This window comes from Stigmatopora argus, chromosome 8, assembly GCF_051989625.1.
Source record: "Stigmatopora argus isolate UIUO_Sarg chromosome 8, RoL_Sarg_1.0, whole genome shotgun sequence".
Lineage (NCBI taxonomy): Eukaryota > Metazoa > Chordata > Actinopteri > Syngnathiformes > Syngnathidae > Stigmatopora > Stigmatopora argus.
The window spans coordinates 6,801,387-6,926,669 of NC_135394.1; the positions used below are offsets into that span (position 1 = coordinate 6,801,387).

A 125,283-nucleotide genomic window follows, 5' to 3' on the forward strand; every position below is an offset into this window, starting at 1 on the left:
TGGGCCATAGCCCCCTCTTATGTCTTACTCCTGAGCCACGCTTGTCCTCCTCAGTGCAGTAGAAAGAGTACCAGCAGCCAGCTATACTGTTCAGCTCCTGTCACAGCTGGGTGGTTGCAGCTAATACAATCTTTAACAATCCAGACCTGTTTCATCAGACTCTGTGGTTTCAAGACAGCGCATCTGGATGACGTGGATATATGGTAGAGTTGTTCTTCTACCCAGAGGATGTGGGTTTGATTCCCTGCCCTGCTGACCATGCATCTATGAGCAAGACACTTAACCCCATGTTGCTCTCTATGCTGTGTCATCAGTAATTAAATAAGATTACAATGGCAAAGCTTTAAGTGCCTTGAAGGTAGAAAAGTGCCAGTAAAATGTATGTCCATTTACCATCATCTGGCTGTTACTAGATTCCTTTGCTGTAGCTCATGGATGAGCAAAACAGTTCTCATAGGCCGCTTTGGTTGCAGGTTTTTGTTCCAACTGATCCAGTGGAGACAGTTTAACCAATGAGGTTTCTGTGAAAACAAGAAGCACCTGACTAAAATCCACTGATTGTACTAGTACGAGATGAGATTGATGAAAAGTCCTCTTGATAGGTTGGACCAAAAACCCACACTCACTGCGGCCCTTTCTGAAATAGTTTGCCCACTCCCAACTCCGCCTGACCAACCCGATCAAGCTGTGAAATGCATGCTTATCTGAACCTTACTAGATCACTGAAATCCATCTTGTTCCCTGCATCTAAGTTGCCTTTTTGACAGATCCTATTAAGTGTTTACATGACATGCTGGTGGGCCCAAGAACAACCTGTTTCAAACCCAGCTGTCTCTAGTGTTCTCCTGAGCAATCCTTTTATATTAATATCACCACTGTGGCTCATCAATTCTGATCGTGACTGCATTTCATTTTCCTCCTTAATCTGTTTTCCTTTGTTTTTCCAGTTTTCTGCTTTTCACAGCCTTATAATGTTATAGTGTTTTGTGCATTTGGTTTCGTTAAGATCCAAACTCCATCATGAATGGTTGCCTGTCACTCTACATCCATATTGACTGGCAACCAGTCCAAGGTTGGTTACTCCAAACAGGACATGCATTGCTGCTCACCAACTTGGCACCAAGTTGGCTGCTGCCATCTATGAGTGTGAGGTCTGAAGCACAGTTTCAAAATTTTTGCTAAAAGTCGAAACATACAAGCACAACGATGCTCCAGCACACTACAGGCTGATGGCTGTGCATGTTAGCCCTCTACTGGTTAACTCTTAAATGGCATGCAACACACGTACCAATAAATCTACAATTAATTAATGACCCCTGATACAAGTAAATAAAATATCGGGCTCCGAGGATCAATATGTACTGGCCCATGTCACCCATGTACCAAGTTTCAAGACAATCTGTTCAAGAATGATGGAGAACTTAGATTCCAAAAAAAGAACAAGAAAAAGAACAACTGCTACTACATTTGAACCTTGACAGATCGTCACTCTTTAAAAATCCTCCAGCTGGCTGCGTGGGTAAAAACTGAAGTAAATTAGTCAGGATTCTTATATCTCAGGGTACGTATTCCAGGTATGTATGCCCATTGGTTCCCAGATCTGCGGCTTGAGTGGTTAGCACGTCGGCCTCACAGCTTTGGGGTCCTGGGTTCCAATCCAGGGCGGTCAAGCTGTGTGGAGTTTTCATGTTCTCCCCGGGCCTGTGTGGGTTTCCTCCAGGTGCTCCGATTTCCTCCCACATTCCAAAATCATGCATGGTAGGCTGAATTGACACTCTGAGTTGCCCCTAGGTATGGGTGTGAGTGTGAATGGTTGTCCGTCTGTTTGTCGCCTGCGATCGACTGGCCACCGATATAGGGTGTCCCCCGCCTCTGGCCCGAAGTCAGCTGGGATAGGATCCAGCACCTCTCGCGACCCTAGTGAGGATAAAGCGGTTCAGAAAATGAATATATACATATATTAGAGCAATGTGGTTATTAACTGAAAATCTTTTGAGTCTATAGCTAAATAATACCATTACACAGCATTTCTTGCCAACTTTAAGTCTTTACCTCTAGTGTCCGTAACAGAGACCTCCATTTACTTTGCTATCAAGCATGCCTTCTCTGTATCTTGACTATACCATTGTATACAATTACAATGTATTTAAATAGGGTACATATTTGAATAAATACTATATAATAGTGTCAACACCACTATCTAGTGTGCCTTGAAAAATGGATCATTCAGTATGTCTGTATGTGTGCTACGTGAAACTTTGATTCAATTCTGATAAACAGTTTCATGTCTTTCTTTTACAGGAACCCTTTTGCACTCTGGACTATATAGTTATGTTTGTGACGCAATGTTTCGTAAGAGGATGAAGCAGTGATCAGTAAATGTATTATTTGTGCAACACACTGACTGATTCATTCTAACATAGTAGGGTTTTCCCAGTTCATGAAACATTTAGGGTCAGTTGTTATAGTGTCTGGTTCCTATCTCCCGCTGTTAAGTCAACTCAACTACTCTGACATTTGTTTCTGGGAATAGTAGGATGGATAAAAGTCTTTGGTAGTATGCGAATGCCACCGAAATACTGCAATTGCTCTGCAGGAGCTGGAAAGGTCCCCACTGCTCCAATTTCTACCTCATGTCCAGGCTTACTGGTTAGAAGCAGACATCATAGTTTGTATTAATATAGTACATGGACATGAGTGTGTATAAGTTTATATATTTACAAGAAGTTTCTAAGTCAAATTCAGGGTCAAATCACCTGCACGTGTACTTGCTACGCATTTTCATCTTATCTTATGCTCGTATTAATCGTTTTCACTTTGGATGTTATTGAACCATTAAATCTGAACTATGTGTGCAATTGCCTTTTGGCACAGCGAACACTGCCACTGTGTGTCTCAGTACAGACAGTGCTGACTGAGGATGTACCTTTCAGACTCAAAAGTGTTGCCAGTGGCCATACTGATGATGTTACCATTTACGATACCATATGCACATATGTCATCTGCTTAATTTTACATGTCATGCTTGCATACCTTTGCAACTCTTTTTTCATATTTCATTAAGGCATATGTAATTAAGGCAGCCCGGTGGACCGAGTGGTTAGCGCGTTGACCCCACTGTTCTGAGATCGAGGGTTCGATCCCAGGTTCGGACGTTCCTGTGCCGAGTTTGGATGTTCTCCCAAGCCTCCGTGGGTTTTCTCTGGGTGCTCTGGTTTCCTCCCACTTCCCAGAAAACATGCATAGCAGACTGGTTGAACACTCTAAATTCCCTCTAGGTATGAGTGTAAGTGTGAATGGTTGTCTTTCTCTTTGTGCCCTGCGATTGCCTCACCACCAATTCAAGGTGTCCCCTGCCTGGGGCCCGCAGTTAGCTGGGATAGGCTCCAGCACCCCCCGCGACCCCTGTGAGGATAAAAGGTACAGAAACTGAATGAAGGATACTAATTAAACAAAGCCATTATTTTATCGATTAATTTAATATTATCAGGTAAAACTTCGAATCAGGTTTGATCACATTTACCTACGTAATTTATAGCGTTTTGCACATCAAGCTCACATATATAGTGCTGTTATAAAGCAAGTTTTTTTTAATAATACGGTCCAACCAAAGTGAATGCTTGAACAAATAAATTCAAAGACACCCCACAGTGCACCTGCATAATTAGGACATATTGATCACTAAAATCTGTCACATAAGTTTCCCAAATGATATTGCATTATTTTGCTCAAGCAATCTTAGTCATAGGTCAAATGTAGGGCAACAAAAAGGTTACATTTGTGAGAAGAAATATGTATACTGGTGTTTATGACTCAATTTTCATGTGTTAACTGCACTAAAATCTCTTCTTCAATTCATAGCCTTTGAAACCACCTTCAGTTTCAAACGCTGCATCCCAGCCAAAGTTTTAAAGTGGGGTTAAAAGAAAACTGTATGCATATTGATAGATCAAAGTCCATCATCCCATTTCCTCCGAAACCCCGATGACCGGAGCTTGTATCATTCAATTAATCCTTGGCATGACGTACTCAGGGGCAGGTAGAGAAAACAGGCTGTTGGCGAGGAAGAACAGCTATTACGCAGTTGTCATGACATCACCGTGGGCTGGCTATAAAAGTGCTCTCGGGATTCATACATTCAACCAGAGGAGCACTTGAGGAGCCTTGGAGGAGTAGAGGGCGAATCCAAAGCTTTTATTGGCTTCTGTGCTGCGTACGCCCATCTACTTGCTGCGCTCTGACCAGAGGAATCCCCCTCAGAGTAGAATTTTGAAGATGAACTTGTCGTATTTGGTAGCTTGTGGACTTATGGTCACGCTGCTTTCGGGGAGGATGCGCGCAAAACCTATATCTGAGGCGCAACAGAAGGTAAGCATATTAAAGCGTGCCATTGACGCGCAGTGGAATCCATACGTAAGCTGTTCTTTTCCATTAGTTTAGTCGTGTTAAGCAGTTTTACCCAAGTTCTAAAAAAAATCCCTACACTCGAGATGTATAGTTCTATTGCCGATGCGTTATATGCAACATACGACTTATTCTTTGTTATTTGTTCATAAATTTTCCATTATACACCAACCCAAATCACCATAGTTAACAAAAACATCGAATTCAATCTATTTTTTTATTTATAACGTAATATTAGTCTATCCAACATGCAAGCACCTGCTTTGCGAATTTAACCAGCCAAAACTGAGTTTCTTGTTTTCTCCTTTTTTTGCCATTGGGTCATGTGCATCATCTAAAGACTGTCATTTTATTCATTTGTTCGTATTAAATCTCATCTAAAGACATTCCAAAAAATATATTTCAAAACCAACCCTTTTCTGTGACGTCACTCATATTCTATTCATCTTCCTTGTGTTTTAGTCCCTGAGAAGTTTGCTAGGGGACGAGTTAACAGAGCTTCTGGAGTCAGAGGAGAGGGAAAAGCGAATAGATGCTGTGCGCGCCCGGATGCGCTTACTGCGAGATTTACGCATGGATACCCGAAGAGGGATGTGGGCTCGGCTGCTCAACGACCAGCCCGCCCCGAGGAGGCACAAATCTGGAAGCAAAAAAGGGGGCTCCACAGCAAGGAGTGGCTGTTTCGGACACAAGATGGACAGGATAGGGACCATCAGTGGCATGGGCTGCTAGTATTGGATCCCACCTTTTTGACGGTGAGTGTCATCCATGCATATTTTCCTTGTAGAAGTACAAAAGTGGTATAGTCTCGCAAATGGAGGCAATCCAAACAATAGACCCTGAAAAAAAGGGTTCAAAGAAAGAAATTGGGACATCACATTACTATGAGGCAACATCTTTTCAGTCAGTGAAGGTTGTTTACCCTTAAATGGTTTTGTACGCTTGACACTGAACCACTTAGTTTTTAAGCTCCTTCACTAGTTTTGGAAAAGTTACCGTAGGCCCCAATGTACTCCTATTTTTGTTTGTTTTGTCTAGCTTACGTTCTATCCTCCAATCCAAATTCTGTGTATGGTTCCCATGATGTTAAAAATAAATAAATAAACATCATCGCGGTCTAATTTCCGATTTATCCAAGATTTGAGGTTCATTGAAACAGTAGTTCAAGCTTGCTAGGCAGATGATATGTGTACTACTATTCTAACCGTGAAAGGGAAAGCCAGGAATTCCTTTTGAAGTGATGAAAAACAGACCACGGGGTTTCCTGACAAGAAGTAGCCCTCTTACAAATGTCTGTCACCATTGATGAAGATGTATTAGAAAGAGAAATGGTGGGTGCAGCAGTGCAGATGGCATTTCATTCTGGGAAATTTAAAGTTCTAGTACCCTTTAAAAAACATATACATATAACAATATACAATTCATTCATGCAGAAATTTGTTTCTCAATATGTACAATAGATCACAACTAAGTCATTATTTCTGATTCGCTGGAAGCATGAACCATCCTTCTATTTACTGCAAATGCCTCATATTTGTCAGCCTCTGTGTTTTCCTCTGAGGCAGAAAGGGAAAATGAAAAGGTATAGGTAGTATTCAGTCAGTATTAAATAACAGATAGGTGAATAATACTAGGTAACACAACTAATATTTTTTTCACCTGTGCTCTCTTTTCCACAGAATCTGAAGGATGGGCTTGGAAACTATGATTTTGTTCCCACCTGAAGAGAAAACAAAACTATCATATTTTCGGTACAAAAGTCACCATGGCTAGCATTGAGAGACTGAGATGACAATGCAAAAAAAAAACCTTCTATAATTATGTACAATAAATATGCAGGTATATATAAAATATATACCATACAAAATGTCAGACAATGGTGTAAGAGAACTACAAACTGCTATTCTGTGTATATATTGCTGCAGTACATTAAAGTACTTCATCTCCCCCCTGCAAAAATGTATTTATGTTAAGAACTATTTATATGTTTATAAAAATATATTTATAAATGAGTTTTATTTATGTAACATTTTGAAAGAGGATGCAAACTGCAGGTCAATTCTGTTTGTAACTTTTTCTTTTGTCTCAAATGTACATGTTTTCAAAAATGATTAAAAAACAAGAATATTCAATGCACTTATATTTTATGTTTTTATTATTACTTATATTTTCCCAACTTGTTATGTTTGTGTGGCTCAACTATAAGGTCCACAATTGAGATATCAACTGGTTTCTATGTATAGAAAATGTGTACTTTGTAGTAACTGGAGTTTATTCAATGTACACAGTGAAATTATTGATCCCTTCCCTCCCTAAAAACAAACAAACAAACAAACAAACAAAAACATTTTCAAATTCTTTGGTAATGTGTGCTCAACCCATATTTAAGATAATGCCACCATGACACACTTGTATAAACTGAGATATAATCAGGGATGAAGTGGAAAATGATCCAACTTCACTTATCTTATCAAATTATTTTAAACATGTATTTGTTAAAGCTATCTACGTCAGCAACATATAATAACAGGTTACTTTTTTATGTAAAATGGATGCTTTCACTTAATAAAGCTTGGAAATCGTTGCACCACTGTTTCCACAGCTCTAAAGACCACGGTTCTGATAAAACACATATTTTCACTGTTTTCCTCAGTGCAATGTTCCAAAAGGCAAACAGGAAAACTTAAAAGGTAAGACTACAACATTTAAACAAGCAACTCAAAATGGAAACATATGAAAGGAAAGTCCATAAAATTTGTTTATGATGGAAAACATAAGAACAAATGAAGTAGCTTTTATTTATTTATTTCTTAACATGTTGTTCCACTGCCTTAGACTATATAAGACAAGAAGGAAAAACCCTGGAAGCATGCATGTATATTTTTTCCTTTGGCGTCAGGACACTAGGTTGAGCTTTGTAATATAATTTGGCATGCTTTTTTTGATTAATTGAATTCACTTAAAATAACCTCTCCCAAAATTGACTTATTTTCTGATTGTTCTAACAATAGAGGGGTTCTGAATTAATTGTTCACATTGAATAAAATCCTGTGTTGTAAAATACAGTCTCCGTACACTAGGGAGCAGAATGAGTAAAACTCATTCACCTCAATTAGACCTTAACTGACTGAATTTGTTGCCCAAGTATTCATCTATTTAAGTAACAATTTAAATTTTTACCATCTTCAGGAAAAAAAGAGTAGACATTGCAGGTTATTTTTAACACCCTCAATTATATGAATTACTTTGGCGTTAGGTACCTCTTTATTTTTTAATTGAGCAATTCCCCCAAAAATGTTTGTACATATGCCTTATGTCTATAAGGACCAGCGAAGTCATTAGTGCGTCCTCTAGTGGACATGTATTCCACGATAATAATAAAAAATACTGAAAATCCCAGCAATTTCCTATCGGCAAGCCCGCAGACCAAATTTGACTGGTTTTGTCCCATAGGCTGTACATTTGAGACTGCTAAATTACATTACTGCAGTTTATCACACATTAAATGATACAGATTATTTTCAGTCAAATGGTGTGCCATAAGTATAACACTTTGACAAATGCTATTTGACCTTTCCTTTGGAAATGATCCATCTGTTGTCATGGTCCATTTAGTCTTTTTTAACCCAACATGCATATTTTGGGAATATAGGGCAAGGTGACCATAGCCAAATAAAACCCACAGAAGCACAGCAAGGGCATGCACAAAAGACTGGAACCAATATTTGAACCCTGATTTGCAGAACTGTGAGCCTAACTTCCAAACCATGAACTCACTGTACTGCTCATCCTTGGCCTAGTGCAGGGCTGTCCAAACTATTCCGCAAGAGCCGCAGTGGGTGCAGGTTTTTGTTCCAACTGATCCTCCACAGACAGTTTAACCAATGAGGTTTCTTCTCAAACAAGCAGCACTTGACTGCAATCAATGGATTACAGCAGTGTTTCTCATTCATTTTCTCTTGCACCCTCCCAACTCTCTGCCGCCACTGTAAAGAGTATAATTTGTATTTAAAATTCCAAGTACTACACTTCTGCATAAGATTGTATCCTTGTCAAAATGAACAACACTGACAGTGAAGCCGCCACTGCCATTCATTGAGTGAATGTGCAAAAAAAGTATGTTTTCTAAGTCAAATGCTCTCAGGCATTGCATCGTTTTAGTGGTTGTTTGTATATGTGTATGTATGTATATATATATATATATATATATATATATATATATATATATATATATATATATATATATATATATATATATATATATATACAGTGGCAGGCCGTCAGGGCCTTCAAGGCCTTCTCTGCTGGCCTAAGAAATATCTGAATCATATATTATATTTTGTCCATCAATACTTATTAAATAATTCCAAATTGTCTGTTAGCTTCCTCTCATTGCTTTTCCCCCTGGTTGCACTGCTTCCAGAAGTGTGTTTTCATATTGAAGCATTTAACCAATCACATTTCAGCCATTATTTGTTGCCAGGGTCAGAAATCTCCCTCAAAGCCTTCATAATCAGTTCTGCGGGCTCTGCTGCATTAAACAAGCGTCGATAAGACTGTTGCTTTAACCAATCAGATTTCGAGTTGGCAACACCACAATTCCTTCTCGCAGGCGTAGGGATACGTCATTGCCTTGTCATAGGCGTAGGGATACGTCATCGCTTTCACCAACTATGATTAGCTACCAAACTGTATCTGGAGCTAGCTGCATAAGCAAATATATTGTTGTGTTGATTTAAAGCCATTTTCAAGACGGACTATGCCAGAAATACGACAGGACAGGCTCGACTTTCAGCATTAGCTTCGATGGCGATAGAAAAGAAGGAAGAAAGAAAGGAGGATGGATATTGTGTACAGTTAAAAAGGACTTTTGGTGAGTAAAATATGGCTATATTCCTAAATAATATTTCAATTGTGGGCCCGGTTCTGATATCTGAAAAGTTCCAGTGTTTGTATTTAATCACTAAATGCTGGTAGGAAGTGGATTTTACCGCCATTTTAGTGCATTTTTTGCCGTTTCGCCATTGACAGCCATCGCTGTCTTTTCCCGGGTAAATCACCTCCCTGGCCCGGTTGTAATGTCTGAAAAGTTCCAGTATTTGTATTTAATCAATAAATGCTGCTAGGAAGTGGATTTTACCCCATTTTAGTGCATTTTTGCCGTTTCGCGTATGGACGTGTATGGACGTAACGACCTTCATCGCTGTTGTTTTCCCAGGGAAATGATACTACGGGCCTGGTTCTGATGTCTAAAAAGCTCCAGTATTTGTATTTAATCAATAAATGCTGTTTTGGGCTGGATTTCACCCCATTTCCGGGCAATGTTTGCCGGTACGCCATTGACGTCCATCGCTGTCTTTTCCCGGGGAAATCACCCCCCTGGCCCGGTTGTAATGTCTGAAAAGCTCCAGTATTTGTATTTAATCATTAAATGCTGCTAGGAAGTGGATTTTACCCCATTTTGTGCATTGCTGTATTGATTATTTTTTATGTGTCGCAGCTGTAGCTGCTGCAGTCAAGGTTTTATAGCCATAAAATAGTTTTTGAGGGTTGGATTGATTCATTGAAGGCGCTACGAGAAAATGCATATACATATATCCTCACAACGCTTGCAGGGGGTGCTGAAGCCTATCCCAGCTAACTATAGGCATTAGGAGTGGGGCACTCTGAATCAGTGTCCAGCAAATTCCAGGCCACCATGAGACAAACAACCATTCACCCTAACACTCTTACAGGGGTGAACATGCAACATGCAAAGTCAATGAGGACCCACACTGGTTCTGATGTCTAAAAAGCTCCAGTATTTGTATTTAATCAATAAATGCTGTTTTGGGCTGGATTTCCACACCTACCCGGCCGGGATCGAACTCTCAACCCCACGACTGTGAGACCAATGCGCTAACTACTTGCGGTAACTCTAGGTCTCAGGGTAGACAAAAAAAAATCATAGTTAATCTGTACTCACAGATTACTAAACAGTCTAGTAATCTGTAACTACAGAATACAAAACTGTACCCACAGTTTAGTCATGTGTAACCATTGTGGGTACAGAGTTTTGGGTACAGCTTGCTGAACTGTGGGTACAGATTAGTAAATTGTGGGTTCTATAAAAGATTCCTGATATTCTGGCTCCATAAAATGAAATTTTCCAGACATGTTTTGTGAACAAATAAAGAAAGATTTTGTTGTATCTGAATTCAGATTCGTTCCACTTTCTGATCAGACATAGGTTTCTTGGTTTTCCTTCTTCTAAGAAAATCGTCATTTGCTTATTTTGATTCTTTGTGCAACCATCTTTCACGTAAAGGTCTTTTACACGAAAATATATTTATTGCTTTAAGGTCGGACAAAGACAAAATTGTTTTCTGTATCTCGGCGAGGCGCGGTCACGACCAACACAAACTCCTGTTTGATTGGACGATACGATCCCGTGGGCGGAGCTCTCGTGGACGCGCTTACCAAGAGTGTGAGGAGCACATCCTTGTCCCTGCCTTTCCTGTTCAGTACCTCTAAGAGAAGGCAGGACCACGTGCATGCTGTAGCTATTTGCACTCTTCTTTTCAACGCCCGACCGATTCAAACACACAGTCGCACGATGGTGAAGTTAGCGAAGGTGAGACCATTTTAACTTTGTTTTGTGCTCAAAATGACGCCTTTGCGTTTCTTTATAATAAGATCGGTCCGACGCACGAACACGAGGCCTTCACGTTGTAGTTGTTCGCTGCGTCTTTTAATAAATCAACTTACTCATTCAAACACACAGTAACACGATGGTGTATTAGCGAATGTAAGGCAATTTTAACTCCCGTTTTGTGCCCATAATGATGGTTTTGTGATTTCACTTCATAGTAACCTGCTCGGGTGTACGCACGAGGCCTGCACGTTGTAGTTTGCTGCGTGTTTTAAGAAATGAACATAGTCAATATGATAAAGCACTTCTCTATCCCGCTAATAGCTGTGTTTGATCGTTAAACTGTTAAACACCGTACGTTTACGGGGAAGCGTGGTGTAATTGTGATAAAATAGGCACATCATGGATTTACGGCGGCCATGTTGCCTCGCTTGCTACCTAGCTGGGCCTACTAGCAGCCATTCAAAATGGCATTCATGCGCGCTGTCGTCCTGATCCACAATTTCGCCGGGGAGATGATCTACATAGACGCCGCCATTTACATCGCTAGAATCACAACTTAAACTATTGATTGAGTGGAAAATTGCTGCAATCGGTGATGACACGTGGTTTGGTCGTCTAAAGGCACAATGTTGCTTTAACTCTGATGTTACGCGTTGGGATGGCGGCTGATAGTTTTTTTTTGAGCGCCATTTTGCGATGTTTTTTTTTTTTTACAGTTAGGAGTTTTCCTCGGAACATTTGCCTTTATGTCGTTAACGTTAGCTAAAATGCTAACACGCGGATCAGCAGTGTTCCACGTGGGTTTTGCACCTCCCCCCATCTACCGCGACACGATTGGAACACGTTGCCCACGCGGAGACCCCAACTTCTGTGTCCGTACTGTCTTTGTATATTAAGGCTAATCTATAATTCAACATTCTACCATTTTAGTGTTTATATTTAATAAGAAAACTCAATATCATCGGTCTTGTAGTGAGGGATTGGGTTGTGCAATCGATCTTACTTTAGGTTGAAGGAAAATATTTGATTTATTTTATCAATCCAATTTCAGACTCCAAATAAACAAGGAAGCCAGAAGAAAAAAGCCCCACCTCCCCCCAAAGAAATGGACGAACAATCAAGTGAAGAGGAGGAGGTATGGTATCCTTTGCCATGCCGTATTCTATGATTTGTCATTCAATTTATTATTCATTTGCATGATTGTGATGTTTTGCAGATTCTTACACAAAAAGTGGTAAAGAAAGCCACACCAGCCAGGGGAGCCAAGGTTAATGCTAAAAATGGCAAAGCTGCCAAGAAAGCAGAAAGTGAAGATGAAGGCGATGATTACGGTACACTTTGATATTTGACATCTCTAATAGTTTCCAGGTATTTGGGTCTAAATATAAAAATTCAAAATAATGCTTAGGCGGTACAGCAACTAAAATTTGATCGGTTTTACGCGCTAAATTTAAGCCCGACCTTTTCTAAAGAGGCCAGTAGGAAAATGCAGTTGATTTGGACAGCAATGTGACTAAATTGTTTAAGAAATCATTAATCGATAGTTTTTCCACCCGTCCAGAATCTGAAGAGGAGGCCCCAGCTCCCAAGAAAACCCCCACCAGAGCAGCTGCAAAAGCTGCACCCGCTACTACCGAAGAATCCGATGAGGATGATGATGATGACGACGATGATGATGATGGTATGTTCTGTATGGTTGTCTGATATTCGTCCCACCCCCTCCTTTCTTGGCACACTTGTAGTTATCAGTACCCATGTGTGTAATGTACGGAGGAAGAGCAATGAACGGCGCTATGTCTTCGGTGCTGGTGTGTTTTACCGTCCACCAGTTCTATCCTCAATCGCCGTGACAACCATGTGTTAGAGGGTTCATATTATTTTGCATGGTGTTTGGGCAACGTTCTGATTTCCCCCCTATTTTCTCCAGATGAGGAGTCTGAGGAGGAAGCCCCACCACCCAAGAAAGGTGCCAAGGCGGCTGCCAAGAAATTGAAAACCAAACCTGCGAAGGAACCCTCAGATGATGATGATGAGGAATCTGAAGAAGCACCCACCCCCCAAAAAGGTGCAAAGCAAGCTGCCAAGGGAAAGCCAGCTAAACAACAGGAGGAAGATGAGGACGATGAGGATGATGAGGAGGAAGATGGTAAGCCTGCCTATACATGTATTATTTTGTATGCACTTTTTTTAAATGATGATCAAGGGACTTAATACTGAGATTGTGTGATGTCACCTAACTATGTATCTGATTTATTCCTATTGTTTAGTTATCACTGTTAAATAAGTCAGACTTTCTTAAAAAGTTGTTTTTTATGTTTTCTAGAGTCTGAAGAGGAAATGGACACAACACCCGCAAAGGTGAAGAAAGCAGGCATGGTCAAGGCCAAGGAAGAGTCTGAAGATGATGATGATGATGAGGAGGAGGAAGATGATGAGGAAGATGACGAGGAGGAAGATGAAGGTGATTTGTGGGATCAATATTAGTACACTTTTTTAAAACGTGCTCAAATGTGGTTGCAGATTGGTTTAATGGTACTGGGAAAGTCGTTTCTTAACAATTACCTGATTTTTTTTTTAACAAACCCTAAATATTGACAGAAGCCCCGGTGGGTGCTGCTAAGAGGAAGGCTGAGACAAAGGGGACACCACCTGCCAAAAGGGCTAAATCAGATGGTGATGGTAAGGATTTTTTGCCAGCATGTTAAGTGTCTTTTTGGGTAAAGACGAACATTTAATGATGCAAGTGTATCTACTTGGGTGTATCGCTTTTGTTTGTTAGGTTTCTGTCTGTTTGCTGGTAACCTGAACTTCACCAAAGACTACGATGAAATCAAAAGTTCAGTGAAAAGTTTTTTCACCAAGAATGAAATTGCTGTTGTTGAGGTCCGGTTAGGTGCTTCCAAGTAAGATATTTTATTCCTCAATTGATTGTGGGGTCGACATTTCTAAATTGCTAATCTTATAACCTAGGCAGATGAACAAATTTAAAGTGCTAGTCTAATACTTTACTTTTCATTAGTATGTAGTGTCTAAACGGGTGTAAAAACTTAAACGATGTTAAAATTCACCATATTTTCTACATTGAGGTGGTGGGTGTCATGTCCTGTTCAGTTTTTTATGTCAATGTGTCTGACATTGCATTCATGTGCAATGTAAGTGTTTTCTTCTAAGGTCACCTATTTAATTACTTGCTTGCCTACCCCCCCCAGGAAATTTGGCTATGTTGAATTTGAGTCTGAGGAGGATATGTTAAAAGGACTGGAACTTCAAGGCAAAAAGGTTATGGGCTTTGAAATCAAACTGGACAAGGCCAGAAGCAAGGAGTTTTCCCAAGATGACAAGAAAGGTAACTGGGATTCGGTAATACAAGAAACTCATGGCATGGCAATGTTAACACCGTTGACTCTTTGCATCCACAGAGAGGGATGCACGGACACTTTTTGTGAAAAATATTCCCTTTTCTATGACGGCTGATGAGCTGAAGGAGTATTTTGAAGATGCGGTTGATGCTAGGGTGCCACTTGGCCCGAATGGGAGCGGTAGAGGGTAAGAGAGAAAGCTACTGCCAAATAATTGCTCAAAAGGGAAATAATTGAACATTGCTTTACATTTCTGTTGTCTTAACCAGAATTGGCTACCTCGAATTTAAAAGTGAGGCGGAAGCAGAGAAAATTCTGGAAGCGTCACAGGGCTTAGACATTCAAGGGAGAAGTATCCTCCTGGATTTTGTAGGAGAAAAAAGCCACAAAGGGCCAATAAAGACGTCAGGTAAATACACTCTACAAATTGTTTTCTTGTGCAAACCGCATAAATAAGACCACCTGACTAATTTGTGCTCTTTTGTGGCTTTCATCAGCAGATGGCAAGGTCTTGCTGGTGAATAACCTCTCCTTCAATGCCACAGAAGAGTCCCTGCAAGCCGCATTTGAGAAGGCACTTTCCATTAGAATGCCTCAGAGAGAAGGCAGGCCCAAAGGGTGGGTTAAAAAATTGATAACATTTTCACTGACAGTCAGGATTTTTGTACCTTCTCATGAGCTCCTCATAATCTTACCATGATTGTGCATGGATTCGTATGAGAAGCAGAGATGCTGCACAGTTAAAACAGGCACACTCAGTCACGTGAGGATAGCTGCCCATATCTGCTGTGCCACAAATATTTTTACCACACTGTGAAAAAAGATGCTTTGAAACTTGTGGTCACCGCCCCTGTCTTCCACAGGTTTGCCTTTGTGACGTTTGAGACCACAGAAGATGCTAAGGAAGCTTTGGAAACATTAAACAACACAGAGCTTGAAGGTCGCACCATTCGAATTGAGTACAGCCAGAGCAGCAGGCAGGATGGTAAGTACCCGAACTACTGGTCACTGAGTTGCAGCGATCAAACGTGATGGAAACTCGGTCGATGAGAAAGACAGTCAAGTCCTGATGTGCTTAACTGATGTATTGTCCTAATTCCACTGACAGCACTTCTACCCCCACCAGGTCCAACAAAGACTCTGTTTGTCAAGGGTCTAACAGAGGATACAACAGATCAAACCCTCAGAGATGCGTTTGAAGGTGCTGTGGGTTCCAGAGTTGTCACAGACAGAGAAACCGGGTCATCTAAAGGGTAAGTGCGGTTATAAGTTCTTGTCACGGCCACGTCTGAGTCTACCTGGTTTCCAGCCAAGTGAACAAGAGTTCTCCCCCCCCAAAGGTTTGGCTTTGTAGACTTCGACAATGAGGATGACTGCAAGGCAGCCAAAGAGGCCATGGAGGACGGTGAAATCGACGGTAGCAAGGTGACCCTGGAATATGCCAAGCCCAAGAGTGAAGGCGGTTTCCGTGGAGGCCGTGGTGGCGGCGGCTATGGCGGCGGCTATGGCGGTGGCTTCGGCGGCCGTGGCGGCGGAGGGTTTGGTGGCCGTGGCGGCGGAAGAGGAGGTCGTGGTGGTTTTGGCCGCGGCGGCGGCGGCTTCGGGGGCAGAGGTCGAGGCGGACCCCGCGGTGGACGAGGTGGACCCCGTGGTGGATTTGGAGGTAGATAGAGTTGAGTTGCTTGTAATTTACCTGTTTCCTCCTTTCTCTATACTGTAAAAAATGGGCTTGCACTGACTAACCTTGTCTTGTCTTTAGGTGGACGGGGCGGATTTGGAGGAAAGCCCCAAGGAAAGCGGATTAAGTTTGATGACTAAATTCAGTCTGTTTTACTTTTTCAATGGACTCTGGTTTCTTCAGTTTTCAAAGCTTTTGGACATTCCAGAAAGCATCATTGATAAATATTTAACTGTTAATGGGCATTTTAGCCCTTGCATTTGGGATTCTTCTGCTCTTCCCACCCTCCTGTTGTACCACAATGGCATCCTAGATTACTTCAACTCGTACGTGTACTGAGTGTCCTAAGTGGAAAAAAAAACCCTCCACCTCTTTAGTTTGTATTTCTAAAGAAGTATAACAATGCGTCTGGCAAAACCAGTTTGCTGTGAAAACTGAGCTAGTTCCTTTTTTTTTTCCTCATTTCCTTCCGATACACACACGTGTAAAATAAACTGTTTGTATGATTTCAATTTTATCATTTTGTAAAAAAAAAAAACCTGTATCCTTATTCTGTTCATTTAGTTTGCTTTAGTCTTAGTGATGTGTAAAGCATATTTTGATAGCATTCGAGTCCACATTTTGGTTTTGGAAAGATGTCCTGTTTGTCAGATGTTCTCTGGTTGAGTTGGAGAATGACTGCACCTCTGAACCCTGTAACATATTTGTAGTGTTGACTGTTTTCCCATTTGAGAATTAATTGTCGCATTGAATAAACCTTGCGGGTGATTTTTAAACCGTCCCTTACTTGGTGTTATTTGGTGCTTGTTGAAAGTATTGGGGAAGTACTCATTTTGCATAGTTGCATTCACGTCACTTATGGGATAGTCTTATACTATAGTTGTCTTTGACATTTCACACGTACATAACATTCCATAAATGACAGGCACATAAATTTGTTTTGTGAGATGAAGTACGAATGTTGTCCACTGGAGGGGGTTGTACAGTAATTTGGACTGTGCTGTAGTAGTGCATAAATTTGCAGAAGTTGGTTTTGCTTTCAGTTAGTAGTATAACACTTGTCAGATATGAAATAGTACCCAAACGGCACTATTGGTGTTGACTTTTTTTTTTTTTTTTAAACGGTTATCTTTGCCGAATTATGTTTCCTTTCCGTAGGAGACATGTTGCATCACAAATTACTGGTCTGCCAATGATGGACATTGTCTTGATTAAACACCAGAAATAATAATACACTTGATTCTTGTTGTGTTAAATAATATATTCTTTGTTTTTGCAATCAAGCTGCACTGGCCAAAAATACACAATGAAGGGGGAATATGTCATATGGTGGAATTTGCATTTTTGGTGGGCAACTTCAGAGAACAAGAACAAATGTTAATGTAAGGTAAAATATGCATCTGTAAATGCTGATATTTTATGTCCCAAATAACAAGCTGTTATGGTGGGGCAGTGTCTCTTCTGCCTGGCTTTGGTGCGGGTAGTCTGGGTTCGATTCCCACTCTGTGGCAGTGTGACTGGTTATCCATCTGTGTGCCCTACGACTGACTGGCGACCAGTCTAGGGTGTAGACTGCCTTTTGCCTAAAGACCGTTGGGTTAGGCTCCAGTAACCCCCGCAACCCTTTTGAGGATGGGTGGTATGGCAGGTGAATGAATGAATGAATGGATAAAACAAGCTGTTGGCAGCCAGAGTAAAAGAAAATATAAGATAAGATACTTGAGTATAAGTCACAAGCCCAGCCAAACTATTAAGAGTATTGAATTATGGTCTGGAAAATATCTATACATAAATATGCATGCTTTTTGTGAGTGCAGTGCTTATTTTCTGGTCTTGCAAGCTGACATGTTCTGTTTGTTTCCGTTTTAAAAGTGGTGTACTGTATTGTTGGATGGCCGGTTGTAGATTTTCCTCAAAGATAATGGTTGTGAATGAGGCTAAAGACAAAACCTCTTAATGTAGAACAGATTTACAAAGAAAAAAATGGGAACAAAGCAGGATGTTTATTTTACATCAAATATTGCATAATTAACATCCATACAGTGATCATGGAACATTTTTATTAAATAACCCCACAGTTGACACTTATTGGTCAGGGACATGACTCTTAAATTAAGATTTTATGTACTCGTACCAGTGTTTTCTTTGATACAGTGTATTTAATGTAAACCTATGAGTGTCATGTCAAGTATAGTTATCAGCATAATTATATGGGCAGGCCACCCTTGTTTTACATTTTAAGCACTATACATTAAATTTGCAGATAACCAAATTATATTCACATTTGTGTCAAGTGCAATGACTGCTACAACATAAAAACGGTTTCAAAATCTTATGCATTTCAGACAAGTTGTGCAGAAGTGGTATAAGCTTCTGCCTTTACAATTTACATGAACAAAATTGTTTTGATTAGTGCCTGGATAAAGAAATGATGGGTTACATCAGGAAGGCATCTGGTGTTTTGAAGAAAGGAAAAAAAAATCTCACTGTGGGAACCCCTGATGGGACAAGCTGAACATTGCAACAACATGCACACCCAGACAAATATTTACCTCAGACACTCCAAATTGGAGATTGGGTAGTTTGGATCACTGATGTAGTGTTACTCTTACTCAGTTAAAATACTTTGGCACACATACACTAGCCTGAGGCAAAGTATTGGTGAGTATCTTGTGTATACTAAAAGGCACTGCAACTGTGCAGTGATGGCTTACTGGCCTCAAGAAGGGCTATGAATTGGCAAGTCATTTTCAACCTAGATGTCACACAAAAAGGATTCAATTCTTTGGACAGAAACTTTCATAATTGTGATTTCCAACATACTGGATTCACATTTATGGGTTTATTACCTGCTGAAGAGATGAATGAAAAGAAATAGGCTTCGCTGGATTACGACTAGCATCATTTTTTTGTGTTACTGTCCTTATGGTGTTAGGTCTTTGAAAATTCTTATAAATACCTCTTTCAAACTATAATTTAAGTGATGTTTGTAAAACCTCCTTACAGAACACACGGCACCAGCAAAATGTCCCAGTCTCCACAGAAAGGAGAGTATACACTGCTTGCCTATGACAATTTGGTCAATCATCAATATTATCTCGGCAACGTCCAGACTTCTTTGTCGCCGAGCTATAGGATCTCGACTTTTTGTGAGCAGATCAGGTCACTGTTGACTAGATTCCACATGCGTCTGAGTTCAGTTGGGAGCAGTTTGTGCACCACAATCATACTCTGAAAGAAACATGGCTCTCTGTTCAACTTACTGCTTTTGTTTTTCACAAGGCCAAACGTCTTAAAGGCATTATGTTTTATAGGAGTGACCTGAAGGACCTCGAGACACATACCCAAGAAGACATCATCGATGGGATACAACTCCAGGGTGTCTGCGACATAGTGAAGCCTCCTTGCTACAGTTCTGTCCATTAGAAACCCCCCTCCACCAGCATACGGAGGGTAATGGGACTTGTTATAGAGAGCTTGTGGGATGTAGTACTTACTTTCCTTTTTACGGATTGGCCTCGCCTTGAAAATCACATCCCCTACAAAGAGATTCCTTGCATGGCTTGTGCTCTCTAGGAATTCCAAAATGTTCTCCACATTCACGAAGACGTCGTCATCTCCCTTGAAGATATAGCGAACATTTGGGCAGTAGGTGTGGAACCATTTGAGAAAATGGGTCTCTTTCAGTGTAAGATTGAAGAAACTATCCAAGAAGCCCCACTGGAGGATATCACCGTAAATGCGATTTTCATACTCTACAAGCTTCTCATGGTTTGCCCTTTCAGCGTGATTGGATGGCCTACCAAGAAGAAATAGCAACTTTATTGTCTTTCCATTCAGCACTCTCTCCTTCCCCCAGGTGTTTCGAATAACTTCTCTACGGTCGTGCTGGGTGGCAACCGACTTGATCACCATGAGTAAGTATACATCTCCTGAGCACTTCTCAGGGTGGTTGTGAAGCATTGGGAAGTAACGACAGTGTCGATAGAGAAGGAACTGTTTGAAAGTTTCCTCCAGTCCACGAAACCAATCCTGGTCTGAAAGATTGAGGTTGGCGCTACAGTTAGAGCTGGTTACATCCCAGGTTGTTGCACTTTTGCTTTCGGTAACCACTGGTTCTTGAGTGGTAGAGAGACTGGGCCGGGGAGGCTTTTGTTTGCTCGCTTTCCAAAAACTTTTTATTCTCTCGGAGGAGAGGAGCACTCCAGACTCTGCTCCCTCCGAAGAATCCATACGAGCCTGTCTCTCAAGTTGGAATGGAGCCCCCATATTGACGCTTCCTCTCTGGACAACGGTCAGCGCCACCACAGCCAGGCAGAACATGACAGCGACCCTCTTGTACACCTTCCAGCGGTCTCTGTTGTTCATCCTAGTCGAAAAGAAGGAGACAAACAATATAGTTCAATTCAGTATGTTACATTTTTATCTCTTAGTGCTTCTCAATTATTTTCTGGCATCGCTCCGCAGTCCCCTAGGGGGCCCCACCCCACTATTTGAGAAGCACTGGCGTAGATCAGAAGACTGACATTTAAAAAAATAATAATAAACACCTTTTTCACAGGCATACCTAAAGAATTGTGGTCACTTAGTGAATTTTTTGATCATATTTTATATCAAAAGTTAAGTTCACAGAAGATTAGGTGAATTAAGACAATTTAAATGGTTGCACTTCCGGACAACATCTGTAGTAAAACATGGGTGCTTTAAAATGATTGTTTTCTGCGAGCAGATTGCCGTTATCCAAAAGAGCAAAAATTCATTTATCGTATAGATATTATTTTAATTTCAAAAGTTTATTTTTCCAACTGCCCTTTCTCTCTCCCTTCTCTGTCAATGGTCCACTGAAAAACTAAATGAATTAAATGCAAAGGTTTGGGCGGCAGTGTGATTGTGAGTGCAAATGGTTGCCTATCTCACTGTGTGCCCTTTGCGACCAGTCTAGGGTGTAGTCCGCCTTTCTCCCAAAGTCAGCTGAGATAGGTTCCAGCACCCTGCCAGCCTGACAAGGATAAGCAGTGTTCAAAATGAAAACATATGCCACCATGTTCAAGCTATAGTATTGTGCCAAACTCCTCATGTTGGTCATTTTCAATGTATTGTTTGCATTTCCCCCTTTTTTAACAATACCCCATATTTAAAGCACAAATTATTTAATTGAACGAATGAGTCCAGCTGTCATGACAATGAACTAAAGAGAATTTAGCACCAGCATAATTTATCGTCAGATAAAGTTATGAGGCGTGATTTCATTCAGCATTAGAGGGGACATTTTTCTTTTATTGTCACTCATACACAGGGCAATTCAGTGTTTGGTGTTCTTCCCTGTGTGATTGGCTTGCACTAAACAAAATAAGTGATCAAAGAGTAATGAGTCTGAGTGTAGTTGGCCCCTAAATGCAGAGGAAGAAAGAGCCAGGTGATGTTGATGCAAAATTTAAAAGTATTCATTAAACCACAACTTCTGATAGCAAAATTGCAATTAAAAAAATGTAGATACATCTAAATATTTTATCATAATAGGAAACAGGACTTACTCAAACAGGGGAACACAAGGAAGGAGGCAAGAACAGGGGCTATGGAACAAGGATGATGACCTGAGATGGACTGAGTTCAAGTGAAACGGAGATTTTAAATACACGTACAGGGAAATTGGGACAATGAGAAACAGATGGGTGATAGAGGCAGAAGGAAAGCTGATTGGTCAGATGAAAAAGGATATGTCAGGCAACCACTACATGTGTATTTTCCCCAACTATTACAGGTGATATGAATCAGATAATCACAGACAAGAAACATTGGAAACCGTTCACACAGGAACAAATGAAAATCATAATAAACCATACCAGTGGAAGAATGAATTGTTTTTGAGTTGGCCCAAAAGTGATCTAATCTCCTAAAGGACTGGTGAGTACTGATGAAAACTCTACAAGTTTGATTTTGTGGTTGTTGATGTTAACACATTATTTTAAAGTTCTTTGAACTTTTATACGTACAGATATTAGTCTATAGCAGGGGTAGGGAACCTATGGCTCGGGAGCCACATGTGGCTCTTTCGATGGGTGCATCTGGTTCTCCGCTAACCTGTGAGCTAAAATATGGAACCCGCTGGTGACAGAACTGAGATACTACGTCCAGTGCTGCTTTAGTCTTCCTTTTTTTGCATTAGACTCTGCTAGAATGCATACTCTCATTGATTAAAAACTGCATAAGAATGTTGTCAAAAGTATTCTTTTTTCCACTTTAAAAGTGGTGAAATTACTCAAATAGAAGACACCCATTTACATGTATTTTGACTTTTAAATTCGGAGTATGGCTCTCAAGGAATAACATTAGAAAATATGAATTGTTTATGGCTCTCTTCGTCAAAAAGGTTCCCGACCCCTGGTCTATAGTGATACCTAAGAAAGATGCTTTGGTGCCTTAAATGATCCCTGCATTTTCTGTGATCTATATTCAGTATGATTTTCTTTGTTCAGCTGACAAAATAATTAACTTTTCCGCAAATATTTCATTTTTCTTCCCGTGTATATTGTTGGTGTAACATTTGTTATAAAATACTGACATTTGATTATTTCTGTTCTCACCTTTTTGGGTGTGTTCGTAATTATTACTATTGCGGTGACATTAGGTGGAATCGAATGGTATTTGTTTATTAGATGCCATCACTTAAATAATATAAGGAATCCTGTGTAACAACAAATTGTCACAATTCCATCAGTTCATGCCAGGACTCGTTACTCTCCAAAGATACTCCCACGTAAAACCTCAGCCCTTTTTTGTTTTAAGGTATTCATTTAGGGGGGCCCTAATCCTGATTTAAACACCGCTCTCGAAAACATCCCAATGCTGTCAACCCAATGGAACTTTAATTTTAGAGTTTGTTAAACTCAGTTGTTCTAAAGACAGTTTACAAATTGTGGGAAGCTTTTCAAATGACCTTTGTCTTTACAAAGTAGAAAGCATTTTGAGAAATTCCAAATATTTAATCATAATTAAAAAAACAAATACAAATTAGAATGTTAACTTACATTGTGCTCAGGTCTGCGGACGTTGATGTGAGGAAACGAACAAATTAGCTTTAGAGGCGAGAAGGTCAACTTATTCTTTACAATGAAAAGTCAACCCACTTGCGAACACTAACCATCCCACTCAAAGAAGAAAGAAAGCTGCAGACTCTGCAAAGTCTCCCTGGTCTCGCGCTTTTCAACATGCACCCACCTCGCGCACTGCGTCCACAAAGACGGACGTCACGGCACATATACCCACCCAACCAATGCACACACACGCACACACAAGTCAACAACCCGCCCTCATCTATTACTTTTTGATGTGAAAGCTAAAGAACAAAAATTGTGACTTCTTTTTTTGTTCTTTTATGTGAACTTTTTTTGCATTTATAGGCTACAGCCATCATTTTAACACTAAACCCAACAAAAATACATATTATATTAAAATACAATACACTTTTTTTCTTTTCAACGCTACAATATCTGTATTTTCTGACTTATGCTGTTTTACAGAAATATTTGAAAAATATAACAGAAGAATAATGTCATTGGAGTTAGTATTTATACAATTAAAATTGGCTTAACTTCTTTTATTTTACAATATGAAATGGACAAAGTGCTATGACGTCAGCAATTGGTCCTATTGTTAATGAGCGGTGACTGTACAAACTGCCAAAGTTTTTTTTTTTTGCTTATATTTTTTTTAAATCAAACTACAGGCAGTTTAATCACTGTTTTACTAAGGCTTATTCCATGCACTATAGGTCCACACTCAATGTTCTGTTGGTGTGTAACTAACAGACATGAAGGAAAATGATACACTGATTAAACAAAGCAGCACACCTTTACTCAACCTGTGGCACACATTACACAGACGGCATTTAAGCACACACTTCCTGCTCATTATACGGGATGTCTACAACTATTTGACTCCAAGCATATATCGATATCCTAAAGAACACATCACACAACAAGTTGCCGAAGTGAACAATGACTTTCTGGTTATTGTATGGTCGGCATGAGCCAAAATGGATCACTAGGCAGACTAGGTTTAGACTTTTAGTCTGTTAAATTCACCCTAATGTTATAGAGTATCTACACTGTAGTGCTATAACTTTCAAATTACCAGTTAATTATTTTTGGTGCAGCAACACATTTAGACAAACAACAGAACTCACAGGAAAATATTGTTTATCTTCTGTAAAAGGTAACTAATAATAGTGCTTTTGTGCAAGGAATTGAGATATCGTAAGGAAAGCTATACCAGTCAACTGTTTTAATTGTTATGTCAATACCAAATTTAGTGCTATTTTTCCTCTTATCAGATTACACATTAAAGTAAATTTTGGTAATATTTCAATAAAGTAAAGTCCCATCTCAAGGTAGCGCTGTCATATTCACAATCCAAACTCCTAATATATGTGCACAGGGACCCTAACCCTCATTTACCAGAACATCAACAACATGAATATTTGTGTTCATCCATTCTATAACACAGGGACTGCTGCCTATTTTCCATTTTTTGCATACCGCATGTCACTTTACATAAAAATACAAAGGAACAACAATGACGCACATTACGGTGAGCGACTGTGCTCTTCCACTGTATTTTCAACTTGGGAAACAACAACAATTCGGTTCTACTTCAAAACAGGAATTTTCTCAATCTGAACGCAGCTGTGATCCAAACAGCCCCTTCCTCTCTTCTCCATTTCCTGCGTCCAACAAGTTATCCTTTTCGGTACCATGTGCATCCTGTTGCCTGCCCACGTGGTTTTTTCCCATTCGCAATTTCCCCCCTCTACTGCAGCTGGAGAGCGGTGGAAGAACTTTGTTTGTCACAGACGGGCGAGTCACATTTGTTCAAACTCTAGTCCGCTCATCAAGAGGTTACATTGCAGCACGCACACAATGCAGCTCTTCTCACCTCCATGAGGCATTTTAGCACTTCCCCACTCTTTGTGCTGCTTTTATAGCCCATACAGCCCATCAGCCTGCTTTGGGACAGGTGTAGGAAGTTATTTGTATTTAAAAAAAGATGGGGAGGAAATAAGGCCAATTTGTCAACCTACACATGAATCCCAGCTAATGTTTGCTGGAACTAAAGCTGCTACACGCTGATACATTTTGGAGAATATTTTTTTGCAACGTCACTGTTTTATCATAGTTTTATCTGGTGAACCTGTTTTAGGCTCGGGATTAACTGGCGATTAGTTCCAATCTAGGCATGCATGGGATACCATGAACACTTTATTATGAGCAGTACAGTAAAAGATTTATCTTCAAGGCCGATTTATTCTTGGTATTTGCTCTTTCCAAACAGTAGGGTATATAACATGCAAGCCTTAACATGAATTGGGAACTAAACACAAATTGTAAAAAAAAAAGCAAATACTTTGTAAAAAAAAGTGTTGATTATTGTTGAGCAGCTTGCTTGTTTGGCGAAACAGTACGGCTCTTTGAGTGGACAAATATATTTGTAAGAGAGACAAAAGTAGTGAAATCTTAAACAGGTGGAAGGACTTATTTATTTCCTGACTTCCTCCTCTTTTCCAGCAACCTTTTCTTTTCAACTTTGTTACAGTTTGTGTAAGAATAAAGACAATGTCAATGTGAGCATTGCTGAGGGATAAACAGGCTGTTAATATGAAATGGAAATGTCAGACTTTTAGCCCACAGGAAGTGTGTCCTGAGCCTATTGTTGCATTAAGACCACCTGAGAGGATTAACTAGGGTCTGTCAGGTGTCTTATGCTCAAAGGCTGACTGCTCACCATGAAGGAATTCACTGCTGATGGGAGGGGAACATGCTTGAGGGTATATCAGCCCCCTAAACATCCACATTTTCCATTCATCAATCAAGTGAGGATGTTCTCTGACAAAGCAGCAGGAACAAAGGTACCAGTCTCATCTCCAAAACGTCAAGGCTACAAAATCAGTCACCGTCATGCGTTGTTAATTCCAGTAATCTGGTTTACAAATATGTTACAACATATTAATTAAAAAAAAATTCTGATTCAATGGGCATTTCCATAATGTAAAACATTTTCCTGGGCTGAATTAATTGTGGGCAACAATAAAAAATGTTATCGAGGAAACAATTTGAGGATTGATAAAATTTTCTTGAGGTTTCACCACCCTAGTGATTTGAGTGTAACCTGGAACAGAAATGCAAATAGATCCCATCCTGTGTGCTGGCCTTGTGGGTAATTTGCTGCAGCCACCATCTGTGACTCTGATTCTTCTTCCTGTTCACAAGTCAACAAAGCAATATAACTAGAGTTTCCGACAAAAGCCGCTGGAGTTTACACACACTCGCATTCACAAAAAAGGTTAATGCTTAGTTTTGCAAAATAATTCGAGAAAGTACTGCATGTAAAACGTGATATCTAAATAAGCTTTTCTTTTACCCTTTGACTGACCTATATATATTACGACCACTACTGACTGACCTTTTCTTTATGTGCCAAACTCCCCAAAACCACCAAAAGTTCTGAAAATCTTAACACCTTTTGTCCTACAGCAATGTTGGTAGGGGTGGCAGAGGCACTTCGATCTTGTATCTTCAACAGGAAATGGGAGGCTTAGACAGAGACTGAATGCTCTTCTTGACTGGCGTCACCCATTATCAGCAGTGCACATGGCCTCTTACTGATAAAAACCTCTGAGTGGGATGCTACTGATCTTAACACATAGGAATCTCCACGCTGCTGTTATTTGGCTGGCCATGACATGAGTCATGTGGGGGTGCTGGAGCCTATCCCAGCCAACAACGGGCAGCAGGCAGAGGGAGACCTTGAATTGGTTGCCAGCTAATCGCAGGGCCAATGAAACAGAAAACTACACATGCTCACAGTCACACCGACAAAAGTGGGAATCGAACCCAGACTGCCTGCACAGTCGGGCGTAATAACCACTGCACCATCGAGTGGCCTCATTATGATTATAAGTGCATAAATAGTAATAATTACCAAAAGTAACTGCAACTAGGAACGCCTGGAAGCACTTTGTTCCGGCATTCTTCATGCAAAATGCCTCAGGGTAATTTAGAGTGTTCAACAAGCCTGCCATACATTTTAGGGGTGGGGGAGGAAGCCAGAGTACCCGTAAAAAAACCCATGCAAGCCCGGGTAGAACATGCAAACTCCACACAGGAAGGTCTGAACCTGGGATTGAACCCTCTATCTCAGAACTGTGAGGCTGATGTGCTAACCACTGAAGCTGACTCAAACTAAATATATTCCAAATTCCATTTTTTTGAATACATTTGACCCAAGATGAGAATATTCTAATTCCTAATTCCTCAACAAATGGTTGCAAAATAACAAATGAGTCTTTTTATTTTTACAAGCATGGCAAATGGAAAGAAGGAAAAGCCAGCCTATCTGACTGAGAGCTTTCCGGTGGATGTTGCCAATTGCCTTCTCTTCATTCAGCCATGTCAGCCTGCCATTTTCATACTTAAACAGCACTTGTGTGACACATACCAGTCTGCACTTCATCCTGTAGTACAGACATAATGTAATGGGGGAACGTTTCCTTCATTTTGTGTTAATGTCAAAAGACATCTATTTTTTTTTTTATACTCGATCTCTTCATGTATTTTTTGTTTTGATAAAAAGCAGCGGCTTCCTCTTTGCTGCGATTACAGCTGGACGGTATCAGCATGCTGGAGCTAAGGGTTACTTAGCCACCTGCATGCAAGTGCGTCAATGTGTCATGTGCGACTTGTTTCCTCACATTGTGCTGCTGCTCACTGGAAGCATCCTCAATGTAAATCATTGGAAACCTCATCCATCAGGAGACCAAAAGTGAGTTAAGGACACACTATAACCAGCATTTGTTTAAAAATTGGGACTGGTTATCGTGCTCTAAATGCCAAACACATACAGCATAGACATACATTCTTTAAACAAACCTATGCGGATGAGGAAGCTCACCTAAAGGCAATTAAAAAAACATCCATAAAAAAAACATTTTATAGTTATTAATCCTTTTTGGTTGAAAAAGGAAAACTAAATTAACTATTTATCATTTATTGGTCATTTCTTAAACCCTTTACAAGTAAACATTGTGCTAATCTAATTGTCAGTGCATGGTGTCAGGATGTTCCACATATTCAGGTGTGCAATGTGACCTTGTTGAGAGAAAAAAGCCAGACAGAACGGTGAATTGAGGGCCAAACGAGGCAGCAAAGAGCACCGGGCTGGACGGCTGGGGTATGTGATTATTGTCTGACCATATATTGGGTTGCAAAAGTCTGCGCTGTAGCAGAGGAAAAATGCAGGACCACAATCCTTTTCATTGTTCCTACCCCTCCACCTCCTGTTGCAGATTTTCGACCCCCTCTCTGTCACTGTGACCCTGATCAAAACCTGGAAGGATGATGTTACAGGAAGCTTGATGTGCCGGGGGAGATAGATCTACTCTGTGGTGACAGCTTCCTCTTCACCTCCGTGTTGACTGGCAGTCTGAAGGAGGACATAGGAGGCAGGGGATGAAGGTTTTAGGGTAAAAGGCAAATTGACTGATTATTAAGTGAAACAATGATGGTGACCTTTTTTACCCTTGAATTAGTTTAGGAATGTGGCCGCCCTTAAACTCTTGGGACAGTTTATAATTAAAAGGTGGAAACTCTGATCGGATTCTGATGTGTACAATCTCAAAGGTGTTTGATGTTCCACTATTTGGTTATATATTTCAACAAAGACCCCACTATGTACTTAGTGTTACACTTCAAGTCAATATTACTGGAATATACTACTATGTTATCTTCAACCTCATTTCATGGTATTCTTTTATATAGGAGTTGCAGAGGGAGTGGCATGCGTTCACTGTGTAGAAAATGTGGGCCTAAAGGGAGATATGCACCAGAGACCAGAAGCTTTTAAACCCCAGGAAACAAGCTGCAAATATTATGGAAAGTAACACCAGACGCGTAGCAGAAACAGCATCCAATTTAAACTAATAGGACTGATAGTAGGGACGTTAAAAATAAAAGCACTGGAAGCGCACAATAAATGTCACTTACTCTGTTTGTTGTGCCATGTGTGTTTGCTTATTTGCCTCAGAGGTTCAATTATAAGTGACTTCCGTATGACTTCATTGATGTGTAACAAATGCCAGACCGCAAAAATACGCTTAGCATTAGGCCTGATTAAAATTACAGATAGGGGTTGGGACCAGAGATACTAGCTCATCAAATGCACTGAAAGTGCTTCAGTACAAAATTGATATCATGCATTTAAGAGCACGAGAGTTGTAGACCCTGTAGACAAGGTTCATATTTTAGATATTAAAAAAAAACTACCTGATTTCAGCTTTTTATACAATGTTAAAATGCAACTGCATCGCACATTCTAAACACATCACAAGGAGATTTGATTGCAATTCAATCTGTTAGTATAAACAGTGATTAAATGATAACTGGATCCCCAACTACACCTGTTATAGAGGTTTAGCTCTCTCGCCTCTAAAGTATTTGCTTTTATGCTTAGAGGTAATTCATTATCAAATAAATGTACGCATGTTAACTCACCAGCCATAACATTTACTCAATTAATTGTTGGAACCATTCATTTTCTGATCCGCTTATTCTCACTTGAGTACAGTAGAACACGAACAGCAATAACCAGCCTTTGGTTAGGATACATATGATGATGATTTTACATTTTCATGATAATATGCCTACCTCCACTCTGTCGCCCCACTCCACCTGGGGAACTTGCAGAGCATGGCCGGCTGCAATGCTGGGGTTCAGCTTGGGAAAATTTGGGTGCTAGACTCCATGTCTGGTTCCGTTGAGGTCCAGGCTCAGGAGTATATGCACACCTTGGCATGTGTGCAAACGCAGTGACACGATCTATGCTGATTAACAAGAAAAATGGGAAGGAAGAAATAAGTAAAGGCTTTGCTCATTAGTAACTTATGTATGTCCACTACTGTATTCAAAGTATATAAAATGATTGGATAGAGGGCACAATGCTCTGCTTTTACAAGACCTTAGAGCTTGACATGCGACAGCACACATCAAGTTTGAAACCTCAGCTTTTTCATACCCATACCTGTCAACCTCTGCCGATAACTGCCCTTATAAATGATTATGATTCCCCTTACAAACCCCCAAAAAACCTTACAAACATCGTACGACTCGTACGGTGTTTGTAAGGTTTTTGGGGGGTTTGTAAGGGGAATCATAATCATTTATAAGGGCAGTTATCGGCAGAGGTTGACAGGTATGCATACAAGACTTGATTACTGATGGTCATCCATAGAGTAAACATGTTTTTCTGTTTTCAGTTAAAATGTAATCATTATCAAAGGTTTAAAAAAAAAAAAAAAGTGTTTAGAATAAATAATGATGTTTGAAAATGCTACCCTGGTGTAGTGGTTGGCACATCTCCCTCACCAATTTAAAAAAAAAAAAAATATTTTACATATTTTGCCTGCGGCCTTTCTTTGAAATACTTGTATAAATTTTCTCTGTGAAACTTGATTTTCTCTCGAATTACAGAAAAAACAAAACAAACAGTTAGTAATAGGTTTATCTGCTTCCAATAAGGTAAGGTGTATCTGTAACTGTCTAAATGGACAACACAAATAAAATATAACAATTTAAAAAACCCTTTTGATTCATAGAGAGTCCGTTATTGTATTTTTACCTGTCAAAATTTCTATTGTGCGTCTCTGGAGAGTTAGCTTTTCTGGCTTGTACCTCATAGGACTGATCCAGATCAGAAGCCTTGGCTTGGCGAGTATCTGCGTGTTAATGCTTTTGTTAGTGAAGACTGTAAAATGCAATCTAAACTCCTTGGTAAGATATTACAAATGAAACTTGCTGAAGGGAATAAGAGTAGTCAGGAAACATTTCTCCCATGTGAAACATTCCAATGATGTTAATTGATTTGTGTGCTGGGACACTGTCATTTAGAAAAGAAATTGATTCTAAGACTACTGTCAGAATAAATCATGTGATAATTGACAAGTTCTAACCACTGGTTCTGTGACGAAGAGAGTCAGATGTGCGTGGACGATGGCCAGAACCAGTATGAGGTCGAGAATCGTTGGATGGAGGAGCATTTCCTTTCTTGCGCCTGTACCCATGATGATGGTTTCCTCCTTCTATGGCACCCACACCACCCTGATTGCCTGGTCGGTAATTCCTAAACATTAAACAAAAACACACACTTACTATGGACAGATGTTGTAACCGTTTATCCCAGACATTTATTTAATGCTACTGCCTTCTGTTACATGCATCTCTGCATGAAAAGGTCAACTGTATTAACCCATTTTTACCCACTGTCCTGATTTGAGGACAGCCTGAAATTCTTTTCTAATTTGATATAAAGGAGTTCTTCCATTTTACGCAAACGTTACAAAAATCTATTTTTTTTTATTTGGGTTAATAGGCCATTGTTTTTATATACTTTGAACCTGGGCTGCTACTCTTTCAAGGTTTATATGTAAAAAAGATTGTATTAGAAAATGTTGCTCTAGTCAACTGTCCTATATTAGAAAGGGAAAAAAACCATCCTTTCACAGTTCCTTCAGTATCCATGACATTTTATCATTTTTCTTAACTCCACCTGAAAGAACCCTGTCTGGCAGGGTAAATCATATTCTGACCCTATTATTTATTTGACCCACTGCTCCAGTTATATAGATTGTCAAAGGTTGAAAAGTTATAGTAAAACAGATAACACAAAGATTGTTACAATAACCTATTTGTTCTATGTTGTTGTAGCCGTACTTGATTGTGAAAGTTTCCACAATGAGCTTTTTGAGGCTCCTTATCTCAGAATATCAGGCTTTTGAGATTAGACATTGAATCCAAAACAAAGTCACTCCTGGATGTAGTGTTTGGCTGCATCAATTTATAATGCTGGTGAACTAGTAAGAAATAAAACACACGCAACAAGAATATATTCTATATTTCACTTACATTGTGTTAGCGTTACGATGGGAGCTTGGTGTTACCGGCCGCTGTAGAGGCTCATCACTGCTTGGTTGATGCTGTGGGGACGACTTCTTCTTCACTCTGGGTAGGTTGGTAACAATCTGCAAAATCAGAGCACAGGGGAAATTTGCATGTAATTAAACCATCATTGGTTTATCATCATTAACCATTATTGTGCAAGTCGTCGAGCACGTATGTTGTGCAATTATTTTGTCCTTACACCCAGGTATTCTGTAGTCAGCAGACTTTCTCCTGACAGCTCTCTGGGCTGTGGTTGAAGGACTTCCTCTTTTTCTCCATCCGACTCTATTAAATCTTCCTGTCACGACACAAAACCCACAGACATAAATCTTAATTGCTGTTGATCGGCTTCTGCATTTAGCAATGATGTAATCTTAAATCTAAATCTTACTTTAATAATTTTAAGACTTGTCCACATTTAATGAAATATTCTGACAAAAATAGTTTCCTTAAAAACAAGTTTGCAAAACATTAATTAAAATTTACACTGAAAGCTTCAAAGAATACCATTTCACAGCAATTTTGTTGGGCTTCTTGCCCAATAACAAAAAATGAACTTGATTCTGGTATTGTATGTAGTCAAGAATTGACACAAAACAGCAAAGCTGACAGAAGCATACTAAAATTCTATTAAGACGCTAAAACTTAAGTCTGATTCTCAGTCCTTAGTGTGAGTGTGAAAATCTTCAAATGTGAGCCCAGGATAAGTGGCTCTCTAGGACACATGCTTAGGGAGTTTAAACCATGACACATTTCTTCTCATCATACTCGACTCCACCACAAAAACCCGACAACAAACACACACAAAGGACCGAAAGACACTCAATATTTGTGCCGAGTCGTGATTACCATTTACTGTACTGGACTATACAGTGCGTGACAAAGAGGGCACCCTAGATATTTTTGACTCATCATGTATAAAGAGATGTGAAGCAGCAACGTGCAGAGTATAACTTTAGACTTACGTCATTGTGATCCTCGTCCTCTTCATCATCTGATTCTGGTCCTTCTTGCTCCGCTAGATGTAAAAAAAAAAAACACGTGTTAAACTTTATATTAATAATACAAATAGTTCTATTACTATAAAGCTCAATAGGCATGCTTGCGTGTAGTAAATACCATTATTATTTACATATGTATTATTTCTTCAATAATAATAAAAATAACATGAATCAATAATTAATTAAAAATTAAGTTAATTAATTGGATGGCAACCAATTTAGGGTGTCCCCCAACTGCTACCCATAGTTGGCTGGGATAGTCTACAGCACCCCCTGTGGCCCTGATGGAGATAATTGATATGGAAAAATGAAAGAATGAATGATTTAATATTGGTATTTGAAGAAATATATGTTACATTCCCTGACCTGAGTTGAGCTTTTTAATGATGAAGCCAATTTGTCTGTGAAGATCTTCATTTTCTTCCTTGTTGTAACAGCAAAGGATCTCCTCCATACTCTTCACACAATTGAGCAAAACACAATCAACTCGTTAATACATCTCATCTGAGCAATCTTATGCTTTAAAGATGTTTGAACACAAGGAAGAGCTCCTAGTTATGTTGTTATATTCAAAAGGGAAGTGCATTCTATGAGCAAGTGAAGACATTCCCACTATCTCACCATCTCTTTTGCTTTCTGTCTCACAGAGGGGACGCACAGGATGCTATACAGCGCTCCATTCACATATGGACGAATCTGGCCAATACATGGGGAAAGAAAAGACAGATATACAGTCAATGGTTCAGATTCACATTTGACCATGCTAAGAATGTTGAAATTAAAACACACAGCAATTAAAAAAGAGTAAGGCATTTTCAAAACATTCAAAAACACTTGCAAACAACCTCACAGACCCAGATAGACACAAAAGCGCAACATTTCAAAAGCCGTAAGCATCACCTCATGATTCTCATGTCCGAGGAGGTCAGTTAGAACCTTCAGCACATGATTGGGATTTTCTGCACACTTCCTTTTTCCTAAAAAGTGTGCCATGAATTATGTTTAGTATATTATCTTAAACAGGCACATAAACACGACTGTGAAGTGCAATGTGTCTTTTATTTTCCAATATTTCCATTTATATCTTGTGTACCTTTTGTTCGTAGGCACAAGTTCAAGAGAAGAGAAGCGGTATACTCAAGGGTGTAATCGCTAAGACAGTCTGAGTCATGCAATTCATTCACCAGCCAACCAATCAGACCGTCTTCTATCATGGCTGTCTGCTGATTTCTCCTAAAAAAACAAACATGGTCAGGATAACAGATTAGGTCTTTCATTTTTGTTTTTTTGCCTTGATATCTGTAAAATCAATGATTAGGGCACTGTTTTATACACAGAAGGGTTTATAAATCTTCAATTACAGTAGGCTGAGTTTCTGCAATGCCACCAGCACATTCTCTCTAGTCAAGGAGTCCTCCTCCTCCTTCCTGAGTGTATCCATCAGAAGTTTTGGAAGCAATTGGTTTTGGGACAAATAAAATCGCCCTGAAAGTATAAAAAGTACAATAATAATGTGTACTCATTGCTACTCAGCAAAACTAATAACCATTTGTAACATTAAACTGAACTTTTATTTGAATGTAATCTTTTCTTATATTTAAGAGCAGCACATTTTTTAACCGTTTGTTTTTAAATTTTATTTTCATTGTCCTCTCACAATCAAAACCATACCGAAGGTAGTTGACACTTACCGTCTGCAAAAGAGGAAAATGTATTGATGAGACGAGCCATATACTGTCGCACCACTTCATTCTTTGAAGTCAACAAATGCAGCATAATTTTCTAGAGACAGAATGAGCAGTGTTTTTTTTCCATATGATCAAACATCAAATCCATTTAGAAAATATGCTAAAAGGGAATTGATTAGGAGCCATTGCAGAAATAAATACAAAAATCGAACATGACATTGATTGGTGGATTTGTACTAATTTACTTTGCAATACTTTGCATTTCTGGAATATGTTTACATGTAAAATGTTTTGATTATTTAATGTATGTGTTTTCCTGAATTTCAGAAAACAGCACAAGAAAAAATGTGTTTCAAAGTATTTTCATTTGAAGAAAACAGAATTATTTCAACATTTACATTACAAAGTGACAAAACAAAAACAGACTAGAGATGGCTCTACCTTTTTTACGCTGTAATTTTCCAGTAGATCATTGCTTATATAAGCCTGAAGGACAGTCTCTCTCTGTTCACCAGGAATTGAGCGTGTAAGTCTCTAAAATTTAATGACAGTTTGGTTCAGTCAAGAAACAATGTGTCACAGATTTTCCATTTTATAAGTGGCATACATTTGATGGCTGGGGGGATGTGTGGAAGGGTGGATGTAAATGACTGGGTGTTTAGGTAGGTTAATAAATAAGATAAAATGAGTTTGAGAGGGAAATACACAAACCCAGCGCAGAGCCTGAAGCAACAAAGACTTGAGACGGTCCGATCCTTCAACCAGGTCCTTCTTTAGCTTCACATAATCCAGAGAAGGTAGCACTGGTACTTCCATAGGTCTGCTAGGAATTATTGGAAATGACATCCAAGCTAGGTTTCCTCATCAGGTTGTACAAATGAACCATCTTCGAATATAAGAGCCAAAGACTTACTTTGGTGCAATGGATGCTCGAAGTATTGAAGATGCCTGTGAAAAAAAAAAAATCATTGGATCACATTCTTACTTCAAACTCAATTTTTCAACAAATCACAATCAACATAATTTAATGTACAGTATGGACTTTTGCTACTGACTTAATTTAATTAATAATATAGTACATGGACATGGTTATATCATGCATGCTTCACATGCATAAGTCCCAAACTTTTGATTAAGTTTGGGAACATATCTCATGCAGAAATCGGATGGGACTTTTGGGTTAATAGAAAATAGCCACAGGACCTAAATTGAATATTAAAATATGTAAATTTGTAATGTAAATGTAATTATCACATAGATCACAGATGGTCATCAGCCCTGAGTAAACCCACTGCTTTAATTTGTAAATAAAAAAAGGCATAAGGTTATGTCATAATTTTAAAGGCTATAGACTAAAACATAATACAGCTGTCGCAGGTGGTAGGCATTGCCAAGAGAACTGTTTTTCAAAAGCTGATTTGATTTACAATAGCTTAAATGTGCAGTATATCACACATCTCAACTTCAGTGGAGCTTAGAAGCAAACAGCTAAAATAACAATGAAACACCATACTGTGCTGTATAGATCATTAGTTCTATCTTACAAGACAAACACAATCTACAGGTGTGACACTCCAGTTGGCTACCTGTCCAAATGTGTGAAGTAGTAGAAGTTGCTCATTAATCAGCATTGTATTGATGGAATGGATTTGAATATCAAATTTCATCAGATATATTGTAGAAAACATTTGACACAGAACATAAGATAATGTAAGTCAGACAGCTATCAAAATATTTAGTTGCTGACTACTTATTTTGGATAAAAAAGTCATCTTGGCCAAACCACCCCTCCTTTCATTGGTCTCTCTTTATGATAAATATTGCATCTGCACAGGTACAATTGAATACTGTAAAAGTTTTAAACAAGCAATAGAATTCTGTCATCTAACTTTACTATCTTATAAAGACATTTATTGTTCATGTAATTGACTCCCCTGACAGCTATGCTCCAGGTTTTCTACAGCATGTAAAACATAAGCAAAGAGACTAGACAAACTGTACATTATGTTCAATTATTGTTTAAATGTTGTTACACAGGCAGTGTGTATAGTTAGTATCTCTGTGAAGGAAAAGGTGTTTGGCTCAAATGCTGTATTTATATTAATTTAAGTTTCCATAATCATTTGAGCCACATTACCAGCAACGTTTTTAATACGGGGCCTTACACTAGAAATATGGCAAAATAAAGCCCTCATTTAACAAGTTGAAATACCGTTAGTGTACAAGCCAATATCTTCATCACTATAACACACTGTAAAAATAAATTTTGCTTTTTAATATCGTTAAACAAGATTCTTTCTGCTGGAATACACAAAATCTTGTCTTGTGCTTTAAACAAAAGGAAAATAAAAACTGCATCATCAACAGGCATGTCAGTGATGGGAATTGGTGGGCCTCGCAATGCATCAAGTAACTGGTTACTTTAATAAAGAGGTGCAGCTTGAAAGGAAAGCTGGACAAAAGGGGTCAGATGTCAAGTGAGGCCGTTTCAACAAGCAGAATGTAGGAAAAAATAAGAGACAAATGACAGGGTAGACAGGAGAACAAAAGCAGTTTGAGAGGATTGTGGCAAAGGCGGAGTACGAGGTGTAGATCAGAGGAAGAGGACAGGATGAGAAGACAGCAAACGGAGAGAAAGACTGTAAGGGGGAAGCAATTCCGCAATATGTGACGTGAAATAAAGATCAAAGCATGAGAAACTTACATAGCCATCATCATAGGGACTCATAGAGTAATAACCCTTCAGAGAAAAAAAATGTCACACGCAAAAACACAAACACAGAGAAAATTTGTTTGGTTAAAAATGTCCATTTTCATCTGATGCTTCTACATGTTTAACAGCATGTTTGCATCTGCAATGAACAGTTTCTATTCTACCTTCTTATTTGAACACTTCACGATTCTCATGTTAGTTTTGGAACATTATTGCACAATAAATGTGATCTTTAATAAATAATTAAATGAGTGCATACCTGTAAATCATTTTATTTGAATTGATTAATTATTTAATTTGTCCCTAATTCCATTTTTATATAAATAATACCAACAGCAAAGACAGCAACTTTTTTGGGGCTTATCAGGTAGGTGAAAAATATCAGTTGTACTGAGTTTTTTACACTTACAGTGCCAGGCCTGGTGAGGTCAGTCCCCTGCAGTGTGCTCTGCCTCATCTGCCTGCTGAACAGGCGAGCACACACACTCTGCAGGTACTCGGGGGAGATCTGTAAAATCAGCAGGTTTGAACATTAAGAGTGAAGAGGACTTCATTAACATTTTGAGAAAGCACAACCATTAACTGCATTTGTGTTGATTTTTTTCTCCACTGTGTACTATACATGTTTCATTGAGTGCTTTCAACTTGAAACAATAAACTTATCATCATTGTAATATTTTGTATTGTTGCTGAGGGAAATTTGGTGTGAGTTTGCAATCCACCGTACATTTTTTCCACTGATGGTGGCTTCCAAAGAGTCAACCAACTCGGCAGTGATGCCAATGAGCTGGTAATAATCTGCTTGCATCTTGTCAAACTTTCGCGTGTAGCTGGCGCAGCACCGTTCGGACTCAGCCAGCTGTAGTTGGAGTTGTTGCATGGCTTCTGTGTAAATTTTATAAACAAAAAGGGGGGGGGGGGGGAGAATGGATTTGAACAATGTGCAAACTTTATGAAACGATAACTCCATTTTATAAGGCATAAGTGCTAGAGAAAATTAATCAATTGATGTCTTCATATAAAATTAAATGTAACCCTGTGTTAAATATTGTCTGATTCTGATCAATGTGTAGCATTATTCGACTTAGCTTTGCTTTTTCATAAAGTTCAATTTAAAACGGGCTTCATAACATACGAACAACACCTTTAAGTTCTACTGCATCAGAGATGTCTTTTGACAGTTTATTTTCTAAGGGATGACTTGTGAGAGTGTATTTTTTTATTATTATATTTCATTTTGTTATCTAGAAGAGGTCATTAAATTAATCAACAAATATATCCAAAGCAACAACAGTGGGACATTTACCTTTTGAACTCCTTCCACCCTCTTTCTGCACACCAACTGTTAAAGAACTCACGTCAGCACTCATCTGAACATTCATTCAACTTTTAAATATAGTGTCCTCTCCCTTCATTGTGACATAATTGTGCATAAGGAAGATATGAGACGTGAGTACGTCTAACATCCTGTTGGAAAATGCAACTCATCTCACTGAGACAGTTTGAACAGGATTACGACAATTCATTTTATAGTGTGACGGCAAACTGGTGTCAATGTGTGATTTACTAAAGTTTGTTTTGTAGGGCGGGATTCATTTCTTTTAAGAAATTGTCATTGACCAACACCCTGGTATGGACAAACACAGCTGTCATGCATAAGTTTCCATGCAGTTAACAGTGGGCCTGTTCCTGTGAATTTCTTGAAGGACAAATGGTTTGCCAAGGAGTAGTAGTCTATTTAATGTGTATACAAGATTTTATCTAGCTGTTTCAATAAAAAAACATGAACATCAGATTATCTTGATGATTAAGGTTACACTGTATGGATTGATTCCTTTTCTTCTTCTTTTGAGTTGTAAACTCGTTCAGTGACTGGGTTTCTAGTTAGATGTCGGTCAATTACTCTAACTCAGCCAGTCTGATCACCAGCTGATGAGACTCAAGTTTCATGAATTTTTTTGAAGGACAAAAAAAATCTCGATCAACAGCCTTCTGTGTGGGTTTTCTCATGGTACTCTGGTATCCTCCACCATTCCAAAAAACACTCTAAATTGGCCCTACGTACGAATGTGAATGCGAATGGTTGCTGTCCGTCTCCTCATGCGCTGCGATTGGCTGGCCACCAATTCAGGGTGCCCCCTGCCTGGTGCCCGAAGTATGTTGGAATAGGCTCCAGCACCCCCCATGACCTTTGTTAGGATAAACGGTTCAGAAAATGAAAAGAAAGATCCTTCTGCTGCCTTAATTGCACTGCCTTAATCCCCTGTAAATTCAGTATACATACAAATTACCCACAGAAGGTTTGTGTAACATGGAATGACCAATGATTTTCTAATTTTAATTTTCTTTAAAGGATACATATAATGTCAGCAACCTTGGGCAGTTTGAAGGCTTCATTGTCATGGAAAGAAAATCTTGAAGTCTATTCTTTAACTTTGGTATCCATGTATCCTAGAAAAGATAGTTATGCCGATCAAGTATGTGTCTCTGACAAATAACTATTACGTTATAAAATACAAATTCACAATAATTTGTTTGCAAACCTGAAAGAGGTCCTTGAAGAAGGGATGGCTTGTGGGGTCGGACACATAGGGCAAAGCATAATAAGGCAGAAACTCTGTGGTCTGACTCAGTGCTCTCCCATTTGACTCGAGGTACTTCTTGAAATTAGAAATCCTCTCAGCAAACTCCACCTAGTGGTGTAGATATATAGAGTCAGATTATGTGCCTATCTCACAATAAATTCTATCTGAAAGAACAACTGCAGGGCAGTGAAAACCATACAGTGCTTTGCATTTTCTTTTGTTTTATGAATGTATCTCTTGGACAGATACTTATCTTAACAGATATTGACACGTGTGCTGCTAGGACAAAGATCATAGAATACAAATCATAAAAAAATCATACTTGTCTTCCAGGATGGCTTCTCAGTGGGTAGATTGTAAAATGAATGTAAAGATAGAATTGCAGGCTTAGAACCTCAGGATCTGTGCAATGCAGATCAGACAGAATATTCTCTGTCCACGTCTCAAAGAACACTTTGTAGTCTCCATCATTGAAGGAATTGAAAAGGTCTTTCTGCACACAGATATGGGATTAGAAAACACAAATAAATAAATAAAACATCTGGAAGATACCATAACTTGGCTAGGCAATCTATCACGTTGCTCTCAATCCAAATTGATATAAAAGTCGCTGTGGAATGGATAAATTTTACATTTTACCTGGATGATGTGTGTCTTGGTATCTTTCAGAACGTTTCCTTGAGGCTTAGACACAAGCTTTCCTTTACTCTTACACTCCTTGTCAAAACTGTGAACTGTATTATCAAATTGTTCAACCTTAAGGTACTATGATGGGAAATAGAAACAGGAAGGGAGTAAGTGACAAAAAGGACATTTTGGATAGGTTGTAAACATTACATTATTTAATCAAGCTGACTGATGTAGATTTACCTCCCTGATCATTCCAAGTAGATTGGCTTCAGTGGCTAAAATGTCCCCCATCTTAGCTTCCCCCATGGAACTCACGGGAATATCCCTCAATTTCTTTAAATGTGTATAAAAATCAGAAATGTAATATTTCTGTTTTCCTACCCGTGTGTCGATTGGTTTATTCCAGTGTTTTGATTGTAGAAATGATCGTTAAACCTTCATCTAATACGGACTGTATGTTCAGTTTTAGTAAGTTTGTCGGTGTGTGGTAGCGTAAAATTTAAGTAGATCTAGATAATTTTCAGGACTGCAAAACATGATCGACGATGATTGAAGCATAGCTCGACGATATGCTACAACAGGAAATGATCAGCACTGGAGATCCATTCTTAACCAGTATAAATATATCTCATCAGGCACCGTTTTTCTCTAAAAACGTCACAAAACAATACACATGTTAACAAAATAGTCCATATTTGTGCGATATCCATTAGCTAGCAACCGTCCGCGAAAAAGACGCTCAATACATAGCAACTAGAGGATTGGAGCTGGAAAGTAGAATTAAATGTCGTAAAATATCTAACATCGGGAAACTTTTCTATTTTCTATTTTATCACTTTAGCCATGAGAAGGACATATAATTAATATTCGATACAAACTGATATATGTGAAGAAAAATGTATATTGAACTCCATACCATATTTATTTTAAATTAGAAAAGTGTAGTGTTGGATTCACCGGAAGCAGATAGTGTGTCAAAGGTTGAGCACGTTGTTTAGTTTTCCTGTACACGGTCTTTTGAATGAATGCCGTTTTAACCAAATAATTACTTTTCTTACTCTAATTGCTTCAACCCGAAACCAAGTGCAGGAAAAACTCATCTCTGCATAATATAGAAGTACTTCCTACAATAACGCCAACGAGGTATGTTTCGAGTAATGGTCGCACCACACGCTAAAGCTAGGAAGCGAACCCTATTTTTTGACAATCGGTGTTTAAGATTGATTTAATAAATACACATACGCGATCTTGTAATACTGGATAATAAACACTTCTCCTTCTTTCATGTCATTTCATGATCAAAAGATACTATCATAGAATTAGTTCCAGAAGTCGGGACATGACCACTGCTCTTAATGTGTTGTCATTATTTCCCCCCAACATTCTATCATAATTTATTTCTGTGCAATTTTCTTGTATTTATTCATGCAGAAACAGGGAAACAAATGGCTGGAATTCTTTTTGAGGATATCTTCGATGTAAAAGACATCGATCCAGATGGAAAGAAGTTTGACAGAGGTGTGTAAAGTCATTTTTCAAAAGGGCTGTACACATTTATCCTAACCGAACACCGAGAATGATTTTGACTATATATTTAGCCTTTCAAACAACATAATTTTGTTGCACTATATTTTAAAAAGTTTGATATAATAAACAAGTATTCCTTCCAAGCCTGGCCACGTTTAAACACACGAGAAATATAAAAACATTAAATTTTAGTGCTCAGTGTACCGATCGGTATGCTTTGCACAGGGCAACGCTCATATGGCATTTCAGACAATCTCACTTAACATAGCTTGAATATTTCTCTAATATCAATATTTATAACAGATAAAATAATGTGCTGTACGTATACTTTCCAAGTTTGTTCACTCATTCAACAGTGCCACCCTGTGGACGCATAAGTGTACAACTGATGCCAGGCACAATTTTATAATCGCACATTTTTAATCGTAAATCCATTTTGCTGACTTGTATTATTATTTGCCACAGTGTCTCGTCTGCATTGTGAAAGTGAATCTTTTAAGATGGATCTCATCTTGGATGTAAATATTCAAATCTATCCAGTAGATCTTGGTAAGTTCTCAAATCCTTCGACTACTTTGGTCCACAAGGGATTTTATTGTATTTAGTCTGTTATTAAAATAACGTGTCCCCAAAAATGTGTACGCCTTTTAGCAGCTCACAAGTCAGGTTTATCGCAGATCCTCTAAAAGTCTTAAAAGGTATTGAAGTCATCATTTTTGAACTTGCGTATTGTTTATTTTATTTTTATACATTTGGTCTAGAATTTTTTGATCCACTTCCTCTAGGAACTCTGTAAGTAAATATTCTACCATACTGCTAAATCATTTTAGGCTTGAAATCGATAATCACTAACCTCTGAAGAAAGTTGAATAATTCTAACTATGAAAATACAGTTGAATTGTGAACATGTGATGGATCAACTGCTAAAGGGAGTATGCATTTTATGGGGACTTGCTGTATTTATACTCAGTCTGTCAAGATACAAGGTATAAAAGAAACACATTCAAGTTCACTGAAACATTGTTCATCTCATTCAGGTGACAAGTTCAGGCTGGTAATTGCTAGCACATTATATGAGGATGGAACGCCAGATGATGGGGAGTACAATCCCCAAGATGACAGACCATCTCGGTATGTCCCAATTAAATCGTCTTTAAAAAAATTCATTCCCTATTCTTAATAAATTTTATTTTTATGCATATCACATAAACTTGAATTTAATTTGTTTTCCTCAGATCAGACCAGTTTGACTATGTAATGTATGGCAAGGTTTACAAGATTGAGGGTGACGAGACATCAACAGAAGCTGCTACACGCCTGTGAGTGGGACTTCAAAATGAACAAATTTAGTATTTTAAGTTAAAAACAATTTCAAATTGGAATGTTCCATCACAGATGTCAAAGATACTCCATTCCATTTAAATGGCATGCTGGAAGATTATCTTGTGCATCTAGCTGTTTACTTTGTCTTGCTAAAATCTTATTAATACAATACTTTCGAAAATAAACTATGAAATTGCTTTCCTTTATTAGAATTTGTGACAAAAAAGAGATAGCTTTCTTAAATGACTTTTCTTCCTACAAACTGTCTTGATCTTTCATTTTCAGGTCCGCTTACGTCTCTTATGGTGGCCTACTCATGAGGTTGCAGGGTGATGCAAATAACCTTCATGGGTTTGAGGTGGACTCCAGAGTATACCTCCTCATGAAGAAACTGGCCTTCTAGAATTCCTTGTTCTCATCAATATTTCCCCTGTCACAGTCTGTGAAAACCATACAAAAACCAGTGCATTGAGGTTAAATACAAGCAATGTTTCTATTTTATATTTATAGATTAAAAAATTAAAACTTTGCTCGACTCGTGATTAGACTGTCACACTTAGGAACTTCTCCATTATCCTTTTTGTAAATAGCTTTTTTTAAACGTACATACAAAAGGGCTCTTTAATTGTTTTAAAACTGTATATCTACATTTATTTTGTGGTTACAGAATTACGTAACAGTCCTTTACTTGCAAAAATTATGCCGTTGCTTTTGGAGATATAAAAACTGCCATTTTTAATTGTGTTGTCTATCTTATTGATAAATTGCAGCTGCAAAACTCCTTTGCAAGATAATATTTCTGAGAATTACCTAGATTTTTTTTTTGCATGATTTGGACATGAAATGTGATCTGTTCTGTCAAAGTCTCAACAATAGACAATGTTTCACATTTTTTGTTGGACAGGCCATGTAAATATTTGCAGAGCAAGGAGAGAAAATCACGTACGTGAACTTCTAGCCTTGCCTAAAAACAACTGATGTATTTGGACTACAAAGTAAAGGGATTTTCATATATACTACATTTATATCTTACATTTAAAACATTTTGTTCCTAACTGTGATGATGATTTATAGTGCCTGGCATACTGGAGCCAGTTACACTAAGAAAAGTGAACAATGAAGGAGGACACTCAAGAGTCATGATTTAATTAAGGATAGGACTGAAAGAACCAGTGTGTTTTGTGGAATTTCAGCACAATCTAATGTTGATAATGGATGTCACAGGGTGATGACAGCAGGAGAAACACTGAAAAAAAGGCTAAGTGGTGGCATACTTGTACTGGTGGTGTTCATGCAGTTTATAGAGTACTATATTAACAATTTCTGTTAAACAGCTGTGTGTGTGTCTAAATATTAATTGCCACCTTAATTAGAGAATAGCCCTGCTAACACCCAAAGTCCACTGGAATAGATTCCATTGTTCCCACACCTTTATTATGATAAATTGCACAAACATTAATATATGGCGTTTCAAAAACACAGTTTTAACTTCATAAGCAAACAGCAAATCAATTCAGGAAACAGAAACTGATTGAATTATTTGAATTTTGAGTATATGTAGTATTCTTTCAATTCCCGAGCCTTTGTCCTGACGAGGATCGCGGGGGTGCTGGAGCCCATCCCAGCCAACAACGAGCAATAGGCGGGACACACCCAGAGCACAAGGCGAGGGACAATCATAACCGCACAGAGTCATGCCTTGGAAACAATTTTGAGTGATAAATCAATTTATCAGACATTAATATGGAAATTATAACAGAGGAAGGATAAATTGCAACACGCTGCATTCCGGTCAGTTTGGAGGTGAATTCATGTATGTGATTGGTCGAGATGTAACTGGATACCCGGAAGTGATGTCTCCAGGATTAAAAAAGCGCTGGTGACTCCCGGGAGTTTATTCCACCTTTTCGCAGTTCACATCAGGTGTCAATTCTGCTTTTAGGATTGCATGCAATAAGGCACAAATCTTTCAAAGAATAACAGAGAATAACAGAATGAGATGTTTGCTTAAAGTGTGTATGCAGTGGCTGTGTTGTGTCTCATAGACACGCCTTTAGATTGCCATTCACTGCGGTGTTTGCTAACATTTGAATTTACCCACGGAATAATGCGGGTGAACAATAATCGTTCATAGAAGCCCTTAAACATGGATTATGGACGGAAAAAGAAGCTGACATTTTTCACCATTGGCCTTATATTTCTTTTGAGCGGCGTGGAATATGGTAAGCATCTCTGAGAAAATAATACTTTGTGACGTGAGTTTGCGTCTACCAAATACTTTGATTATTAGACCTCGATGTTGTATTATAATTGATATTTTCGCAATATCGATGAGTAAAAGATGATGTTTTGAACAGATTTCCCTTAAGGCTCTTAATAGCCTGTATCATTATTTTATGATCTTTATATAAACATTAGATACAGCCAATATAATAATAATAATAATCGGACATAGGCCCTGTCGTCATTATCACAACACAAAAGCCTACTTGTCATCACACGCAGAAAACACTGTCAATTGTGTACATGTCCATCAATTAAAGTGACCCGTGATGTACTATCAATGCTTATACTTTTGAATTACATACCAGAGAATAGGACTCGATTTCATCATGTAATGTAACCATCTGCATGGAAAATTGTTTGTCATACAGAAGTTATGGTGACATAACAGCTGTTTAGGAGGTTTTTTTTCTGCTCTGTATAAATTCTGTTCATTTTGTGCTCAACACACGCATGTAAGTCAAATCACCACATTGATCACCACATTGATAATTATTTAATAGTGTGTGAGTGGTAGTGACTTAAGCAACTCTTTACTTATCCCTGTGGACAGCTCAGGGGTCAGAGCTGCAGCCAAGTTTCCCATACTCAGTGTGACAAACTAGAGCAGAAGAAAAGTTATTTTTGGGTTTAAAAATCATTGCTAAATTGTGCTCTGTACATTATGTTATCTTGATGGGGGAAAAATGTGATTGTCTGAATGAAGGTTATCAATTGTCATTCACAGAATAAATGAAATATCTCGAACCGCAGTTGCTTTGAAATAATAGTTTTTAAAATCTTTTGTTCCCAGCTGTGATACTCCCCACTATATGGAAGTATTTGCAAACATTGGAGGCACCGTCGTACTTTCTTGGTTTGACCCTATCTGCATTCAGTCTCAGTGGCCTCCTGTCAGGACCACTGTTTGGCCACTGGTCCGACAAAACGCGAACCACCAAGAAGATAATCTTGTTTGCCAACCTTTTTGAGATTGTGGGTGAGTTCACACCTCTTGTGAAATCAGCTCAGTGACTTGAACTCCTGAAATGTAAAAGAAATAAACCTCACACCAAACTTTTCATTTCTTTTGACTTTTTAGGGAACTTCATGTACTTCATGGGCTTTTCAAAATGGCTCCTTCTGTCAAGCAGACTGGTGGCAGGTGAGGCCTCATGATGTATTAACATGACTTATTCTCTCTCACACTCACATTCTCTCTCACACTCACTCACTCTCTCTCCAAATTATAAAATAAAAATATCAGGGTAAAGGTGTGTTGGTTGAGAATACAAATGTCCCAATAAAGGTTTTAAAATGAGCAAATACAGTGGTACCTCGAGATACGAGCTTAATCCGTTCCGTGACTGAGCTCGTATGACAAGTTACTCGTAACTCGAGGTAAAGTTTCCCATTGAAATGAATGGGAAACAAATTAATTCGTTCCAACTCTCTGAAAAAAACACCAGAAACAGGATATTGGATTGAAAAAAAAGTTTTATTTCTTATAATTCGCCATATATTGACAAAGTAATAAATAACGAGTGGTTTAATAGAAATAAAGTGTTTAATCTAACTAAAATTGGGCAGATTTCGCCGAGGGGAGAGGGGCACAAAAGGGGCGGGGGGCTTCGTTTTTTTTCTTCCACACAATGCACTCGTAAACGGAACAAACACTCCACCCTCACGTTCGCTATCGATGGGCTGTTTGCTGTCGTACTATTCCCTTCAAAATATTCCGAAAATGATGCACACAAATGTCCTCACAATCGAATAACGCACGACCACTTGCCAACGAGCAGCAGTCTTTTATCAGCGATCGCGCCGCTGCTCATGTTGTTGTTGTTGTTGTTGGGCCACCTCAGGCGCTTGAGGATTACCCTCAGCAGCGCTAGAGCTGTCACTGGAACGCGGATTAGTTCATCCAGGGGGTAGCCGGAGGTGTGGGGCAGTGCGAATATCTCCGGCTGGATGAAAAACGTAGGGCGCCACGTTCCTGGGTGGCAGCTCTGGGTGGTTTTGTTGGATTCGCATGGGAGCTTCTGGGGCGCTGGCTAGCGGCTCCTTTTAGCTTGTAGCATCTGTGTTCGCATCCCCTCGAACGGCGCCTAGTGCCATTGCCTGTCGGCGTTGTGCGCACGAGTATACTTCATTACCCAGAAAGCCCTCTTTTCACCGCGCATGCGCGTTGTGCGTTTCCTGGTCTGAATAGCTCATCCGGTGCTCGTAAATATTGTTATACACGAAAGATATGCCAAAAAAAATGCCATGGCAACCTGGCTTGGTCGCATCACGAAACTTTGACCGCATCACGGGCGAATTATTCGATCGAAATTTCCCCCGTAAGACGAGCATTCCGTATGACGAACGGTCGTATGACGAGGTACCACTGTACTTTACATGTTTTGTAAAAGTAATCACTTTTTTTTTTCTACGAGCACAGTGCCCTTTAAGATGAAAATTTTGAATCATTACCAACAACTGGCCTTAAGGACATAAAGTTGATCTACAACAAAATGAAGATGAAAAAATGATAATTAAAAATCTGCAAATATATTGGACATCCAGGTGTGTCGAAAATGTACTCACTTTTTTTTGCTCACATTTGAGCTAAATCTGAAGCCCTGTACATATATACAAGTACTTTACTATTATTATATACTGTATCAAATTCTGTCCCTTTCAAATACAAATGCGAGTTGCTCAGTTAGTGTTTTCTCACCCTTCTGGTTTTACAGGTTTTATTCAACTAAAGCCCAAAGAGCAGTTGGTAGTAGTCCAATTTTCAACTAATTGTCTCCAAAAATACAAAAAAACTTTTTAGACTCAAGCAAGAAGTCTATTCTCTTTAAAACTGTGGGCCCCCAAAATATTCAGGGTAGTCGAGATTTAAAAAATGCTGTCACACTCAATTAGACGGTGGTTGTAAGTTTTATCCAACTCTTTAAAAAATACTAAAGTTATTACGACTCTACCGTCCATTTTATATATTTTTCTGTCACATGATTTTGATGCATTCATCGTCACAAATCCAATATTCTCTATATTTAGTCATGTAGACTTGTGTTGGACATGTTCTATTCAGGCATAGGCACAGGGGCTGGATCTTCAATCTTTGGTTTCCTAACCAGAAGCACAGCCCCAGAAGATCGGTCTGCTGTGTTCGCCGCTGCTATGGTATGTCGACAAGTGGGCCTTCTAGTTGGTGAGTTGTCCCTCTTTACAAAGTGAATTAAGCCGTGATCAATTACACTTTCACGACAATGCATTCTATGATGTTGTTCTTTGTTGTTTTTTGGTTCAATAGTAGGAATGGGGTTTTGGATTGGATTGGATAACTTTATTCATCCCGTATTCGGGAAATTTCATTGTGACAGTAGCAAGAAAAGGCATAGTTATTTAGATGGTACAGTCGCAAAGACTGCACAACAACAAAGCAAAGGCAAAAAGTACAAAGCAAATCAAAGTAAATGGAAACTGGAAAATGGAAACAAAAACTGGAACCACACACAGGAAGTCTTCCACAAGATGGGGAACTTCTGCAGACTGTGACCGAGGTAGAGAATATGCAGAGTCACTCTTCCAACCTTATCCGCACAGTTCCTCAGTAGTCTGGAGCTGAAGACAACAGTAGCGGAGTAGGGCACCTCGACTCCGTTGCTGGTAAGCGCCGACAGCTCTTCCATCTTATCCCACGATGGAATGGTTGGTCAGAAGCGTTGCCTCTTCTCGCGGCACTTTTGTCCAGCTCCGAATTCCCGGCGGCACCGAGGTGTTGCTCCTTCCGCTGCGTATTGTAACAGCTAGTCAGTCCCATGTGTCTGACAGCGTAGGCATGGCTGAATGGTTCCAAAAAAAGAAGTAGCCGAAAGAAGCCAGGCTAAAAGAACAAGGAAAGTTGTAAAAACATTAAAGTAAAAAGTATAAAGTACAAAGTAAAGTAAAAAGGAATGTATTAAGAAATATTAAAATGTATTTAAAAAAAGATAGAAGGGCTGTAAATCACGAAAAACATAAGAGTGTACAGAGCTACTTCCACTGGCTCCCGCGTGAACGGCGCCATCTTGGATCTTCCATCTTATCCCACGTTCCCATGTTAATGTTATTACAGAACCACGACAGAGTATTGGGGCCAATCAAGGAAAGGATGAAAATCAAACTACAGGAATAAAGTCATAGGTTATAATACTATGAGATTAAAGCCACAACATTATGAGAAAGAAATGTATTATTATGAGAATAGTCATATTTTGTAATATTATTAGAAAAACGTTCAAATATTACAATTTAAAGAAAAGTGTTGAGAAATGGTATGCCTTTTTCCTCCTTGAAGTAGCAGCATTAATTTCATAGTATTACAATGTAACACCTTATTGTTGTACTATTACAACTTTAATCTGGTTTTGTTTACTATCATAGTTCCATTTTTTCTCTCCCTTTATTTGGCCACAATGCGGTTTTGTACAGAACAAAGATTCAATTATGAAATGGATTTGCCTGTATCTTTGTGATTGCTGGACACCCAATCCAGGGTTTTACCCATCTCCTGCCCAAAATCAGCTGAGATTGACTCAAGAACACCAGTCACCCTTATAAATGTTAGAAAATAGATGGATGGAAAAAAAAATCTTTGTTCGAATGCTTGTAATCATAATATTATTACATTTGAAATTTACTGTTTCAACAAAAAGATAATCTATTTTAATTTACTGATCTTACACCTGACTACCACATTTTGTTTGTACTTTTGATACAGGTCCAGCGTTTAACATTTTCTTGAGACTGTGTGATTTCAGTCTGGGTCCCTTTGTGGTCAATACATTCACTGCACCAGGGGTAAGGAATCAATCTGTCAAACGAATGCATCTTGTTTCAATTTAACATCATGTAATTACTATTTGAGTGTTCCAACTATTTATTTGAAAATATTTAATCACAACACAAAGGAAGGGGGTCGTTTGGTTGGTTGTACATAAAACCCTCAAATCTATAATTTGTACTAATTACTACTTTTACTCAATTCATTCAATGTTTTTTCATGCCAATTTAGTATAACCTTTCATTTTCTTCCTCTAGTTATTCATGTGTTTTTTGTGGATTCTCCTTCAATTTGCTGTGGTCTTCATGTACTGGGATCTCCCTCCTGTGGAGAGGGGAAAGAAGACTCTTGAAAACAAGAATAGTAACACAGAGAATGAACAGGGGATCGGGAAAGAGGAAGAGGAAGAGGAAGAGGAAGAGGAAGAGGAAGAGGAAGAGGAAGAGGAAGAGGAAGGAGATAATGAAGCAGATGATGAAGTAAAGCCACTAATGCGATCCCATGAGCTGGCCGGTTCCTACGGCTCTCTGGTTGCCGCTGATTCACACCGGAATAGCACAGCTGCTACACCTGATGGTACCTCGAATGAAATTACTCCATATTCGGAGGCATCCGTTTCCCCCGAGTCCCCAAGTCCCTTTAAGAACTTCAGTCCTACAAGAGGTGTGTTTGAGCGCCATTAATATATTTATGATAAATGAAACTGAAATATAGAATTTCAAAAATGTTACATCATAAATGTTACATATAAATTGCAGAACTAAATTGAAAAATAAAAGGTATTTTGAGAAGGAATGTAAAGTTAAACTATTAAAAAATTGGTGACACTGTTTTACACTTAATGTGGTGGTTTACAAAATTATTAATTCAAATTCATTTTAAATAGTAATCTACTTTATCTCTTAATTAGCCTTGAAAATATTGAAGCTGTTAAAGAGAATGTGGTACAACATGAGTTAATGGCTTTATTTCCCCTCTTATAAAGTAAAGTCGATATTCATGTGTTTTAATTAACTTCACAAAATTCTCACAGTCCATACCTTCTTTGACCTTGCCTCTGGTAACTGTAACTCTGCAGAGTTCCTCAGAGAAGAGGTGGTTGTACTGCTGGCTGCTCAATTCATCACTCTCTTTAATCAGACAGCGTTGGAGGTAAAGGACATAAATTCAATAAAATCCATCTCATTTTCATAACATTATAATGAGCATGCTTTGGCTTCTAACTCTCTGTTTACCTCTTAAGTCCTAAAACACCACTGTTGCATGTGCATTAAAAACATTGCACGCCTTGTTCCCCAGACAATGGTGACACCACTGACCCAAAAGTACTTCAACTACGGAGAGTTGGAGAACAGCCTCATGTACTGTTTCTGCGGTGTGGAAGTGATTGCTGGTTTCCTTTTTGTGCGATGGCTGAGCAGGCGTTTTGCTGAGCGAGTGATTCTTGCTGTCGGCCTTAGCATTTGCAACATTTCCTGTGTCTGGTGCCTCATCTTCCTGGCAAACCCACTAGGTCAGTCTGTATTCTGGGCTGTATCAAAGTTTTGTCATTTGAAAGGAATCTATTACCTTATAATTAAAAATAAAACACAGACCCAATTCATCACCCTCTTTAATCAGGAAGCAAAGGAGGTAGAGTAGTAAGTACCTGAATTCATTAAAATACATCTAATTTTCACGTTATAATGAACACACTGGTTTATAATTGGCTTTTAAGATTGTAAGATTTTTTCTATATATTCTTTAAATAATAAACCAAAAACACCAGAGTCTTATTTAAAGTTTTTTTTAATGTTATTTCTATAGCCCGAAGGTGTTTGAGTCCTTCGCATGTATGCCATACAATTCTATGATCAAGGTTTCAATCCGTCATGTGTGTAGCTGGGATAGGTTCGAGTGGCACCGAATATGACAAATGTTATTCCTATCTTTTTTCTTAAGTTAATGAAAAATATCATGTGTTACAATAACCTGTTCTGTATTGTTTTCATCCAGGTGATTTCCCATGGCAGCTGACAGAGTTTGTCATAGGTGTATTTCTGCAAGTTCTGGGTCTGCCATTTGTAGCTGTGGCCCAGGTTTCACTCTTCTCCAAAGTCACTTCTGAAAAAACACAAGGTAAAAAGATGTGTAGCTGAAAACAAGAAATTTCAAACAAAGCTCAGATCATCATTTTTTTTCTCCCACATGTGAAATGAATGAATTGAGAGGTTTTATCCATGGTCTTTAAATTGTATATCCTTGGATCAGTTTGCGATTGTGGATGTGGATAAGACACTGATGCATGGTGTCGTAGTACAATTTCTTGGCTATAGTCTGCCTTTTACCCAATATTAACAACGACAGGATTCTGCTCACCTGTCATCTTGAATGAGATAGGAAAGGATGCATTTGAACCTAAGGTCTCTTCTGTTTAACAAAATACAGTAGCATAGGAATTGAACCTTTAACCTCATTCTGCTTTCTATTCCTCATTTATCATTCTTTAAAAAAAATCTATTCCTTCCCCTTTCTCAAGATCCCCATGTATTCTACATTCCTAGAAAAAAACTTTAAATTGGCTGAGCAGTAAAACATAACTGAGAAAATATGATGGAAAATACAGTCCTTCACGAGGAGACCTTAAATCACATAAACAGTGTATTCTATTTTATCATGCTTGTATTTTTTTGGTTATAAAATTTTATGTATGCCATCTAAATTACTACTGACATTCTTTGTTAACTTAGAGCTTGTTGTACTGCTATTTTAATTGCCCCAAAGCACAAAATAGCTTACCCTAATCAGTATATATGTGTTGCTGGCCTGGCAGGTTTCAGTCAAGGCGTGCGTCGCTCAGTCGGAGGTCTCGCAACTATTCTGGGCCCGCTGTGGGCTGGTGGCCTCACTGACAACATGTATATTATGATGGGTGTGATGATGGTGCTGCTAGTGCTGCTAACGGTAAGCAACATACAAGAAAACTAAAAGAAGCACAAAAACAGATATTAGAATGTTTCCATAGACATAATGGGACAAAAAGATTGTTTTTAATCATATATTTTTAACTACAAAGCTTGGATGGGGCTCTATTTTTTTCCTTTAGATGATGCTAGCCTTCTCTTACAAGCGACTGGTTGAACCTTCTCGAGAGGAAGAAGCTGAGAGTGGAGACAGCTGTTGATATATACCTGGTGAGGTTAATAGCAATAACTTACGAGTCCTTTTACTCAAAAATATGTATTTGATTTCTTTTAGTAAGATTTTTTAATGATATTACAATTTGCCATAATTAATCCTAGCAAAATAGCTGGTCAGTAAAATGTATATTGCATTTCATCTAATAGAAAACTCCACAATGGGGCATGATATAACTTGAAACCAATGAGATGGAATTTTGTCAAAATTAAGTTTGACAATATGTATTGAGAAAGAACACCCCATGGCAAGTCACATTAGTTGGGTATACCGGTGTTAAAAAAAAGAAAAATTGTCACATTTTAATATCAATATTTATCACGAACACCCCAATAACATCGCAATGTCATTTTTTTCCCCAATATCCTGCAGTCATAGTGGTCAAATTGAGGCATCACAAGTCTTGCCATTGACCTTAATTAATTACCTCACAGGATGATAGAAAAGACTCCCCACATCTGCTGTTAGATCTTATCTCTTGTCATTAATTCTTTAGCTGGAGGATGTTCCAAATGATTCTTAAGAGTTGCGGTCAGTGAATGATGGGAAAGTAACCATACATTTTCTCCTTTACGCCCACAGATGTTGCACTGTTAAGAAAATCTGAGGTAAATATGAACTTCCTGATAATTTGGATTGCTCATCTCCTATCCAAAGTCAGCTGCTCATTCCTTAAATTAGAGAGATCTGAAAACCTTGAACTCATTGGGTTCAGCTGGGTAGACTCCATCAGTTTGATAATACAATATTAATATAATAGACCAATTAAAAGCAAGGACTTATTTTCATGTATTTTATTTTTTATTTTTTCAGTTCTTTTGCCAGTTTCAAGACTTTTCAGGGACCATTGTTTATTTATTTTATTTTTTTTACTGGCAAAAGGCTTACAAGCAGGTTTTCCCACTCACTCCTTATATGTATAATTTGAGTGTGAAGATGACTTGTATCTGAGCAGCACATTTATTCAACACATATTCATCTGTATCTGCTTGTCTGAGTAGATCGGTCGTAACTTGCAACCTGCCCATAATTATCTGGGATAGGTTCCAATACTTCAGCAACATTTCTGAGATTTAGTACACTTAATGGATGGCTGCACTTTCACCTTTGGCCAAAGCAACGTGGAAATCTTCCTTTTTATTTATTTGGACATCTTTACACCCAGGTGAAGATGAAAGGACTGTTTGGGGAAGATTTACTACATTTCCCATGGAAATACGGAATCCAACCGAATGTGTGTGCCAGAGGTGACCATTTTTATTTTTTTATATGAATTATTGTTTGAAAAATAACACTAAATTATGAAAGCGCATATAAGACGGTGAATACTGAAAATAAGTTCTGCTCATGGTGTAGTACTTATATTTACCACTTGAGAGCAGACTTAGACTTCAAAAGGAGATGACAATAGAGCTTTTATTGGGTAAAGAGTAACTGTCTCGGCAAAATATTGAGAAGGGAGATTTATTTATTTGTGAGGAGAGCCACTTGAATGTTGAGTTACTATAAATGTATTATTACGTTCATATAAATGCCAAAGAACATTTTATTTTCAAAAAATAACCACAAAATATATCAAGAAGAGATTTAATCGCTTTTAGCCCAAATTTATTTTTTGAATAGTAATTATGAATGATGATTCAATTTCGGTGCCTTCGTTATATCACTACAAAAAATCATAACTAACCCTGTTTGCTCCAAAGGTTTTTTTAATTGAAATGAAAAGCTTTAAATAATTAAACTCATCTTAGTGTACACTATCATGTCACCTTATTTGAAACTAGTCATTAAAGAACATTGAACTAACAAGAATATATGCAGTCATAACAAAGTATTTCTAATGTAAAATTAGTTTTCTTTTCTGTTCAATGAAATGTACAAGCATGCACACTTAAAATCGATGATATAAATGTGGTTTAATAGTCATTGCTATTAACTTTAGGGAGCTGTCTACTAAATTAATATTCTATACATATTCATTAGTTAAAAAAATATTTAAAAAGCATTTCATTCAGTTTCGATGAAGAAAGCATTTTCATGTGATTACCTTGTACAACAGAAGTGCGTGTTTTAATAATTGTCAAACGTCGCATCGTATGAATGCCCACTGGAGGTCAATAATGTGTCGAGATGAAAATGAGTGACAAGTTGAGGGGTTTTTAGTCCATGATGACACGTAGCCTGCCTGATGACGTAGTGGCGAGGGGTTGTGGCTTCAATCATGAACTCCGGTTGAACTTGGTTTATGTGGGGCGGTACAGACTCTAAAATGTCACAAGGCCAGATATAGAGATATTTTGAGCTTTTACTTCTTCTGTCTATCCCCTTGCCCACCTCAAAGTGTCGCCCCCCCATCCCGAACCCCACATACACAAACTCCAATCCCACTCAGCCTGCAGCGGGAATCTGACCGAACAGCGACCCTGCATATCAGGGTCAGAGGTTTACAACACGTCAAGTGTCATATCAACAGTAGTCGGGGTATGTTTGGTTCCTTGTTTCTAGCCAATCATAGAGATGGTTTGAGGCATATAAGGCCAGGATCGACAATGATAACAGACGTGAACTTTTGTTGAACTCAGTTTTTCTCTTGAAAGGGGCATTGAGGCCAAGTAGAGTTTAGTAGAGCTTAAATTTTACCGGTATTATTATTATATATATATTTTTTGGTGTGTGTATGCCTTCTTAGCTTCATTAATTGTTTGACAGGGATAAATGTGATGTGCTACGACACTGTTGGCTGAGCGCCGCGTCGCCATTTTGAGATTTTCCCCTCCATCTTTTGCTACTGCAGTGCCACATGCACCCAGTCAGAAGTTATGTTGGATGATGCACTTTACAATGCTCTCATGACAAAAACTGAGATGAATAGTAAATAGAAGTATACTCTAAACCGCTCGCACGACAATTTCAGGCCTGTAAAATATTTAGTTGTGCTCTCTTGTCACACTTTCTTTTTTTGCAAATGTGTTTCATTGCACATTCAAATCAAAATGGTGGCACTGACAGGAACCTGTGAAAAAGTGTAAGTGTCCTCAAGAAAGGCCACTCTTTAATGCGTTTAAATAAATAAAACATGTGTCACGTCGAAGAGACGTGGCATCTAAAAAACACTAGGTTTATGGGCTTTGAAAGCTTGGATCCGAACAGTGGCAGAATTAAGGCTGCGTAGTGATTTTTTTTGAATAATCGGAAATAGGGTAAAACAAATATAGTCGGTGTTTTGTGTGAGAAATTCTGGCCTTTATTCAAATGAACTAAGTGTCAGGTTTAGTTGCTCTAATGGGGAACACCATTTATTTTGGTCAAACTAAGCGATGTTTTTTTTCCCCTGACTTCGATTCACTAGAACTGTTGTGTAATGGCTTGTTTCAAATTGAATGAATAATTAAGGTATATGCAGCCTACAGATAGGAATGAGTCAAATGCAAACTGGTTCCTTTATTACTAGATATATAAGACATACAAAATGTTTTTGCCACCCCCCTTTTAAAAAAAATATTTTTTGTTCAATGGACGTTCCACAATAGGACAAAACTTCCCCTAAAAATAGTTACTCAGGTTAAAAAAAGTGAACATCCATTTTTTTTAAGGACAGAGATGTACATATTTAGTGACCAAGCAACTTGTTTGGTTCTTGGTCTAATAGTTCCAGATGCCTGTTCTCTTCTCATTAGCACAAACTATTATCCGCACATTATTCTGGCAGCGGGGCAATTCCTTTTTTCCTTGTCACTCCCGCCATTAAAGATTAATTATTTTAATAAATAATATATCGTTGTCGCTTGCCACAGGAGATGCAAAACAAAACAGAAAATGGAAAAATGGAAAACAACTCTAGTTTGAAACATTTTTGTAACTCAGTTAGTTATGTGGGTGAATTATCTCAATGCAATTACAATGTATATTTTTGTGGATGGTATCTTTTTTAAATTAAATGTAAATTTCTCTATATTTGTAGCTCTTCGTCAACCAATGTGTGTGTCAGTTTAATTAATGTACTGGAAAATTGTGCAATGCAACTGTTTTTTTGAAAGTCAGTGTTTATTAAACATTATCCTTGATTAATTGAAATTAACGTAGCATATACGAATAGTTTTGCGTGTGTGCTTTTCATAAACTCATCCAGCTATAGCATGTTTTTAGATCCATTATAAGATGCAATATACTGTACGTTCTATAATTTATTTGAAATTATAACAATTGTTATTTCTAGGTTTTTAATTTGTGTAATCCCTGATAAATCTCAGTGTTATTCTTTATTTTTTTGGCAATCAAACCAATCCTGCATTGTTCCTTAATTGTATTTTCAGCTCACAATCAAACCATAAAAATGCCAAAACAATTGCTGATTTTTTATTACTGTTATTACTTTATTACTAGATATATAAGACATACATACACACAACAATTAAATAGTGCTTTTTATGCTTGGATCATAAATACAGTATGTCATATGACTTGAGTTAGATTTTTTTTTTTTGGTCCAGTTAATACAATGTGTGTGATTTTTTTTTTTTTTTAGGCAAGCCTTTGTAAAGACTCTTGTTAGCAATCAGAACAAATCGCCCGAGACATTTGCACTCAGTGCTTCATGCGTAATTTCACAATGTTTGAAAGAGGAAAGTAAAAGCATTGATGTTGAAATGATTTGCTTCGAGTCTACAATCCACATGTGGTCTTCCTTGTGGACATACACACAAATTGAAAACTATTTGATTGGACAGGTATTTCAGATGTATTGTAAATAGGCTAATATTCCCATATTATTAATATTCCTGTATGAAACAACAGGCACCCTCGCATTTTTGGGGGGTTGTTTTGGACAACAATTTAAGAACATAAAGAGAGTCCATTTTTTTTCTATCAATATTTATTGCCACCAACAAACCTATAGTAGAAAATCAAATTCAAAACTGTTCAACTGGCTTCAGTGTTATTTATTTAAATAATTTAAACAACTTTAAAAACTCCACATTCTTTTCAAATATACACTATTTGAGCAGTATTTTTAATAGTGTTCTTGGCTAAAAATAATGCTTTCTTTAATTTGGTCCGGTCTGTGAAAATAAATTCTGTATGACTAAAGATAAACAAAATTTCACAGCCACTAAGAGTCTGTTTGATATTCTCTCCTCAGTTTTTCAAGGGAAATGTTGTTTTGTCTTATTGGCATATTTCTGTCTTTGTTTGAACCCCTGTGACACCTTTTTAATTTAGAACTGACCATTGAACTTTCAGCCTGCCAATATATGTGTCCACTCTGAACCATAGCACAGATTACCAGCCCATCTGTATCGCCAGAGCCAGGCAGCGTTAAGCCGATGGGAGCCCTGCTCAGCAAGGCACCGGCACATTTGTTAACCCCGATTAACGTGACGTGTCATTCAATAGAGGGAACAGTGTGAAAATCAAGCCAGTGTCATGACCTAGTGCCCTTCCACTGAACCGAGTAAGAATTGGGCAAACTTGGGGAGGGATGATGAGAGCAGAAGCGTGGAACAAAATGCAAAAAGAATAGAGCAAGTGTTGACGGCACTCCCCACCACTGAATACCCAAGGAAAAAAATAAATTATATTTATCTATGAAGTGGCGCTATAAATGCTGGTGGAGCTATAAAAACAAAAGTGTCAGTAGCAATATAGTTTTCAGCAGTAAAATTGTGACTTACAGTGCTGGGATGATGGTAGCACCGCATGGAAGGTCCAGCTCAGGCAATTAAACATTCTCCAACTATTAAAATGAGGTTATCATCAAGCAGTGGATGGTGATGACTTTTTCTGTATTGCATTCATTAGCTTGATGATTCAGTGACTTTATATTTCAATAAAACCCTGATCACCAGGCAGAATACATTTTATTTTATTGACTTTGCTTGTAAAATAATATTTTTTTCATTGCTTTATATGAAATTGTGAAATAATGCAAATTTATTAGATATGTAGAGTTTAAACTATGAGGTAGCATTTATATTTATTTTACTGATTTTTTTTTTTACAGTAATGCAACTCCATGTTATTTTTTCCCTTTTTTTAATTTAATTTTTGGGACTATAATAAGTATCCAATGAACAGCAGCAGCACATTCTCACATAATTTTCACACAATTTAAATGATACGTTATGTCTCTTCATCATTATGATATAAAACTAATTTATATAGTACGTACTTCTCTAGCATGTTTAATTTTTGCTGCTTGAGCTCTATAAATTCAATTGTCAGTGCATCGTGCCAAGAAATCAATATGAATATAAAATAAGCACAACACAAAACATGTTTACTACTTACATCAACTATTTAATGAGCGTCTTCTAAAATTGTATTACTGCTTACAAATATATGCTTGTATTTACTGTGTTTAACACGCTACATAGCGGATCAAGAATGTTGTGGTGTATTTAGAGAATAATACACTTCACATTTACCAACACCAATTAACGGCGAGAAAATTACATGTCTAACCTCCTTACAAACCCAGCAGGGCTTCCTCCTATCTCAGCTCCAGGGCCTCATTTTCCTTTGGTTACTCTAATAATGGCGTGTTTATAGCAATATGAGTTGAGTCGAGATCAACTCTGTCCTCTTTGTACTGCACGCATGCTCATGAGCATCCCGCTGAGAAACCTTTGAATCCACAATATCCGTCTGATTGATTAGCATATTTTACAGACTGGTCCTTTTTGCTTACTATGTTAACATAAAAATAGGTCACAACAATAAAATAGGAGAAATAAAAGAAATAAATAAACTAATAATGTTGGCACTTTAATGGGTATGGCACTAACTACAGAGTAAGGAAATTTGTGGCTTTATAATGTATAATGAAGACATCTTGTTACAACTAATCTGTCAATAAAAATGTGTGCAATCACTCATCACTTAGATAAATATTTTGTGTATGAATGGATAACAAAGGTCAAATGTTCACTATACATGGCATTCTTAGTTTATGAGCTCTCATCTGACATTAACCTGTGTAGTCAAAATAAAACTAACATTTAAGTTAAGATCTTTATGAGGACAATTTCTGCAAAAACACATTAAGAAGTGTTTACACTGGCACTAAATCAGGGGTCTCGAACTCAATTTACCTGGGGGCCGCTAGAGGCCAAGTCTGGGTGAGACTGGGCCGCATCAGGATTTCCACAAGAAAAGCACTGATAAAACTTTCCAACGTTATCAAATATCTTTATTTTTTAACAAAAAATAATGAATTAAATAAATTAACTTAAAGATGAATAAAAAATAAATCAATCAGTAATATAAAACCAAATAATACTAATGAGCATACAGTAGATATACACTGGCTGGCTAAGTAGAGAAAATGAATTATTTTTATTCCGTTTCAAATGTCTGTATTAACAGCTCTTTAACCTTTAACTTTCTGAACTTGAATGGAACATTGAACATGAAATATTCTGAACACGGCTTCTTTTGCCTACTCCTTGCTGCTAGAGACCTGGCAGCGCTTCTTCTCACATAGTCACATTTGGCTTGAGGGAGGAAGCAGTGGAGACCCTCAGTAGAGCTTGAAGATGCTCATCAGTAAGTCTGGACCTGTACTTGGACTTATTGAAGTTCAAGGTGGAGAAGAGCTTCTCACACAAGTATGTGCTCCCAAAAAGGCACATGGTCCGCTTGAACCTTCGGGAAAGTTCAGGGAAGCTGGGGGTCAACTCTCTCAAAAATTGCCCAAGCTTGTCTGCTTCTCCACTCACCTCCCTGAACTTGGCTTTGAGTGCAGAGTTGCACTGCAGGTCAATGAGCTCCATTTGAAGCTCAGGAGGGGCATCTTGCACATCAAAGGAGAAGGGGTCCGCAAAAATTTGAAATGTGGCTTTGTGTGTCTTGAAGTCTGCAAATATGTGATCAAATTCCTCCTGTAGCTTCGAAATGGCCTCAACATACTTCTCACCACTGAATGGTGTGCCTGCATCCACGAGAGCCTTGCATGCTGGGAAATGGCAAAGGTTTGTCTGAGAGAGCTGGGCTTTCCATAACACAAGTTTAGTGCAGAATGCTCTCACGTTGTCATAGGCAGCACTGACAAGTTGCCCCTGGCCTTGTAGCTTCTTGTTCAGTACATTAAGCTCATGTGTGATATCAACAAGAAAAGCCAAGTCCATGAGCCATTTGGGATCACTTAGCACAGGATCAATCAACTCACAAACGGCGTAGCTAGCTTTGACTGCTGCATTACTGTCTTTGGTAGCCTTCTTGAAGAGATCCTGTTGCCTCAGAAGACGTGTTTTAAGACTGCCAACCTGGTTGGCTCTCTCATCTCCCTGGTATTTTTCGTACTCCTCAGCATGTCTCATAGTACAATTACGTTTCAAATTGTATTCCTTGTGCACCGCAACTTTTTCAGTGTAAATGAGACACGTCGGGGTGCCCCTGTGTTCAACAAAGAAATATTGCACTCCCCACTTTTCTTGAAACTGTCTGTGCTCATCACCGACCTTTCTCTTCACGGCAGGCTTTGAAAGAGACATCTCTGGGGCTCTGTAATGTTTTTCCACTTGGAATGAGTCTCGGGTTGATCTTTCACATTCAGTCGCGCGGGTTTGTGGCGCATGTGCACTTTCGCTCTCCGTTTCAATCGCGGAGATGGCTACAGACACTGACACAGGCTGGATCACGGATCATAGCGCCTCATTCAGTTCTATGCTGAGAGCAGCGGAGGAGTGTGCGCGCCGAGCGGAGTGATCGGCCTCACGGCTTCTCCTCCGCCCAGCTGATTGGAGGAATGAATGAGTGAGTGAGCGAGGCACTGGACAGCCCGGCCGATGTCCCGCCCTCCAGAGCCGTATACCTCACCGTGATTGGTTCATTCAGCTCCGAACCAAAGTTCCCTCTAATTTTTTGTTGGTCTGAGCAGAAAGACAACCTCCCTGAGCGCACTGAGTACCAGTGTGAGCGACATCATCGGTACTCGGATGATTCGCCTAAAGACGTTTCGCCGACGGACGTTTGACAGACGGGCAGGTCGCCGAATGGACGTTCCACCGAACGTTCATTCGGCCGAACGGAGGTTTCGCCGAAACGGGATTCGAACGCTCGCCCCGCCGGATCGTGTGTGTACAAGTTTTTCAACCTCGGCCCGCGGGCCATATACGGCCCGTTAGGATTTTTAATCCGGCCCGCCGCCGGTGTTGTCCAAATTATAGTAAAAATCAATGTTCGTCTACCATCAATGGCAGTCCGGGAATAAGCACTCTTGGGCAGGCAGATGTAGCAGAACCGAGCCGTAAAATGACAGCAATCGGGTCAAATCCATCCTAAAACAGCATTTAATGATTAAATACAAATACTGGATGATATCGCGATGGAGGCAAAAAAACGTCTATAGACGTCCATTCGCCAAACGGCTCAAAATGCTCTCAAATTCGGTCAAATCCAGCTGAAAACAGCGTTTAATGATTAAATACAAATACTAGTATTTGTATTTAATCATTAAACTAACAAATACTAGTACGACCTGTCCGTCTGTCAAACGTCCGTCGGCGAAACGTCTTTAGGCGAATCATCCGGTCACGACATCATCATTGCTCGCTATCGGCACACCAGTATCACACCTGCCACAAGCAGGTGCATGTCAATGTTCCCTCTAATTTTTCATGTAAAACATGCTGTAAAACAAGAAAAACATGAGTGGACAGAGCTACTGCCACTGGCTGCCACTTAAACGGCGCCATCATGGGGAAAGGAGTAAAAAAAAAAAAAAAAAAAAAAAAAAAAAATCGATCTTTCATATTAAGACGGGGGCCGCAAATTATCGTCCCGCGGGCCGCAAGTTTGAGACCCCTGCACTAAATAATCAGATTTAAAGCCCGTGCATGAAAATCGAACCCAAATTTTTGGGAAAATAATCTCTGGAACAGTTAATCTTTTTGAAGTCTTACTGTTGAAGTACTAATGTCAATGTAACTATATTTAGAATCATTAGATTTCATTTGATAATTTTATAGCACAAATTGCCCTGTATTAGTGTGTTGTTGCTCATTTTTACGCTGGGTAATGTCATGCTGTATCAGAAATGGAGGACAGAACACAAATTTACACTATACACATTTCAAAACCAGATGAGGTTTTTGTCATGGGTGTGTGTCTGAAATGTAATCCGTTATACGGTAGCGGTGCATACATGGAGGCAAAAATGTCTTACACTAATCTTACTTTTTGCACTCATTTAACCTACAAGTGTGATCGCACCCTAACCTCAACGCCAAACAGGCCAAAAGACCTCTCATGAGGGCCCACCCGTATTGTGAGAATGTTGACAACTATGTGGGTGCAATGTAGGGTAGGAGAGAAAGACATGTGAATGAGGCAGTAGGAGGGTTGAGTGCATGTTAGCATTACAAAGCGGTGACCCAAACATAAGTGCAGTGGACAGTAGCAGTTTGATTTGATGGGGCAGTGCTGTGTTGTTAAATCACTCATTAAATCCAATTAGAGGGCGGTAGACCAAAGCAGAATATTTGAAGAGAGCATACGGCTGATGGTCCTGAAGTTTTAGTTTCCAGTTTCTAATTCTCGCCAAGTACCCTGATCCCAAATGAGCTGGTGATTATTAGTAATCCAACTTTTTTTTAAATTTATTGAATTGAATGCCTTTATTGCCATTATACAAGTACTACTATGATATTTAAAGCTTCAGCATGAAGCTCACACATAAATAAGTAGTCATAAAAAGATTTATATACAAGTCCAAGTATCAAAGTGAAAGATAAAATTTGTAGTGCAAGATAGAATTTGTAGTGAAAGGCTGAATAGAAGTCTGACAACATTCCTTATTCATATGCATTTGGCAGTGCTATGGCATTTTACATATGCAGTGGCAGTAGTTAATTGAGTCTAGATTACGCCCTCTTAGGTGCAAAATTCGAGTTGGGTATTGTGACGGCTCTTGGGAAGAAACTGGCCATGAGTCTGTTTGTTTTGGCTGGTATATTCCTGCAGCGCCTGCCAGAGGGCAGCAGGTGGAAGAGGTGGAAGCTGGGATGTGAAACCCAAAAAGCTCATCTTGTTCATTATGTGTTTTGACTTTGTTTGGCCAGAGGTAGACTTTTGGATCTTGTTGCTTGGAGCCTATTTAGAAGCTGCTCACATTCTTTTTGGCTTGACTATGATGTGGATGGACTACTCTGAAGGACCACCTAATTCCTGGTGTATACCAAGTATGTGTGGAAATGTTCTGTATCAATGCAATTTGCAATTACTTCAATCTTTTCATTCTCTACACCACGCATGATAATTAAAGTGAGCAAGAGCCTATTCCAGCTTTCTTTGGCTAAGAGGCAGGGTACAACCTTGAGTGGTTGCCAGTCGATTGCAGTGCACTTAAAGTACTGTGTAGAAAAACACACATTCATAACTACTGACAATTTAGAGTCTTTAATTAGCCAGACATATGTTAACAAGATCATAAATTCATGAATAGCTTGGCCATCTTCCAACGCATACGCATTCTTTGGCCTTCCACTACACCAAAACTATCGCATCAAGAATCACTGTCAGTCATGGTTGGCTGAAACGGAAGTCTGTTTTTTCATTTTTGATTGATGGGGGGTCTGAAAGGTCTGTATAGTTTGGGTCTTATGCTATGACTGGGTCAACTATGACTATAGAAGCGGTGAGCTCACTGCTACATTGAAGTGTGAAAGAGCTGGCCAACTTGTGAAATGCAAATGTGTAATCATACTAATTAATGTCTGCTCAAATTATAGGACACTAGTTTACCACCTTGTGGCCAGAAGACAGTTATATGCACACAGTGCAAAGACAAATGGCACATACATAATTAGAAAACACAGTTTTAGTTTTCCATGGCCTTTCAATAACCTCTCCCTCTCCTCTTCAGCTCCAGACCCAAATTATAAAATTGGCTTCTCATAACCTTAAAAATGATATATAGCACCAAATTCTTGTCATAACATCATTTAATTTATTGAGTGAAAAAAGAGAAAATGAATACAAAGAGATAGTAAGCCCGTTCTGATCATCACTGTAACCACCCCCCAAAAAACAACAACAAAACCCAGATGTTCTTATTTTTATGGGTCATGATCAATGTTCCCTCTAATTTTTCGTTGGTCTGAGCAGAAAGTCAACCTCCCTGAGCGCACCGAGTACCAGTGTGAGCGACATCATCGGTACTCGGATGATTTGCCTAAAGATGTTTCGCCGACGGACGTTTGACAGACGGGCAGGTCGCCGAATGAACGTTCGGCGGAACGTCCATTCGGCGACCTGTCCGTCTGTCAAACGTCCGTCGGCGAAACGTCTTTAGGCGAATCATCCGGTCACGACATCATCATTGCTCGCTATGGGCACACCAGTATCACACCTGCCACAAGCAGGTGCATGTCAATGTTCCCTCTAATTTTTCATGTAAAACATGCTGTAAAACACGAAAAACATAAGTGGACAGAGCTACTGCCACTGGCTGCCGCTTAAACGGCGCCATAATGTGGAAAGGGGTAAAAAAAAAAAAAAAAAAAAAAAAAAAAAAAAAAAAAAAAAAAAAAAAAAAAATCCGATTTTTTTTTTTTTTTACTGCGCGCCATATGATTGCTGCAGAGAAGACGAGAGTAGTGCGCAATTGCGCACGCGCGCAGCTTAGAGGGAACAGTGGTCATGATGTTTTCTGATGAACTTTGGGACATTAAACACAGCAAACAGATCTGTTTGTTGTCTGCAGTGGAGTTATTATTTAATATTTGGATTACTTTTACGTATTTATTTCCTGGGAAGTATGCGTACATATTTTATTGAAGGCACTACACATGCAATATTGAAGAAAGTCCTGAACCGCTTGATTTAAAAATAATAATGTCAATTTTTTTTGGCGGAAAACTTTGACTTCTGTATTATTTGGTAAAAAATGTCTAAAGTTTCATAATTCATAATAGTTCACCATCACTCTTGTTAGGATAAGGAGTAAAAGTGAATGAATGAATAAATTAATCATAATGCCCTCCCTTTTACCTTCAGGTTTAAAGCTGATTATGTATACAGTTGTTGAATTATAATAACAAAGAAAGAAAGTTTTAGAAATATAATGAAAAAGAAAACAAATATCATTTATGTTTGCAGTCTCTTTATCTGCTTAAGAAGATAATTCACCATTTCCGTAGAACAAATTTCATTCCTTCGCAGTCACAAAGAATTAAGCTATTCACGTAAATATTTAATTAAAATGTTATCCTCGTCCTATTTCTTTCTATTTTTTTTTCTTTCTATGAAGACAACTCAGAACAATTTTAGTCCATTTTATTGTTATAGAAGAGCGTGCTCCCCGAAAGGGTACAGTTTTCGCAAAGCGCAACACTTATTATCAGCCATAGCTGACATTATTAACTGTCCGATGCGAACCGTAAATTTAGACTGTTTCTTATTTTATTTCTTGCTTTGCTATGACATAATAATATAATGACTATTATAGTAATAGTAATATTTAATGTCGTTGTAATAATAATAATAATATTAATAATAATAATAACACTTACTATATTCACTCCTGTTGTAATTGAAAGTATATATCAATAGTACTTATATTTTTTTCTCCAAATTACCAAAGTAAAAACACATTTGCTTTATGAAGTCCTGATTGCGACTTTACTTGCCTTATTTATACCTTTTATTTTTGCTCCAAATTCAAGTAGCCATTTTCATGTACAAAACACATTGAAAAATAGCAAATGTGGATAATTTGTAGTGAAATAGTTATTTTTCACTTACTTCATACACATACCTATAATCGATGCAAAACTATCTTGAACTGAATACTAAATGTTGATATTAATGTAGTTTATAAATATAAAATATTAATCTCTAGTATCAGTTGCAAACATATTCTGCAAGAGGATGCTTTTCATCTTAAACATTTGCAAAATGATTTTAATGTATCATTAATAAAGCAAAAAAATAGATTTAAGTACCATGGTCAAGTTAATTTTTAACATTGGAAACTGCAAGCTATTAATAGATATTCATTTCATTTGGTGTCACACAAGTACCACAGTATGAGACTATTTGGGCGCAAACTCAAGCATAAGTAACCAAATACTTGGGAACAAATCAGATTGTCATCGGTCTATGTCATTTGACCAATTTAAATTTGGAAACTAAATCCTGCAGTAAAATCCTGAAGCTGGTTGGAGGTAGTACCAGTAGAGACATAATACATTAATTTATACTCTTGTGTCTGCTTCTTTTTTGGTTCACCAATAAAGTCGCTTCTGGAGTTACAGCAAAAGTCAACTGCACTCCCGCTCAAGACATTTTCTTAGTCCAATTCCAATGCCTGGATAATGTTCTTCAGTACACACCACTGTTTTTTTTTGACACACTGCTGGCTATGCTTAAATGTGCATCGTTGCTACAAAGACAGAAATGCCAAAACTCATTCTCAATAAAAATAATGGGGGCAAGGGAATCTTAACATCATGTGTACCTTGACGCCTCTGTGCTCTGTAGAAAGAAAACAGAATGAGGGGTGGTGGGGTTTTGTGGGCAATTTAAGAACAATTTTATCCATTGATTCACTGTGGACTAAACAGAGGATTGAGTCTCATTATCCCTGCTGTAGGAATTGCGGCCAAGAAGGCTGCCGAAAGGCAGTGCCCCATTTTTTTTCTTCTCCACCACTATGCCTGTTTTCTCTTCACTCTTGGCTTATAGTAAGCATGCTCATTAGCCTCTTGTGTGCCTTTTCCTCCATCACTCCCATGTTGCTGCTGGACATATGCATGTCATGACACTAAAAGCAATGATATACTTTGACGTGCTGGGCGCAGCTGTTTTCTGTGCTATGGAGCAGAAATAAATGCAAGCTCGGTACACAAATAGTGTTGCATGACTTAGATAGGTCAAACTCAGGGCTGACATCAGTTCTCCACTTCTATACTCATTTTAGTATTCAGTATACTATGTAAATGTAAATATATACACATAAATATATGTATATATGTGTGTATATGTATATATATATATATATATATATATATATATATATATATATATATATATATATATATATATGTATAATTTCATCTCATTTTCTGATCCGCCTTATCCTCATTAGGGTCACAGGGGGTGCTGGAGCCAATCGATTGCAGGGCACGAGGACACCGACAACCATGAGGCCGACACATTAACCACTCGGCCCACCAGGCCACCCGCATTTCCAAATAATCCCCCAAATCAAAATTTGGGTGGCTCAGTGGTTAGCTCCTCGCAATTCTGGGGTCAAGGGTTCGATCTCAGGTCTGTCCTCATTGGGTGAAGTTTGCACGTTCTCCCCGTGGGTTTTCCCCCGGGTACTCACATACATGTAGTCTGGTTGAAAACCCTAAATATCCCCTAGGTATGAGCGTTAGCGTGAATGGTTGTCCATCTCCTTGTGCCCTGCGATTGGCTGGCCAGCGATTCAGGGTGTACCCTGCCTTAGCTGGGATAGGCTCCAGCACCCCCGTGAGCCTGGTGAGGATAAGTGGTTCAGAAAATGAATGAATGAATGAAACAAGAAAGTGTATTGAAAAAAAATATTTTAATTTTTATTACTGCGGTTAGAAATACACTCTTTGTACGTATTACTATAAATTGCACACTGCTCATCCATTGACTGAAGTGTCTGTGCTTTGAATACCAGTCATCTACTCTTCTAATATGGTTCTAATTGAATTTCTTCCATTGGATCCAAGAGAAAAATTGGCAAGTGCTGTTTAAAAAAAGATAGAAATGAAATATTTTTTCAATTAGAAAAAAAGATTGTTTTTAAATAAAGCAAAAAAGATAAATATATGTCCATTTAAATTTTAGCTTTCAACAGAAAGTCAACACTTGATTTACTGGAGCCACACAATGTGATGTGGTGGAAATCTGACACCTGTGGTGTGTAGATAATGAATAGTTTACTAGAATTTGTATGGTTTCATGCGATTATATTTTGTTCTACTGCATTATAGTGAGCCACAAGGCATCCATATTTTGTTATGGATTCTTGACTGACAAAATGGTAATCTGGGTTTTACAAAATCTGTCTGAGCCCCAGATCCATTGTCTAAGAATCTGAATGAGAGGGTATAATACATAGCTTCCAAATGTAAACACTGTCCAAACGCACAAATATTCTGTCACACTCACATATACTCCTTTGTGTCATTTTGCTGAACACATACAGATTTCAACATTTCATTATTTTTTTTAAAGCAAATTGGAACTCACTTTAAATTCATGAAAAATCCATTACATACTAGACAGGGTGAAGCCCCAAATAAAATACAATAAAATAGTCAGGCACAAATTTGGCTAGGCATCATTGCTGTTATTTTCTTGGTATAAAAAGACTGCAGCTACAACTACTGTATATTTTTTTCAGGACATCATACATTATATTTATATTAATTAAAAATACACTGATAACTAATAAACGCCTATCCAAATTTGGGGCTTGTCCCTTTTTTGTCTCACCTTATATTAATTGATGGCAAATTAGACATCATTTGTATAATGAAATTGTTAAACATCACATTTAAAAGGAAACACTGATTAATTTTTGTGTATTGCCACACTGGTGACATGTTTGTGTGTTAAAGAAATTACACATGCATGAACACATTTCATGTACATGCGACACTTTATTGATACTTGACATTCATATTGTGATTTAAATAAAAAACTGTAAATAGGGGTGGCCCGTTGGCTGAGTGGTTAGCGCGCCGGCCTCACAGTGGGAGTCCTGGGTTCAGATCCAGGTCTGTCCACCTGTGTGGAGTTTGCATGTTCTCCACAGGCCTGCATGGGTTTTCTCCCACATTCCAAAGACATGCATTGTAGGCTGATTGGACACTCTAAATTATCCCTAGGTATGGGTGTGAGTGTGCATAGTTGTCCGTCTCCTTGTGCCCCGCGATCGGCTGGCCACCGATTCAGGGTGTCCCCTGCCTGTCACCCGAAATCAGCTGGGATGGGCTCCAGCACCCCTCACAACCCTAATGAGGATAAAGCGGTTCAGAAGTTGAAAAAATGAAATGAAGACTGAAAATAGGGAGTGAGTGCTCATTGAGTCTTCTTCGTTTACATACTGATGTGTTTTAATATGGTTCAATGACAATCAGTACTCAAAAACAATAAGACCAAATACAGAGTTTTTTTTATAGAGTAAAAAAAACATTAAAAATTCCTTCTTTTTTTCATGGGGCTCCATCTGCATCTATTTCAGTACACACCAGAGACACAATCCTGAACCCAAATGGTGGCTCTTCCAAACAAGACAGCTCACATCCGCCATGTGTTATATTCCTTATATTAGAAGCTTATAGACAACAACTCAGACATCATGAACTCTGAACGACACGGGGTTCATAGCGAGGTCGCAGATTGAAATTAGCTAAAAGAGCTGAAAACTGACTACTATTTATAATGGCCCATGTATACATATGTTTTCAACACAAGGAGGCAGTAGTTCACCTTAGTTTGGGTGCTGATGTAGTAATGTTGGGTAGTGATAAAATGATGAGAGAGGGAGAGAGAGCTGATGACCTTCTGATGAACTGCAAATCTTTTGGGAGCTCAGCCTGACTTTGCCGAGTGGTTAAATGCCAAAGAACATTGACAAAGATGCCGCTATGTGCATAACTCTTTAATATCATCTGTTATAAGTTTTAAAATGATTTAATGTGTGTATTTAGTTTCTTATTGTATTATATGCTTGTAAAATAGGATCTTTCCTGTTATAAACACAAAATTGTTTCCAATCATAATAGCAATCTTGTAAATAATACATTTGGGGAAAAACATCTCTCCATCATATTAGGACCATTTCTTCAATCATTAAGCCTTTTAAACTAAGCACGCCAGGACTCAGAAATGAGTACAATATAATTGATGGAGCCTACTCTTGTTTGAGTTTATAAAATATTTAGCAAAACAAATATTTTTACATTCACTCTGTAGTAAACATATATTCTATATTGTATATCCAAGTTTTAGTAAAATGTTTAGCTTTGTATGTCAGCTCAATAAAAAGAAAATACTAAAATCTTCCAAAACAGGATCATAATTTGACGGAAAATAATTGGGTCATTTATGCCAAAAGTTTAAAAGCTCTACTTAGTCTAAATTATCATCTAATTTTAATCCAGTAATGCAAACTCACACTGAAATATTGCTAAAACACCTACAATGTAATTTTGTCTAACTCTCTAATAAATTGTTATATTGTTTAATGAATATTCTTTTATTTATTATGAATTATAAATTATTATGAATTATAAATTATTTATAATTTATTATTTATTATTTTATTTATTATTTATTTACCATCAGCATATTTATCTTAGGTCATATTCTCAGACCTTCGTAACACAGTAGGCAGTAGAATGAATAATATAATAAATAACATTCAATATTTAATGGAGTAGAATTTTCTACTTTCGCAAAAATTACATTTTAACATTAAACCTAAAATATGAAGGTAAAACAAAAGTACTTCTTACATTGCAAGATAACTCTGCTTAGTAAGGGAGCTACATCAAAATGAATAAATGTTGCTCAAGTTACATATCTGCTTTTAGCCGTGTATCATGTCTCATTATCACGGGGTCCGTGGTGGTGTCATAAAAAAATTCTACTAGAAAATAAAAAACTGTTGGAATTAATAAAACAAAATGATGCTTGAAAGTGGTGCCAATTCTTACAACCCTCAGACCTCCGATCCATACGCACACACACCACATCTCCAACCTTCTATATCCTATGCTAAGGCAAAGTTGTGAGTTTTATATCAAATGCTGGAGGTGGCTAGTTCGGTCCATATTGAAATGTCTTGTTCATGGAAAAAGACGTGAGACAATTAGTTTTGTTTCCATTTTATGTATTTTCCTACACCTTAAATCATTTTTGTGTCTGTCCTTTCTCTACCACTTTTCTCCATTGTTTAACAAAAAACAAGGATCTAAGGCTTGATTTTCAATAATTACTATCAGATTCTTAGGTTTGGATGGGTACCATATTGGACTCCAAAGTGCTGTACAAATCTGCACAAAATGAGGCTCTTAGAATCCAAGTGTGTCAAGCTGTTTGGCCCACCATCAGGTTTCCCGCACAGAGTGCTGGGCCTGCAATCACGCACATTGCTGCATGGCCCGGCTGGCTTTAGTGTGCATACGCATGACAGGTTTCACATGAAAGCCAAAATGTGGTCAGTGAATCTCTACACATGGGTTGTTAGCCCCATAGTAGAAAAAGAGCAGGTCATCGGTGTTGTTTGAGGTGTCAGGGAACGAACTGATGAGGAAGGGCTGAGCCGGTTGGTCTGCTTGCCTTATTTTCAGCTTTTATGGCACCTGAGAACTCATTTCCTTTGTTTTTGTCTGGCTTAGAACTTGATGGTGATTGGCTTTCATTTAGGAACACATAAATTTTATTTAAAAAAAAAAAATGAAAAAATAAAAATAAATAAAAATGATGAATACATTTTTAAAATAAACTAATTATTTTGGGGGGCTAAAGCATATTTCAGGGGAGCTGAAGAGCCCTCAAACATACAGATCGGCATTCTGCTTATAAACAGCATTTGTGGAAATACATGACCATTTTACTAAAGTCAATTCACTTTGCAGCCATTAAACATTCTGAATCCCATCTAACAAAAAAAGCAAACTCCATACAAGGCATGGTAAAAAAAAAGTTACAAGAACTTTTATTTATATTTTAAATCTTTAATGTCAATTTACCACGCCATCCTCCAGTCCTGGGACACCCAATCAAATTAACCCTGAAGGAAAGAGAGGAGCCAAATTGTCGTATGGGGGCCCTTAACTCATGGAAGAGAATCTGCAGAGATGTGGCTCCACTTGTCGCCACCCCTTTACCCCACTTTTTTATTTCACATAATCCCAGTAAGAAACCGAATAGAGGAAGAAAGGCAACATGTGACACCCAAAGACGTTACAATAACAGAATGGAAACCAAGCAGCCTGATACACCAAAACCCTTTCATAAGCTGGGGCATGAAGGGAGGCTTTGGAACAAGTGACAGGACTGGCGTTTATGTGCATTTGTGTGCATGGACAGCACACAAGTTGCACTCATGGGTAACAGATGGTGCCTTATCATTGGCTACGATCGACTGTGAGCACACATTCCTAGACAGGGGAGTAATGCATTTTATGATGTTCACTTGGTGTCACTCTTACACACAAACCTACTATCTATATGTCTGCCAATTATTTAATGCGTTATCAGCAGCGAAATCATCAAAGTAGGAATAATGGGAGTCTTTCAACGACAAAACTGTTGGATGCTCTCACACTTCCATGCCCACTTCAAGGTCCTAGTATCACATTTCCTCACTTTGCTGTCATTTTTAGCACCTTTACTTATTTTTCCCAGCAATGTCAATTTCATCAGAGGCACATGATTAAACTCTGTCACTCAGAGTTTATAAATACCTGAAATTGTTGGTTGAGAGCTGACATAAGACAGGGGCGGAGGTGGATAGAGAACACTTGGAGTGATGGCTCAAGAGTTCATAAAAGCTCCTGTTGTGACCCACGAGAGAAAAAGATAGAGTTTGGGGGAGGACTGGAGGTAGGCCAAGTGCATTATGGGTGAGGAGTTCACAGCATAAAGCTGTAAGGGAGTTTTTATGCACCCTGGCTGCACTCTGCAGTCATTGCCTAGCCAGCCTGATGCTTTATACATCGCAGAAGTTATAGATTGCATGAGAAATCAGGTGTTAAATTCCAATGAAAGATGGTAATACCTAGCTTGATACATTGCAGAAGTTATAGATTGCTTGAGAAATCACGTTAAATTCCAATGAAAGATGGTAATACCTAATGAAATGTTATGAGCTTGAGGGTCAATTTTTATATAGCAGCTAAATATTCACCTTGTGAGTCTATGTGCAAAGCAAGGGGGCATTTTAGACCAGCTCTTGGTAATTTTGTTGACAGACGCAAACTTGCATTTTGGAATGAGGGCAGGATTTACTGGTAAAAGGCATAAACCCTGCTTACTCCGTTGCACCCATAAGAAGGCTTCATTACAGTCTCTTAAGCAATGACACATTGGAGCATTGTTGTGAAATGTTGCTCTAAGTATAAAGACGTGCAAGCAAAAAAAATGCGTGAATTTTGCTAAGGTGATTAGAGCAATCAAATAGGCATTTGAAGACTACCTTCCTCCTTCCTTCACTCGTGTAAGGGCCCATTTTCAGAAGGAATTATATAGTATCTTGTTTTTCGGAAAAAGAAGTGATAATCCTGAAAAAGATGTTACTTGGATGAAAGAAATATTGCTCCAAAAACTGTATGTATCTTCCTGCATTTAATGATGCCATCATATTGTGATGCGTATTTTACAAATGCTGTTAGACCCATCACCATCAAATAGTACATGCTGGATTTTAAACTTTGTACTGAAAGTTATCCAGAAGGCCACTTCCTTTTTTGGCTTGAAGACAAGGCTGCCATGAATTCCAATTGAGAATCTGGACTCGTCAGCCCACTACATACCTTTCCACTATCCATCAATCCATCTCAGATTAATCCAGGCCCAGAGGAGCGGGCGATGTTCCAAACGGATGTTTTTAAGCATTCCTGAACTTTCCGATTCATCTGCCTCAACTTTTTAGAAGTTAGGTTAGAATATATATATATATATATATATATATATATATATATATATATATATATATATATATATATATATAACGACAGAAAATATACACACAACATTGAAAATTAAATATTTCCTCTTTGTAATTTATTCATATGACTTTAAATTGTAAGACATTTACAATTCATTGCATTTTATTTATTTTTATATAATATGCAATTGTAATTGGAGTTGGAGCTTGCAATTTAACTTAAAAATTCATGGCTACTCAAATATCAAATGTTTCAACCATGCTAAACCTGGAGAATTTATTCAAATATTGCATATAAACCATAAGGCAGTATGCATTTTGAACCAGTTTTCTGTTCCGCCCAAAAATGCTTGTTCCCACACAGTAGATTAAGTTTGATAAATGAATAACTAATCCAATATATCACCAATATAAAGATGCTAAAGAAAAAGACGGCCTGCAGATGTTTCTCCTATGACTTGACTTGGCGCAGCTGAAAATGACCATAATATTTCTAAACTTAAGACATAGGTCTTAAATATTGTTTGGAGCTGAAACAGTTTCATAATAGGGAGCATAATAGTATTCACTTGAAGTCATGTTAATGTATTTGGAAAAAGAAAACAAAAATGCATCATTTGTATTTTTTCTTTAATTTTTCTTGCATGCTTAGAGCAGGCAAGTACTATTTGTGGCGACAGTAGTGAGAACAAAAAATGTTAAGGTGTCACTAATACAAGGATTTAATTTATCTAATATATTTTTGCAAGCACATTGTGGATTATATTCAATTAATTACATTGAAAGGTATTGCTCAATCAGCCAACAACTAGGTTAATTTGTAGCACAAGTAGCATAATATTGTCTAATAGCAAATAGTGTATATTTGCACCATTATGATTTAACTGACTACATATCATTTATTTCCATTGTATTAGGATAAAGGGCGTTCAAAAAGAGATCTGTCCCTAAACACACCAAAACGAATGTATGCTGCAAATATATATATATATATATATATATATATATATATATATATATATATATATATATATATATATATAATGTTTGTGCTGCCTTGAGCCCTTGTTAGAAGAATAAGAGCTTTCATTCATGTGTTTTGTCCGTTGCTTTCTCCCTCCTTGAAATGGAGAAATCCGCTCCCTGACTGCTTTCCAGCCCACCTCTTCCTCCTCATCATTCTCATCATTTTCCTGCCGTCTTTTTCATCTTGCTGCACCGTGATTGATTGTTTGGCTGTTATGCCTGCTGAGACTGCGCTTTCCCAAACCATTTCAAATAGTTATTATAATTCATACAGTATCCATGCTATGCTTTGTAACTGTTGCACCATGGTTGCCGTTCCAGTCAGAAAGGCTCATGGGAAATGACACTAAGTCAAAGCTATTTTAAAAACAAAAGATTCAGCGTTCGGGAGAGAACATTATGAGCTTAAGCCAAAGCCCCATGTGGTTCAGCTTCTCTTACACATCTGGAAAGATTTTACAATAAGAAAGTACTTTCAGGTAATGTAACACATCTTCTGACAGCCGAAATGCAATTACGTTTGACATAATATTAATAGTGAATGTTGGATGATCATCTTAACAGAACAGCGCAAGGTTAATTTTTCTGACACCATTTAGGAATAATTTCACATTTGAGGAAATATTCATTCACTTTCTTGCCAAAGGTTTCCGAGCATGGCTGTCATGTTTCAATATCATGGCGAGAGAGAGAACTTCGGAGAGTAAGTAAAAGTGGCGTGTGTTTTATTGACTAAAGACCTGCTTTTCTAGTACTGCCCACTACAGTGAGAATTAGGTGGATTTAGGAAAATTCATGTTTCTAAATACCAGTTTTCTGACCCTTAGTTATAGAGACTTAAAAAAAAAAAAAAAAAAAAAAAAATATATATATATATATATATATATATATATATATATATATATATATATATATATATATATAAAATGTTTTTTTTCTCTCATTGGTGTATATTTTGGCTAAGGACTCTTGCTTATAATTGATACATCAATGAACACATTTTAAACAGCATTAAAGGATTCAACCTATCCTCATTAAAAATTTACATTATCCAGTCACTGCACTATATTGATTGTATAATTCAAAGAATATAATGTAATTTCAAACTCGATTAAAGGTATTGAAATGTCTGTCTCTTCAAATTTTATAACCTTCAGTGACACATTTCTGTAAATAACTATATTGCAACATTCTTGGGAACAAATTAAAGACTTTCTTAATAGATACTTTTATTGTGAAAAAAACACACCATAAGATTGAATTATTTTATGTATTTGACTATGTCTCAAATTGGGATAAAATATAGTATTTATTCATTGAGACACTCCTACTTACTGTATTAAGATTGCTGTTAACCAGAGACTATACCATCTCATTCTAAGGTAGTCATGCTATCTATAGTAAAGTTATCTGTAATGGAAACATCACATGGCAAACAAAGCTAAATGTAGTTTTGCAGCGTAAAGATTCTATAAGGTAATTCTACACTACACATGTCGTACATGTTGACACATTGACTGATGTCAGAACCAAAATGGGCTTGTTTTGATATCCAATCCTCAGTACTCGCCCACTGAGAGACAAAGTGTACCAAAAGTTGGTCAATGACCGGAGTACCTCATTGGTTACTATAAAGAGTACACAGCCAATAGGACAATTTGTCTCTAATGCATTGTGAATGAATATACCACTGATTAGCTCTTGGGCATGGGACTTGCATGCACAGGCACAAACACCCAACGCACACACTCAAGGATCACCTGTCTGGAGACAGAGTGGATTATGGGGAATTAAAGTGGGGCACTGTGTGACGTGGCTCTAAAACTTGGGGTCCTGTTGTTGTTGGCGTTAGATCTGATCCTCTGCCAAAAAAACCCTATCACACTCTTTGGAAAGTCGAACTCTTCACTACGGCCATTAGAATACAGCTAAGATATAACTGATAAGCACATACGCATGCACACGGATAGCTCCCAATCTCAGCAGGACAGTAAGAGTGTATTCTGTTCAACAGTAGCAACTGTAACAATGATGAGGCTTAGTGGTTGAACAGAACTGCCCCTGTAGATTGACATATGAGACGGCTGTTCATGCAGTGCAACAATTTAACGGACTGAGAGCTTAATCGTGTAATTCTAGTCAACATTAGCCTGCAGCTGTTACAATTAAGATTGAGTGAGGCCTGTGCATAAAATGCCAATTTGTCTCTAAATGTTAAGCAAAATCGTATCCATGAATCATCCTGCTGTGAGGGAATGAGTTGAAAAAAAATGAATTAGCAATCTTGTAATTTTAAACATATTGCTTTCACTTTACTGAAATATGTTTTCTATCCTGTAAGTTATTTTACATCACGGGCACTACAAAATGGTCCTGAAGGGCCACTTTGAGTCCTGGTTTTTGTTTCAACCGTTCCACCTCAGTACTATAACCAACGAGGTTTCTGCTGAAACAGTCATTTCTCAAAGATATTCAAATAAGAGATGACAGAGAAGAAGCTGGCAGACCAAATCCAGCCTGAATGGTCAAACTGTATTAGGATTGATTTAGAATAGACTGTCACCGGAACCCCCTTTTATCTTCTTTTGATCTTTCCCTTAAACAGGATTTGAAGGGATATATTAACTAGGAAACACAACCACTTTATCTAGCAATAATTGAAAGACCAAACCTTGACAAGAACAGTATGTGTGTAATGTATTTTCTGAACCACTTTATCCTCATTAGCGGGGGGTGCTGGAGCCAATCCCAGCTGTCTCTGGGCCAGAGGCGGGGGACATCCTGAATTGGTGGGGCCAGCCAATCGCAGGGCACAAGGAGACAAAGGACACCCATGCACACTCGCACCCATACCTAGTGGCAATTTAGAGTGTCCTATCAGCCTACCATGCATGTTTTTGGAATGTGGGAGGAAACCGAAGTACTCGGTGGAAACCCACGCAGGCCCGGGGAGAACATGCAAGCTCCACACAGTTGGGCATGACCTAGATTTGAACCCAGGACCTCAGAGCTGTGAGGCTGATGCGCTAGCCACTCACATCACCGGGCCACCACACAAAATATTGTAAAATCTTCAAAGTGAATAATGCAACAGTAGTGATTTTTTTGTAAATAATGGAGAACGATACAGTTGGTTAACCAGTATGTTGCTGTTCAGTTGTATTTACATAATTAAACCCAGAGAAACATTGATTATAGCAGGAGGCGCCTTTCAAGCCTATTAAGTAAAACCTTAGCTGCATGATATTAAGAAAGTGACAATAGGAAATCTATGCACTTTTCAGAGGGTAAAATTGTGCTGGTATTTTGTTGTGCAGCCTGCTTTGTTTGTACCACTGGTTGTCTTTAATTTTGTAGACAGCAAGTCTACATGCAAAAGTAAAGATAGTTATCACCTCTTACACTCCCTGCCAGTTGTCAAGCCCCGTTTTAATGCACATTGCCTGAGGGATTCGATAAAATCCTACACCGTGTTTGGTAAATATGTAAAAACGTGCACAGTGCGAATGACAATGTGTCATTTCACTGGCGAACTTGACTTAATGAAAACCCGTCCTCTTTTTTTCTTGATGTCATGACAGAATTGCAAGATTGCCAGAAGACAATATTTCACCATTCTATCATTGGAATTTACAACATTCTGTATTATGAAGTCTGTCAATTGAAGCAGAAATAATAACCTCACAGGCTGATGAATTCCTTAAACTGTAACAAGATTGAAACAAAGCAGAATGTCATGGCTTTTAGCGTTTTTTATTCTTGAAACTAGGCAGGAAATTAAGAGGTGTCCAATATTTTTTATGTTATTGATTGCAAATAGTTTTTAAAAAGTTGACTGATAGTCCTTAAGCCATATTGGGAAATACTTTGTAATGTGTACGTAGCTACTATCATTTTGTTTTCTCTCCAAAATTATGAATAATAGAGTGTGATATAATAATAATAATTAGTTTTCTAGTCCAAATGTTACATTAAATAAATAAATGTTGTTGCTTTTAGTGCATTGTACACCAAAATAATTCTACTTAAAGATACTTTGGCGCGCTATATTATTATGTAAATCTTATACAACTCCTAACATCTTAGTAATGTACTGTACTGTGATGTGTACTTATTATAACTTATTGTTCATTCTGGTGTTTTGCTGAGTCTATCTATGTAAAGTAGCATTTTTGGTATAATCTGTCATATGTACATCCATTAGAGATTTCAAATAAATAAATGAATAAATAATGTGGTTGATTTTTATTTTTTAGATCACAGATGAATGACAAGCACATTGCCCAAAATATTTTATAATGTAGAGAATGTCAACTTTGTGGGCTTAGATGTAAAATTTATGCAAAGGAAAATTGTGTTTAGGTACAGAGCATCATAGATATTGATGCACTCTTTTTTTTTTTTTTTAAACTGTCTTCATCACTTGACCACAAATCACCTCAGCAGCTGTAATAATATTAGACTGACTGGATTATGGTAGGTTCATGAGCTGGTTCCTGTAGTGAAAGGGATGGGTTACAGTGTGCTACTTAAGCCAAAACTGACTGTTTAATGGCCACATTGATTAATGTTACTCTTTCATATTGACTAAACAGAAACTGTGTAGCATAAAAGGACGGAGTGCAATCTAAAGATGAAATAACTTGTTGTTACACACTGCAGTGAATTGCAGTAGTTCTAGAGAAATATTTTGCTTTCATTTTTTTTCATCGCAAATAGTACTGCTTTTTGTTGTGAAGCAATTTTCCCTTCCTCCTAATCGACCATCTAGCACCACATCATTTTAGCCTGAGACTTAGTCAAGAAGACACTAGGTGCTCCTTGAGCCATGTAGTTAAATGGCCCAGGAATAAAGAGGAGGGTTTTATTTATGAACATCTACGACTGAATTACCCTAGAAACATTTCATGGAAGCAGTAAAAAAGAGGGCCAATAAACCTGGAGAGAGACATTTGTCTCTTGAGCTTAACATGGAGAGGAACAACACCTTACATCTTTCATCCCAAGCACTCTATTTTAGACTTTGTGGGTGATTGTGTTATCTTTAAGTGTCTTGTTTTCTAAAAGGATAGAGTAGCCTTTATGCTGCATAGGTCTTCAGTTTCACATCATGCAGGTTTGCTCCTGCAATCCTATGTTGTTTCTGTTTTATTACTGGATTTCAACTTACTTTAGAAAGTATGAACAGGTTCCAAAAACAATTTGAACTCTTTCAGTGATATTGATGGGGACAGACATCCACTTAGGTGCAGGCAACCTGCAGCTCCAGAATCGCATGTGGCTCTTTTTCCTTTTGTAGTGTTTGGTCCCAATTCAACACAAAAAATCTGTGGTGCGCACCTTTTGTGCTGGTGTGCATTCAAACCAGAGAATGCTCGTGTGCCTGGAAAATTTTGCTGACCATTTCTGCAATCACACACCTTTTTTGCACGCAAAAGGCTTCCATAGCCACAGGCATTATGGGAAATGTTGTTTGGTTCACATTTTTTTATTCCGTATTTTACTGTGTTAATTCGCCCAGACTGTTTTGTCCAATGATTTACTGAGAGGGGCTAGCAGTGATCGTTTGTTTTTGTCAGCCAATGAGTTAATTTGGGTGATGGGAATGATGCCATCTTAAAAATTATGTATATATATATTTTTTTTTTCTTGAAAAACAAGTTACTCTTTGCCAAAAACAAATAAATCTACTAAACGAAAATATCTCAAAAGTGTTTTGTATCCTACTGTAAAACCTTGTCTGGTAGGGTATGTTTTACTTTAAACTACACATATTCTTGTTAGGACTTTTTTTTCTTTTGCTGTGAATTGGATATTCTCATATTCAACTGCCTCTGGCTTATTGCATCTTTGCCCATCATTCTTTTTCCAGTTTCTGCAAATCAGACCCACCAGAAACTGCGATGAAGAAAATGTATTGTTCCAATTGGATGACCAGATTAGCTTGACCCTAGTCAATAAAACTCTCAAACACTACATACTTTTATTGATTTCATAATACTGCTTTTGTGTGTGCTATAAACATATAGGTCATGCACTGTTGTGGTAATAAATTCTATTAAATCTTTGCCTCTCCCTTCTAAGGGTGATATAAACAGAGACCCGGATCTGGAGCAAATAACAGGAAAAGGATGGAAAACAAACCTCTCATGACAGAATAGATTGGTCCCATTTTGGGGGGAACCAAGCAACTCTTTTACTGGCTGTCAGAACCCTCTCCCTGGCAAAAAAACGGAGATGAAAAGAATGAAAGGGAGAAAGGGATGTCTGGGCAGTCACAGAGGGTCATCCAGAAATCCTCTACGAAGCAAGTGAAAAAGAGACAAGATCAGAGAAGTGTACTGTGCATTTGAGTATTTTAAAATGTATTCAAAAAGGGCAGTATTACCTTTAAGTGCACATATGTTTTAGGAGATTTATCACTTCTGTATCAATCAGGAAAATCTTTCAAAGAGGCCATCCCCATTTGTTTTCCTGCAAAATCGGATTCTCTGGCTTCTGATGTCGTATCAGAGGCATTAAAATTGATGAATGCAGTAGTAGACAAATATATCAGGAATAAACCTGTCTGGTACAATACTTCACTTGATTCATGTAGACTACATGACTGCTAGTCATGACCACAATGGGTTGGCATGACAACACAAAACCAGTAGGCTTTGGTCTATGCTGTATTTATGTAGTTTAAAAAAAATCTTTTGGAATGTTACCAACACAGAAATGTTATCTGTGTGTGTGTGTGTGTATGTGTGTGTGCACGTTTTCCATTAAAATCATCTGATAAAGTTCAAGAGGTGATCTTGGGAGAAAATCCAGTCTGAGACAAGAGCAAGATTTTTGCAAGTTGAGACCAAGACAGTAGGGTTCTGGAAACCGATCTCAAGTGTGACAACAGTACTCCCTTGATCTCTATGAGTAACTCTTGATTGTTATCCTCATACTTGCTGTAAAATGTGTCATCCATCTTGGTTAGATTGAGCTTTGATCTGGGCTTTTTATACACCCTAGAAAATGGCCCAGGTGTAAGAACTATGGAGCAACAAGTCAAAATGAGTCAGGGTGAAAAAATGGTTGACATATTTGAGATGGTTAATAAAGAACATCTTCTATTCAATAATCCTGAATTCATTCTATTAATACAGTATATACTATAGTAGATCTCCATTTCTCAATAACTGCACATTTTTATTCCAATTAATATTTAGTGGCCTTCGGGTTGCTATGGAACTTTCAAAAGAAATCTTTTATACTGTATCTAATGCTCAACATCGTTTGTATACATATTCAGTGAAAAACTAGAATTAATATAATAGTGTTTTGGAAATCAGGCCCATTGACATGACAAGTCAAATTGTATCCCTTATGAATTCTCTGGTCTGCTGTGTGGAAATGTCCACAGTTAATGAAATTGAGGTGTGACTGATATGCAATCTCTTCTACTCTCTAATACATAAGAACGGAGCAACTTGACATTTGATGGACATTATTGATGGGGACAAATGATTTATAGTTTATGAAATTATTTCTGATGACGTCTACCTCTCTGTCTAGCTAACTTGTGTTATTTTTGGCACTGAAAGTCTTGCTTTCCAGCCAGCTGGAGCCAAGAACCTGAAAATATTTTGATAATTCAGTCTGCTGGACACACACACTCACACACACACTTGCAGAGCTGGCACATTTGGTCCCAGGCACACAAACGGAAACACACACACACTCACACAACAAGCATCCCATTCAAATCAGCCGCGGATTGCTGAACGCAAAGCTGTCACTTGTGAGGAACCTCATGAAACAGGCGGACAGACAGCCTGTGTAAATTTCCCAGGCTTCCACTGGTTAAGTGGAAGTTGGTGCCAAGCAGGGCTGTTCCTGACTTCCCTGAGTCCCAAGACAACTTCTGTGAGAAGGCACACTCTGCTTACCTGGCCACAATGAGCCCCTAATATTACATTCAATTTTTACACTGCATTTTAAGATGTACTTGGTGGCCACTTCAAATATATTTTATAAACTGTTTCTACGGCCATCAATAAATTCACACTACTTCTTAATTGTGGATGATACTCTAGATCACATGTGTCAAAGTGGCGGCCCGGGGGCCAAATCTGGCCCGCCGCATCATTTTGTGTGGCCCGGGAAAGTAAATCATGAATGCCGACTTTCTGTTTTAGGATCAAATTAAAATGAAGAGTATAGATGTATATAAAATTTCCTGATTTTCCCCCTTTTAAATCAATAATTGTAATTTTTTAATACATTTTTTCTGTGTTTTTAGTTCAAAAATCATTTTGTAAAATCTAAAAATATATATAAAAAGCTAAAATAAAAATTGTTTTAGATCTATAAAAAACTGAACATTCAGGGATTTTAATCCAGTTCTTTTAATCCATTTATAAAAAAAAATCTAAATATTATATCTAAAATAGTCCGGCCCACGTGAAATCAAGTTGACGTTAAAGTGGCCCGCGAACCAACCCGAGTCTGACACCCTTGCTTTAGATGCAGCATACAGTATGTTGACGTACTCTATTAGTCTATTAATAGAGGCAACTCTAAAGTCCCGGGAACAGTACTCACTTTTAACAAATAACCAACTCTCCTCAAATTAATACACAATTTTGTCATGTCAAAAATCATGTTGTCTAGTATTACCCTATTTTATTGAGGCAGTTGTCACAAAACTGAATGTGTTGGATTGAACAATCTGAGAATATTAAGGCATGCCAGGCAAACAAGATGAACTACAGATAGAGATGAACCACAAGGGACCATTATCTTTAGTTTTCCTTTCCAATTTAGTTCCCCCATCATTTTTTTTCCATTATGTTTTTGTTGCATTCCCCATTTTCATCAAGTGTCCTCTCAATAGCACTCGTTATCCGTCATTCTAAATTTCTTTATAAACACATACTTTTCCTCAATAATGTTTTCTATTACACTGCATCATTCATCTGTCCAAAGTCTACAAATGCTAATTTCCCACTGACAGTGACAGTAAAAAGGCAAGATCATAAGCAAAATGTATATTTTTTCAATATATATGTTTATTCAATTGCATTGTACATTTGTGCAATAACAATAAAGGAATTCATTTATTTACTATTTTAATAACTATTGAAATTCTCACTTCCCTATGTTATTTGAACATTTTGTCAGATTGTGAGTTTTAAGTTAAAGGAGATGCACTGTTTAATTGACTGGCTTTATCTAGTGTTTAAGGTGAGAAGTACAGCAATGTCGACTGAAGTCAAGCTTCTTGTGCGGGCCATATTCAAAGATATTTTCAGAATTTTCTGCGGGCCAATTAAAACTGGGCAGGCCATATTCAAAGATATTTTCAGAATTTTCTGCGGACCAATAAAAACTGGGCAACAAGCCGCAGTTGGCCCTCGTGTCGTAATTTAGACACCCCCGCTTTAAACCATAATCACATTACTGTGCAGCGCTAAACTGCTGTTTTTTTATGTGACCTGTAAGACACTCCGGTTTAATTATTTGAAAGATTTTAATAATGATTAAAATAACAAGGATGTTTTAAAATTACATCTGAAGACCTTATTACTTAGACTGTTTTTTCAGATTCAAATCTGTGCTCAGGGGATTTGTGTACATACATACATACTCTGTTTCCATACACCTGCAATGTAATCTCTCAAAAATGGTTTCCATATGCAGCTGTTTGTATTCCAAATCCATCTTTCCTCTTGATAAATCTAGTCTAGATCTAATCTGGGAGTTTTATTTGCTGAATTTAACAATTTAATAGACATTTTATGAATGCACACCATGCAACATCTATGTGATTTTCGGGTTGACTAAATACAATTAAAAATGTTTTTGAAATTTTATATGTACACAATTTATATTATAAGTGTTAATAAGAGGCAAGGTCTAAAAAAAGTCAGACAAGAATTTAAAAAAAAAAGATAATGTAAAAAATTAACTAAGTTGTCTGTCAAGAATCCACTGAGCAAAAAAATATTAAAAGATTTGTCCAAAGATTTAAAAAAATGGTATAGTGTATTTAAACAATATAATTTATTACACACATATATCACTTTACAGGTGTATGTGGACGTACTACATTGAAAATGGAGAATATTTGGAACCATTCATTAAAATACAATTTAGCCAGATTGTGACAGCTGCCCTGATCTGCATTCATAAGAAAAGTCCCTCTGCCCGTTCCACAACCCAGCCAACATTCAGTCAAGAACTCACAATGAACCCTGTGTATCTTAATTAGTTTGTTGTTTTTGTGGCAGTCCAATCATGCAGCTTTTTGTGAGTTTCTTCAAACCATCACTTGAGGAAAACTAAATTATTTATCCCTCCCCTCTCACTACTTATTTTTTTAAGTTCTCCTCTATTTTGTGCTGACATATATACATTCAGACATACAAATGTATCCTGCTATCAAGAATTACAATCTGCTTTTCAGCCCAAAGAAAAAGGGACAATACATTTGCATTCATAACTTTCGTCTATTTATGTATGTGTGTTCTTTTTTCATTTAACAACAACAACAATACATGCACACTTGTATATAAATATACAAATGCAAAAAGCATAATAGAAAATGCAACTCTATTCTACGTAATAAAAACATTTTTGCCCTTGTAATCTCACAATTCACCATTTGGTAATAAAAAAATGAATAATCCTTGATATGTTTTGAACACATACGGATAGAGGCATAGCTCTGGCTCCAAGTTTGAATGGCGCTCGAGGTGAGTGCACCAACTGACAAGCTTCCAAAAATGTGGAAGATGGGTATACGCTCAAACAAGAAAGGTGTCAACCTCTCAAAAAGTGTGCTTAACATCCATGGATGACAGGCAGGCATGCAGCAACCTCAAAGAGAGCTCATGAGTGGAGCACTTTAGATTCAACCGTTAAGGCAAAAAGGATGCTTTTGTCTCACTAATTATATACCAGCATGACTGATTTCCGCTTCTCTTTGATGTACAACATTTCAACTGTTAAATCATATAGCACAAAAAGTGGAATAAGGTCGTTATTGATGACATTCAAGATTAAACTGATTTTATGAAAGTCTGAGAAAGTCGGACAGTACTGAGCCTTTCTTGGGAAACCACAAAGCTCAGGTCACTCATAATAATGGCCACTTCACAGAAGTTCATACATTGTAAAAGAAAAAAAAGAGGTTTCATGGTGGCAGTATCTATCACAATCCACGACTTTGTTAAATGAAGCTGGGGATGATGAAGTTGGGGTAACATTACAATTCAATCTTTGATTTTTCAGGTTTGTGCCAAATGGGGGCGCTGCAAGCTTTCCAACAGCATTCAAAACAGAGGACATGATTACAGAAATTACATACTATGAAGTTGGCCTTTTAATCCTTTATAGATCAACTCTTTACATTCACAAAAAATGAGAATGTGTTTATTTAAACACAATTTTAAATGTGAACTCATTCAAATCCCTCTCTATACATGCATAGGAGAACAAGAATATTAAAGTGTATTTGATTAAATTCAACAGAAATGTAGCTCAATCATTTATTACATTTTTATCATTCAGACTAATGACCATGGGCAGTCAGTAAAATTCTTAATCCAGCCCACACTGTAATATTAATAGGACATTTGACACATCCTATCAATTAGTGATGTTAATACTAACATTATAAAATGATAGCTTTTGATCAGTTATTGGCCATATTAATGTTATATAGATGAAATGTATAAGGTGTACTTGTTCTTTGTTAATTAGAGTGCCAATGAACAGCATAGCTGATGTTGGTCAGTATTTGCTACTAAAGACTTTAAACTGCGATATAACCCGTAATAATGTTTGATTATGAGAATGAAAACATTAAAATCGTAGTGTATAAGAAATATCATCCACTAGAGTTCATGCATTAGACATCTTGCAGCATTTTAATCCATGTTGTAATGAATAATTTGAATTTACCCCGTAATAATGTTTGATTATGAGAATGAAAACATAAAAATCGTAGTGTATAAGAAATGTCATCCACTAGAGTTCATGCATTAGACATCTTGCAACATTTTAATCCATGTTGTAATGAATATTTTGAATTTACCATTATAGTATTTTTATTGATGGAACATCCATGAATTAAAGCACATGTCACAATTTTTTTTTTTCTTTTAATTTCAAAGCATTAGTTTAAAAGAGACCAGGCTACAACTAAGCTCAAATTCTTCTCATGTTACAATTCCTCCTGGTCACAAGATCTTTATCACAAATCTTCCGCTTTTTGCCCATGTCATCACCTCCACTACCCATTTTGCCTCTAGTGCTCACAGTCAGCAAAAGACCTATTAACCCCATGCAATGCTCTATATTGTTGTTAAATAATTGAAGATTTCTCTTGCCACAGTGAAAAGGCAACTAAATAATGAATAAGATAGGTGGTCTTTAGAGGTGGAATAGCCATGTGAATTATTTAGGCAGCAAATTGCAAGGAGAAGACACTTGTTGCATTAAAAAAAACTCCTGGGAAACAAAGTGGAAATGTTTGATCATTTGACATTACAGAGACTTGCAATAGTTCAAACTGCATGCAATTATTTTAAGCAGTGTCACGGCCCTTCGTTCCTTATGCAGCGTTCCATATGCTGTTGCAAAAACATAATTTCAAAGGATATATATAATTCATTTAAGTGATATGAAAGGATCATATGTGTCCATTCCTGTCATTAAATTTTGTCAAAAGGCGGGTGCAATCACATATGGGAAAATGTGTCATGTGGTTGTGTGATGCAGCAGCAAAACTTCTGTCCAAGGTCACACCACCGCTGAGAGCACACCTGGCATCACATACATGTGTATTTCCCACAGTAGAGAACCAATGGCACACCCATATAAACCAATGTATGGGTGTGCTCAAAAGACAGATGGTGACAATGAATTAACATGCACATCAGAGTTGGAAGGATGCAAGAGAAAAGGCAATAAAATAAAGGAGAGAGGTGGTGCCATTTTTTGAACACATGCATGTGTTTGGGATCAGGATGGATTAATTACACAAGCTGTGAGGCAAGACTGGATGTAGTTTCTAATATGTTACAGTAAAAGAACAGGGTTTACAAAGTTTGAAGGTTTACCAGACATATGAAGAGTGCTGCTTTATATTTGCGTGTTTTCCAATATATGAAGAGGGCTGCTTTATATTTGCGTGTTTTCCAATATATGAGTTATCTGCTGCTGGCTCATAAAAGATGATGAAAGATAACAGGAATGTAAATTTATGTTCTCCACCTTTGTGTCCTATGACTTCAGCTGTTGGCGACATAAGGTCTGCGTAAACACAAAGCTGTATTTGGCGATGAGCAAGAAGTTTTTGTGTGACATTTTGGTCTGACACTGTGTTGCAAAAATTTCAAGCTCTTTCATACCTTAAATTTGTTCACAAAACCAAGCAAAAAAAAGTTGAGTAATATACTAATAAGTTAAAATATAATTCTTAATTTAACTTAGATCATTATAATAGCTGTTGTAACTGAGAATCTATAGAGTTAACCACTGGACTACTTTTTACTGTCACATTGAAGTAGAGCATTTTTTTCTCTACTATTTCAGCCTGACCATCTTCAAGCAGATCTAAATCAGGAAGCACTTTAGCAGAGTTTTTGAAGCTGTGGGTGACATCGACATAGGCCAAGTGCAAGTGGAACTAGATCAGCACCTTGAGGCACTCCTTTGCCACCATGTGCTTTGGCAGGTCAGGCATCTAAGATGTCGCAGGACAATTTAATGGACAAAGTTAAATTTTTTATGAAGTAAAGTTACAAATCTGTACGCTTTTCATATAAGGACACCTACAGGACAAAACCAATATAAGATTAAAACAAGGCCTGTGATATTCAATAGGTTTTGAGTGGCTACTTTTGATTCTATAGTAGTAATAGGATAGGAGAAAATGACCTCATAAAAAATGGTAATTTTGTCAATTAATCTTTTTTTAAAGTGACAAATAGTAACCGTAAGAAAACACGCTTGTGACTTTTGCAAAAGGTATTTCACTGAGACGCGGCTGTTTTTTTGTCAAACGTAAATTAAAACTTATACAAGTTCTTTGGGTTAGGGTGTCAAGGGGCATGTTGATTATTGGAGTGGTCTACATTGTTACAGCAGGAGTCATGCACTGTTTTGCAGCCTGTACTGAGTCTTCACACTTGTTCTCATTCATAATGAAAAAGGTGGTCCTGCAATATTAATAGCTCTCCAAGCCTTGGGCACTGGTTTTATTTAAGGATTCAGTAGAAGAGGACAATAGAGGTGACATAATATCTCTGCAAGATTGTGCAAGTGTATACGGAACTACTTTTTTCAATCATGTCCCCAAAAACATACATAAATCAGTTGTATTTTTTCTACAAGTGAAGCCAGTTAAACTTGCAGTCATATCAAGTTAGCATAAAAAAGGTACCAATTACAGTATGACAGTTTTTGATTAGTCTCAAAATCAAAACAATTGTGTAAATCAAAAAAACAACCAACCTCTTAAAAACCCTACTGTTTCAATGAAGAGATAGCAGCTCTCTAATCTCCCACATTTATCTTCAATTGAAGAGTTCATCAACCAAGATGATTCCAGACATACCACATCTTCAACAAGCCTCAATCTCTCCAAATTCCATTTGTCTACTAGCCTAATGCATTTGATTTTAATCACTCTATCATTAAAATCTAATGACATGGATGCTAATTTTACACTACTTTCCTCTACTTTTGTTTAATTATCTGACTGTCCAGACTCATTTGACTTGGACGATTTCATCGTGAGAGAGTTACTTTGGGAGAAAGAGTAGATGGGCTATGAAGGCTGATGCTTTATGCCTCTGAACATTAGAATGTCTCACTATTGACTGCATTGGTAGTGCCGTGGTTAACTTGTCGTTTGGCTGAGCTGCTTGGTTAGGCTCCTTCCCCAACTAGTCTTTAAGAGATACATGTATGAACACATCTTCCAAACATCTTAAATAATGAACTTTAGTGCTCCTATAAGGCAAGGTTGTTTGTTTTAGATTTTATGGATTCTGTCTACAGGAGTCAGTTGAAGCAAACCTTGCACACATGATTTTGAAATTACAAGAATCTTACCTCATATGATGAAAACAGTCCTAAATGAGTGAAAATGAATTATTTGATAAGGAATTAGAAACCAGGCAAAGTCTAGAGCTTACCTGACCCAAATAGAAGCCAATGCTGTATTTTTTCTATTTTTTACATAGACATCAAGATTGAGTGACAACCTATCCGGTTGCTTAGTTGCCAGGGACCAATGGGAAGTGGCAGTCCATAGGCTAGGAACTGATAGTGGAACGGAGTAGCTGTGGCAGCGTTAATGGTAAGTGAGAGGTAATTAGAGAGAGAACGACTCATGCACAACTCTCCATCCGGCAAACAGAAAGAAGAGCAGGCCTCCCTGCCGCCTCATTCATCATCATCTGCTTAGCAGGCGGCTCGGATACAGGATGAACGGAACACCCCGCACTATCCTTCCCCTCCTTTTATTGTCTTCTAAAGGTCCAAAGATCCCATGTACACGTTTTCCTCTTTCTAAAGCTGTCTTCTGTTTGAATGTCCTAATATGTACTTGCACTCTTGTTATTTTTGTACCTGTCAAACATCGTTTCTTATTGTTTCCTGTCTCAAAATTACCATTATAGCTGGTTGAACACCCCTCTTCAATTTCCTCTCAATGTATTGCTGTCACATCCTTTGATTTATTATATTTTACAAGTGGTATAACTCGACTAAGAACAAGAGCCTGGAAGCAAGTGAGCAAACAGTAATAATTTGTTCCAAACTCTGACAGAGAAAAGTGGAACAAAATGACAAAGAAAATGAAACTGAAGAGCAAGACATGGACATAACTCCAGGGTATGATATGCAAACAGTAGCAGCAAGTAATTTGTAGAACTCTTGACTGGTGGCACTTACAGAAATAAGAGACAACAGATGCAGCAAGGTACCTGATATTTAACCACAAGTATTTTTCATACTTCACCTCTAAATTTCCCCTTCTTTCTATTGGTTATACATAAAAATACCATTATTTAATATTTATTACCAAACATTATGCATTGTAAAGTACATTTATCAAATTATATTATATAGATGAGTCTGGCCCTGGAGTTATTACCTCAGTTATTAATAGTGCAATATCTGTATCACGTGAATGTTGAATAGTCTTAGTAGCACAGACTACAATAATGACCACCGGAGATATACTTGACACAGTCCATTGTTTTATATTTTTGTATCAGTTTAATCAGGCATTTGAAAAATTACCTGATCAGTTTTAATGTCGAGTCAATTTTATTTACTTGACTGAACATAATTTTCCCCAATAAAACCTAGGAAGTATTATGTGTCAGTTTTCTGCCCAAAAAAGAAATAAAAAAAAATTACAGCTGCTTTACTTTTAAATTCGTGCCGTCTCTTTCAACATTCACCGGAACACATAAATAAAGCTATTAGGTTGTTGAAATTTTACAAAACTCACAAGGGACGTAAAGCACATGTGGCTCTCCCATCAAGTCTTGGGGTATCGTTGCCCAAGAACGGCAGCCTTTTTCAATCAAGCAGAATCTGATAACATATTTGTTTAACGAGGAGGCTGACATCATAGCTGCGTTGTAATAGAACACTAGTACTTTTTTTCTTAACCCTGGTACTCATTTTATTTTCAGACTACTAAATGCTTGTAGGATTCCTGTCCCAGCAGAGGAAAGAGGCTAATATTTCTGTCAAATTTACAAACCTCTTTCATCTTTCAAAACAGCAAATTATAGTTTACCCCAAATTATGAAACGGGTGATTACAAATGTATTGTGGCATGTAGTATGAATGTTCTTTTAACCAGTAGTACCAACTAAACAAATTTGGCTTTCTCTACAGATTTGATCTGACCTTACCATGAAATACACTCATAATTTTCTATCTTGTGTGGTAGTGTGTACTATGTGTCAGCAGTCCTGCTGAAAATTGGGTATCGTACACCAAGATACCCTCAACATCTCACACCCAGATGACTTTTACACACTGTCTTGATGCTAAGGTGTTTGGTCCCATCTCTGATAAACCTGTGTAATCCTGACTCTTCTGTGTGTTTAAGATGGTCTGTTTGTGCACTGGTTGTCACACAATGCCCCACCTCTTGATAGACCCTGTCGGTATGGCCACATAGCAGTATTTGAAACAAGTCTGTAGCTGTGAGGTAGTGATAAAAAACATGGATTTTAGAGTCGATATTGTTTGAAATATATCATAAAATGAACTCTTGGTCCACTGATCCCTTAAATTTTCTAGGAAAGCTCAAACGCAAGCAAGGTTTTATTTTGTGAAGAGCAAAAATTGTGTCAAAGGAATAGAAATGCCTGCTCATGATATTCACTCAGGGGCTTTATTAAGGCATCCATGTGCATTTTAAGAGGATTAATAAAGCACACCTCTCTATATAAGGCAGGTGAGTCAAATGTTAGTTTGGAAATGACAAGGAGCAATTCCTCATGGTTGCTATCTGATCATAGCCCTGTCAGGATGGAGGGTGAACTATCTAGGTGGTGCTTGTTTCCTTTTAGAAGATAAGAAAACACTGACCCCAAAGGGCAAGAAAGTGTAGGAAAAAAGGAAATTGGAAAAGGGGTGTGTGGGTTGTAGACCAAAGTATCTAAAATTGTCCTCTTTTTGCTTAGCAGACTACACAGCTTGGTTAGTATCATTTTAATGTGATGTTAAATGTGGTATTGTGTGCAATTAATCGCTTGCTCTTTTGGAAAAAAAAGAAATGTGTGTAGTAATAGTTTTTCCCACTCTTTCAGATGACCATGTAATTTTATTTTCCCCCCTAGTGTGGTGATTTAAGGGTAAATAGTTTAGGCAAGAGAATCTCAATTATTTACACAAGGAAGAGAAATCATGACTCACTCACTCCAAAACGGACAGTCCATGGTCATTATGTGGCTTCAAATTGGAAAACCATCCCTCTTTAAACATTGAGCTCATGCGACTGACTATACAAAAGAAATCATAAATTTGACAAAACTTTACATATTTAATTTAGTGTACATCAAAGTAAAGTGAGGGGAAATAGTAATGTATGGATTCTGTTTTTTTCTCCTTTGAACTCCCTGGAGGTAATCGACCTGTCGGTGCTGTAATAGTGATGAATCTTTTGTGGCTTCACGAAACAAGATGGGTGGGAGGTGGCCTCCCAATATGGTCGTAAGTGGTTTGTGTATTGTGGACGTGGGTTTAAATCAAAGCAGGGGACCACAAAGATTATCACTGCGGTACAGATGTGCAAATCACAGGGTAGCAACTAGAGGAGCTTGTCCTTAGACAACATAAATACAAAATTGCATGTAGTTGTATCTTCTTCAGTTCAGTGTCTATGTGAGACCTTTTTTTAATGTTCATGTGGTACCAATCAGAATTGCTCCTATCACTACATTTAATTACTCTCTCCTATTTCAGTAGCTGCTGTGTAATACATTCCCATCACAATTATTCTTTTTTGGCAACATAACTATTCATTGAGGCCTTTGTTTGATATTCAAGAAAAGCCTGGCTCCCACTTGAGAGTTCCATCTTGATTCTTCCACACAAGCTTTAGCCAAGAGCTCTCATAATTTTGATTAAAAAAGTTCATACATTATATATATATATATATATATATATATATATATATATATATATATATATATCTATATATATATATTTATATATATATATATATATATATATATATATATATATATATATATATTTATATATATATATTTTTTGTAACATCGTTTTTCCAATTATTTATGAATTTAATTCTTTTAGCATTGGCTGCCCAATATCAAAGCTTTGAGTAGTATTATATTTAAAATTGAATTGAATTGAATGCTTTTGTGGTCATTATACAAGTATAATGAGATTTAAAGCTTTCACCTTGTAGTGCACAAATAACAAAAAATAGACAAATAAATAATCAAAAATAAGAAATGATTAAACTAGTAGTCCAAGTGAGGTCAGCAGAGCGGAGCGGGCTTGTTCAGTCTGAAGTCCAGGATGAGTTCCATAGTTTTGGAGACATTCAGCCCCAAGTCACACCACTCGTCTATGGACGCAACAACAAACAAGCAAACACATAGAAAATCAATATATAGTAATGATAAATAAATTATCTGTAAATAGTAATAAATGAATAGATAATCACAAAATAATAAAAGATAAATAAGTGGTCAACATAATAAATAAGTAGTATAAGTATTAGTAATAAGTCTTGATTAGGTTCTAAGTGCAGAACTCGAGTTCATCATGGTGACAGATCTTGTGTTTATTGTTTATTGTATGTATATATATATATACATATATATATATATATATATATATATATATATATATATATATATATATATATATATATATATATATATATATATATATATATATATATATATATATATATATATGGTGATTACGTGTCACCGAGTGGATTTTGCATGTATTCTCCATTCCTGCGTGGATTTTGTCTAGGTGTGCCAGCTTCCTCCCACAAACCAAAAACATGGTAGGCTAAATTTACACTCCAAATTGTTCTAGGAATAAAAGTGTGCTTGAATGGTTGTTCGTTTCGTTGTGATTCCTTTCATTTCCTCCGTTTTGCAATTGGCTACCAACCGATTCAGGGTGTATGGTGGGTACTGGCCCTAACGACCTTTGTGAGGATAAGCGGCTCAGAAGATTAATGAATGAAGTAATAGTGTTTACTATATCACAGTCAGAGTAACATATGTACTTTTCCTCATTATTTCACAACAGTCACATTGCAAGATGTACGCACAGGTTTGACCCTCCGCCACTGGCTACATATAATTTTTGCTTCATTAAACCCACTGTCATGCTCTGACCCAGAACAGATGCAGTTGACCTATATACAGCCAACTGTTAGTGAGCAGCCACTAGCCATAAAAGCAATGTGGTTCTTTGGCTTTCTTGATTCTGTTGCTATCTCTCCATACCTATTTCTGTTCCTTTCATTATACTTCACACTTTGGACTCTGAACTACTGCTTATCCCCCACATTTGTCTTTTTGGCTCTGCTGATGGTGACGAGCCTTGGGAGATGACCTTTCTGGCAGCCGGTGGACTGTCAAGTCTGATTACAATTTAGTGTTCTTGTGTTGGTGTACACAGACTCTGGAGTTTGTTGATTGTGACATCACCTGGCATATATCCAAGACTGTAGTGTGACTATAGGTCAGGAAGACTGAAGTTTTACAGTTAAATCATTATAATTAAGGTAGCATTACTCCAAAGGTTTCTGATTAAAATAGATCTGTATTTCAAAGCAAAGGGCAGAATGATTCTAAAACAAATAGGCCTTGGGAAACGTGTGACAACAGCATACATTGAAGTAACAATAATAAAATGGAGAAACTCTGGCTAAATAGACATCTGTTACCATAATGGCTTTTCAGATAATTATATTCTAAAAAAACAACAACACCGGTTGTGGGTGGCACTTGAGTATTAATTGCAGGCCCTGCCCAACTATTAAAAAAAAGAGTGAGTTATAGTATGGAAAATACAGTAAAAGTTTTTTTTAAGTCTAGAAAATCTAGTTTTATATGATAACTATACACGTTTTATTGTGTATACTTTTTCTTGGTGTGGATTCACTTGTGCAGCTAATTGACAGGAACTAGTCAACCAAAGCTGAAAGTAAAATTCCTGCAAAGCATGGTCAAGATTTGGTAGACTACACTTGGTTTCAGTGACAACTCAGATTCACTCAACACAAAGGCTTTAACTGATGTTGTTAATTAGGCTTGACTAACAAAATATACAGAAAATGGAAATTAAATGCAAGCTTTCGTAGAAGCGGGACACAATGCCGGATCACAGGTGCATTGGCCGCTGTTTCGTGAACTGCACGCCTGAGGTAGAAGCAGGTATTTTGGGAATTTTTTGGACCTGTATATTGAGTATGTAGAACATTCGACCGTGACCTGCCTTTGAAAATAGAATCTTGGTGCTCACTCTGAGTAATTGGCCTCTGGGGCTACATACAAACCCGAAGAAAGGTAAAGAAAGGGCTTGTCAGAAATCCAGCCAAAAGACTGTAAAGAAATAATAGACAGGAGGCCGTAAGACTTTTTTTTCCTTTTAGCTAGGTTGGTCACTGCAGGTAACAATCTCATAGCATCTCCTAGTTTTCAGATCTCCTCTTTTACTCACAAATATTGAGAAAAAAATTATTCACGTTGCATGAAGAAAGAAGAAGCAGAGGTCCAAATGAGGATGCAAATAAGCAAATCTCTGAAAATCATGTTTACATTTGAGTCAGCATATTTACAAGGCCAAACATGTTGATTTGGGGAAAAATACCAAAATAAAAATACATCCCCACAAAAAGAGATGGATGTAATGATTAATCAGTAAGCTCAGCATGTAACCAGGTTATGACTCCAGACCCACATTAAGCATGCAACTCCACATGCTTGCACTGCAGCCATCTTTCTTGCCAGACTCACCTTTCATGCAGCAGCATGATCTCTGTGTTTTTTTGTTGCTCATCACATCTGATCATGCCTAGCCTCATGTGTTATGTGTATTAATATAGTATGCAGTGAGATACAAAAGGAAGGAACTGTAAGCATTGGAATGCTTACCTTTTTCCTCTGGACTCCTTTAAAAAGGAATTTTGACTCCAGATTAATATCCATTTAATATTGCTGGGGTGGCTTTACGCATGCAAGGTCCATTGGATGTTTTTTAATAACAGTTTGCTGGTGGATCTTCAGGGTGCCAGATAAACTTTCAGAAGAGGAATCCCAAAATTCAAGTGTAATTTCGCTGTCTATTAAACTTGGTTCCACAACAGAACTGCTGTATCAGGTGGAACATTGCTCCGACTAAATGCATTTGTAGCAATTTCTGTTATCTGCACAGTTATCCCAGTAGCAATGTTAAGCCTTTGCCTAATTCCAGAGCTGCAATGTTAGCATTGAGATGTTTTTGGAGGCTGTACTGACAGACACTGGCAGGTCTGGGCTTTTCTCCCTCGGGAAGGCTTCACTGTCAAGGGTAGCTTACCTCTGCAGGCAGGGGTGACTCAAGTGAGAGACATGTGGGTGAAAAGAAGACAAGGAGGAGGATGAGGAGGAGCAGGTTGTTTAAGAATGCCACTCAGGTTTTCAATTGGCGGGAGGAGGTGCCTCTTGGGGATGACAGAGTGTCTCGACGATTTGGCGAGAAGGCCAACCAAAATGTAGGGATGAAATCGTTTCTGTGGAGGATGCAGGTGATGGATGGCAGTTGTTAGTCTCAGTAATTGTGTTCAGGTAATTGACCCTGCCCCCCACTTCTTTTGTGGCTCTTCTCTGGGTGAGCCAAACACTCCATCTTTCTTTTACTTCTATTGCCTAGAGGGTGGGGGTAGGGGGCATCAGCAAAGAGAGCCCAGTGCAATTACTACCTTGGCACCATTCCTTGTTTAGACTATTTAGACTTTTGCCTTAGCAGTTCAAAAACAAACAAACAAAAATATTTGTTCTATGTGAATAAAATATTGTCACCATAGTACATTTCATTCCCCAATACATGTTTTCTTTTTTTAAAAAAAAATTGATGTAAATTTGTTTGCACATCTTCCAATTATAAAAGATGCAAAGTAATGACCTCCTTTCCTGGCACATCCTAAAAATGCAAAGGTGTCCAAAATCAGATATGCTTGTGAGGAGTACTGTAGTGCTATTAACTGCACCATTAGCTATTTTTGTTTCATGGGAAACAAATTAAATTAGTAAATTTTCCCCCATTATAGAAGCAAGCTTGATTGATTGCAATACATTAATGTGAAAAACAAAACAAAGACAACTGTGATAACAACCTGGTCTTAAATGGTCAAATAATGACAAGTAACTGGCTTTGACATTGCTAATTATGGTAATTGCTGCTTGAAAATTTCTGTTTGTTGCAGCTGTGCTTGCTCATAAAGTACCAATAACATTGAGATGACTTCAACCTAAAGAAAATGGAAAAGTACATACAGTGTCTTTAATACATTCTAAACTCTCCTTGAGGAGGTCACAAGTCATCTGCAAAAACCCTTAGCTTTTAGAATGACCAAAGTTTTGGGGGAACAATTTCAGAGGCATACACTCTAAATAGAAAAACTTTAGTATTTAGTGTTAGAGATTGGCCTTTAACAGCCAAATAAAGTCACCGTTTTTTTTTTTTTTACCACCTGAACATTTAATTACCGCATTTAAATTAAAATACCATTAAAAGTTAGTTGTGAAATAATGATCACGTCTCTAGAACAGCAGGTCCCCAACTTCAGTGAATAAAACCAACCACCATTTGAGTGGTGACTAAAAATGGGTTGAAATTGAGAATGAGATTATAATTCTCATCTCCATGCATCAGCAGATTATTGCAGCATTCATCATGGATCCAGGACTCTGCGCTAATAATTGTGTGGCTCTATCGCGATCTACAACCTTTGATTTACACTGAAATCTGTAGGAGGGTGACAAGTTCATTTTGTAAGTCAGGGGGAGGAAAGTAGTTAACTCCTAAAGTGCTTCCAATTTAAAATGCATTAAACTGTGGATGATGTAGAAAATAACCCCAAATTGCTTAGATAAAGAAATAAACGACTCCATTTAGAATTATTTTGAAATGGGGGGATCAATTAGTGCTAGTTATAAAATATTTAGTATAATAGCATTTGAGTATCAGAATAAAAATTCTATCTAGAAAATACACATTTTTATAATATACCATAATTGCAGCACTATGGGACCTATAACATGTATCTGTTCACTTTGAAATATAATTATAGCAAATAAAGATAATTTATTGATTACAGAATTGCTAATTAAAGACTAAATTGTTCCAATACCTGCGACTCTATTACCTCCTCAAGTCTTTTTCACAAAAACAGATTCTGTTTAGGGACTAAATCATTGCATGAAAAAATATAAATAATAAAAATTGCTGACTTGAAAGCCTGTAAACCTTTAGTATTAACAACACAGCAGGCCATGCATTGTGTAATAGGGGAATTCATTCAGAAACCAAAAAATCTGAAATTATTCAGACAAAGTTGAATCAATAGTTTGTCCAGAATTTATTTTCAGGAATGTCGAAATTAGTGTGACTTAACCCTGAAGCAAATCTGTTATACTGGATGGGAAAAAAAGGCTTCATTTGGAGTAGAAACAGATCAGGGCGTTTAAGCTTATTGTGACATCATCTTATTTTGACATGATCAGTCTTGAGCTGCTGACAGAGGATGCCTCTAATCTGGGACACCATCTTAAAAGCCCTGAAGCTCATTGAAGTCATTGAAAATGAGCTGCCTGCTTTTTATTTAGGTCAATCATAACTGTACAATACACCAAATATCTTGTTGAGAACATTTTAAAGAGTTATCACTTGTTTAGTGAGGATCTCTCTATGCTCAGAGCCTCTTCAATTGACCAAAGGTGAGAACTGAAGAGGGAGGGTATCCTAGTTGAAGTTGATCAATGGCAGGTCAAGTTGATCAGTTTTCGTATTCGTTTTCTCATGGAAAATAATTAAATTGGTTGAATTAATCGAGGTAAAAAGGTTTAGTTATCCTAATCTATTTTGGCACAACCACTTGTTTTTTTCCTGGCTTTGGCTTATTGGTGTGAGTCAGTACTGTGTAGTAGACACGCACAAATTAATATGTACACAAACACATGGATTACCTGCTTGGATACAGAGGGATTTATGGAAAAAGAAAGTACACTTTAGAATATATGAGCAACGGGGCTGAGTATCTTCTTCTTTTTGTGTTCTTTTGGGCAAGATTTTCTGTAACAAATCCAAATTGATTAAACCTTGACTTCTAATGACTTCTAATTACTGAGATTCCATTTGAGACCGTTTATTTACAAAATGTCAAATCTGTATAAATACTGCAATCTTCACTACAAGTATAGGAACTTGTGTGGTCAAAAAAGTGATTTAAAATCAAAATCACTGATTTCCCTAAGCTCGACGACATCTTGACAACACGCCACAACAAGGCAAAGAGCCATATGGTTAGGGCCTTGGCAGCCTCACCGAGCACAGCTTAACCCTGCCTGCTAAAGCATTATCAGGACCAACACATTGATGGAGCACTATAACTGACACAATTGACAGTGCCAGACATGGCCTTGCCCCTGCCAGACAGATGCAGCACCTTCTTTTAAGCATTAATGAGAGTTAAAGGGACACATGAGCACAATGAAAAATACATTGCGTGTGTTTTAGGTCGTGTGGGTGTGAGTGTTCAATTTAATAAAAAGTTGAGAAATTGTATTCATGACTTTTCTGAGATCGAACGCTATACTTGGAAAATCTGTGGTCACTCACTCCAACTGCATGATCTCTCTCGTGCTCCTTCAGTGTGGGTCACTTGAAACAGCATGGTGACCATCATTGTTCTATGCTATATCTTATCCAATCAAGGAGGCAGGTTGCCAGGCAATCAATTACAGGGCACAAGTAGACGAACAATGGGTAACGCTCACACTCATAGATGACAACATTTTGGGGTAAATCCTCATCACATCCTGTTTATTTTGTTGGGCCTTAGTCATTGGGATTGTCATGTCTGTCAGTGTGTTCAGTTGTTCTTTCTCTCAGGGCCATGGGACTTGTGATGAATTAGGATGACAGTTTTTAAGGATACTTGTCACCATTAGCTAATGTCAGACTATTGCCTTGCTTACCGTTGGGTGTGTCCCACTTTTCTTGAAGTTCTCACGCTTTGTTCCTTATTTTTATCCTTTTGCATTTTGTGTCCTTAGTTTACTTGCCGACTCTGTCCTTCTGTTTCTTTTTGTTTTTTGTTTGGTACTAGTGTTTTTTTTTTGCCTTGCTCACTTTGTTCAATAAATATCTACTGTACACTTTATTGCCTGCTTCTGAGTCTGTCTTGGGATTCTACTTCAACGGCCTGCTGTTCTACAACAGGGACTAAATGTGGAAAAACAAAAATTGTGTACGTGTGTGTGTGTGTGTGGGGGGGGGGGGGGGTGTTATGATTTTATAGTCAATAAAAGTGAGAGTTGGATTGTTTTGGTGTGTCTAAATTATAACTCAATGGGAATAACTTTCAAATGACAATGGAATTTTAAGTGGGTCCAAGTTTAAATTCATGGAGGTGAATGTACAATTATGGGAATTGCCATGTGCTGTACTATACCATTCTATTCAAGCGAGACATTGCATTCTTGAACAGTACTATGAAGTGCTTTCCTCTTTACCCTCTTTTTAAATTCACAAAATTTGTGGGAATATGTCAGAATTTTACTTTGTCCTTAATCAGAACACAACACCTTTTAGAATAGCTGATATTATACTCTCAGTGTGCAACAATTACACAGAGCATTCAAAAAGCTCAGCATGTTTCACCATCCATTCAGTTTTCCCTCGTTTGTTATTATTAGTATTTGAATTGCATTGGACTGCGGTGCCTGTGAATTGGAAATGGCTGCAAAGCTGAGGCCATTTCAGTTCCAGTACTTTAGCCAGCGTTCTGCCTCAGTGAGCTGGGCTGATTGGGATGCAGTGGGGTTTCTCCATTTCTCCCCTTCTTGGTTTCTCCTTGTGTGCCTCATTCTGTCTGGCCTGAAAGACATTGTGATGAAAAGACAAGAGCTTGGGGCCTGAGATAGGGCAAAAATAGGGACACACATATATTTTACCTTTCATAGTTGTTGTTTTTTACAGAGACAATATTACATTAAATTAAGTACATCTCCCAGAATGTACAAAAAATGTTTTTTGTGTGAACCAAAATTCCAGGATTGCATTGCAAAAGATGACAAAGAAAAATTCCTTGTAGAAACCATAGTGAGTCTCTTTCAGTATGTATTGTAATAAATACTAGAATAGTAAATTCCATGGCCAAGCTTCTTTGTAATATATAGGAAATTATATTATCAAAAGGCAATCACCATTCAAATCTGAAAATCCCATTTTCCGTTTTCACTGATCATCAAATGACATTCTGCTTACTAGAGTATTATTGAAAGTGGTTGAAGAGTTGTCCTGATCTTGTAGCAATTTTCAAGATACCCTTCTTCAGTTTATATGTAGGATACTTTACTACACACTTGTCTGAAGTCAGTGAGGCATACAAAGATTAACTACAAATTTTTCTGTTTGCGGTATGTGTAAATCTGGGCTGCCTGTGAATCAGAATGAGCAAAATACCATCGGAGCATGTCCAGGATTACCATTATCTCCATGGCAACTGCGTCCTCCACCTCCTTTCCTAGTCTTTACCCACTGCTCGGGTAATTGTGGCACTCTCTCTAGTACAGATACTCATTCATTTTTGCCACAAAAATCTTTCATTCATTTTCTGAACCGCTTATCCTCACAAGGGTCGTGTGGGTGCTGGAGCCTATCCCAGCTAACTATCAGCACAGGGCGGGGGTCCGTGTGCGGTCGATTGGTTGCCGGTCTTTTGGTCGCCGGTCTTTTGGTCGTGGTCTTTTGGTCGTGGTCTTTTGGTCGCCCCGACCGCGACAACGGGCGACCAAAAGACTGGCGACCAAAAGACCGACGACCAAAAGACCGGCGACAAAACAAGGTAAAACAACATGGTCTACGCATCAATAAAAGCCAACAATGGCCATGAGCAGTTTCACTGAGCCGACATGTGAGTGTATAAGAGTTTGTATGTACATGTGTTGTCCCTTTAAGAAGCTACATCAGTCAGGGTCTTAACAAGTTCTCCAACAAAAAACAATAAAAGTCCGGGAAATTTGGAGCTTTTCTTTAGCCTAATAATTACTAGGGCATTAAGTATGACTAAATAGTAATTCGCAGTTTGTATTTAGGGAATTTGAGCAACGATTTAAATGGTAATTATCACTTACCACTTACCAAAAGATCGGCGACCAAAAGACCGGCGACCAATCGACCGTGTACCGCGGGGGACACTCTGAACCGGTGGTCAGCCAATCGCAGGGCAAAGGAAACGGACAACCATTCATGCACACACCCATACCGAGGGTCTAAATTAGAGTGCTCAAAAAAGATAGCATGCATGCTGGAGTACCCGGAGTAAACCTACACAACATGCAAACTCCACACAGAAGTTTGAGGCTGACGCGCTTTTTTTTTAATAGACAACAAGAGACATTACAAGTACTTTGGAAGAATTGAGAGGCACGTTTAATTAAAAACCTGCAGGCAAAGAGTCAGTTTAAATACAACCTAATGCGTGCCTTCTAAGTGCCTGCTTAATTATCCTCAGATTACACATAAACAGCCAGTTATCATCTACCCCACACAACTGGCATTGGCCCAAACCACAGCCATTTTGCTTTGTCCCAAAGCTCGATAATAATACAATTTGTCTGTCTACGTATGTGTGTGAAAAGGAGAGAGAGAAAACAAAGATATAATTTCCCTCACATTGGAAACCAAACGTGTATGGTTACAATTAATGTACAAAACTATTTATTTTAGAGTAAAAATAAGAGAGAAGAAACTCAATACACGTTTCATACGCAACAGATCCATAAGCAAATCGAACTTCCTCACAAAACCACTAGAATCTTGTTTTACTCCATCTCTTGAGTACTTGTTGGCACACCAAAACCTACGTGACCTTAAGAAGTATTGGGAGGGAAGAAGGAATTTTGAAATCACCTCAGTGAATGCTTTGATATAAGAGGATCAGACATGCAAGACTGGAATCAGCCCTTAACTGTTCCAAAAGAGAATAAAGGACGACTTATCATTTAATCCCTCCATGGTCAGTACAAGGAGCAAGAGGATAGAAGAAGCATGTGTTTGTGCAAAAAATAAAGGATGGAGGGTCACTGGGAATTTTTGTCAGACAAAGGCTTGTGGATCAGGAGGATGCGTCTTTTATCAAGTAACATGGGAGGGGAAAGGAATGATGCAAATTAAGGGATTTCAAAAGACTATCCAGTGACATGCTCTTCTATTTGTTAGATTATCACAGAGATCAATGAATAAGATGGATGAATGTTCAGAGACTCATCAAAATCTAGTGTGCGGTTAGTGCACTTGGAGCGCGTAACTACTTTTCATCTCCCTTTGTCTAAGTTCCACACGAGCCAGTTTGAGACCATGAGGTTAACCCAAACACACCCACTCAGAATCATCATCACAGCCTTCAGTTGAATGGCCAAAACAGAATCACCATTTTTGTGTAGCTGTATTGCAAAGAATCATTTTTTTCTTCTCTTTAACAGTTGACTAGCACTGGACAAATTTCTTTGCCATGAACCCTCAGAGATATACTGATTTTTTTTCGCAACTCCATCACTACAAAAATTTGCCTCCTGGTTAAATCTTAAGTAACTAGTGGCATAAGCAATAATTATATTAATCTCACTAAAGGTTTTATAAAACCACATTAAAGATAATTTGTCCTTTCTAGCAAGATAGTGAGCAACTGGGCTTTTTCCACTCAGCTGTTTCTAATTCAGTTTTTTTGTATTATGTGTATTGCAAGTGTAATTCAGTTGCGATTTGTGCAATGCAGTTCAGGGGTGTGAACCAGTGAAGAAAGAATGCCACCTAGGATATTTTTTAAATCTCTGGATTTCATGAATATGGTTTAGTTGTCCTTTATTTCTTGTCTAGTCTGCCCCAAAACTGCTCTGTGCAAATTTGTCATATCTATTATCCAAAATATTTTCATTGCACCCTTCTACAGCTTCCATTTCTTCGTTATCATTTGTGCTACCCTAGCATCTACAGAACTGAAGCAATGAGTGGGATTTTATGGCAAATGGGTGCTATCTAATAAACCCCACAAATTTTCAGGTATAGTGGGCTACTGGACTTGTGTGTACTTACATTGGTCCCCTATGCTTCTGCTGTTGACCATAAAGAGTTTTTTCATGTTTCATAAGGTGCCTTTTAAAGATTATATTCTTGAGATCAATATGAATTACTTTTCTCGTTGGGGACATGACCCTATTTGATGTCCTGTTTGACTATGGTTTGAACTATGAGCAGTCTCATGATCTGGCTCCAGGCACTGGTCTGGTTTCAATCTCAAATAATATAAATCACAACACAATACCTGTCTCATATAATTCTTTCTTCTATTTGTGACTGGAATATTGACTTCAGTTAATGGTAAAGCACATGATATACAACATGTCAAAGATGTAGGGGAAAATTGTTGTTGACACTCGTGATTGGATTAACCTTATGCATGAAGAGTACAACACCAATAGTGAAATAAATCAGGCAAGATCACCGTCCCTTTGCGTGGCAGTTAGTTTTTTTTTATTCAAAGGCAGTGGAAGTCATGGATTGAGTTACTCTGATTTGGAAGATTGCACAGACTGACGTGCCAAGATAAAGAATAGACATGCTGTGTTTAATGTAACTCTAGCCATTTGCCAGTTTCCAGGCTAATTAGTTGGATTAGAGAGGCAGCTGTTCATAGCTTGTTAGGATACCAAGTTACACCTGAAACCCAGGTAGTGGTAGGGTTTTCAGTGTAGCATGAAATTGCTACACTAAACACTTTTGTGTTCTCAGGAAACATTCATGCCAGCGCTCAGGAGCAATCTCTTATGTCTTATGACGGTCTTTACACCTCTCTGCTTTAACATTGGCTAGTATTGGTTTACTTGCACACTTATTAGTGGTTCATTTAGGATAAAAGCAGATATTTTCCTGACCCTTTTAAATAAACAACACAACAGTTCTTATCGCACAAAAGTAGGATAAAAACATTTAGTGCTTTTTGGGATGAATTGGTTGCATCAATCCGCGGTCCCCAACCTTTTTCTCACCGCAGACCGGTAAAGCTATTTCTATTTTCTTGCGAACCGGCTAATCGAGAGGGCGACAACTTAAGACAAAATTGTGTGGAGGTGGGATCGGTGCACGAATGACACCCACAACGGCAAAAAAAACAATTATTTATTATTTTTATTATAACAACTTTTCTCATTTCAAGTAGGAGGGTGAGATTGAAAACGTTATTAATTTTTACTCTGATGGACCGGCACTTGGTAACTCGCGAACCGGTAGTTGGGGACCACTGCCTTAGACTACACACACTGTCATAGAACTAAATTTTACCATGGCCTAATGGATGAACCGTTAATAGTCTGAAGAGCAAAGCACATTCGTTTCAAACCACTACAAATGCAATTGAGAAGGAAGAAGTTGATTAAGTGGGGGCATGCGAGTTAGTGTGCCGTAACCAGAGGCCTGTTGCTGCTCCAATAAGTGCAACGAGAGTGAATGTAGAACTCAGCACTGGCATTTTGCTAATCCCGTTTTATAATGTAGTTTTTCCTCCCCCATCTTTCAATTATCATTATCATGAAATGAAGTAAAGCTCAAGAAGCTCCACGTGCTGCAAAGTTTTATCCAATTACCCGCTCTAAAGCTTTGTATTTTCATCTCTATTATAGGGGAATTTTGATGTTCTTGCAATGTCATTGGAACTTAATTTTCCTCATGCTTTCTTATACCAAAGTAAAAGAGACACTTGAATACGTTAACAAACTAAAAACTGACAAAATGAATCAAACAATCATCCAAAATGTAATTTAATGTTTTCTTTCACCAAAAACATGGTGAAGGGATTTTTTTTGCTGTTGATTTTTATTAGCAGGCTAATGCAAAGAACCGACTGTATGATTGTCGTGATCTTAAGGCAGACAGATAAAATTATCTAAATGAAAGTTCTTTCACTGTTGATTTTACCAGATTCATCAGTTGGCAATAGAGGTAGACATCAGGGAAAGGTGCATGAAGTTAGAATAAAGGGGTGTGAAAACTGTAAAGCAACTCTCCAGAAAGGATGTTGGTTTGATGCCTTTCTGAAGGAAAGCAGACTATCCTCTTTTGAAGAAGTTATTATTTTTCCATGCAGTTTCAAGATGATCACACCACAGACAAGGTACTGTCCATCTAGTTTGCACATTATTATTTCTACTTCAGTTAGGGTTGTGAACTCCCTGGAAAAAAAGGAAACCTCATTGCTCGAGCCAGCTGGCCTGAAAGCCATCTCCCTTTAGTTCCTTTTTTCTTTTTCTTTATTTCTTTTGGATGCTATTCTTGAGTTTCATCATAATACGGGCCAAAGCCCATCCCTTGTAAGATCAATATGGGATGGGTGTTTTTGTTTCTGAATATGACATGATTCCGTTTGTTTAAGTGATGGTTGGTAACCCTAACCTCGCTCCTTCGAAATGTCAACTCTGCAGCTCAAATATTCACGCCCTGTGTACAACTGATCCTTGCTGTCTGGTACTTGTTGTCTCACAAGCCACTGATCATGCTGCTGTCATAAATATTTCTTGTTGTGGTTTTGGTTTTGACAGACATCTAAAAGTGATAGTGATATAGCTTTCTTTGCTAGAGATTTTACTTATTATTTGAGGTGACAAATCTTCCCATCTTGCGTTGGTCTTTTATGGAGAGGGCTTCCTCCTGTAAATCTCAGTCAGTTTGAACAGGATTTTTATCCAGAGGGAAAGGTTTCAATAACAGTTTGGAGGCATATGTAACTGTTTGAATTGCATTGAGAAGATGCAATGAACAGCTTATGTGTCAGTGATTGACACCTTTCACAGTCATCACAAGTGGATTAAAACGAACAGATTAATTCAAATTTTTTCTTTCCCATATGTGCACCTGCTAAGTCTTACGTTGATGCCAGCGTTAATAAGATTCCCTGATGGAGTAACATATGATAAAATACGACAACTCATGGCTAGGTTCACAAGGCCTGCAATTAAAGAGATAAAATCAACTCCGTGGGGAGCCAAAGAGACCTAAATTGTCTTTTCACTCATTAACAAGCAGTTCTAGCCCCTCCATATCTTGCTAGTAAAGAGGTGGCGAGGGTCTAAAAGATATATGGCAAAAGAAGCTGTCAAATCACTGACCCAGGATGCATCAGCTATCAATTACTGTATGCATGTATAGAAGTGGTGTCTTATTGTATAATGGGTCTTCATCAAATATGGATAGAAGCCTACTGGCAATTACTTAAGGGGACAGCTAGTCAGTTCGCTGTCTGTACCCAGAGGCAATGAGAAACAACTCAAAGGGAGGAAAGAGTGTTCACTCCGTTCTTCAGCTTTCTCCATTTCAACCTCCCACCAAGTCTGCATCGATCTAATCAGCATGGTTGCCTCCTGACAGGAAATCAATTTGGGTCTTTCTAATAAAGCACTTCTCATTTTTAAGTTGCACCCCTACATCACCTCAGAAACAGCTCTCCTTATTTCATGTTGGTAGTGGAGACACTCAAATTCCTCCTCAATATCAATATGGTGTGTATGTGTCTCCTATTCCAAAACAACAGTGTATATGTGTGTGTGTGTGTGTGTGTGTGTGTGTGTGTGTGTGTTATCTAAGAGAACTCTGCCGGCTGTAGTCTTCTTTCAGTTTGCAAGTCGTTGAGTGGGCAGGTTGGCTCCAATGGTTCTCTCAGCAGTCATTATTTTCTGCTGAAGCCACTTTTTGTCCTTTATCTCCCAGTACTGTGTATCATGTGTTGCTTAACAGCAGTCATGGAAAAATGCAGTGTGAAGCTACAACAGTAAATATGGTAGCACTGTTACAGATATGTGCAAAATTGCCAAAATTATTGGCGAAATTCCACTAGGGTGTTAATTATAAGGCTATTCCAATGCCTGCAATATTTTGTGAGGGAGCAGTTGCAAAACTTGTTTAGGTCTGGAGCATTGTTGCACATTTCAAATGGTCTTTACCTTCCTTTTTTATTTTGTATGACTGATCTTTGTCTTGTTTTCCAGTTTGACTGTCTTTCTTTTTTAATGCTTCCCCAAGTGTGTGTCATCATCCCTTTCTCACTCTTCTTAACCTCATATGTTTTTCAGGCACGTTGACAGTTCATTGCACTTCACAGTCCTCGTTCCAGTGGTCATAAACATAGCCTTGCTTACTCCCGTGGGTGATCAAAGTTTTTCCTGAGTTTGCCTTTATGCCTCATGTCTGCCTGAATTCCTGACTGCCAACCTATGTACCGAGCACTGCCTGGTGAACATTCATTTATTCATTTTATCCGCTTATCCATCCAAGGGCTGCGGGGGCCTGGTGAACAATAAAGGCTTTGTGTCCTAACCCAATTTCTATGTCCGAGAAAATTATGCCCACGTTGGAACCTCGCTTAAAAACCTGATGTCTATATTTTGCTGTGTGAATAAAGTTATTAATATATATATTTTTTCCAAATGCCTGCTTCTCTTGTTTCATTATAAAAGTGCAGATATAATAAAAATAATTTCCAAAGATAGCCTTGATCGAGCAAAAAAAATTGATTTCTTCCTTAAAAAATACGTACTATAGAGCTCCTACTATTGTTGAGCTTACATAAAGGTAGGCCAAGAAAATGTTTCTGAATGCAGACCCTGATTAACTACTTATTGGCAAGTACTGAACTGGGGGAGTCTGGCAAGCTTTTATCCATAGCTAGGGTTTTATATGAAAGAAATAGACGATAAAGCAAACATTTCACAGAGCCAAATCTCTGTATGCTGTGGGCCTCACCCCTGTGTATCAAAAAAGTCACATGTGAAGGAGAGCTGAGACTGCAAACATCAGGTGCTGAAAGTGAAAGAGTGAGTATGTAGCCAAGGAGCCATCTGGCTATTTTGGACTGACTTGTAATTCTGCTCTATAGAGTCACATACATACCTTCATTGTTGACACAAGAAAAAGTAATATAGCTAGATAGATATGTCATCATTGTCCTTTTCAAAATGATATATATATATATATATATATATATATATATATATATAATGTCTTTCATGTCAACATATTATATTCCACAGTAACATAAAACCCAATAAACAATCACAAACAGATTGCACCACAAAAAGCAAGAACATTAGCGAGTTGACTTGTTAAGAATTGCACAACACTTGATGGAATGAAACTTCTGATAAAATGGATAGCATTAAGGAATCTGATCCGATCCGATTTTCATCCAGAAGGGATGAGCTAGCAAAAAGATATAAAGCAGGTAATAAGCGTCCCAGACTATTGATTCAGTAAGACGGGGTATTGCTTTGTTTTTCGTTCTGATAAATTTAGTGTATGTCTAACAAGATAATGTATATGCAGTGTGAGTGATTTATAAGAGTAAGGCTGTCATACATTAGTTTTACTCCAAACGCCTATAGTTTGAATATGTCAACAAATTTGGACTGCTATGTTGACAGAAACTGATGGTGTAGTGGTTTGCTCGCCTGATTTTGGTGCAGGCTAGCCTGGGATTGATTCCTGCATAGTGGTGGTATTAGGGGCTAGGGATTGTACATTTGTGACAATCATGACTTAATGCAACCAGACACACTCAACGAATACAAATTGTTGGTGGCAGAAACAGGCATCATATAGCTGAAAAGTAGAATGTCGATTTATTCTCACTAGGGACTTGTCATGATACTAGTCCACTGATTGCACACTACTAACATTGCTTATGCACTTTACCCCGTCACCTTTTGATCTGACCTTCACCTCCCCTTGACCTCCAGTTTCTGGGTTTCTTCATCGCCCCAAATTCTGTCATCTTGTAAGAATAGTCAATGAACATGAATGAACATTGACAAATTCTGAATTATTGTGGTTTACCACCCCTTTGTTCAGGATTTTATCTCTTACCACATATGCTGCTCCCGCAAAAACATGACTTTTGACCAATAAATTTGGCATATTGGTAAATTTTGAGTTTCCCCCTTACAATGGTGTTTAATATACTTTTTTGTCCCAACTGCCCTCGTGTTAAATGCATTGTTTTGTTGTGATTTTCCTTTCTGTAGAGAAAGAGGAAAACATATTTTAGCTAAACCAGACAAAACAGTTTTCCTCTCTTTTAGAAAAAGTAAGACAGGATATGCACTATGCAATGTGGTGTGCCTAAATAACAGGTCCAGTAAAGGGTAATATGGGATGCCAAGTGACAAGGCACACATCCCCAAAAGCCGTAAGTCATAATATTTAACATCTACTGCTCTTCTGTTTATTGTTCCTTGAAATGTCGTGTATTCTTTTCTTTTATGTCTTGCCAGTTAAAATGCGTAGTGTCTTAGTTGACAAATGGTCTCCACCATATTCCTTTGAAGATAGGAATATTATGACATGCAGACTAGATGATGTAACAGCAAGGAAAAAGTGACATTGTTTGTACAGTTACTTTATCGGGCCACATATTATAGGTAGCCTGTAAAGTCCAGACTGCACATGTGCAGATTTGTCTACAGATCTCTAACAAATTCTGAAAGACGCGGGTGTTATTCTCCTCACGCTCAGTAATTTTTGGACTTTGTCATACTTCCTTCTGACACAATTGCTTCTTTTTCTAACAGATGGCCCAGACATCTGAGAATTGAAACTAAGATTACTCTCATACCGATGGATGTCTGCATATAATAAGGGTGCGGTAGGGGTCTTGAAGAAGTCACAATTTGTGAGAAATTCTGTACTTTTTTATGAATAGCACTCTCATTTATCTCACTGATTAAATAACTCTCAAAACTTTTCAACCAAGCTAAAGTCCAGCTGCTCTTCATGTGCTGTCCAGGAAACACCAGCGGTCGAGACTAAGATATTTGAGAAGATACTGTATATGGAGTCAACAGATGCCTGCCAGGTCCTCTCTGGGTTTAGTGGGAGATTGTGTGTGAATGTGTGTGTGTTGGTGATGTTGCCGAATCTTATCCAGTAGAAAATTCTGGCTTGGGTTTTCTCTTCTCAAGTTCCAGTGTCCCTCTGCCCTCGCTGCTTAGGAAATACATCTATGAGTCTATCCTTGACGTTGCTGATTTATGGCGACAATGTAGAAAGAGAATCTTAGAGCCCCTGCATGAGTGCACGTGTTCTTTATTTATAGCCAACAAATTCAAAAGTGATATCATCTTCCAGCACTTTGTTTCTTCTTGTTCAGATTTCCTCACCCTGTGTAACTATCTATTATTTACAGTCATACATCTGGAGAGTGTTATAGTCACGTTTTAACTACAAGAAGGGAACATCAGTCCATTACAATCTTGGTGATTTGGATAATATATTAAGAATTAAAACTACGGTAACGTATATTGGCACTATTGTCACACTCAGATATGTGTTTTGTTATTGCAATGGTGGTGGTGGCACAATGCTATAGAATATATCTGCTATCACACTTCTTAATATTCCTATTTCTTGTATTTAGAATGTACATTTAAAAATACATTATTCATTATTTTTTCACATTATCATTATTTTATGGGGAATGAACTGCAATTCATAGTTGTAAAGTTTTAATTTGTATAGCCACATTTGCAGAATATTTGGATTGAACCTTTCTTACATACTCATAGCGAGCACCCATCCCCCTTAAAAAATCTGTAAATCTATTTTTCTGAACTATTTTAGTTCCTTAAAATAAAAATTTTCTTTGCTCTGTTAAGAAGTACATTCTGCAATAGCATAGCCTTGGGGAAGCAGCCTTCTATTCTTCCAACCTGTGACCTTCTTTCCTCCCTAGATCATCCACCTTGTGTGATATTGAAGGCAGAGCCTGCTGCTAACCAGATAAATACCCTCCCATACAGATACAGAAGATTTCCTGCATCCTGACCCGTATGATCCGGATTGCCAATAAAGGTAATCCTCCCTCAGAAACACATTTTGTAGCAGATAGTTTTTATCTTTTCTTGGTACTCATGTCAGATGTGGTTGAAAACAATCGTATGGATTGGAAGTGGATGAGGGTCATTGTTTTGCCCTCGGTAGTATGCAAAATAAAAAATGCCGTTTGAAAATATTCTTTGAATATTCGACTCAGTTAACTCTAAATGGTCAAACTGATTTTCATACATTTTACAGGAAGTCCGTGATTTACAAACAGGTTCTTGTCCTTTGCTGGTGAGATAACCTACATTTCACCGTCAAGTTTTACATTTAAACTATTTTCATTAAAAAAAACTACTATACATTTAATCATAATATATAAATTGATGCGCTTACCATTCCAGCTAATACATTGATGGAGCGGGAGGGAGTGGAGACTATGAGACCTATTAAGGATGAGTGGAATAATGTGTAAGTTCTACTTTCTTTTGGCTGGACCAGCATAGCCAGAAGACACAGCTTTCTTCTTTAGTTCCATAATGTGTAAAAAGGACTGCGAAAAAGGCAACCACAGACAAGCACTATGCACTAGCTCAGCAGAAACACTATGCTGATAGGGACAAAATGGCGGACAGGACACAAGCGTCATAAAGTCCAAACGTTGTAAGTCGAGTACGTCGTAACAAGGAATGACACTACCGAATAAGACCATACTCAGATATTTACATGCCGTGTGTACTCATCTTTCATGACGAAGGTGTCTAAGCAGAATCTAGATAGTTACCGCCATCACTCAAACTCAGTTTTCAACTTTGCAGAGCCTTTACTAGGAGATAACGCTATGGATTCCTTTGGCCTTACAGTTTGATCAATCTTCAGATTTACAGCCTTCCCTGCAGCATAGAGATGAAGCATAAGAGCTGTAATTCTTCTCTACTCATAGGAAACTCTATCTCTCATGTATTGATAAAACTGTTGAATTAATTCCTTGCTGGCTCTGGTTTTTCACTCAGGCATGAATAGCATATATAACTGACCTTGTACCTTTCTCAATCATTCCTGTTGTGGTTTTGTTTTCACACTCACACCGTGTCTTGGTCTGGTTACTAAAAAGGAAATAATACTTGGGGGAAAAGCACTTAATTCTTCTGAATTTTCACAAAAATGGCAAACAAAATGATGCCCTGGAGCTGGAGGTGTATCACAAAACACTTTACTTAACCTTGGATTAAAGACAAAAAATAAATAAATACAATTCTTGGAGACAAAACATGAAAGTAACCTGGAGGTCCGGTAAACCACTGGCATACATCTGGAACACACAAAATTATAGAGGTGGAAATCTGTCTCCAAATCCTACCTCACAGCGCAGATCTGTGTACTCCCCCTAACCAACTTTACATCTTGCACATGTGGAGTTCTGCTTGCAGTTCTTCATACTTTGCTTGCCTAGGGGACATGAGAAAATAATTTTCTTCTTCGGCCAGGTCAAGGACTACCACCATGCGAGTGCTACATCTAAGAGGGAAGGTGAATGCGAATAGGATGCAAATGTGTCAGTGAATGATTGCATATACATCAGCCGAAAAGACCGAAAAGAAAGTGCAGCTACTGGCAGGTGTCCACCAATGTGGTGCAAAAAACAAAAACAAAAAAAAGATCTTAGGCGTGCATTTGAAATCTTTACGTCGTGTCACTTGAATGACAATGTTTGCCCCTACATTTAAAGTACTTGATCATATTGTTGCCATTGCTCTTAAGATGCAGCCTTTTTCTTGTGTCTGGAGTGTGTTTGGTCCCGTAATTTGCCATACTGTAGAGCAGGGATGGGCAATTATTACGCAAAGGGCCATTGTGGTGTCCTGGAATTTGTTATGACCAAACAAGAACAGACATCTTAACAAATAACAATGCTGCTGAAACGACCAATGAAAAACTGCTGAAAACCTGCACCCTCTGCGTCCCTTTTTGAAGTAATTGCCCATGCCTGCTGCAGAGCCATGCGTTCACAAATGAATTGAATATTTTGAACAACTCATTAACATGGACAATATAATCTGAGTCATGTTTAGTTGAGAAACAATTCCCACCCCCTATTTTTCTCTTTCTCCCTGAGCAGTTCAAACAAGGCCCTCCTCCTCCTCGCACTTCCACTGTTTAAGAGATGGCATGGGAGAGGCACGTGAACTCCATGTTGCAGCCTAGTATACTATGTTAGGATTAATGTTTCTCAACCACTGGGAAAATGGGTTGTATAGCAGTAACTGGTGAAAGAAATTTAAGAATCTCATTGAAGATGATGAAAAAAATAACATCACAGACATGTTTGTGGGATAAGCTGTTGTAGTGACAGCAATGCCCCATCAACAATTCAAGAGACAATACTTCAGTTGTTCATGCAGGGTAGGCTGGTTGAACACTCTGAATTGCATTTATCATACATCATTTTCATTGGAACAATGGTTAATACATGTTCAGTACGGAACAATGGTTAATACATGTTCAATACGGAACAATGGTTAATGTGTTGGGTAGAAAAATGCTCCAACTGGAACACTGTAGTGCACTGCACTACAATCCATGAATTTCCATCTGCCTGTCATTAGCCCTTTACCTGTTTGGTAGAATCTGTCTGGAATCATGTTCCTTTATACTTACTTCCTCCTCTGACCCACTTTCACTTTTGTATTTTGATTCCTTGTACGATGAAGTCAGTGAGTTTCAACTACTGTTTTCCACTGACCGATATGTCCCTTGCCGAATTCTTTTCATTTTGATGTCAACTAGGCAGAGGCCGACGACTACAAAAATGATTTTTATTGCACAATTTCAATAATTATGGATATATGTAAGTATTTATAATAGATTTTTAAATATCTTTTGACAAGATTAAATTATGTAATTAGTGTGGAAAAAATGATGACAATGGGACTTTAAGGCATTAAAGAGTTGAGCTTCTACTGTACCAGTCTACGGCGGCTGGGGTAGTAATAAAAGTTGATTCTTGTTAGGCTTACATCTAAGGCCTTAGGTCTAAGGACTTTGATCGCCTTACCACAGCACTTTTTCACTTTTTCTCAGCAGCCAGATTTTTACTGACAAAAGATCAAACAATCCTTTCACAAAATGCCCTTGTGTTTTCTTTGTGTCCAAATTGACCCCAGTTTAAAATGGAACAAATACACGTAGATACTGTTACATTTCCCACTTGCCAAAACTTGAGTTACAAGGTACTGCTGTGTGGAAAAAGCATTACAGATAAGGAATTCCTCTAAGGGACAGAAAAAAAGCTAAGTAAGGAACAGTTTTACATAATTTACTGTACCTTACATTTTGTGAACTATAGGGGGTGCCATGGCCTCACGTTCCATTAGCCAGATTTTTTGCCACATAGTGATTATTTTTCTTTGTTTCCTTTGCTGTGTTTAAAATAACAACTTCAGGCCCCGACTCTGAGAATACATTAGAAGTTGAATAAACTACTTCCTGAACACAGATATATTGCATATTCACACTAACGTGGCTGAAGTTTCATGTAGCAATCTGCATTTGGTAAATTGTGTTTTTGAGCTTTGTTTGTACCATGGCTCACTGTTGCTGAGTAATGTACAGGAATGCCACCTTGAATAACTGTTTCTCTTCTAAAGGGTATAAATATTCAGCTATCATAACTTTGGTTTTCATGCAATACATTGTGAAAATATTCCTTTCAATCCTAATATCACTGCATTTTGATATTTCTATGCAGGGTTTTCAACTCTCATATGTTGAGTTTGTCTCATACACATTTTAGGCCAATCTCATGTGGTACGCCACACTTAAAAAATTCTCAAATGAAATATTTAAATAAATAAAAAAGTCACCAGAGGCCTGGTGGAGAAGTGATGACCCTCACAATTCTGAGATCAAGGGATAAAGCCCTGGTTGGTTCAAGACCTTGCTGTGTAAAGATGTCATGTTCTCCCCATGCCTGCGTGAGTTTTCTCCGGGTACTTCGGTTTCCTCTCACATCTTCAAAACATGCATGGCAAGCTGGCTGAAAACTCAAAATTATCTTTAATTATGTTTAATTATGATTGTGAGCATAAATGGTTGTTTGGATCATTGAGCCCTGTGTTTGCCTGGCAACCGCCTACTGTCTAAAGTTGGCTGGGATAGGCTACAGCACCCTCGCAACCCTTGTGAGGATATGCGGAACAAAAGATGAATAAATGTATGAATTAGCCACCTGATCCCAAAACAGCGTGATCCACATTTGCCCGCAGACATGGACATATACCTGCTTATTCACAGTCTTCTCTAGGCATTTTTATTTTATTTCTTTTATTCTTTTAAATAATTTTAGGACTGTGTTTCGTTCTTTGAATATTGATGTCTGATTTACATAAATATGTAATACAATTCATGAATGTGTAACGCTTTCCTACTGGCGAGTGAGCAGTTTCATGTGATCCCACTTGAAATACAAAAGGCATGTATCTCTTTAACCCTCCAACCTTTTTCTTTCTAAGTGATTGCTGAATGTAGACAATATTGAAGTGTGCAACTCAGTACATTTTGTTCTTGAGAACACCCTGTTCCTCATCTCTTTTCAATTACCTGGCAAACACATCAACTACTATGTTCAATGAATCAACAACACAAATAAGGGGTTATTCAGACATCCTAATTTTCCAGTGATAATGCTTGAACACATTAAATGCTTGTGTATGAAAAAACCAAAAAATAAAAACAAAACAAAACTCTTATTAGGATTTGGTCTGGAGATGAAACAAGCCCATGCGGCAAGAAGCTTCATGGACTGCATGACGCTACCATGGTTATTGGCAGGAGGGTTAATGTTGTTTAAAGATCTTCATGCAAGAAAAAGTATTATGCCTGGGGTAATGCATACATGCATGATTTCTTATGTTCCTTTGGCCAAGTCACATTCTTCTATCTGATATGAACATCTGCAGTATGCAGTGCTTAAAAATCTCACAATTCATCAGTCTTTGCTGAAAAGATATTTTTTTTGGCTTGGTACACACATGAGGATTTTTCATATCTTAAAAGATTGGTTATCTGTTACAGACCTCACACATGCAGGTGAAAGAAATCCTCTGGTAGTAAACAATCTTGGCCATGCTGTGTCTGGCGTTCTTCGATAAACTTAATACAGCACACCAGCCACATAAACATTCTGTTTAACCACCGATCTTCGAAGACTTTCACTGAAGCTGAAATCTCGCATTATTACTTGAGATCTAACAATATTGAAGGATGTTATCTATATTCAAATGCTGGAAAGATGTATATGAAGTTTAGAATTGGTTTCCAGCCATCCACAGGCCACAAGGAGACGAACAAACATTCACACTCACACTCATACCCAGAGACAATATGTTCCACCAACCGAATAAAACCCACGCAGACATGGGGAGAACATGCAAACTCCACACAGAAAGGTCGGAACCCACCGGGGATTAAACTCTCCATTTTAGAAGTGTCAGGCGGCCGTACTAACCCCTCGTCTACCGTGCCGTGGGTGATTTAGGATTATTATTATTATATTTTTTTATTTAGAATTTAATGATTTGTCCCGCAAAAAGGATGGGGTGAATAAAATTTCTCAGTCAAAAATTCTTCATGACTTTAATATTTATCAGATAATCATCAATAATGTATTATTGAAAAGTTTATTTTTATATGTTTTTAATGGTGTTGTTCATGGTAGCATAATAACACTTTAAAATTTGGTCATACGCCTCGAAATACCCTTGGTCTTCACTATCATTATGTTTTGAGAAATCAACTCTCCTCGGGATCCTTGACTTGATGTTTCTTTTCTCCGCATTTTAACATTCTTTCTAGGAAAAAAAAGAAAACATGTCTCCTCATCATGTCACAGCTAAGGAACATTTTCATACCACTCTGTTGACATGGGGCAAATTGTATCAGCCAACTCTGGCCTTCACTAGTGTGGTGAGAAAGGATACTTTCCTTACCACATGCCCTTTCAATTTGCCAGTGGCAAAGTCTGAGTGGGCAGCATGAATACTGGATGCCGCATTTGGAAATGTTTTGAAAGTATTTGAGCTATTTTCTCCCTAGTTCCTTTGCTTAACACTTGTCCATCTTTTCCCTTATTGCATTACCATCCCGCACCAATACCAAAATCCGAACATGCCAAATTAGTGTGCACTAGATTGGCAAGTCAAAAATACAGAGATTATAAACACAAGATTACCAGTAATTCAAGAAGATTCTGGAAAACTATTTTGTGTAATTATCACAACTCTATGCATCTGTTTGTGGTTTGCATGGTTGTGTATGTATGCACATAGCCAGGCAATGGATTGGTAGCTAATTACCGTGGCAGAGAGCGACTGTTTTATCACCCATCTGGCCCATTTAAAATGTTTTTCTTCATGCTGCCTTGTAAATGTCCGTTTCTCTCATGGTTGAGTGTCACTTTCGTTGAGGTCAACTAAAACATTTGAATGTAACACACCATCTAAATCAGTGGTCTTGGAACTATTGTACCTAGGGTTGCTGTGAGTGAATGATTTAATTGCACCCATACAAGATGTCTTCCAAGTGTAATCATTTGATTGCAATTAGGTGATGTTAGTTTTAGCAGAATTCTCATTGGTTAAAGTGTCTGTGTTGGATTATTTGGAACAAAAAAAAATGGTTTATTTAAATAGAAGACAACATTTTAATCTATGTTGTGCAGGAAAAGTTTGTAATTTAGGCGTGGCCCCTCTTATCCTCAGTACAACCACAACCATAAACGATCTATTTAGTTTTCAAATGTTTACCTACTCAAAAAAAATAAAAAAAATATTTTGGACATAGTATAATCTAAAATAAATTTAAAAAAAATACTGAACGTAAAACAATCCTGCAAAATTACACATTTTGATTTACAATCCTCAATTTGCATAATCATGTTACTCTTTTACATACACTCACAAATGCACATTGAAAATCTTCACTCTTGACAGTTGTTTTGCATTGAGTGTGTTTCCAATTATAATATTTCAGCTTTTAGTGGGAACTTATTTAGAGTTCAGAAGTTTACGTCTTCCTCCTTAGTGCTTTCTCTGTCACCACTATTTGTGCTTTTCATTTTTCATGCCAGCTCTTTCACTCACCTCCCTCCACCCCCTTCAAGCCCTTGCCTTTCATTCATTCCTTGTGCTGTGCCCTCACGGTCTCATGTTTTGTGTGACCAAACCCCAGTGAATTGTGCCCCTGCTTCGGGTTTTGTCTAACGCACCCGTGACTGTGACTGACATGTAAAATATGTTATCAGACACTGTCAGCCTTGGCAGTTTTTAGCTATTGTTCCTTGTAAAGGCATTTAATGTGCCAGGGTCCTGGAATACAGGGTTCCACTTCACCTTGAACTGAAGTATAATATTTCATTCATTCATTTTCTGAACCGCCTTATCCTCACAAGGGTCATGGGAATGCTGGAGCCAATCCCAGCAGACTTTGGCATGAGGCGGGGCACACCGTAAATTGGTGGCCAGCCAATCGCAGGACACGAGGAGACAGACAACTATCCATGCTCACACTCATACCTAGGAGCAATTTAGAGTGTCCAATCAGCCTACCATGCAGATTATTTGCAATGTGGGAGGAAACCAAAGACCCCAGGGGAAACCCACACAAACGCCACACAGGTGGACTGACCTGAATTCGAACCCAGGAACCCAGAACTGTGAGCTAACCACTCATCCGCCGGGTTGCCATAATATTTCATCAATATTATTATTTATATATGCCATTTAATGTATGGAGTGGGGTATATAACATAAAATATTTTGCAAGATACTGCTAGCAATTCACATTTTCTTCCCATTGTTTGTATAAAAACCAGCATTTCAAACCCTTGGTGACTTGAAGTCTGCCTTTATCTCATAATCACCTGTAAGACTTTGTCCCATCTTTCTTCCCTAAACTTCGGCTGTGTGCATCTCATACTGTTCAAGTTCTAGTCGTGATATCCTCCTCATATCCAATGAGACACTGTCTGTATCAACTGAACTGGCAAATATTCAAATGACAGTAAAACAGGTTTGACATCAGTTCTTAGACATAATGCAGCACCATAAAGGTTTTAAAAGCCTTCCAGTCCATCTGCATAGAAATATGTTGCTTTGAATCTCCAAACATTGTTAAGCTGTGAAAAAAATAGAGCCAAACAGTAAACATTGGCTTAACTGGTGCCACAGGCTTAATCAGGTCCAATGAACAAAAGTCACCTTGACAGGTTTTGCAACAGTGTTATTATTGGTGGCCAGTGATAGTAGCCAAATGGATGGTGAGTGTTAAGCGTGTTAAAGGACATCGCATGCAGTCCTGGGGCGCCATTGTAAATGTCAAAAAAGAACATGTGAAACTGAGGTGACAGTGTTTTTCCCAATATTGTAATAACCCTGGACAATATCACATTAGGTAGTGTAGTGCAGGTGTAAGCCATATTTTCAGTTTCTCTTCCTTGCACTCAGCCCAATAAATTCCTCATTTATTCAGCAATATGTTGAGTGTAGGGAGAGATTGAAAAATATTGGGTTTTACATCAGGTCCCTTCCACTACCGATCTCTATATGCGCCTGTAAGGAATTTCTCAACTACTGTTAAAGTATTATTGGTAAGCAGTCAACAAGTAATTTTCAGGGTGTAATTGAAGCTCACCAACATTCTGTAAATTGTGCTTTATTTCTCGATTGCAAAGGTTCAGAAAATAAATTTGATAAATATATTAATAAATTTTTTCAAGGCATTTTGCATCCATCGACATTTATGGAAAAGAACCCAAAATATAGCAACACTACAAGATGATATACGTAAATGTTTGAAAAATACATCCATCTGATAAATACAAAAGCTGTATTCAATAAAACAAATAATTGGCTATAATCCTGGTAAACTATAACAAAGTTTAAGGGCATGTGTTGTTCATCACCAGCCAAGGGCCTAGTGGTTCTTTTTGTAACCCTGAATTGTTCCCGATACTCGACTCATAATAGCATTGAGTTTCCAGAGAGTCTTATTAGACCTCTACTTGACAGGAGGGCTATTGATTTCATTAGGACGATGTTGGAACACATTACAGAATGATGACTACTTCATGAGGGGTCAACAAGAAATCAATAAGAAATTATATCACAGATTCCATTTGCGGAGGTGTTGCCAGCGCACATACAGCAAATAGTGCAAAGACTCGGGTTGGGAATTAGTTTTAATCTGGGACTGTTTTCTGTGAAAGTGAAACAATGTGATGATGGAAAAGAAAAAAGGAACAATTAGATCTTAGGTTTTAAAATGAACTGCTTGATAAAACATGCAGCATGCACATTTTGTCATTATGTCATGTTTTGGAAAATGGAACAAAGAGAAATGGGAATCACATCAAATGTAAAGGACCTGAGCTCACTTAGAGCTTCATAAGAAAAAGGCAACCAATTCTGGGTGTCCCATGCCTACTACCCAAAGTTGTCTGGCATAGGCTCCAGCACCCCTACCATCCTTGTGAGGGCAAATGGAACGGAACATGAATGAATTCATGTATATGACTGCTTTACAGCATTATTATTCAATCAAATGTGACCACAGATAAAGTTAATGGGATCATATTATAGCTTAGTCAACAGAATCTGGTCAATGGATCCACACTTGAAAAGTCCCGATTAAACAGAAATTAGAAAATGCACTTAAAATATCCTGCTTGATTAGTACCATAAGCGAAAGACAAGTACATGCAAATGAGAGAAGAAAGAAACCACTAATGAGATTCATCAAAGCTAATGCTGTTAAATGTGGGATGCAGGTTTTACTTGGCATGCGTGCAAACAGAAAAAAAGTGTTGGGAAAAACATGTAGCTTGGCAGATAATTCATACTGCTTATCGTTGTACATGCTATTAAGTGTTGGTAAACTGCCGTGCAAGAGCTTGATGATAGGCCATCATTTACAAAGAGAATTAATTAAAACACAGAGTACGACCAATGGCCTCACCATCTAAACACTGTTGTAAATTGACTGTGGGAGCCCCCAACTTTGAGATTGTTTAACAGGAATATGGAATGCATTGAAAGAATTCGGGTTATATACATACAAAGACATGCTAGAGTGTTTGCGTGGTGATGTAATGGGTGCTTATGTCCTTTCCCCAATGAAAGCCATGCTGTCTTTGGAAGGAAAGGCAAAAACAGCACAGTGAGTGACAGGTTAATTGGTAGGATCTTTGGACCTCAGGGTCTGGTCCTCATGTGGAGGACAGACGGGTGGGATAGTATTCCAGCTAATCCGCCCTTTGCCATCCCCCTCGATGCAGACAACCTTCCCATAGAGTAAATTCCAGTTCAAGGAGGAAGCTTAACAATTGAAGTGTTCCCGCTTCACTCAAGTCAGAACATGAGTTGCTTTTAGATCTATAATTGGTAGATATAATTGGAAATAAAAGAACATTTATTTTAAATTCATCAATTTAAAAGTTCAGGATGTGTAGGGAGGTAAAGCAATTTCGGTTGTACTTCATCCATTGGTAAAAGGGAAATATTTTGTAGATGATGACTTTGAAAAAGTAAAGGTTTGTTTTACTACCTCTTCACAAAGCCTAATTGCCCCCATACAAAAGCAAATATCCACAGCACTATTGCAAATTACCAAGACACAGACCCCAATTGACATGAACGGTGTGAAAGATGAATGAATGAATGCAAATAGCCACAACACAAACAGCGTTTGCCACACCACAAATGGAACATGCCACACTACCCAATTGCCACAACACAAATGCAAATAGCCACAATACAAATCACACCAGCTGTCACAACATCACCCCAATTGCTATAGCACAAACGGTGTTTGCCAAATGCCTGTGAATTGTGATTATCTACTGTTCACCCATAACTGCATGAAATATTGTATTTAATTGTTATTACGATATTCATCAACTTACATGTCATCATTGTGATGCGGTAATACTAGTGAAATATGTTCAATAATTTGAATAATTATTACATGTAAATAAGCATAATAGTGATTTGAACTTTCTGCTATCTTAGGTCTATGTTCTTTCGACCTTGTTCCATCATAAAAATGGTTTCACATCAAAAATGCATTTTTGTCATTGTAGTAGTCATTTGCATACTCATTTTGCTATAATTATGATTG

At 37.9% G+C, this 125,283-nt stretch overlaps 6 protein-coding genes and 1 non-coding gene across 18 annotated transcripts; 5 read left to right on the forward strand and 2 right to left on the reverse strand.

Moving 5' to 3' along the window:
* Positions 1-4,183: 4,183 nt before the first annotated feature.
* Positions 4,184-6,347, forward strand: nppc (natriuretic peptide C). Its single transcript, XM_077607874.1, has 3 exons — positions 4,184-4,368; positions 4,867-5,159; positions 6,084-6,347. The coding sequence occupies exons 1-2, from the start codon at positions 4,276-4,278 to the stop codon at positions 5,134-5,136; spliced, it is 363 nt and encodes a 120-aa protein (XP_077464000.1). The 5' UTR covers positions 4,184-4,275; the 3' UTR covers positions 5,137-5,159; positions 6,084-6,347.
* Positions 6,348-10,851: 4,504 nt separating this feature from the next.
* Positions 10,852-16,856, forward strand: ncl (nucleolin). 3 transcript variants are annotated; one of them, XM_077607436.1, is made up of 16 exons: positions 10,852-11,017; positions 12,090-12,173; positions 12,255-12,369; positions 12,600-12,719; positions 12,966-13,184; positions 13,362-13,499; positions 13,637-13,717; positions 13,818-13,941; positions 14,248-14,384; positions 14,458-14,584; positions 14,667-14,806; positions 14,895-15,015; positions 15,261-15,382; positions 15,524-15,650; positions 15,738-16,069; positions 16,157-16,856. In XM_077607436.1, the coding sequence occupies exons 1-15, from the start codon at positions 11,000-11,002 to the stop codon at positions 16,066-16,068; spliced, it is 2,004 nt and encodes a 667-aa protein (XP_077463562.1). In that variant the 5' UTR covers positions 10,852-10,999; the 3' UTR covers position 16,069; positions 16,157-16,856. The 3 variants fall into 3 exon arrangements, with proteins under 3 accessions (XP_077463562.1, XP_077463560.1, XP_077463561.1); XM_077607434.1 differs by having other exon boundaries at positions 15,738-16,060; XM_077607435.1 differs by having other exon boundaries at positions 14,898-15,015; positions 15,738-16,060.
* LOC144080832 (small nucleolar RNA SNORA57) lies at positions 12,757-12,893 on the forward strand. Its single transcript, XR_013302677.1, has one exon. It is a non-coding gene; the product is annotated as a small nucleolar RNA SNORA57 (small nucleolar RNA).
* Positions 16,857-18,059: 1,203 nt separating the features above from the next.
* Positions 18,060-23,261, reverse strand: b3gnt7 (UDP-GlcNAc:betaGal beta-1,3-N-acetylglucosaminyltransferase 7). Of its 2 annotated transcripts, none has more exons than XM_077608116.1 (2): positions 23,104-23,261; positions 18,060-20,444 (listed from the first exon to the last, which is right to left on the reverse strand). In XM_077608116.1, coding segments are annotated over exons 1-2 (1,242 nt in total). In that variant the 5' UTR covers positions 23,106-23,261; the 3' UTR covers positions 18,060-19,204. The 2 variants fall into 2 exon arrangements, with proteins under 2 accessions (XP_077464242.1, XP_077464243.1); XM_077608117.1 differs by lacking the exon at positions 23,104-23,261 and adding an exon at positions 21,610-21,746.
* A 2,053-nt stretch (positions 23,262-25,314) lies between these two features.
* Positions 25,315-41,465, reverse strand: armc9 (armadillo repeat containing 9). Of its 4 annotated transcripts, none has more exons than XM_077607300.1 (25): positions 40,919-41,465; positions 40,688-40,813; positions 40,371-40,541; positions 40,007-40,156; positions 39,822-39,914; positions 38,770-38,794; positions 38,191-38,348; positions 37,873-37,971; positions 37,455-37,490; positions 35,664-35,698; positions 35,462-35,570; positions 35,192-35,284; positions 34,754-34,844; positions 34,424-34,547; positions 34,156-34,295; positions 33,963-34,039; positions 33,684-33,758; positions 33,429-33,519; positions 33,027-33,079; positions 32,261-32,359; positions 32,026-32,141; positions 31,074-31,243; positions 30,743-30,839; positions 29,773-29,948; positions 25,315-28,552 (listed from the first exon to the last, which is right to left on the reverse strand). In XM_077607300.1, exons 1-25 carry the CDS (start codon positions 40,982-40,984, stop codon positions 28,530-28,532), a joined length of 2,493 nt encoding a protein of 830 aa, XP_077463426.1. In that variant the 5' UTR covers positions 40,985-41,465; the 3' UTR covers positions 25,315-28,529. The 4 variants fall into 4 exon arrangements, with proteins under 4 accessions (XP_077463426.1, XP_077463425.1, XP_077463429.1 ...); XM_077607299.1 differs by having other exon boundaries at positions 35,462-35,573; XM_077607303.1 differs by lacking the exon at positions 37,455-37,490.
* A 151-nt stretch (positions 41,466-41,616) lies between these two features.
* Positions 41,617-44,267, forward strand: polr2h (RNA polymerase II, I and III subunit H). The gene is made up of 6 exons (XM_077607304.1): positions 41,617-41,821; positions 42,110-42,196; positions 42,671-42,754; positions 43,243-43,336; positions 43,441-43,524; positions 43,814-44,267. The coding sequence occupies exons 2-6, from the start codon at positions 42,124-42,126 to the stop codon at positions 43,929-43,931; spliced, it is 453 nt and encodes a 150-aa protein (XP_077463430.1). The 5' UTR covers positions 41,617-41,821; positions 42,110-42,123; the 3' UTR covers positions 43,932-44,267.
* A 1,086-nt stretch (positions 44,268-45,353) lies between these two features.
* On the forward strand, positions 45,354-114,139 carry mfsd8l1 (major facilitator superfamily domain containing 8-like 1). Of its 6 annotated transcripts, XR_013301354.1 has the most exons (15): positions 45,354-45,750; positions 46,605-46,790; positions 46,893-46,955; positions 48,876-48,995; positions 50,547-50,626; positions 50,867-51,272; positions 51,688-51,761; positions 51,909-52,122; positions 52,605-52,727; positions 53,422-53,552; positions 53,695-53,782; positions 54,369-54,394; positions 54,952-55,033; positions 91,707-91,822; positions 91,883-92,412. XR_013301354.1 is itself a non-coding variant. In XM_077607375.1 (13 exons), the coding sequence occupies exons 1-11, from the start codon at positions 45,675-45,677 to the stop codon at positions 53,770-53,772; spliced, it is 1,551 nt and encodes a 516-aa protein (XP_077463501.1). In that variant the 5' UTR covers positions 45,354-45,674; the 3' UTR covers positions 53,773-53,782; positions 54,369-54,394; positions 54,952-58,433. The 6 variants fall into 6 exon arrangements, 2 of the variants coding, with proteins under 2 accessions (XP_077463501.1, XP_077463502.1); XR_013301355.1 differs by lacking the exons at positions 91,707-91,822; positions 91,883-92,412 and adding an exon at positions 114,026-114,139; XR_013301352.1 differs by lacking the exons at positions 91,707-91,822; positions 91,883-92,412 and adding an exon at positions 80,055-81,176.
* Positions 114,140-125,283: the final 11,144 nt, after the last annotated feature.

Coding starts and splice junctions, on each gene's coding strand:
- armc9 (XM_077607299.1), bottom strand. CDS start 40,984: ATGGGGGAAGCTAAGATGGGGGACATTTTAGCCACTGAAGCCAATCTA. Junction 37,972..38,190: donor CCACCATCAGTGGAAAAAAT/GTACGGTGGATT, acceptor CTGATTTTACAG/ATCTCCCCCGAGTACCTGCA. Junction 33,080..33,428: donor CATTAAAAAGCTCAACTCAG/GTCAGGGAATGT, acceptor TTTTACATCTAG/CGGAGCAAGAAGGACCAGAA.
- nppc (XM_077607874.1), top strand. CDS start 4,276: ATGAACTTGTCGTATTTGGTAGCTTGTGGACTTATGGTCACGCTGCTT. Junction 4,369..4,866: donor TATCTGAGGCGCAACAGAAG/GTAAGCATATTA, acceptor CTTGTGTTTTAG/TCCCTGAGAAGTTTGCTAGG.
- mfsd8l1 (XM_077607375.1), top strand. CDS start 45,675: ATGGATTATGGACGGAAAAAGAAGCTGACATTTTTCACCATTGGCCTT. Junction 46,956..48,875: donor GTCAAGCAGACTGGTGGCAG/GTGAGGCCTCAT, acceptor TGTTCTATTCAG/GCATAGGCACAGGGGCTGGA. Junction 51,273..51,687: donor GAACTTCAGTCCTACAAGAG/GTGTGTTTGAGC, acceptor GTAACTCTGCAG/AGTTCCTCAGAGAAGAGGTG.
- ncl (XM_077607434.1), top strand. Junction 12,720..12,965: donor TGACGACGATGATGATGATG/GTATGTTCTGTA, acceptor TATTTTCTCCAG/ATGAGGAGTCTGAGGAGGAA. Junction 14,585..14,666: donor CCGAATGGGAGCGGTAGAGG/GTAAGAGAGAAA, acceptor TGTCTTAACCAG/AATTGGCTACCTCGAATTTA.
- polr2h (XM_077607304.1), top strand. CDS start 42,124: ATGGCTGGAATTCTTTTTGAGGATATCTTCGATGTAAAAGACATCGAT. Junction 42,755..43,242: donor AATCTATCCAGTAGATCTTG/GTAAGTTCTCAA, acceptor CATCTCATTCAG/GTGACAAGTTCAGGCTGGTA. Junction 43,337..43,440: donor CAAGATGACAGACCATCTCG/GTATGTCCCAAT, acceptor TGTTTTCCTCAG/ATCAGACCAGTTTGACTATG.